The sequence below is a fragment of the Adiantum capillus-veneris genome, chromosome 9, assembly GCF_014529385.1.
Source record: "Adiantum capillus-veneris isolate H3 chromosome 9, ASM1452938v2, whole genome shotgun sequence".
NCBI classification, from domain to species: domain Eukaryota; kingdom Viridiplantae; phylum Streptophyta; class Polypodiopsida; order Polypodiales; family Pteridaceae; genus Adiantum; species Adiantum capillus-veneris.
In genome coordinates this window covers 7,572,555-7,716,733 of record NC_140939.1, presented here as the reverse complement: position 1 = coordinate 7,716,733, position 144,179 = coordinate 7,572,555, and the positions used below count along the sequence as shown (strand labels likewise).

The following is a 144,179-nucleotide window of genomic DNA, read 5'->3' as shown; positions in this document are numbered from 1 at the left end:
ATGAGGATAAAAATCTTATAACCTGGACAACAAATTTAATATTCTATTGGCATTCTTCGTCTTATCTCTCTCTCTCTCTCTCTCTCTCTCTCTTTACCTCACATTCTCTAGTCATGTCCAATCCCCGCACACCTCGGTCTAGAGGTGCACGGAGATCAGAACCACCGGGTTATAATCTCGTCTTTATTGGTCAATACCTATATTTGTGGGTACAAGAAATCTACAGACCCACGTCTACATGATATCGCATGTAGTGGACAAAACCCCTTTGCCTCTTCTCTAGCTGTAGCACTTCACAGCATCTTAACATATTTTCACAGTAGATCTTTTCATTGTTCGTCTAACTCTAAACCCTAAACCGTAAGTAATTCTTGCGTGGACTCGATCTAACGTAAATAAGCGTAAATCTAAATAAACGTAAATCTAACTAAAAATAAACCTAAATCTAATTTAACGTAAGTCTACATCTAACCTAATCTTTAACGTCTTTTATGATAGTTTCCTACGATGTTATAACTCTCTTCTTCTTGTGTGTGTGCGCGTGTGTGGATGTGTGTGCCAATAAAAAGAGATAAATGGTATAACCTTTCTATCACCCATGCCAAGTATGATAGATTGGTTATGCCATTTCCCTCTTGAATAATAGGTCTTGAGTTCAACTCCTCGTCGGCTAGATCTTTAGGTCTTTTAATTTTAATTAGTTTCCTACGACGTTAAATTAGTTTCTCTCTCTTTCTCTCTCAATGTGTGTGTGTTTTTTTGTTTATGCATGTTTTCTCTCTCTTTTCCTCTCTCAATGTGTGCGTTTTTTGTTTATGCATGTTCTTTCTCTCTTTTCCTCTCTCAATGTGTGCGTTTTTTGTTTATGCATGCTCTCTCTCTCTTTTCCTCTCTCAATGTGTGTGTCCATTCTTTGTTTATGTATGTGTGTGTGCGTTTTTGTTTATGTTTGTACTCTCTCTCTCTCTCTCTCTCTCTCTCTCTCTAAAACACTATGTGTGTGTGTGTGTGTGTGTGTGTGTGTGAGAGAGAGAGAGAGAGAGAGAGAGGGAGAGAGAAAGAGGGGAAGGGAACATGAGAGTGAGGAGAGGGATGGAGCATACCTGGCTCTCCTTCCTCTCCTCGTGTGTGTGTGTGTGTGTGTGTGTGGAGAAGAAAGAGAGAGAGAGAGAGAGAGAGAGAGAGGGAGAGCGTTACCTGCTCCTTGCTTGAGGGCGTCGAAAAACTCAGATCTGAGATCTGAGTTTTCTGGGCGCTCTCTGTTATTTTTTTTTGCCCAGCCGGCGTCGCTATGAGCGTCGAAAATTTACTTGTAAATTTGCGACGCTCATAGCGACGCCGGGAATTTTTTTTTTGAGCGTCGCTGTGTGAGCGTCGCTAATATGAATAGCCTCTTGTAGTGCATAGAAGGAGAAACTTCTCAGCAAGAGCTTGAGATGGATGAACCAATTGAAATACCACCCGTAATGGTGTATTGCTCAGATTGTGGAAGAAAAGGTGGACATGTCCTAGAAGATTGTCCAAGAAATCTAGAGAACAAGGACATAGGAACTGCAAAGTGAAGCATAGAGCAATCTAAAGAAGCAAATTGTGATGTAAGTGCATCTAGCTCATCATTTTTGGTGCAATAAAATGTCCCTACATTACCATTAGAAGCACCAGTAAAAGCATTGCAAGTTCAAAATTTGCATAAAGATGCACAGGCACCTGAAAATCTGTAGTTACACCATTCAGAAACAAATTTAAACGTGAGTTTAGCCAAAGTATCCAAAAGGTTAAAAAAAGTATTAGACTTGCAAGTGATTCTACATCCACTACCACGAGTGTGCAATCATTCACGAGTCTAAAGGACACATCGAAGAGAATGTTGTTAGCATTGTATGACACACATAATTCATATGCACACTATGTAGACCGAGAAGGGCAAGTTTACAAAAAGAGCCAACTAGTGTTTGAGAGACCCACATACCATCTCTTAGAATTATGCCCAGTGATAGATTAACAAGGAGCCAAAAATAGACAATGCTACACACAGTAGGCACAAAGATATACGTATAGTTATGTGCATCCTTAGCGATGATGAGATTACAATCAATCTATAGGTCGAACATAATGTCTACAATGAATATATATTGCATTATAAGAAGTGGAACAAGTAGCGAGATATTATTTAAATTGTTACTGTTGTTTAAGCTCGTTTTATTACAATATACATGAGTGATCTTGTGTTTCCCGCGTTACACCCAAAGGGGGTTTTATTACAATACTATGGTAGTGAAATGTTTAAAAATTCTTAGGACTGTCGAGACACTTTTCCCCCTTGCTAGGGGTTTTTACTTACGGCTTGTATATACAGCCTTTACTCTACTCCCTGCGTTGTAAGCTCTTGAGATCTCCTTTATCTTTTTGATTCAATGTTATTTAGATAACCCCTTGGGTGTAACGCAGGAAACACAAGATCACTCATGTATACAGAAGTTTCACACCCTATGTGTCCACAAAGGGGAGTAATATACCCAAAGCTTTGCAAAAATCTTCAAGAGCTTCTCACAAAGCAGAGCCTTTGTGAAAAGATTAGTGGGCTTTTCCCATGTTGGGACCCCAAGGAGCGAAAATGGAAAACTTCCAGTGCAACTTAATTCCAAGGGAGGGGATTTTTCAAAAGGCTAGATAAGCATACAAGTTAGGTGTAGACCCCTTATAAATTTTGTTCCAAATTTAAAAGTGGCCCGGGGGGGGGGGGGGGGGGGGGGGGTTCTCACTCAAGGGGGGAAGGGGAAGGAGAAGAGATAGAGATGTATTGGAAGAAGAGAGGAACCCATATTCTCTCTATGAAGTCTATCAATAATATATATATTCATTGACATATATAGATAAATAGTTTGATTAATATAAAAGATACCCACATTGCTAGCATAATATTTGGAGTCCCATATGATGTCAATTGAAAGTAGATCTTTGATATTAAAAGATCTAAACCTTTTTCATAAAGCAACTCAAGCTCACATGTAGCCATAGAGGATAACCTAATGATTATTTTTCTTTCTCATGGTACTAGCATTATTTGAGGGTAAGGAATAAGGAGAATCCAATTAAGATATATCCACATGAAGTAATGCTAAAAAGACACAAAATAGAGAACTTTTAATGCACAATAAATTCAACCATAGTGTGTTTGCAAGAACCATAGAAAACCTTCTGTGTAAGACAGAGGCATAATAATTTTTTTCATTATAACTCTTATAAGAATGGGGGTCATAATTACAATATACTAGTCATAAATAGGGGGGTTTTCTAAGACTCTCTACTTGTAGGTGGCATGCCTTAAATTATATAAAGAGTGGATCCCCCAAGGTGTAGGAACATAAGACAATTTGACATTTCCTATAGAATTTCTATCCTTGATATAATGATAATGCACCTCGATGCGCTTTGTGCAAGCATGGAACATTGGGCTCCTTACAACTACCAATGTATAACTATCAATGAAGATCGTGGTGGTAGTTATAGACTATTGTCCAACACCCAAGTCAATCAAAAGGTGTTTGAACCAAAGACAATCAATTATAGCTATGAAATGGGGCATATCCCTAGTGCCCTCAAAACTAAAACTGGCCACTATAGGTTACTTCTTGCTCAACCAAGATATTTTTGATATGTGAACATGAAATGAAACCACTAGTGGACACTCGTATGTCATAGCAACAAACTAAATTTGAGTCTACAAAACGAGTGTAAATTTGGTAGCAATGATCTCCTATTGGGACCAAAAAATCCAAGACAAATAGTGCCACTCAAGTAGCAAAAGATTAGCTTAATTGTCTTCCAATGTGTAACCCTACGACTATGCATAGATTTGTTCACCTATAATTATATATATTGAATATCAAGACATGTAATGCATGCATAAATAAGGCAAGCAACAACATGTAGATAGAGAATGACATCAAAGTAGTCTCTAGCTTCATGAAGACTGAGCTTCAAACCCGACTCCATAGGAGTGGCAATAGGTCTGAGGCCGGTCACTCATCCAAATCTCCCTATAACATGTGCGTTCAAGAGATTATTAATAATATCCCTATATACATGCTATATCTACATTGTGTGCTTATTTTAAAGGACCCGCAGGCCACACTCCCTGTAATGTACACATGAAAGTATACATTTTGGAATATTAATAAACCTCTCCTATAGCAAATTGTGAGTTTCTACCATGATGGTTCTTGTTGTTGTTAGGCTTGTGATTGTCCTTTAGATTTGGACACTCATCTACAAAATGACTAAGTGGTGACATTTATAGCATTTCACATTCTTGAAAGCATCTCCGTTGGGTTTGTGGTATGGAGTGTGAATCATTGAGGATTGGTTGACCAAGACTTGTTGCCGTTGCTTGGTTGATTGGGTATGTGGTCTTTTTTTAACAAATGGATTCTTGAACCCCCCCCCCCCCCCCCCCCCCCCCCCCCCCCCCCCCCCCACCACCACCACCACCACCACACACACATTGGTGAAGCTAATTATTGATGAGATAACACGAACTATAATTTTAAATAGGGATTTAATAATCACATGAGTTTTGTGTGATTAGACTAATCGATGAGATAACACTAATTGGTGAAGCTAATTGATGAGATAACACTAATTATCATTTTAAACAGGAATTTAATAATCACATGATCACGTGAATTTTTGTGTGATTACAATGTGTTATTATCATAACATAATTATATTTTGCATAATCATGTTTAATTCGGTACATGATGACCTAATAACCCACCAAAAACCTGTCAAGCTTTTGGGTTTTCCCAATGGGCCCGCAACAATATAAAATACGGAGCCCCGGCGAGCCCGTGGGGACTCATTTAGAGAGAGAGAGAGAGAGAGAGAGAGAGAGAGAGAGAGAGAGAGAGATTGAATTATCGTCCACGGAGGTCATATATGACCTATGGGACCAAAAATACAACATTACAACAATTTCTTCTCAATGCGTGCTGATACATATCAGTTAAGGACTGAAGGTCCATCAAGAGGGTAGAGTAGGAAAAAAGAGAGAACAAAAACCTAAGGGTCCACTAAGGGGAGAGCCGGTTTGGGATATCAAAATTCCTGGATGATCGCTTTGCCACCTCGGTAGACTACCCACTTGCCTTGCTTACGCGCTTCATGCATCTTCTTGAGCTCGCTTGCTTTACTCTTGAGTTGATTTATGGTCAGTTCTTCTACAATCCAAAGCTTGACTTAGCAGCTTTATACGCTCATTTTTGTCCTTGAAAGTGAGCATGCAATGCTCGGGTGGCACATGTCTATGTGTATCGTTGATCCAAGCAACAGTTTCGGGCTTGATGTAGAAAGGTTGAAGAATGTCATTGAACTTGGTGATTGCTTCATCAAGGGTGTCCTCCGAGGTACACCACGGTGAGTGTAGCCACCCAATCCTGACCTTGAGGCCAAGAGATTCCTGTAGCCGACATTCTTGTAGGGCTGCCTGTATCTTGGTGTCAATCTTCTTATGTGTTGCTTCATGTGATTCTTTCTGCATTGCCATAAAAGTTTTGGTGAGTGAGGCTTCGACTGCGTGTGCTTTTTCAAGCAGAGCTTGGCTCTCTACTTCATTTGCATCTTCAAGCTTTCGTAAACGTTCTTTGAGTCTAGAGCCTCAAGGGCTGTGATTCGTGCTTCTTGGCGGGTGGCGGGGTCCTTCCTCAGTGTCGCTGCCACCGCAAGAAATCTCTTGCGTGCAATAGGGGTACCAAAGGACGACTACATCAGGCTGCAAAAGGGAATTCTTGTTGAAACACACAGGGTGCGTGAGATCAAGGGCTTATTTGATTTAAATTTTTTGGGGATGAAAGCATTGCCATGTTCTGTGTCGGCGGCGGGATAATAGTGAAATAAAGCGAGCAGAAGCTTGGTTTCGACGGGTGGAGAGAGAGGGAGAGAGAGAGAGAGAGAGTCTCTTGAACCACTGTACACTGATGAGCAAGACGCAGGTTGTAGGTGGCAGCCGATCTTTGGACCAGGACGCCCTTGTACGATGATGAACACCGCAACAGAATCTGAATCAAGCACTGTATGCTTGGCAAAGGGGCAGGGCTTGTGGCTTAACCCCCCCCCCCTAGGGCCCCCCTCACCCAAGGGAGACATGCAGGCTTTTCGGCGAGAAGAAGATGAAGCTAGGTTTCGATGAGAGAGAGAGAGAGAGAGAGAGAGAGAGAGAGAGAGAGAGAGAGAGAGAGAGAGAGAGAGAGAGAGAGAGAGAGAGAGAGAGAGAGAGATTTTATATGATCGTCCTCGGAGTTCAAATATGACCTATGGGACCAAAGCTACATGTGATGTAGTATATGTATGACTAATGAGTGACTCTCGATGCTTCAAAATTGTGGTGATGAGAGTCACAATGGAGATTCCACATTGTGGCTGGGAAAGGAAAGTATGTAGGTCTAAGTCATGGCTAAAAATGTGAGGGAAGCAAGTTCGGATGTGACCAAAACATGAGCATTGTAGTAGTGTGTGGTACTCAGACTCTCAAACTTGCAGTGAGCATAATGTGCACAATCGATTTCACTCTTATCCATTGCGCCAATGCCCTGTCTCGAGTGGGAGCTAAGCCGAATGGCTGCAATATTGCATATCGCTGACAAGGGGATAGGCTCAAGTATGTAAGGATGAGTATTGTTTCCTCTTTCAGCGAAGAACATGGTTTTGTAGTTGGGGGCAATATGGGTAGTGTAATGTATAAAGCGTGACCCACCGGATTTCTCCCAAGCCATAATACATTGGTGTTGTAGAAAAGCTTCATTCACTTGGGAGTCAATTGAGGCATCATGTAGCAAGTGTAATGCATCCCATCTCCCAAACCACTTATTTATGTCTTGCATCCCTCCCATGCTCAAGATCTTGCTTATTGCGTCTTTTGAACTTTTTTCGTTGCTTCCCATGCAATTTTAGGACGTCGATGTAAGGGATTTTGACACATTTTTATCATGTACTCCACAACCCTTTCCATGCCCATAACCTCAATTGGAAGAGATCCCGAGTCAAGAAGTAGGAGCATCTATGGTGTCAGTGTCTTAACCTGGAGAAAGTTTATAAGAAAACTCTTTTGGACATTCTCAGAATCTTTCCAAGTAGACTTTGAGATGTTTCCACCCCACACTTCAACTCCATAAAGAAGAACTGGTGTCACCAATGTCTCAAAAAGGTACTTACTTGATGTTTCCCGCATTACACATGTTCTCAAATGCATAGTACGCTCTCTTTCCCGCTTCCAAACAATGCGTCACACATTCATGTCACTTGTGATTGGCCGAAACCTCAAGGCCAAGGTACTTAAAGCTCTCAACAACTTCAAGTGTCTCATTGTTATACACAATGCATGGATTCTCCTTATGGCTGGTTTTCACAAACATAACCTTTGTTTTTTATTCATTCACAATCAGCCCACTATGCAAGCAAAAGTTCTCAAGGACAACCATAAGCTTTTGTGCGTCCTCTAAAGTGTGTGCTAAAAGCACTATATCATCCGCATACAACAAAAGCATGATTACCGCATTGCAAATAATGATCCCTTCAATGCCTTCTTCTTGCATAAAGTCAAGTACCATTTGTTCCAATTGATTGATGCATAAACCAAAGAGAGTTGGTGACAACGGACATTCTTGTTTAGCCCCAATAGTGCTTGCAATTTTTTTTGAAATTCCTCTTCCCATGCGCAATTGACACATCAGCTTCTTATAGATTTGAGAAACCGCAAGCATAAACTCACTTGGCACTTGGAATTCTTCCATCCTTCTCTATAAATTGTTATGTGGAATCATATCAAAGGCTTTCTTAAAGTCCAAAAGCAACAATACAGTCTCTTTTCTTTCAATCTACTTTCTTCCATGAGAACATGAAGAGTGACAAGATGATCAATGGTGCTATGGCGTCGACAAAAATCTGCTTTTCCTTTTGCACGCTTACCATTTTCTTCAGCCCAATCACTCAATTTTATCTCCATTATGCACCCAAACAACTTTGCCATAAGAAACCCAATCAGTGTTGGGGTATAGGCGTATGTGCCTTGCCCGGCCGCCCAGAGTCTGGGCGCCCACTGACTTGTATACCTTATACATAGCATAAGTGTATAGGGGGCTGCTCACTCTTTGAGTCTCCCCACCCATATCTGTGTGTCGTGTGTCTCCTTCTCTCGCTCACTCTCCGTCTGTGGTGCTCCCCGATCCCCTTCAATTGGTATCAGAGTGTAGGTGCGGAGGGAGCGCGTGTGTGCACAGTCACGACGACAGCGGAGAGCCAGTTTCATTCCCGAAATCGCGTCCGTGCGCGCGCGCACTTTCAAGAGTGCAAACAGGGTTTCGACTTCGGCATCCGTAAATTCAGCTTTTCGAGAGCGTTTCCACCAGGCGTCTTGACGATTTATCCCCCTTTCGAAGCCATTCGAGCCATCAGAAACCTCATTCGAGCTACGGTTGAGGAGCTGCATTTTCAGCCCTCTTTTGGCAGTTTATGCTGCGTTTTTGGGCCGAAACGGAGGTTTTTGGCATAGCTTTCACACCCGGACTCGGATACATGTGATCCAGGAGTCTACCTTGGAGTTTTGGCATGCTCCGGACGCGCTCGTAATATTAGAATTGTAAAATTCTGAACGCTGACTTTTCAGCAGCAGCAGCAGTTGTTTATTGTGTGTCGAGGATTCCACACATGGTTTGCTCTCAGATGTGAGAGTGATATTTGCTGCAAGTTTCCTCACAGGTGGGAGGATACAATGTATGCCTTATGTGGTTTGATGCTCAGGGAGACTAATGTGATTGGATTTTGAGCTCGGCAATGTATGCCTTGAGCATGTTTTTTGGTAGTCACAGATAGAGCAGATATTTGTGTACTAGATTTGCAGGTGTTTGCAATGATGTATGCAAAGTGTGGAGATTGGTGCATGCATTTGGAGTGCGGTTTGATGCGCTTTGGTTGCTCATGGTTTTGAGTGTGCAGTCAGTTTCATTACTGGTTTTGTGGCCGTTTTACTGACGAAACTCTGGCGAAATTTTCCCAGGAGTTTATGCGCATCATTTATGCGATCTAGGTAGAGATTGCGGGTTGCACTCAGCATTTGCGTGCGGTGTTCTCTGCAGGTGGGAGATTTATGCGTGTGTAGGCATCGATACCACACAGTGTGGGCTTGGTGATTAGCTCACGGTTTGACAGGCGTACAGTTATCTTGACACACTCACAGGAGTGAGTATTGTGATGTATGCTTGTGTGGCTACGAGCTAGGTAGCCGGATTCGAGCACTAATGGCTTGAGGTTTTTCAGCAGGTTTCAACTACAGGTTTACAAGTTTACAGGTAGGTTTGAGGGCTTATTTGGGCGCTGAATTTTCAGCCATTGTTTCCTCTTTGCAGGTGTCCATGTATGGCTCAGTTGTAGGCTGATCTGGGACACGTTTGTAACTTGTTTATGCAGCTGTTTAAGAGCTGAATTTTGGGGCTGATTTGCAACCATATTTTACAGCCATATTTGCAGACTTTTGTTGATGCAATTCGAGCCAGTTTAGGGCTGATTTGGTTGACATTTGCTACTCATTGTTGGTTGCTCTTTTGCGAGCATTATGGCTGATTTTTCATTTGACTTCCAGCGTTATGGTCTGACACAGTTTGATGGTGTAGATTTTGTTGCTTGGAAGGAACATATGCTTGCTGCATTGGCGGATTTGGGGCAGGATAAACCCTTGCGTGGTTTATCGGCGAAGCCCAAGTCTATGCGTGATGATGATTGGCAGGATCTTGATGAGTTGGCAATGTCTACGATTTGTTTGCTCTGAGGTTGCACGACAGGTTGATGCGTCTTTTGCGGACAGTCAGGAGATGCATGTGGCTGACATGCCTTGTCAGCCAGAGATGCCTATTTCCAGGGATATATATGTTGATGCATGCTCCGTAGAGCTAGCAGGGCCCACTAGCATTGCATCGGCATTCGGTGGTCTCATGTATGAGATGTTGATCTTGAGACCGGATATCGCAGCTGCAGTGGGAGCATTTTCAGTTGGGGTTGTCAGTCGTTTGTTGACTGATGATGGCATAGTGCACGAGGGAGATATGCAGGTATTGCATACATACTTGCAGTACGTGTGCGGTACGTCTGGTGGTGTATGGACTTACACGGGAGCAGGACAGCCGGATGCACACGATCACAGCCAGCTAGTGGGCATCGGTTGAGAGCGGTTTTCTCTCGCCTTTTGTAGTCTTTAGACTAGGTTCTCTTGCTTAAAGGCACAGTCGCCTTTAAGTGGGAGGTTGTTGGGGTATAGGCGTCTGTGCCTTGCCCGACCGCCCACAGTTTGGGCGCCCACTGACTTGTATACCTTATACATAGCATAAGTGTATAGGGGGCTGCTCACTCTTTGAGTCTCCCCACCCATATCTGTGTGTCGTGTGTCTCCTTCTCTCGCTCACTCTCCGTCTGTGGTGCCAACTTTTTGAGCCCACCACATACATAATAGTATTTTTTTAATTAAAAAAACGTACATGGGAGTGAACCATAACATGGCATTTTTCTAGCATTTGGTTGCTCATACTGCTGCCTACAATGTGTGTACGTATCCACAAGGCTCAAATTTCTTCCACATGCATGTGCCTTTTCTTGGACTTGAAACAATTGTTGCTTTAGTTCCCATCTTCTTCTCTTCTTTTGAATCAATGCCTTGTGTGTATGCAAATGACTCTGATATAGTTGCATCAAGCTTTATCAAGGACTTTCAAGAATCTTGGTATTCTTTATCAAACCATGTTTTGTGTGATCTATCTTTGTTGATACCAAGGACATGCTTTATGGCAAAGCATTCTTCGGCACAAGAACAAATAACTTTCATAAAAGCTTCCCATTTAGTTTCCAATGGTGCTTCATATTGAAGCTTTGTCATCCATTCCTTATTTCAATGTACATAGGGGCCCGTTTGAAATCCATACATAGTGATAATTTCTCTTCCCTTTGGTTGAGATTATCATGCTTATTTGTTTCTCTACATACAAGGTCAATACATAAAGTCCAATGGTATGATTTTGAGGTCCATTGGCCAAGAATAAAACTCTTTATGCGATACATGATGGCTTTGGAGAGTAGCATATACTCAATAATACTATCCCCTTTATGTTTTCTACATGTAAATCCATTGGTTCCACTCCATAAAGATACACCATTGGCAATGAGCATACATGTGCTATTACACATGTGTAAAAGTAAATTTCCATAATGATTCGGCTCTTTCTCATATCCATTGAAGTACGATCATACAAGTGAACTTCCTCCAACTCCCTTGAAATGTATGGGATATCAAATTTTTGACTATCATGTTGCAGTGTTTTTGCGTGAGCATTCATATCCCCAAAGACAATAACATTGCCTTTGCCTTTAAAACAAGCAATATCCTCGTCTAAAAAAAAAAAAAAAGGGATGATCTCTATCCATGCAAGCATAAAAGGGGGGATCATGATGAGGAATGAAGCAATTGGCTACAAAAGATGGGTGCTCTTTTGGTGTCATAATTTTCAACCATACATAATGTCTCTGCTTGTCATCTTTCACAATAAGTAAAAAATTTTCCAATCTTTTTTAACCATACATGCTACCCCTCGTTTCCCTCTTTTTTGCTTGAGATTATTTGACCACATCAATGAATGTACATTGTAATCCTCCAACCCGTTAATCATTTGTGTTTCATGCTCCCAAGTTTCAACAAGAAGTACAACATCGGTTTTGCTTGTTACTACAACAATGCCAACCCCCGCATTCCATGTATATCCATTGCAATTCCAAAAGCATACTTTCAATTGTAATTTGGCCTCATAGGTCATGCATTCCTATTTACTTGAGGGACTTGGATCCTCCTTGGGTACATTTTGTTCATGAGAGATCTCCTTGTTTTTCTTATTCCTCTCCTCATATGCCTTGCGACGCATATTTTGTTGCTTAATAGTGTGATCTTCACACACAAAAAATTTTGTATCCCTCAAATAAATCCAACTATTATCAAGAATAATTTTTTTTTTTTTTCTCATCCGGCATGGTGCATTCAATTGGCCGTTCTCCCAAGGGAGGAGCTCCTTGCTTACCCACTATATGTGCTCCATAAACCATAACTCGTGACATGTCAAAGTGGGTTTTGAAGAAATCTTTGATAACAATGGCAAGAGAAGGAGGTGTCTCTAACTTCTCTTTGGGAATTCCACAAATAACAATGTTCTTGGAATGTCGCTTGTGTTTCTTCAACTCCTCTACATCCACATTCTCAACATTCTTTGTTTGAGCCATAGCTTGCATGAGGGAGGAATTAGGAACCACATTGCTACCACATACATCAGACACAGACTTGTTTGTAAACACAACCATGAGAATGACCATGAGGAAAGTCTGGCAATTTTTGAAGATGATCGGGAAAAGAAAGGTTTTTAGTGGCACGATTGTGCTTGAATTGCAAGCAATCTGTCAAGCACTCTTGCTTTTCCTCTTCGTACCTCTCTAGCCACTTTTGCATGACTTCTGAGTTGAGAAGACAAAATCTCATAACCTTTTCCCGCATTGCGATCTCCATCTTTCTCATGATGCCTTGTCCTTGTGGCTCGTCCCCTGTGCGTGACATTGACCTTAGTAGTCTACATTTGGGGCATCTCTAGATCAATTAAACCCAAAAACTCACTAATGAGAACAAGAGACTCATGCACAAGCCATCCTTTAGCCATGCTACCCTCGGGGTAACCCCTTTGACGAACAAACCCTTTTAATTTTTTCATGAATCTCTCTAAGAATAACATCCACCGGCTACGGATTACCCCAGCAATTGTAAATTCATCGACCACATGCACAAGTAAATGCATTTGGATGGTAAGAATGTTTGTTGGGAAGTGCTTCTCCACCATACACAGTGCCTCGATAGCGTTTAAGCGAGTTGCATATATGTTGTCTTTTCTTATCTCTTTTGATGAGATCCAAAACACTAACTCACTAAGTTTATAGATTGTGCTTCTAATTTCATCTATTAGACAATCTTTTATGGCAATTGGTAAGATAAACTGTAAAAATTTGGGTCAATTGTGGGACTTAAGACCATGAAGAGTGTCATCTCTAGTGAAGGCCGTTTTCAAAGAGCGCATGCACCGCACCCAGCAGGAGTCTTGAATGAAGATATGGTCTTCTTCACTTGTTGCTCCTCTGCCTTACTCAAAACCCATGGCCCTTTTGGTATAGAAAACTTTCTATTAGGGTTAGGTAGAGGCCACAACACTGGCATTCGACCCACAGATTGTAGGTTGTCTCTTTGGGCCTTGCTCTCCCTTTTCCCAGTGATGGTCTTCCATAGGATCTCCCCCGCATTCTTAAAAATGTGCATTGGGTTGAGCAGATGATTAGTAAGCACGTCACTCCAATATGGAAGTTCATGGAAAATATAGAGTCTCTTCATGTTGAGTGGCTTGAAATCCCCCCTTTCCAGCCACATGTTTTTCCAATCACTCACTTTCATTGGATGCATCTCGTGTTTGCATAAGTTTGGTCCACGTAGCTCATGTCCTTCATGAAAAATCCTACCATGCTCCTCGTAAGCTGTCTTGTTCAAATGATCATAGCAATGGAGCCAAGTTGAGGACCACATTTTAGCATGCATAATTGCTCGAGTAACTCAGGCCTGGAAATCATAAAAAAGAAATAAGAAGCATAAAGCATTGATCAAGCGTTGACCAAGTACTGCATGTATGTGAGGGTTTCAAAGATACTTACTTGAGCACTCACCAAAGCCTGGCCAATCATGCATGGTCCACATGAGAATGCCTTGCACATGAGCATGTTGTCATCCAAGTGGTTGGACATGTTAACCACATTGATCCTAGTCCATTTTGAAGCTCTTCTATAAGTGGTGCGTCCATGTTTTTTGCCTTGTACTTTCCTGGGACAATCCGTGACAATAGAGATGGCCCTTCTTGATATAAGCTAGCCACAAGGGAAGATAGTCCTTCTTGACAGCTAGCCAGAATGGAAGATTAAAAATAACCAAGCAAATAGGCCATGTGCTCCATGAAGAAATCCGTAATCCAAATGGGTTTACTCCACCCATTGCTAAACCAAAACGGATACAACGAGGCTCTTCCTTAAATGCAAGCCATCTTTCCTCTATGTGCTTCCATGTAGGCGATTCAGCAAGCACTTGCATCACATCATCTGTGGGTCTAGTATTGGTATGCCATGTCATTAAAGGTGCTATAAACTTGCACGTGAACATGCTCTTTATTCTTGGAATGATAGGAAAGTGTCAAAGAATCTTTTCAGGAACAAATTTTCCTTGTGTGTCCTCTCTTTACCTATATGATCCATATTTGGAACACTGTTCCAAATTTTGTTACCATATATATGTGGTAGTGATGTGTGTGAACACACTAGGACCGTCGGAGCATTTTTTCCCTCTTTAGGAGGTTTTTTCCCCCGTGCATTGTATATACGCCCATCACTCTAGGGCTATCTATCTTTCCATTTCACACTAAGTAACACACTCTCTATTGTGTGCCTTGAGCTTCCTTCGTCTTCTCCAAGCTGTGTGTGTTTCTCTGTAACCCTAATTCCAACAATTGGTATCAGAGCAGGTCACGTCCTCCTGGGCTTAGTCGCCAGCTGCTCCAGCACACGCCTGCTCACTTTCTTCGATTTCAGTGAGCTTTGGCGAGCGTTCACAAGTTTGATTTGGGCTCATTTTGGCATCTGTTTCCACTACAGGCAATACTGCACAGGCTATTTTGTCATTTTGTGCAGAATTTCTGTCAGTGCCGTTTTTTGCATTACAGGTGCCTTATAGTCTTCTACGGTTTGTGTTATATAGCACAGGTTGTTCCCGCTCCGTTTCTCCTATTTTCGGGCAGTTTTCACATCAGGTGCAGCATTTACCATGGCTGACAACAACAACACAGATGTGTTCAAGATGTTTGCTGCTGAGGACAGGTTGGATGGGGACAACTACCCTATGTGGGCTTATATGATGCAACATGTTCTTGTGTCAAAGGGTGTCTGGAACATTGTGCAGGGCAATGATGTACGTCCTGGTTCTGAGGATGTAGGCGATGTTGAGGATGTTGCAGGTCTTGCTGCAAGGATTGCAGCTGTTAGAGTTGTTTTGCCTACGACAGAACAAGCTCGTTGGGATGTTAAGGATGCGCAGGCTCATGCATTGATTGCGTTGTCTGTGAAGCGCACCATTGTTCCTCACATCCGTTCCGCAAAATCTACAAAACAGGCTTGGGATATTTTAGCAGGTCTTTATGCAAGCCGCAATGAGGCTAAAATTGCTTTGCTGCGTAAAGAGCTGGAGTCGAAGATTATGCATGAGGAAGATGATATGGACACTTTCCTTGCTAGTGTCAAGGATATCAATGAGCAGCTTATTTCTGCAGGTGAAGTCATTTCAGACAGTTCCCTTGTGTAGACTGTTCTTGATGCCTTACCAGATTCCTACCAGACTTTTGCTAGTACTTGGAGACTTATGACCTAAGGAAATTCTGAAGTTGTCAAGTTTGATGCATTATGCACATTGCTGTTGCAAGAGTCACTTTCCAGAAAAAACAGGACTAGGCAACGTGCAGTTGAAGAGGCTTTTATTGCTTCTCAAAGAAAGGGTGGTAACAGTAATGCAGCCACTTCTTATGGTTCTGCTGCGAGTGGCAAAAATTCTGTTCCTAATGCTTCTGCTGGTAGTACTTTGTCTGGCAATTCTGGTGATAAGGGCAAAAAGAAGATGCGTTGCCATTATTGTAAATCCAATGATCACTTGATCAAGTCGTGTCATAATAATCAATATCTAATTCTCCTAAATGATTTTCTCATATTAAACTGATCATTTAATGAGGGGAAGTGCCAGGGGAGAAAAAGCTAGAATATTGGTTAAGCTAGCAGACTGGCCACAGTAGGGATCCAAAGGAGGGAAAATAGGGATCCAAAGGGGGGCCATCTGCAAAAGAGCCATGTGCAACAATGGGCTAAAAAGACCCTAAGGTTCAGCCCATTAAGACTTCCAAAATGCTAAGGTTCCAAAATTCAAAGGTTGTGTCCAAAGGGTTAAAGCTTAGGGGGAATTGGATGCTTTGTGTGCTCTCCAAAGTCAATGCACATCCCTACATGGGAGGGGGCGAGCCCTTCTTCTAGGGGATGAGAGAAAAAGCCACACACACACACACACAAGCCCCTTTACACAAAGGGAATTAGGGACACATGTCAGCTCCCTAGCCCAGATGCCCACAAGGTGTGCCCAATTCCTATTGGATGACCCTTGAAGTGGACCAATGAGAATTAAGCTAGAGTAAATCTAGTTTAATTAATTTAAAAACATTTAATAAAAGAAACCAATAAGAATTAAGTCTCCTAGAAGACTATTGGGCAGTCTCCCAAAGGGTCCAATGAGCATTCAGGAGCCCAATGGCTTGCCTGATTCCTATTGGCCAGGAGGCAAAGGGGTCCAATGAGAGTTTAGTTTAATTATTTAATTAACTCAAGCTCTCACAAAAGGGGAAAGGGGGACCCATGTCAAAAGGCTATCACTTATGCTGCTTAATTGTAATTGGCTTGACTTGGGGAGGGCCAATGAGGCTGCAGGAAGAGCAAATAGCAAAGGGGCTCGCCCAAGAGAGAGGGGGGGCTGATTTTTGCTTGGCATTATCACACACACACTCACACAATCTCATGTGTGAAGAAAGAGAAGACTATCTCTTCCCAAGCTTGAATGGAGAACTCATCACCTACTCCAAGCTTGTGAGATAGAAGCCTACCTCAACACTCTCTTGGCATGTGGATGCAAATCCAACCAAGAGCCAAGCTTCAATGCATGCTCATCTCCTCTACCAAGATAATTACTAAGCTAAGCTATGCTAATATGAGTGATTATGTGAGGAGATGTACATCTTTCTCGTAAGATACTCCTTCTTCCTCTCAATCTACTCTCATACCCTGCTAGCTCTCACCATCTTCGAAGGTGTGTGAGGTCTTGGGTCTGAGAACGGGGATAATTCAAGTTGTGTTTGTTAAGTGTTTTGCTTAGTGCATGAAGCTTCCATCTTCATTGCACTAGCTAGTCTTGAAGGAACACAAAGAATTGTATTGTACAATGTCTCTCTTGATGGGAGAAACCATAATACAAAGCCTTTTGGAGGGGGGACCGGCTCCATGCAAATCCGGTCCTCAACTGTTGTCAATAGCTTAATTTCTCTCTCTTTTGAAAGTATTGTTGATGCTATCTAACTAGGTGTTATGCTTTTTGTTGCTCTCTCCACCCAAGCACTCTTGTAATTCTCATTAGGAATCTATTCTAATGAAATGCCCACTATGTTCATGCTAATTTCCGCTACACATAAGTTATTAGGCCATTAAATGTTACAAGTCGTGTCTTAAGTTGAAGGCCAAAGAGGCTAAGAAGAAAGAGGGTGGTTCCACTGCAAATGCTGGTTCCACTACAAATGCAGCCATTGTTTAGTCTTCTGTGAAAAGAGACTGTAATGCTGATGTTGATGCAAAATGGGCTTTTAGCGCAGAGTGCACTTACAATCCTGCTGTCCATGATGCATGCTTGTCAGTTGCTGCAGATTCACATGTGTGGTATTTTGACAGTGGTGCTACAAAGCACATTACCTCACATCGTGAATTGTTTACCTCTCTCGAGTCTGTCCCTCATGGGAATTCAGTCACTTGTGCCAACAACGCCTCTTATCCAGTTCGGGGAGTTGGAAAGATTGTGCTCACTGCTGCTAATGGCAGTTCCTTCACACTTGTTGATGCACTTTATGTACCTGGGATCAAGAAGAATCTCTTGTCTGTATCCGCACTTGCTAGACTTGGACTTGTAGTAAAATTTGTGGATGACAGATGTACAGTTCATCATCTCAGTTTCGGTGATGAAATTGTTGCATCTGGGCTTTTGTGCCGTGGGATGTATAAGCTCACTTTGTATGACAAGTGTGGACAAAATTTTGCAAATGCTGTTGCATATTCAAGGGCTATTTCAGATGCAAAACTTTGGCATGCACGTTTTGGTCATCTCAATTTTGCCAGTTTGCTACGTTTGCAAAAATCTGATATGGTTGCTTCTTTGCCACCTCTTGAAGCACCTGTCAAACATGTTTGTGAAGGCTGTATTTTGGGTAAGATGCAGCGTTCTAAGTTTCCAAAGGATGGTTCAGTTCGGGCCACATGCAGGATGTAGCTTGTGCATAGTGATGTTTGTGGGCCCATGCAAACTCCGTCCTTCGGCAATTACCTGTACTTCGTGACTTTCATTGATGATTACTCCAGGCATGCATGGGTATTTCCTCTTAAAGCGAAGTCCGAAGTTTTTATGTGCTTCAAACAATTTCTGGCTATGGCTGAAAATGTCTCGAAATGTACTATGGACACCCTCCGTTCTGATCGAGGGGGGGAGTATATGTCTCATTAATTTAATGCATTTCTGGCTAGTCGTGGGATAAAACACCAATGTACAGTGCCTTATACACCTCAGCAAAATGGTGTTGCTCAGAGGAAAAATAGGTCACTGACGGAAATGGCACGATGTATGGTCAAAAGTCAAGCTTTGTCGCATTCTTTTTGGCTTGAGGCCATTATGTGTGCCACTTATGTACTTAACAGGTATCCTACGAAAGATTTGCAGTCTATTACTCCATATGAAGCATGGCATGATAGAAAGCCTTCTATTAAGCACATGCGTGTTTTTGGTTGTTTGGCATATGCTTTGGTGCCACAAGTGCAGCACAGAAAATTGGATGATAAGGCTGTCAAATGTATTTTTGTTGGCTATAGTGCTGAAAGCAAAGGTTACAGGTTGTATCATCCACAAACAAAACGTATTCTGGTTTCACGGGATGTAGTGTTTGTGGAAGATTCTGTTCAGCCCTTGCTGTCATGTACTAGAGACAGTAATGTAAGCTCACAGGAAATTTATGACACTTTGTTGCCTCTTTTCAGTGGTGGAAATACGAATGTAAGTTCTAATAAGGCAAATGTACAGCCTATGGGGGTTTCTAAAAATGTTCTAGTTCAGCCTATTACTGATGCAGATGTACATGATGTACTTGATGAGGACAGGGCTGAAAATGAGCAGGCTAGAGGTATGCCAAAATGGCTGGTGCACACTTTGCGTGACAGCAAATTGGATGCACCTTTGTCTAGTCGTACTCGTTCAGGCTCTCACCATGCATCTTATGCATCAGATTGTTATGCTTTGGCTGTGTCTAGCTTACATGATGTTGAAGAGCCTCTGACTTTTGATGAAGCACAAAATTCAAAAAATTGGATGACTGCTATGCAATCTGAATATGATGCACTTATAGAAAATGACACATGGACTTTATGTGATTTGCCTCCTGGCAAAAAGGCCATTGGTACGAAGTGGGTTTACAAGTTGAAACGCAAGCCAGATGGTGAGATCGATCGCCATAAGGCTCGACTTGTTGCAAAAGGTTATGCACAGCAAAAGGCATAGACTATGAAGAGAATTTTTCTCCCACTTGTCGTATGACTACTGTGCGTTTTCTATGTGCATTGGCAGCTCATTTTGGTTGGGATGTACATCAATCAGATATTGTGACTGCTTTCTTGAATGGTGACATATTTGAGGAAGTTTATGTAACGCAGCCTCGCGGTTTTGTCATAAAAGGACAAGAGGAAAAAGTGTGAAAATGTAACAAGGCTTTGTATGGGTTGAAGCAATCTCCTCGTGCTTGGTATGAGAAAGCTGACACTCATTTGGTCAAACAAGGCTTTCGTAACAGTCCAACAGAAAGCACATTGTATGTAAAGGGTGAGGGTGATGTGCTTCTCATTGTGGTTCTTTATGTTGATGATTTGCTGATCACTGGACCAAATGAGAGACATATTGATGAATTTAAGGCTGATTTGAATGCTACTTTCAAGATGAAAGATTTGGGGCTGTTGCATCATTATTTGGGTATACAGTTTAAGCAGTGTGATGGTGGTATTGCCTTGTGTCATAAAAGTTACATAGAGACATTGCTATGTAAGTTTGGACTTGACGATTGCAAACCTATTGCCACTCCCATGGAAACAGGTTTGAAGTTGAGTCTACATGATGCTGGTGATCCTGCTGATGTCACTCTTTACCAAACTGTTGTTGGCTGCCTCATTTATGTATGCAACACGAGGCCAGATATTCAGTTTGAAGTCTCACAGGTCAGCAGATTTATGCATAGCCCAAGGTCTAAGTATTGGCAGGCTGTCAAGAGGATTTTCCGCTACCTTAGTGGCACTTTACGTCTTGGCTTGTTTTATCCCAAGGGGGGATCATTGCCGCCAGACTTACATGCTTTTTCGGACTCATATTGGGCTGGTTGTTTTGACACGCGAGTGTCCACAAGTGGTTTTTGTTTCATGCTTGGCAGTTCATGTATATCATGGTTGAGCAAGAAGAAACCTACTGTGGCCACTTCAAGTTGTGAGGCTGAGTACATTGCAGTCTTCACAGCTACGGTTGAGTGTGTATGGCTTAGACGCCTTATGGTTGATTTGGGTGTTGGACAAGACACTGCCAACACTATCTACACTGACAGTTAGAGCGCATTGGCAGTTGCGAGGAACCCAGTTTTTCATGCTCGCACAAAGCACATTGAGGTGCAATACCATTATGTCAGGGAGAGGCTCTCAGCAGGAGAGATCAGCTTGGCTTATGTGCCAACACAGGACAACCTTGCAGATCTTTCACAAAGGCATTGTCTCGTGAGAAGCTTGAAGCTTTCCGCAAATCTTTGGGCTTACTCCCCTTTGTGGATTGATCCTGTCCTCAGGGCATGGCACTTCCCTTTACTCATGTGCCAGCTCTCGTTCACCGCATCACTCCAGGGGGGATTTGTTACCATATACATGTGGTAGTGATGTGTGTGAACACACTAGGACCTCCGGGGCATTTTTTCCCTCTTTGGGAGGTTTTTCCCCCGTGCATTGTATATACGCCCATCACTCTAGGGCTATCTTTCTTTCCATTGCACACTAAGTAACACACTCTCTATTGTGTGCCTTGAGCTTCCTTCATCTTCTCCAAGCTGTGTGTGTTTCTCTGCAACCCTAATTCCAACAAATTTCATATTCATTTCAAAAGAGTATACAATCATTAGGGAATGCATGTGTTTTATGATAATCCATGCCCAAGTTAGTAAGAAGCTTTTTAGCAACCGATCAGATAGGAGGCATGTGATTGCCTTCCGACAAAATTTACTCGTTGAGCAACGTGTCAATACATCAACACCTCAAAACAATGATCGTATTATGCTTTGTATATAGTATTTCTATCTGAAAATCTCTATGAGACTCGTGTCAGACCACCCATAAATAGACTGCAGATTAAGCATTTCCAAAGTGGTACAGAAAACTGAATTTTTTTGCACCATTGTAAAGTGGCATACGTGCAAGAGTCTACATCATCTCACCTTCTTTATCGATGCTTTCCTGATGTTGGTATAGACGGGATGATTAAGGTTGAGTTGCAGTGTTAGCTTGAATGTTTTTTTCACCTTGATTTTTAATGATGGGATCCATATCAAAGAACACATCCAATATTTGTTCCATCTTGTCTTCTTGGAATGGGGCATTGAGTATTGGTGTAGTAGACTCCACCGCTAGCAGTTTGATTGATATTCACATTCTTTGTGATCTGATTACAACAATCTCTAATTGTGGGGGTTGACCAATTGGCTCCGGACCATGAGATTGATAACCTATATCCTGTAGTTGCTCTATAGGGAACAGACCGTTATTGTGTATGTGTTAATCACTCTTAACCCTTTTGGACACCCTATCACCTTTGATGGACGTCTTATCTCCTTATTTGAGTCATGGATCGGGCTTGTTGGTCATATAGGTGTGTATGTGATAGTTGATGAGAGACGCACCACTTATCTTATTTTTACAGTGTTTTTGCAACGACCGACCACTGTGGGCACCCATGTATGAATGGGTCAAAATCTTATAGAAGATCCATTTTGACCTAAAATCCTCATTCTTTGAGGTGCATGCTAAGAAGTGCTCTTGCTTTACCTCTATCTACTTCTCCTTCATGTGCTCACAGGTGTGTGTCTATTTGTATGCTTGAGAGAAAGAGAGAGAGAGAGAGAGAGAGAGAGAGAGAGAGAGAGAGAGAGAGAGAGAGAGAGAGCATTGTGGTGGCATCGGCAGCAGTGAGGCGGTTGAGCGCGGCGACAACAACGACTCCTTCTTCTTCGCTGCACGAGATCCTTCACCACGGAAAGCATTGAGCGTGAGTGACACACCATTGCCTCTTTGAGCTTGCTAGGATAGTTTAGTTGTGTGCTTGCAGCCATTCATGGCTTGCACACAGTGTTTGGCAAGTTTCCAACCTCCAACACGTGCGGTAAAGCGCACATTTTTGGTGCTGCCGGGGATTGCCTAGCACAAAGCTTGAGGAGCACTTAGTACTACCTCTTGAAGCCATTCATTCATTTGTTTTCAGCTTTTGTCTGAGTTTGTGTTAGATCTGTTAGTGGTTGTAATGTGCAGCTTTAGCAGGTTATTTTAGAATCTGTTAGTGTTGCAATGTGCAAGTTTTTTTTAGATCTGCTAAGTTTTGTAATGTGCAAGTGTTAGTAGGTCTGTTAGTTAGTGTTGTTGTTTTGTAATATGCAGTAGATAGTGTGCAGCCTATTGGACAAAGTCTTCACCCATTACAACTTGGAATAATTGGTTTCAAAAGGTGACAACATCGTTCCAAAAGCCATGATCTACCCAAGGAAGGGGGGAGTGTTTGCTGACATCCATCATTCACTTGCTCCCCTCTTAACCTTCCTTCTAACCTCTCAATCTTAGGGAATGTATATATATAGCCCAATACTCAAGAAAAAAAAAAAAACAAAGTAAAAGAGCAAGAGCCACCAAACAAAAATATGGAAACCTACAAATTCTAGTACATGACCCAAAATCATAAAAACACATTATGCACAAGGACACGACCTTTTGACATGACCCTTATAATATTTGCACACTAACCATCATCTATCTGTTGTGTAGAGATATGGCTAGTACGCTAGAGTCATCCACTCCTACCTTGGGTGAGAGGTACCCTCTTTACTTTTCACAAGTGTTTCACATACTCTACTTGGTGCTTGCCTGTGAATGGGATTTGGTAGATACGCTAGTGTGTGAGAAGAATTTCGAGGAATTAGAATGGCTGATACGTCTCTTGACGATGATTGATCCCTACTTAGTAGAGAACGTCTCTCCAATTGCACAAGCTTACCCTTTTGACCAAGATGACTATAGACACCTAGTAACATTCTTAATGAAAATACGTGCATCTAATGATAGGAAGATTTACATGATTACACGGATGGCACGTATGGTCTCACGGATGATGACTTTATTTTTCTGGACGATGACAAGGATAGGGGTTTAGACTTAGGGCTACCCGCCCATCTCTACAATATCCTATTCCCTTGACCCTCTAGGGGGGTGCAAATAATTAGGTTAGGGTTGTTTTGATTGTGTTCAATAAAGGTTGGTACCTCTTCCCACTGATGTGCCTCCTTAAGGTATTCCATGTGTTTTCTACAGTGCATAGGAACACGTTGCCATTGTTGGGATTTTAAGTTTCATGAAATCCTTATCTCGTTCACTCTTTGAATTGAGCATGACCATCAACACAAACATGTGTTTCTTGTCCATTAGCGTTGCCTCTTGTCTTTTTTAGCATCCATGTTTGTATGCTTTCTGTGATTGGTAGCACAATATTTAGCACATTTGCTTAGTATTAAACATTAGATTCGACATAATTTTGTGTCATAATCCCTTGTCTAGGTTTATGAATCAAGCAGTTTGACCAAGATAGGTGTTAGAAATCTTCTCTTAATACCATGGAAAATGTGTTCCTGATTGTCAATGGTTACTTTAGGTTCTTAATCCAATTTAGGCAGCATTGTGTGCAATGTACTATAGCTTTCTAGTGGGCTTAATCCCTATTGACCATTAGTTTAACTATTATAAAAGGAGTTTAAAATTGTGATGAGTCTGGAGAGGGTAACAATGTCAATATGACCCCCCAAAGTTAGAAAATTAAAAGGCTGTGAAAATCAAACAAACAAAAATCATAAGTGCCAAACATGTAAAATCTTAAGCTGGAAGAGAAATCCCAGCTTGATTTGGTACTTCACTCACATGTATTGCCTATGGTATTAGAGCCCTAGAGGTTCCCATTGTGTGTGATTTTCCTTGAAAAGCAAAAAGCCCAAGGCATACAAAATAGCACACACGTCAAAATTTGAATCAATGTGGAAAAAAATTTGGGGAGTCAAAGAAAAGGGAATAATTCACGCGATGATTTCATAAGCAATTCCTTTTATCGTAGCTTAACTAGAAGTTCTTCTAGGTATAGCTTCTAGTTAGCCCTTGGACATGAAATACTTTGCTCTCGTGATTCAACATCTTAATTGACCTAATAAAATTGAGAAACTTGCCCATGGTATTAATAGTTGACCTCTAGTGTCTCTCGACCGTTCAATTAGCGACCCCAGACTTGTTTATTTTTTGACCTTTACAACTGCTTATGCTTTTGATTATATTACAGTTTAATGTTTACTGCTGACAAATTGTTTAATATTCTGTTACCAATCAATTTGTGTGCCTAGTCACTGCATATGCTTTTAATAAAAAATGGAATGCAATTATTGTGCCATTTTTGGTTGATTTTGCAGTGTTTGAACAAAGCTCAAGACTACAAAATCAGACGCTCTTCCACCTCGATGAATGAGCTTCATATCACTAGCTTGAGGACGGAATCTACATCAGGAAGGGGGGCATGTTAACCCTTACAAACACCCTATCACCTTCAACGGACGCCTTATTTCCTTATTTGAGTCATTGACCAGGCTTGTCGGTCCTATAGGTGTGTAGGTGATCCCCAATGAGAGGCACACCACATATCTTATTTTTGCAGTATTTTTGCAATGACCGCTCACTGTGGACGCCCATGTGTGAATGGGTCAGAATCTTATAAAAGGTCCATTTTGACCTAAAATCCTCTTTTTTTGAGGTGCATGCTAAGAAGTGCTCTTGCTCTACCTCTATCTCCTTCTCCTTCGTGTGTTCACAGGGGTGTGTGTGTGTGTGTGTGTGTGTGTGTGTATGCTTGAGAGAGAGAGAGAGAGAGAGAGAGAGAGAGAGAGAGAGAGAGAGAGAGAGCATTGAGGCAGCATCGATGGCAGCGAGGCGATTGAGCGTGGCGGTGATAACAACTCCTTCTTCTTCACAGCACGAGATCCTTCACAACAGAAAGCATTAAACGGTGAGTGGCACACCATTGCCCCTTTGAGCTTGCTAGGATAGTCTAGTTGTGTGCTTGTTGCAGCCATTCATGGCTCGCATATAGTGTTTGGCAAGTTCCCATCCCGACACGTGCGATAAAGCGCACAATCACAGATCTTGCATTTTCAAAAGATCTAATGCTTGCATCATGCACAGGGACATGCCATCATATTGTCCATAACTCACACACAGATGATGCAGCAAATTAACAAATCACTCTAGTCATAAACCTTAAAAGAGAATTCTTTGTTTTCTTTTTTGAGGTCCGTTTACGTTATTGAAATCCGTTTACGTTATTACAGTTCGTTTGCGTTTTTGAACTACGTTCATGTTTTTTCTACCCTAATCGACCAAACACAGCCACATCCTACCAACCAAACCATAAGCCAAACTATAAGCAAATAAAAATGTAAACTACCTCACATTCTCTAGCCATGCCCGATCCCCCCACAACTCGATCTAGAGGTGCATGAAGATCAGGACCACCGAGTAATACTCTCGTCTTTATTGGTCAATGCCTATATTCGTACATGCATGCGGCCAAATCTTAAAGCCGCTAACCTTAAGTGTGTAACCCTAATCGGCCAAATGCAGCCACATCCTACCAACCAAACCATAAGCAGATAACAATGTAAACTACCTCACATTCTCTAGCCATGCTCGATCTCCGCACACCTTGGTCTAGAGGTGCACAGAGATCAGGACCATCGGGTAATACTCTCGTCTTTATTGGTCAATGCATATATTTGTGTGTGCATGCGGCCAAATCTTAAAGCCGCTAACCCTCAGTGGCTAACCCTAATCGTCCAAACACAGCCACATGCTACCAACCAAACCATAAGCATCTTCAGACGATAAAGCCTCGATCGGACTAAAATATCCACCTCTAATCGGTCAACCCATATAAACGGACTTAAATAGCCACCTCTAACCCTAAGCGGCTTACCCTAATGTTAACCCTCACGGCACACGGACACCCCATCACCTACGACGGACGTGTATTATGTATTTGGTAGAGTCAGGTACCGGGCTTGTCGGACCAATAGGGAAAGGTAGAGTGATCGTCGATGAGAGGCGCACTTTAACTTGGACATTCAAGGGATTAGTTGGTTAAGCATGGGCGCCCAAGTGTGAATGGGGTGAGCTCCTATAAAAGCCAACTAAACCTAATTTTTACTCATTCTCTCATTTGTGCAATTGAAGAGTGCTCTTGCTCCATCTCCATCTCCATCTTCTTCTTCTTCACCTCCTCGTATGTGTGTGTGTGTGAGAGAGAGAGAGAGGGAGAGTGTGTGTGCGATCGAGCATTACGAAGGCACGACGGCGGCGAAGCGGTTGAGCGCGGCACGACTGCAGCTTCTTCTTCATCGCGGCGAGGAATCCACCACGAAGGCGAGCGTAGAGCGGTGAGTGATACACCCTTTGTTTTCTTGAGCTTGCTAGTTTAGGCTTGTTGTGTGCTTGGAGCCGTTTGTGGCTCGCATACGGTGTATTGGCAAGTCCCTTGCTTCGACAGTGCGGCAAGGAGCGCACATTTTTGGCGCCGTTGTCGGGGATATGCCCTACACTAAGCTCGGTTAGCACTTTACGCTTCCTTGTGGTGCAATTTCTATCATAGGAAAGGCAGGGAAGGAGTGTGTGGAAGGTTTCTGTTTTTTGCGTTTTTCTGCAATTGCTGTCAAGTTTCAATTTCTGCTATTGTCTGCGTTTTTTCAATTTCTGCAATTTCTGCGTTTTCAATTTCTGCAATTTTCCGCATTTCTGTCAATTTTCTGCAATTTCTGCGTTTTTTCTGCATTTTCTGCAATTTCTGTATTTCTGCATGTCTGCGTTTTTTTCAATTTCTGTATTTTCTGCATCAAAAAAAAAAAGGAAAAAAAAAAGGAAAAAAATTCGGAAATGAGAATGAGAGCATGTGGGACAAGTCCTCCACTCTCCTCCTTTCTCTTCCCACTTGCACCCTTAGACTTTCTAGTTTGGGCCTAGTTCCCTACTGGAAATTGACAGTTTTAGGGATTCCGAGGGCATAGAGTGACCAAACGGAGGGCTGTAAAGCACGGCACAACCCTCTAACCGATACGCTCGTTTCGAGCTATCACACGGCCCATTCCACGACACGCTCTAAAAAATCTAGCAAAAAAACAAACAAAAAACACGCTAAAAACTAGTCACAAGGCCTCCTAGAGCAGCTTTTTGACACCTTAGGGTATCAAAAGCACATGCACTTACGCTCTGGGCGAGTGTTAGAACACGAGCATATTGAGGGTGCCTCTGTTCATACGGACACCCATTACCCATCCACGATAAGCTCTAGACCCTCAGCGGGGACACAAGGTAGCACCACCCAAGACCCTAAAATAGCCGCTAGTGATTCCTCCTCCGACTCAGAAATCATGGAAGCATACCCTACCCAAAACACTGAGAGAGAAGGCCATGCACCTCCCGAAGCTCCACAGCCTAGTACTAGTATGTTTAGCCGTTTCATGGAAACATTAGGTAGAGCTACTCGCTCGGAACCTGATGCAAATGAAGCACACGAAGAGGATGGGTTGGACTCTGACACACCTCTACGATACCCCATTGAGTTAAATAGTGCCTATGGAAAAGTGCTATATAACGCCTTATTGGACACGGGTGCTAAATACAATCTGCTATCCTATGGGGTGTGGTGTCAGTTAGGGAAGCCACCTCTATCTGAGAGTATTATCCAAGTCAAGGGTGTCAACAAGAAAACAACTACGGTTTTTGGAATCTGGCACACTTCTGTCAGTTATGACAATGGGGTGGTAGCTCAAGACTTTTTGGTCATGCCTACTGGAACTATGGAGGGTAATATAAACCTAGGCCGCACGTGGATAATAGCCACCAAATGCACTATTGATTGGGGGACTGGGGGTGTTACAACGCAAAAACCAACTCTTAGCCCTACCACTCAAGCCATAGTCCCTCAGATATTGCCCAAGGAAATAAAACCCAAGACATTGCATGTCCAGGAGGTTGAACCATACGTCCCCATAGCCCAACTCTCTAGAGCTTCAACTGATGTAGTTGAAAGAAAGCTTGAGACACACAAGAACCATCCTAATATAACAGAGAAAACATACAAGTGGGTCCCTAAAACCTCTGTAGTGAGCATGGTTGATGCAAAAAAACGGAAACCTAGTAAGAACCGTACCACTCACTCCAAGAAATGTAAAGAAACGTTGCGTTGGATTCCTAAACGACTATTGGAAGCCCAAGGCTACTATCAAGGAAATGATCAAATCTGGGTGCCAAAACGTAGATTGTGCTCTTACCTGTCACCTGGCCCATGTAAACCCAATCCTGTGGCTCCAAAACAAATTGAAAATCGCGGAAAGGAAAAAATCATGGAATGCTACACACCTGTTCTAGAGCTAGTTTGGGTACCAAAGAAAGAACGATTTGTTCCACCTAGCTCAGGAAGGGGGGAGTCCCATGAAGATTCTAGCTCCTCATGTAATACATCCATAGAGGTAAAAGCTTCTACACAGCCTCCATCTATAGTAGTGGACCTCCATGAAGCTACAAAAGAACCCACACCTCCCAGTGTTCAAGAATCACCTGATGAACCACTTCAAGTTCGATCCTGGGAGAGTACCTTACCACCCTTGCAGCTTGACAAGGCACCTAGGGTAATAGAAAACTACTGGCAAAAATCCTCACCTATTACCAACTGGAACAATTGGTTTCAAATGGTGACAAGCTCATTTCAAACGGTATGATCTACCCAAGGAAGGGGGGAGTGTTTGCTGACAGTCATTATTCACTTGTTTCCCTCTTAACCTTTTTCCCTGACCTCTTAATCTCCGATCTTAGGGAATGTACATATAAAGCTTTATACTCACAAAACAAAAAAATAAAGAGCAAGAGCAATTAGCAAACGAGTATGCACAATAAAAGTCAAAACATTGACTCAGACCTACACATGTCACATCTGGTACAGTGAAACAGAAACCTATGCCATAAAACACCTTTGATCCTCATCACTTGAATGATGGAGGGTAGGTAAGATTAGTACGATAGGAGTGTTTTTGTTTTAGAGTTGAGTGATTAGCAAAGTTCTCTTTTCCCACTAATGTGCCTCCTGGAGGTATTCCTTTTGTTTCCTAGTGTGTACAGGAGCGTGTTGCTATTGATAGGATTTGGACCTTCATGGAACCTTCAAATCAAGCGCGACCATCAACACAAACAGGTGTTTCTTATTCATTAGCATTGCCCTTATCTTTTTTGCATCCATGTTTGTCTGCTTTGATTGTGATTGGTAGCATAATATTCAGCGCATTTGCTTAGTATCAAACATTTAATTCAATGTAATGTTTTGTCATAATCACTTGTCTAGGTTTAAAAATCAAGCAGTCCGACTAAGGTAGTTTGACCAAGTTAGGTATTAGAAATCTTCTCTTAATACCATGGGGAATGCCTTCCTAATAAACAATGGTTACTTAGGTTCTTAATCCGATTTAGGCAGCATTGTATGAAATGTACTAGGGCTTTCTAGTGGGCTTAACACTAGTGACCTTTAGCTTAAGTATTATAAAGGGAGTTTACTAATGTGATGAGCCTGGGGAAAGTGCCACAATGTAAAATTTTAAGCTGGAAGAGAAATCTCAGCTTGAATTGGTACTTCACTCACATGTATCGCCTATGGTACTAGAGCCCTAGAGGTTCCCAGCGTGGGCGCTTTTCCTTGAAAAGCAAAAAACCCAAGGCATACAAAATAAGCACCCACTTCAAAATTGAATCAGTGTGAAAAGACCTTGGGGGGTCAAAGAAAAAGTAATCAGTCAGGCGATGATTTCATGAGAAATTCCTTTTATGGTAGCTTAACTACAAGGTTTTCTAGGTATAGCCTCTAGTCAGCCCTCGAACATGAATACTTGGCTCTCGCGATTAAACAACTTAATTGACCACAGAAAATTAAGAAGCTTACCCATGGTATTAATATTCGATCTCTAGTGCTTTTCGACCGTCAAATTAGCGACCCCAGACTTGTTTAATTTTTTGCCTTTACATCTGTTTATGCATTTGATTACATTGCAATTTAATGTTCATTGCTAACAAATTGTTTGAAATTCTTTGACCAATCAATTTGTCTACCTAAAACTGCATATGCTTTTTAAGAGAATGCAATTACTGTGCCAATGTTGTTTGATTTTGTAGTGACTGAAGAAGGCTAAGGACATTCATCTCAAATGCTCTTCCACCTCGACGACCCAGCTTCAACTCAATAGCTTCCGAGGACGGAATCTACATCAGGAAGGGGGGCATGTTAACCCTCACGGCACACGGACACCCCATCACCTACGACGGACGTGTATTATGTATTTGGTAGAGTCAGGTACCGGGCTTGTCGGACCAATAGGGAAAGGTAGAGTGATCGTCGATGAGAGGCGCACTTTAACTTGGACATTCAAGGGATTAGTTGGTTAAGCATGGGCGCCCAAGTGTGAATGGGGTGAGCTCCTATAAAAGCCAACTAAACCTAATTTTTACTCATTCTCTCATTTGTGCAATTGAAGAGTGCTCTTGCTCCATCTCCATCTCCATCTTCTTCTTCTTCACCTCCTCGTGTGTGTGTGTGTGTGAGAGAGAGAGAGAGAGGGAGAGTGTGTGTGCGATCGAGCATTACGAAGGCACGACGGCGGCGAAGCGGTTGAGCGCGGCACGACTGCAGCTTCTTCTTCATCGCGGCGAGGAATCCACCACGAAGGCGAGCGTAGAGCGGTGAGTGACACACCCTTTGTTTTCTTGAGCTTGCTAGTTTAGGCTTGTTGTGTGCTTGGAGCCGTTTGTGGCTCGCATACGGTGTATTGGCAAGTCCCTTGCTTCGACAGTGCGGCAAGGAGCGCACACCTAATCATAAGAGAATTTAAACAACCCAATCGCATGCTAACCCTAAGAGGATTACTGAAATGACTAAAGTAATGCGACACTAAGCTAATCTAAAGTGGCCAAACCTAAAGCCTCTAACCTTAAGTGGCTAGCCCTAACCGGCTTGAAATAGCCAAGTTACAAAGTACTAACACCTAAGCGACTAGCCCTAAATGGCCAACCCATATAAGCGCATCAAAATAGCCACCTCTAACACTAAATGGCATACCTCAACGGCTTACCCGAAGCGGCTAGCCCTAAGCGCCAAGCGGCCAAGTCCGAGCGGACGAAGAAAATGTCGCTTTACATAAGCGGCCTAAAACAACCAGATTGTGAAGACCTAACACCTAAGTGACTAGCCCTAAGCCCTAAATCCTAAGTGGATTGAAAAAGCCTGACCACGTGCCTACCCTAATCGGATTACTGAAATGTTCAAATCTAAAGCCGCTAGCCCTAAGTGGCTAGCCTTAAACGGCTTGAAACAGTCAAAGTAAATCGGTACTAACACCTAAGCGGCTAGCCTTAAGTGGCTAGTCCTAAACGACTAATCCTAAACGGCTAACCCTTAATTATAAGTGGACTAGAACATCCATCACTTATCGTAAGCAGCTTACCCTAAGCGGCTAGCCCTAAGCAATCTGAATAAGCATTAAGAGGCTAAGTGTGGCTAGCTCTAAGCGGTTAAGCAACTGAATACCTAAGTGATTGAATAGTCCTAAGCAGTTAGCCCTAAGTGGCTAGCCCTAAGTGATCCCAAGCGACTAACCATAAGTGGCCAACTACGTGCGGTCAACATAACAACGTCGATATATTTGTCCTAAGTGGTCGACATAATAACGTCAATTTGCCATAAACAGTCGACATAACAATGCCGATTTGCAAAACACATAAGGCTAATAAAAAATAAATAAAACCTAACACTAAAACTAAACTAAAAACATTCTAATTAACATTTACTACATTTACAACGCCTACAATAGGTCACAATTTAGACAAACAATAAAATTTATTAATTTTCAAATTAATTTGCATAAAAATAACAAAGCTAATTTAAAAATGACCTAAATAAAAATAATTGTTTTTTATAATCAAATCTCATTATCTTTCTTTATTAATAATGATTTTAATTAATAAAATTTACAAAACAACAAAACAAATATTTTTTCAATTTTTTCTTGGTTTGAGAAAGTGTGTGTTTGCGCATGCATAGTATTGACAAACTAATGTGCATTTTTATTTATTTGTGTGGATGTGTGTGTGTGTGTGTGTGTGTGTGTGTGTGTGTGTGTGTGTGTGTGTGTGTGTGCAAAAGAAGAGAGTGATAGCACTCACATGCGGCCTATTTGAGCAAGAAGCGCTTGAAGAAATGCCGCCAAACCTGCAAAACACACACACACACACACACACACACACACACACACACACACACACACACACACACACACACACACACACACACACTATGTTACTCCCACACACACAAAAGTAAAGAAATCTATCCTAGATCTTGGAAAGATCATAACCTTGTTGATGGGGGAGCGTGTGAGTGGAGATCTCTAGTCCGACAATCCCTAAAGCACCAGATCTGCAGCAAGTGAGCAAGAGGAGAGCAAGGGAGGAAATAAAAATGAGACAAAAATGTGCAGAAGAACCCACAAGTTCTGTTTTTGCAGGTTCCATCGGTGTACGCATTGGTACAGGCATCAAAATCTGCATCCAACTAGATATCGAAATATGCATCTAAGCAGGCGTCGGAATGCACAGCCAAACCGGTGTCGTAAATTTGAAATAAATTATATATAAAAAGTTGGTCTCCCTCCAAATTTACCTACACATATATCAACGCCCACTATTGACGTCTAGGCGATCTCTTGTAGTGCATATTCAAGATGGCCAATGAATACAAATTAAAGCAAGCTCGACAAAGCACCTCTTGTGCAAAAAGAAATCTATTCATTGTTGAAGAAGCACATTCTAAACATCAACCCTCACAAAAATAGACAATGCAATTTTGATTTAAAGTGTCATCGTATACATTCAAAGCTTGTTAATAAAGAATATTAACTTCAGTTACAATTTCACGTCTTATAAACTTGTGACACCTTATGACGAGTCTGTGCAGTCATTGTTTTGCTCTGTTTGTGTCCATTGTCTATTTTGTTTGCTCTACTAAATCATCTACATTCTACAGCTATCATGAGTTTCTCTTTGATCTCAACTGTTATACATTGAGATACTCCAACGTTGAACTCATGTTCATCGTCTTCTTGATAGTTGTACACCCAAATAGGCATTTCTTTCTCATAGCCAACGCTTTTGATATGATATATTATCTTTTCACTACAGAATATGCAAACTAGATTTTTAGCTTTTTTTGCTAATAATCTATGCAAATTTTGCTATGAACATGCTTATACATACTCAAATTTGTTGCACCTTGTGCCAAAACTTTCATTGTAAGTGGATGTAGAGTCGAGTAATGCTCACCACAATTCATCATCCACCACTTCCATATAGGTTTCTCTTTTGATATCAATTGAATGAAATCATTTACAAAAGGTCCTTCTTTTAGTTTGAATGCACTCAACTCTTTGATGCAATTAATATGATCCTAAGCATTGGAGTAGAACGTATTGATAGCGTGATAGACCATCTCTACATTTGACATCAAGTCTAAATTTCAAACTCTAGATCAAACATTTAAACCATGCTATCGAGTGGACTATGAGCAATCTTACACCTTGCATGAAAGTACTTGAACAAAAATTTCCGATAGCTTTTAAACCATGCTATCGAGTGGACTATGAGCAATCTTACACCTTGCATGAAAGTACTTGAACAAAATTTTTTGTTTTCTAGCAGAGAATGGTATTTGCCACTCCTTTTCCACTACAAACTCTCTTAACTTTCCAAGATTTTCTAAACTTTGTTGGACTGTCACAAAGTCATCCATACTTCTCTTATTTGGGCAAAAGATATTTTACCCCAATTAAGCAGAGCGCCAGTTATGCTATCAATAGCTGTTTGGTTTCCATCAACTATTGTGATAGCAAATTTAGAGAATGGTTCCAAAAATATATATATATATATAAAACCCAAATAGAAGAAATAAAAGAGAAAATCATGCAGAGAACCTTCGACAACCCATTAGCTTTCTGGGATGAAGAAAAGTACATGATCACTCTCCCTACTAACCCTGAAGTTAAGAATTTTCTTGCAGAATTTTGGAGAAATTCTGGTGGATAGCCAGCTCTCAAGGAATTCTGGTATTATGCTTGATGAAGCACATGAAATAATAATACACACTGATATCATATTTGAGTTTCTAAAAAACCTAGTAAGGTGACAAAGATGATGTGGTAAAGGAGGGGCATGTGCATGCCATGAGAACGAGCATAATAGATGATGAAGAGAACTAATAGCCTAGCAAGGAAGACCATCAAACTACCCCATATATTCCACCTCCGTTGGATCCCTTACGATTTCCCATCATCACGTCCCTAATTAGCTCAAAATTAATGCTCAATCAAAGGATGCCTGAAAAATCATTCTCCATCAAAGGCTGCCTGAAAATATCATCATATATTTTATTTCCCTTGTTACCATATACATGTGGTAGTGATGTGTGTGAACACACTTAGGAGCACCGGGGCATTTTTTCCCTCACTAAGAGGTTTTTCCCCCCGTGCATTGTATATACGCCCATCACTCTAATGCTATCTCATATTTCCATTATACACTGAGTAATACACTCTCTATTGTGTGCCTTGAGCTTCCTTCATCTTCTCCAAGTTGTGTGTGTTTTCCTGCAATCCTAATTCCAACAATTGGTATCAGAGCAAGTTGCGTCCTCCCGAGCAAGTCATCAGCAGCTCCAGCACATGCCTGCTCACTTTCTCCGATTTTTGTGAGATTTGGCAAGCGTTTGCAGGTCAACAAATATTTTGAGACATCTCATAGAGGTTGGCCTACTCAAATTTTTGATTTGGGCTCATTTCGACCTCCGTTCCCACTACAGGAAATATTGCGTAAGCTATTTCGTCATTTTGTGCAGAATTTTTGTGAGAACCATTTTTTGCATAACAAATCCCTTACATTATTCTATGGTTTGATCTATATAGAATGTGCTAGTCCTGCTTTGTTTCCAATCTTTTTGGCAGTTTTCACATCAGGTAGAGGAATTTGCCATGGCTGACAACAACATAGATGTGTTCAAGATGTTTACTGGCTGAGGATAAATTGGATGGGGACAATTACCCTATGTGAGTTTACATGAGGCAAAATGTCCTTGTGTCAAAGCGAGTTTGGAACATTGTGCATGGCATTGATGTACGTCCTGGTTTTGAGGATGTAGGTAATGTTCAGGATTTTACAGGTTTTGGTGGCAGGGTTGCTGCTGCCAGAGCTGTTTTGCCTACGGCTGAGCAAGCTCGTTGGGATCTAAAACATGCACAGGATCATGCATTGATTGCATTGGTAGTGAAGCACACCATTACTCCTCACATTCGTTCAGCCAAATCTGCAAAATAGGCTTGGGATACTCTGGCCAGTCTTTATGCAAGTCGCAATGAGGCAAAAATTGCATTGCTACGTAAAGAGCTGGAGTCAAAGATTATGCATAAGGAAGATGATATGGACACTTTCCTTGCTAGTGTCAAGGATATCAATGAGAAACTTATTTCTACAGGCGAAGTCATTTCTGACAGTTCCCTTGTGTAAACTGTTCTTAATGCCTTGCTAGATTCTTGCCAGACTTTTGCTAGTACTTGGAGAATTATGACCCAAGGAAATCCAGAAGTTGTCAAGTTTGATACATTATGTACATTGCTGTTGCAAGAGTCCCTTTCCCAAAAAAACGGGACTAGATAGCATGCATTTGAACATGCCTTTATTGTTGCTCAAAGAAAAGGTGGTAACAGGAATGTAGCCACTTCTCATGGTTCTTTTACGAGTGGTAAATCACTTGTTCCTAATGCTTCTTTTGGTATCAATTCGTCTAGGAATTTTGGTGATAAGGGCACAAAGAAGATGCGTTGCCATTATTGTAAAGCTAATGATCACTTGATCAAGCAGTGTCCTAAGTTGAAGGCCAAAGAGGCTAAGAAGAAAGAGGCCGGTTCCACTACAAATGCAGCTATTGTTGAGTCTTCTGTGAAAGGAGACTGTGATGTTGATGTTGATGCAGAATGGGCTTTTAGTGCAAAGTGTACTTATGATCCTTTTGTCTATGATGCATGCTTGTCAATTGCTACAGATGCTCAAGTAAGGTACTTTGACAGTGGTGCTACAAAGAACATTACCTCTCATCGTGACTTCTTTACCTCTCTTGAGTCTGTCCCTCATGGGAATTCAGTCACGTGCTAACAATGCCTCTTATCTGGTGGAGTTGGAAAGATTGTGCTTATTGCTGCAAATGGCAGTTCTTTCACACTTGTTGATGCATTGTATGTACCTGGGATCAAGAAGAATCTTTTGTCTGTATTTGCACTTGCTAGACTTGGTCTTGTAGTCAAATTTTTGGATGACAGAATTACAATACATGATCTCAGTTTTGGTGATGAAATTGTTGCATTTGGCATATTATGACATTGGCTGCATAAGCTCACTTTGTATGACAATTGTGGGCAGAATTTTGCAATTGCAATTGTTGATTCTAAGGCTATTTCAGATGCAAAACTTTGGCATGCATGGTTTGGGTATCTGAATTTATCCAGTTTGCTACGTTTGCAAAAATCTAATATAGTTACTTCTTTGCCGCCACTTGAAGCACCTATCAAACATGTTGCGAAGGCTATATTTTGGGGAAGATGCAGCGTTCAAAGTTTCCAAAGGATGGTTCAATTAGGGCCACATGCAGGTTGCAGCTTGTACATAGTGATGTTTGTGGGCATGTATAAACTCCGTCCTTAGGCAATTACCTTTACTTCATGACTTTCATTGATGAGTACTCCATGCATGCATGGGTGTATCCGCTTAAAGCAAAGTCCAAAGTGTTTATGTGCTCCAAACAATTTCTAGCTATGGCTAAAAATGTCTCAAAATGTACTATGGGTACCCTCCGTTCAGATCGAGGGGGGAGTATATGTCTCATGAATTCAATGCATTTCTGGCTAGTCGTGGGATAAAACACCAATGTACAATGGCTTATACGTCTCAGCAAAATGGTATTGCTGAGAGGAAAAATGGGTCACTTACAAAAATGGCATGATGTATGGTCAAAATTCAAGCTTTGTCGCATTCTTTTTGGCTTGAGGCCATCATGTGTGCCACTTATGTACTTAACAGGTGTCCTACAAAAGGTTTGAAGTCTATGACTCCCTATGAAGCATGGCATGATAGAAAGCCTTCTATTGAGCACATGCATGTTTTTGGTTGTTTGCCATAGGCTTTGGTGCCACAAACATAGCGCAGAAAATTGGATGGTAAGGCTGTCAAATGTATTTTTGTTGGTTATGGTGCTGAAAGAAAAGGTTACAGGTTGTATCATTTGCAAACAAAGTGTATTTTGGTTTCATGAGATGTTGTGTTTGTGGAAGATTCTATTCGGCCCTTGCTTCATGTACTAGAGAAAGTAATGTAAGCTCAGAGGACATTTATGACGCTTTATTGCCTATTTTCAATGGTGGAAGTTTGAATGTAAATTCAAATGAGTCAAATGTACAGCCTATGGGGGTTTCAAAAAATGTTACATATCAGCCTATTACTGATGTAGATGTACATGATGTACTTGATGAGGAAAGGGATGAGAATGAGCAAGGTAGAGGCATGCCAAAATGGCTGGTGCATACTTTACGTGATAGTAAATTGGATGCACCTTTGTCTCGTCGTACTCGTTCAAGTTCTTTCCATGCATCTTAAGCATCAGATTGTTATGCTTTGGCTATGTCTAGCTTATGTGATGTTGAGGAACCTCTGTCTTTTGATGAAGAGACTTTTGCTCCCACTTGTCGTATGACTACTGTGTATTTTCTATGTGCATTGGCAGCTCATTTTTGTTGGGATGTACATCAATCAGACATTGTTACTGCTTTCTTGAATGGTGACATATTTGAGGAAGTTTATGTAATGCAGCCTCACGGTTTTTTCATTAAAGGACAGAAAGATAAAGGTGCAAAGGTAAGAAATATTTGTATGGGTTGAAGCAATCTCATCGTGCTTGGTATGAGAAGGCTGACACTAAACGAGGCTTTCATAACAGTCCAACAAAAAGCACATTGTATGTAAATCATGAGGGTGATGTACTTCTCATTGTCGTTCTCTATGTTGATGATTTGCTGATCACTAGACCAAATGAGAGACATATTGATGAGTTTAAGGCTGAATTTAATGTCATTTTCGAGATGAAAGATTTGGGGCTGTTGCATAAATACTTGGGCGTATAGCTTAAGCATTATGATGGTGGTATTGCCTTGTGTTAGACAAGTTACATAGAGACATTGTTATGTAAGTTTGGACTTGAGAATTGCAAATCTATTGCCACTCCCATAGAAATGGGTTTGAAATTGACTCTTCATGATGTTGGTGATCCTGCCAATGTCACTCTTACCAAACTGTTGTTGGATGCCTCATTTATGTACGCAACACGAGGCCAAATATTTAGTTTGCAGTCTCACAGGTCAGCAGATTCATGCATAGCCCAGGGTGTTAGCATTGGTAGTCTGTCAAGAGGATTTTTTGCGACTTGAGTGGCACTTTACATCTTGGCTTTTTTAATCCCAAGGGGGGATCATTGTCACCATACTTACATGCTTTTTTTAAACTCAGATTGGGATGGTTTTTTTGACACATGAGTGTCAACAAGTGGTTTTTGTTTCATGCTCGAAAGCTCATGTATCTCATGGTTGAGCAGGAAGCAACCTACTATGGCCACTTCTAGACAACTACGGTTGAGTGTGTATGGCTCAGAGGCCTTATGACTGATTTGGGTGTTGGACAAGACTTTGCCAACACTATCTACACTAAAAATGACAGTGCATTGGCAGTTGTAGAAACCCAGTTTTTCATGCTCACACAAGCACATTGAGGTGCATTACCACTATGTCAGGGAGAGGCTCTCAACAAGAGAGATCAGCTTGGCTTATGTGCCAACACAGGACAACCTTGCAGACCTTTTCACAAAGGTATTGTCTCGTGAGAAGTTTGAAGCTTTTCGCAAAGCTTTGGGCTTACTCCCCTTTGTGGATTGATCATGTGCTTAGGGAATGACACTTCTCTATACTCTAGGTGCCAACTCTCGTTCACCGCATCAGTTCCAGGGGGGATTTGTTACCATACACATGTAGTAGTGATGTGTGTGAACACACTCAGGACTGTCGGGGCATTTTTTCCCTCACTGGGATGTTTTTCCCCCCTAGGGCTATCTCATCTTTCCATTGCACACTAAGTAATACACTCTTTTTTGTGTGCCTTGAGCTTCCTTCATCTTCTCCAAGTTGTGTGTGTTTTCCTGCAATCCTAATTCCAACATCCCTAGTCAGTGAGACTGCAATCCCATAACACAGTTTGAGGATGGAAAAATGCTTTGCATCTGCTAAAAACAACCTAGTTCTATCTAGCCTTGCTCTTGTTGGGCATATCCCATGACAAGTGCATTTCAAGAGATGATGTCCTAGATGGGAAGCTCCTCAAGCACTCTCTGTGCTTTTTGAAGTACACTACGTTTGGCATACATGTTGTGTGATGGGCTTTAGAGTTAGGGTTTTTCATCGAGGTCATAGACACATTTGATCATTGTGCTCATTTGACCAATCATCACAGACTCTCTCTCCCTAGAAAGGTGGTCCATCAATCTCTTTATCACAATCACAATCCTCTATGCCGTGTATATATTTTGTTTGTCCTTTTAGAACCTCTTCTTGCATCTATGATAATTTATAGAATGAGAAATAATGATTGATTCTTGGAATGCCCCTTGGGTTTTGCCTTACCAACTTATTAAAGATGGTTGAGAGGCCTAAAAGACCAAGAGGGATTAGGATTAAAAATCCTAACCCACCCAACATACAAGTGTAGTGGCAAAGGGGCCTAAATATTTAAAATAAAGTAGAATATACACACACAACAACAACAAGAAATTGTGTAGCACGTGATGATGTGGATACAATGTACGAACTAGCCTGCATTTTGTAGAGGGCATTGCCAACGTGGCATGTTGTACGGACTAGCCCTCTAGGCGCTAGCTTTTGGACTATATGCTTTTAGATTCAAGTGCTTTTTGTATAGCTACTTTTGGTGAGGCATAGAGCCTTTAAGTATGTATGTTGGGCTCCCTCTTTGGCATTCTACCACGTGGAGAAGTAGAGAAGAGTCCTAGCATTGTCAAGAGTCCCTGACTATTAATATTATTGTGAATTATTTTGCCCATATCAACATCTTGCTTAGTGCCGCATGCCTTCAAGATGCAACTAGAGGCGATTACATCAGGAGAGATGCCCTTAGTTTGCATCCGCTGAAAATAGCTCAAAGTTTCTTGGTCCTGCCCCTGTTGGGTATGTCATCAATGCACTCTAGGACACGGTGTTTTGGACATGCAAATCCTCAAGCACCTTTTGTGCTCTGAAAGCACGCCGCATTTGGCATACATGTTCACCAAGGCATTGCCAAGCTCAATGTTTTCTTTCAACAACCGGTGCCTATTAATATCATTTTGAATTGTTTTGACCATATCAGTGTCTTGCGTAATGCCACATGCTTTCAATATGAAAATGTAGATGATTGCATTTGGGAAAATTTAGTTCGCATCCACTAAAAGTAACTCAATGCTTCCTAGCCTGCCCATGTTGTGCATATCCCACAATTAGTGTACTCCAAGAGACGACATTGCAGACATCCAACAATGTAATATGATTGTCAATCCTCGCCCCCTCTCCCTTTCCTTTTCTTTCTCAGTTTCAATCTACATGCTTGCTAAGAATAACAAAAATGCCAACAGGTTCACAACATTATAAATAGACGGCCCCCCTAGGCTCGCACGGTAGCATATTTTGAGCCTTGGAGAGAGACATAGCTAGAGAGAGAGAGAGAGAGAGAGAGAGAGAGAGAGAGAGAGAGAGAGAGAGAGAGAGAGACGACGACGGCCATTGCAGGTATATCGAGAGGAGAGAGCGAGTGAGGGGGTCGTGTGGGAGTGTGCTCTGTGTGGCAATGTGCGACAATAGTAGAGTACCTAACCACACGACTCATATGTTTGTGTTGTGTGTGCATTGTGTGGTAGTGTTCCTTGTGTCGTATTGTACGACAATAACAAGTTACCTTACTACACAACGTGGGTTTGTAGGTTAGTTGTCCTACAAAACAATGCTTACCATGGGGGCATTACCTTGATTACGCAGGGAATGTGATGTGCTTGTGGTGAGTGTTGGCTCATTGTATGGATACTACATTGGTAATGCGACAATATTAGCATCATTATGGTGATTCAACTTCCCTTCCCCATGCAAAAGAAACATATGGGCATCGGTTGGTAACATGGCCATATGATATTCATATTTGAACTATTTTTTATCTTTAAATTTGAGCGGTACTTGGTCTCGGTAACGTGGCTAATGTGTGTTCTTTATTAGAAGCATGTGTTCTTGCATAAATGTGGCGTTCAGATCATTGACTGAGCTTTATGTACACCATATAAATTGTATGTGTATGTATATATAGTGTCTGTTTGAGTATTAGCTATACAAAATACTTGGTCAGCAACGCGACCGTGAAGAGTATTTTATATACAAATTTTTGTAATGTCTATAAATGTTTATGCTGAGTGTTCTTGATAAATTATATCATATCAAAAAACACATTCATAGAAAAAGAAAAGAAAATTTTAATTATGTAGCAACTACCTGTTGAATTCTCCATCAACCATCTTCGGTATATTAACACTAGTTTGGTACCAAAAAGAACATTTTAGTGCTGTCTTTTCAGAAATTTAAATAAAATGAAATCTAGAAAACATATCAAGAAATGCTTTTGCTAACTTATAAAATGTTATCCAAAGTACTCATAAAAATTATATCATGTCACTTTTGTACAACCTCAATAGTAGCTACACTTATGAAAACCTTTGCAAAACAATAGTGGATGTTTCACTACAATTCGTACTTTGATCTAAGAATAAAACAAGGAAGGTCCATGTAATAATTTGTTGTAACTACTTATATATTTTTTGTCATTCCCACAATCCACACCCACATGAAACATTTAATTCATCTAAATTTGCAATGTGTTATGTTGCATATATACAACATCTACAACTCTATTACATAAAGGTGATATTCTTTGATGGTTATGCAAGTCATATTAATTGATTTATGCCATATCCCACAAACTATGTATGTTGTATTTTTACTTATCAAATAATAGTTTTAGTCCAATTTTGAATCTTTCCATTAATCTCACATATTTATATACAAATACCTCATATGGACACAATTAGAAAATTCATATACATAATTTCATTAATTTTTCATGGCAATGTTTTTTTTCAAAAAAATGCACTATAATTTCTTTTACATGAGCTTAAATTACAAGATTCTTGTGAGTTTCAAACCTTGAAAATTGCTCAGATAATGGGTGTTGGTGAAAGATGCATTACAAACCTTAAGTTTTCTCTTAATATCTATGCAAAATCTACTTTTGATGAGAAGTTCTATTCAATTTATGATTTTTTTGTTAAAATTGCATTAATTTTTTAATGATTTTTCTATCTTAAAACTTATCATCATAATACTAATTTGGTATCAATTTTGGCAAAATATCAATTTGATTGTGTTCTTCACCTCATAAATGAGGCTATGATGAAAATGTCTTCTATTGTAACCTTGTTTTCTAAAATGTAAACACGCAAAAATGTAAACTCATGTCTTATGATCTAACACATTTTTTGAAGTGTTTAGGGTTTTTAACCTGTATTGTCCGAATGACTAAATCATTGAGTCAATATATTTCATTTGTGTTATCGTCATGGTTTCTACGAACTAATGTGAATCGATGTCTTATTTTGAGATAGTATTTTGAAGTGTTATATGTCTTTAACCTGATATTTTGATGGCTTAACATGTGTGAGACCATCGGTGCGTTATGCAGTTGAAGTTAGATAGCTTTTTTAATTGTCCAATGCAAAAATGACTCCTGAACAAAGAGAAATTATCATGCGGGCTATTCGAAAGGAGTGCATACAGGCAATTTCCTTGTGTGCAAATGTCCGAATCCAGCAAATAAATGAGAGTGACATCTTTATTAAAGATTTCATTAGCACTATTTGGGAGAACATAGAGCAGAGACTACATGGAGAATGTCATTACAAGTTATCGGTGCCAACAAGGACCAGAGAAATCAACCCGCACCATAAAATTAGAATGGTGCTTGGAAATATGAAGGTGTGTTGCAGAGACGTGAAAGAAGACCTCCCTCCCACTTGCAATATGGCCAAAGTAGAGACGTGGGACAAATAGTGGGAGGAGCAGAAGGTGAAGATGAAGCGGGTAAAATTCCAAGACCAACCCACTTTGCCGAAGCGAATCAAGTTGGCACAAGATGCACAGAGGGCCATCGATGGCCGATCAGATGCCAGCAGCACCGACACATTCATACGCACATCGTTGAATGCCAAGTGTGCACATTTAATATGCATTCCTCATGATACCCTGGTAGAAGATGTCAAGATTAGAGCAGGCTCGTTTGGTGTCTGTAAATTATATATTATTAAAAGCATATCCTTCTTTCTAGCGCATATCACTTACATAGGAAAATGCTACAAGGGAGGAGCAAAAGTAAAGTTTGATAGCTTCCAACTTAGAGCAAGGCATGCAAACATTGCACCCCTTGATTGTTAGATGCATTGGCTTTACTACATTGGCCCCCTGGATCACACTCTTCCCATACTATAATGGGGGCTCATCGGGAGACCTGATGTGCCGAGTGCCCTTCTGGCAAGGCTCATTTTGGCATTACATACATCGGCTTCAGTATGGCAGGAAGAATTGTCGCATGCAAGTTAGGAACTATCAGAGATAGAGACTGCATGTCTCAAAGCAGTAATTGAGCAAATGCTAGCCATTTTACATGCTCTGATTGATGGCATTGCGGTTGCTCATTCTGCTAGCATAGTGCACAGTGATTTGCATCCCTATAATGTAATCTTAGATTTTACCCACATGATAAACCTCACATCAACATTATTGATTGGGGTATGATGCTTAGAACCCTAACCAAGTGGGTGTCCAATAATTTTGTACATAATGCGGCTCACTCTTTGTTTACAATTTTGGAGACAAAGGAAGCAACAGAACATGAACAGTCAAAGCGGTCATGGATTTCTCCAAAGATATATGATTCATAATGTTCTGATGCATGCATAAAGGCTAGCGATATATATGCATTAGGCTTTTTGCACGAGATGTTGATAGACTTTTTGAGTGCAGCTAGAAAAGTATACTTCCCAGATGAAGTCTTTTGTCACCCTGACCAAGATACTCTCGGAGCCATTCAGCAAAAGGTGGATACTTGAATGAAGTTAAGAGAGCGTGAAGCCAAAAGAAATGCTTCTAAAATTTTGTTATTCTTTAAAGAGCATTTAAAGACAAACCCTAATCATGTTCCACAATCACTCATTGAACTTACGCCGTCTTTTTATCCCGCTTAAAACATTTTGAAGGGTGCTATCGATTATTGTCTTAATGATTTGCCATCTTGGTTTTTTATTCGAGACATCCGTTTATAATTGATTGTGATGTTGTTGTTCACATGAGTTTTATATTTGGATCAATTGTCCATAGTTAATCAAGTTGTCTAATGTAAAGCATTCTGATATCTTTGATTTGACGTGGTCTTGTCAAGGTTTATAAACACTTTCAGCTGAAGAGTTATAGAGTAGTGGATCGAGAGAGAAAATATTTGCCCAAGATATTCATGTCTATTTGGAAATTACAGTTCTGAGTCATCACAACTGAGGAAGAGCAGGCATGTGAAACAAAATCGATGCCAACAAATCAACACCAATTGGATGTTAATGCTTTTCAACACATAAAGTCGCTAGCACATGACATGTCTGCAGAACAAGTGACATTCATAGCTCGTCGATTATCGAAATGGACAAATCTAAACCACATACAATGGGAAGACATCAACAAAGAAGTGACCAAGGAAATGATTAAGGCAATATGGCCATGTAAAGTAGAGATCAGAAAAGGTTGGTGGAAAATATCGAAGTGCCAGCACCAAGAAATCAGGGAAAATGCCAAGAGGATTTACTTGGAAGTTTTTGGACATCCATTACACAATGTAGATTGTGCGGTGTACTTTGCAAAAATGTTGTATGTACAATTTTTCCAACAACGTCTAGTAGACTACTCCTCAAAGGAGACAAGTATGGCTACACATCATATAAGGGAGAGCTGTGTGACATTCGCACGAGAAGAGTTGGCACTAACAGTTGTAGGTGTTGATCTAAATTTGAAGAAGGAAAAAGATATTCTTGACAACATAGGTGGTAGAGAAGGGTGCAAAAATCACACGGCCCCTTCAAGTAGCTCACACACCTCAAGCGTCATAGGCCAGAATGAAAAAAAAATAAATTGATCGCCTAAGCCAAGATGTTCAAAACTTGACACAATGAGTGAATCCTCCACCTGTTCAAGGGACACATATACGTGGTTTTACATCCTGAGTTAGTCCCTGCATCACACTCAGATGCATCTTCATCAAATCAATTCTCGTTATGTTACAATACTTTTGATGGATGGAGTGGATACTACACATTGGCATGTGGCCATTATTATCGTCTAGTTCGCTTAATTTGATTGACGCGCCGATGTGGAATTTTTTTGCAATAAATTTCACGAGTATATTATATGTTTGAAATGAAAAATGAGTATAAATTCAAGCAAGCTCGACAGGACACTCCTAATGCAATTAGAAACCTATTCGGTACTAAAGAATCACACTCAGAACATCACACTTGACGACGACATTGTAATTTTGCCTCAAAGGAGCATTGTGTACAATCAAAACATGTTGAAGAATATAAGCTGCAATTACATTTGGTATTTAGAATCTTAGCTAGCCAGCACTTTCAATATGATGCAATATCTTTTCAGTGCAAAATATAAAGTTTTTACTTTATACAGTTTGGCATGTCGGGAAAATAAAAAAGCCCGGTGGGCTTACCAACCCAAGTGGTTTTTGCAAGTTACTAGGAGGGTTACGTTAATACTCAATGTAATCATGCGTTTTTCATGTGTGATTACTCAACGTTATTAACGTGTTCAAGATCACATTAATGAAATCCTTACTTCCTTTCCGATTGCGCTTCCTCCTAGGGTCAAGGCTCTAACTTTTGCTCTACTCCTGAAAGCCTATGCACATGTAGAGACAGCACCACTACATCAACGACTACCCGCGATGATGTAGAGGCAGCACCACTACATTATCGCGCCTACCCGTGATGATGGAGGACCCAGCCACCAAGAGTACATTGCTGGTAAAAAAAACTCACGGCCGTGTACCTATATTAGCACCTTTTGGAGAAACTAGTGCCGATGTGGTAAACTACATAGTGAGTCCGACTTACACGGACTTGACGCAATGGAGAGAAATGCTTCTGTTGGCAGCAGTTCGTTTGGAAATTCTCGTGATAAGGGAAAAAAGAAGATGCGTTTCCATTATTGTGAAGCTAATGATCACTTGATCGAGCACAGTGTCCTAAGTTGAAGGCAAAAGAGGCTAAGAAGAAAGAGGGTGGTTCCACTACAGATACTGGTTCCGCTACAAATGCAGCTATCGTTGGTTCTTCTGTGAAAGGAGACTGTGATGCTGATGTTGATGCAAAATGGGCTTTTAGTGCAAAGTGTATCTATAATCCTGCTATCCATGATGCATGCATGTCAGTTGCTGCAAGATTCACATGTGTGGTATTTTGACAGTGGTGCTACAAAGCACATACCTCACATCGTGATTTGTTCACCTCTCTTGAGCTTGTCCCTCATGGGAATTCGGTTACTTGTACCAACAATGCCTCTTATCCGGTTCAGGGAGTTCAAAAAATTGTACTTACTGTTGCAAATGTGGTAGTTCTTTCACACTTGTTGATGCAGTTTATGTACCTGAGATCAAGAAGAATCTTTTGTCTCTATCTGCAGTTGTTAGACTTGGTCTTGTAGTCAAATTTGTGGATGACAGATGTACAGTTCATGATCTCAGTTTTGGTGATGAAATTGTTGCATCTGGCCTTTTGTATCGTGGGCTGTATAAGCTCACTTTGTATGTCAAGTGTGGACAAAATTATACCCCCAAGCACACCCCTAGCTTCTCTTGGTGGACCCCTCTTTGTAGCTCAAGCTAAAATTTGATTGGACCCCTACAATCCTAGCCAATCACATGCATAATGCATATCGAGCAACCATGGGAGCATTTGGATGAGTGCCCTCCTTTCCCCTTTGAGAGAGAGGGCTTGGAAAATGCTTTAGACAATTAATTAAATAACTAGATGCTCATTGGACCCCTCTTTAGCCTAGCTAATAGGATTCAAGCACCCCATGTGGTTAAGCATAGGGAGATCTTGACATGTGTCCTTGTGCCCCTTGAGGAAGGGGTGTCCTTTGGGTGAGTGGGGGGTTGGTCAAATCATTCCCCTAGCTTTGGGGCTCGCCGCCTCCTTTGTAGGGAACTTTTTGACTCAATCTCCTCAAGCACCTTACCCCCTCCCCCCCCCCCCCCAAGCATGGGAAGCTTCTCAAGCACCTTAGTCAGCAAGTACAAGCTTAGCAAGAGTATGGGCTCTCTCTCACTCATGCCCCTAGCTTCAAGGGCTTGCCCCCTCCTTGTAGGAACTGATTTGACTTTTCAAGCTTATGCCTAGCTTAAGCATGCACCTTAGCTATCAAGCATCTCATGCATTTTAATCATCCTCAAGCATAGGCCTAGCTTTAACCTAAGGTCTAAGGACTTTTACAATAACCATTGGAGGTCTTTAATGAAGCTAACCCTTAACTCTTTCAAGATCCATTCTAGCATTGCTCTTTGACATACCATCTCTCAATTGGACCCTTTGACTCTGGCCCTATGTTGAGATAGATCCACAAGCACATGTCTATATTCTAACCTTGTTCCCATCTATTCTTCCACATTAAATGATCAGTTTAATATGAGAAAATCATTTGTGTTGGTTAGATATTAGAATTTATGACATTATCTCTCTCTTGAAATCATAGTTGTCCTCGACTATGAGGTAGAAGAGATAAAGCCTTAGTCATTAGTCGATGTTTCTTAGTGGGTAGAGGATCCCTTTTTACCCTACGACATCATTCCAGGATGGATGACTAATCCATTTGGGGCTTGGAAGACTTAGCTGCCGTCTGTCAACTATTGTCCATATTCTCGTATTCCCATGGATAGACTTGGGTAATCCAAAGATAAAATCCATGGATAAACTCTTCCATGGTGAATTAGGGCTTGGCAATGGCTGGAGTAATCCAGGTTGCTTCCCTCTATCATACTTGGTCTTTTGGCATACCACACATTTTGAAACATACTCTTGTATGTCTACTTTCATGGTAGGACAATAGAAGTACATCTCTACTCCTCGAAGAGTAGGTTGAATGCCTCTATGCCCCACATAGGGCGGAGCATGGAATTCATTCATGACATTCTCACAAAGGGAGTGGGTAACACATAGCCTATTGCCATGGAGAAGATAACCATCCTGCAAGGGGAATGGTTCTTCTTTCTTCCCCAATGCGCTAACATTATGTCTCTAAAGTCGGGGTCAATAGCATACTCATCTATCATAGAAGATAGATCATTGTGAGTTGCTATAGACACCGCATTAACTCTTGGTCGTCGTGAAAGTGCATCAGCCACTTGATTATGCTTACCAATAGCGTGAAAAATATGAAAATAAATTTGCGAAAGAAAATTTGCCCACCTCATTTGTTTGTCGGAAAGCTTGGTTTGCGTCATGAAATACTTGAGACTTTGGTGGTCCATTTGCAAAATAAATGGAGTCCCCAATAGATAGTGCTTCCATGTGTCTATAGCATGTAGAACAGCTAAAAGATCTTTTTTGTATATGCCTAAGACCCTTTCATCAGCATTGAGCCTTCACCTCTCATATGCTATGGCATGCCCTTCTTGAATCAAAACTGCTTCAAGGCAATCACCACAAGCATCACATTGGACCTCAAATGGCTTTGAGAGATCCGGAAGCATAAGCACCGGTGGGGAGGTAAGCTTCTCTTTGAGCTTGTCAAAATCATTTTGCTCTTTAGCAGTCCATGAGCACTTAACATTATTCTTTGTTAAGTCATGTAATGGTCCTACTATTTGATGGAATTTTGCTATGAAGCGTCTATAGTATGCACACGTACCAATAAAGCTTCGTAGCTCGTGTAGATTCCTTGGATTAGGCCATGCCTTTATTACCTCTAACATAGATGGATCCATACCGATATTATCCTGAGAGATAATATGACTTAAGGATTGAATCTCTTGAAGGAAAAATTCACTCTTCTTTTATGACTTGGAGTAGATGATGATATCATCACAGAACTAGTGAATTTGTGGTAGGGTTTAAAGATTTTCTCCATTATACGATTGAACGTGGCTGGAGCATTTGTCAAACCAAAAGGCATGACAAGATATTCATAAAGACCAAACATTGTACGAAATACGGTCTTTATGATATCTTCATTCACTATCCTTATTTGGCCACTTTTAAAGTCAATCCTTCTGAAGTAGGTCAAACCTTGTAGCTTATCAAATAGACCTTCTACCCATGGTATGGGAAATCTGTTTTGGATAGTGATAAGGTTTAGCGCTCGATAGTCCACACACATGCGGTATGCACCATCTTGAGTTAGGCCTCACCATCTGTTTGTCTACCAATTCTTGTACTTGCCTCATGGTATCCTCTTGCTGAGCTTGGGAAACTTGATAAGAAGGCTTGTTAGGTGGTGAGCTTCCCGGTAGGAGCTCAATTTGATGGTCATCATCCCCTCGTTTTGGAGGTAAGTCCATAGAGATATCATCGATAAACACATCTTGGAATCTATTTAGAAAATTAGACAAGTCTAATTCTTCTCTATTCCTAACACTTTGCTTTGTTAAAACATTAGCATCATTTAGAGACTCTTTGACAAAAATTATGTACGCAGAAACTGAGCTTTCTATTGACTTATCAAAAGCACGTGAATTTACAAGTGGTATCGTACGACAGGACTCATTAGCATCTATATACATGTTGTTTCCCTGTAGGTGAAGTAGATTCTCCTTTCAAGGAACTTCATGTTGGTAGCCATGTGGTTGAACCATGGTGTCCCTAGGATAACATCCTTATGTTGAAGAGGAGAGATTAAAAAGTTTTCTTTGTCAACGTAGCTTTGAACAAGAAGCCTCAACTTCCCAATCAAGGGAGTAATGGAGGCTTGTTGTCCCTTGAAAGCTCCATCGAAAGTTACAGTATCTCCCATCTCAAAAGCTTGAATTCTCAACTTAGTGGCCAACTCTGTTGATATGAAGTTGTGAGTAGAGCCAGGGTGAAACAAGATGAAGGCATCATGCTCCCTTACCTTTCCCCAAGCATAGGAGAGAGGTGATCCTCTGCAATGAGAATCCTCTTTTGGAGCTTCGACCGTGGAAGCTCTAGGAGTCTCATTGCGGCCATTTCTTTTGGGGCAAGAGCGATAGCCATGTTCTTGCTCCCCACACTTAAAACATTTGTGGTTCTTACAAAATGATTCTAGCTCTTCAAGAGAGAGTTTATTTTTACCTTTGTAAACTCCCGTTGCATCATTTTTGTCTTTTCTTTCCATGGGCTTGGCATTCCTTTTAGCCCCTTGTTGGAAATTGATGTGCGAAGCAACCATAGTGTGGTGGATTACTTCGGTGATAGAACCAGACCATTGAAAGTTGACATACTCGGCCATTTCTTTAGGTAATCCCACACAGAATTGTTGCTTTTGCTCAGAGAAGTCTATCTTTTGAAAGACAATAGCCTTCAGATGTAAATCCCAAAAATTATCCACATATTTGTGGATAGACTCGTTGGAGAGCAACTTCAGACTCCACCATTTTGTAAGCACTTTGTCCTTTGCATCGCTTGAAAGGAATTGATTCATGATGAAAACTCGTAGAGTTTTCCATGTCTTTACGGCCTTGCCGTTGCCACGAAGGCTAGCCCACCATTGATGAGTAGATTTTTGAAAGTGCATAGCTACATGGCATAGCTTGGAGGACTACGTGAAGGCCTCGTCTCCAAAGGCCGCATCAAATTATTGGATAAAGGCCAATACTTTGTCAGTAGCACCAAAGGTGCCATCATAGGTGAGAAAAGAGATACTCTTTCCTCCCTCTTTGAATTTCTTGAGCTTTTGGGACCTTCTCCATGCAGAATAGGATTTGCAATGTCCTCTTCTCTCGTATTCTCTAGGAGAATATCCGCTGCTCTTGTCGAAAGAGGAGGAAGGTGAAGAAGAAGGAGAAGAGGGTGACCTCTTTCTTGCCTTTTTCTTCCTTTGTTTCCTCTCTACCCTTTTGGAGTGACGAGGAGAAGGGCTATGGGTTCACCGTTTCCTCTTGGGAGGAGTTGGAAACCGTTTAGACCGCCACCTTCGTGGAGCCACATTTTCAGAGGAACTTCGGGATTTTCTTCTTTCTCATTCTTTGGATTCCTCCTCTCTTATGGGAGAGATTCTTCTTTTGGGAGTTGCATCAAGAGTCCTTCTAATCTCTCTCTCCTCTTGGAGAGGAAGGGAAATCCCATAAGCATGAAGTTGTTGAGTAACTTCGGCTTGCAAAGCAGGGTTGCCCATAGCTTGCTTCAACCTAGTAACAAGATAATTAACAAACATGGGGGCATCATTATTAGCACCTTCATGTGCAAAATCAAACTTATAAATGTTCATTCTACTCTCTTTGTTATTGTCAGCCATGCTAATTTAACTTATGTATAGATTACTTTCTGCTTTGGTATCCTCAAAAACCTTAGTCGCTACTCTTCTTTACGTTTGAAAATAAGTTCTCAAAGCAGCCACACCCGTGGTTTAGACATTGTTGATTACAAAGATTAGTGGAGAGTGTCTAACATTGCTCGGTTGATTATGGTTCCTATTGAGCTTGTTAGTAGCTCCATAACGGTTAAGCCAAAGGCAAGCCTCAACAGACTCCATTATTAAGACTATAGTTCCCAACAGTGTATCTCGAAATAAGTCCTTTTCAACCAAGATAATAGATCACTGTCCCACTTACCCTACTACAATGAACAGGCCCAACCTTTCATGGACAACTTAAGTACCTCTCTTCTTAAGCAAGAGAAGAGAAACCAATATCTGTGATACCAATGTAATGGAAATGGCCTATGAACTTTGAGAATAACGGAATTAAGAGAATTAGAGTGAGAATTTTCATGAGACTAGTTTGAGAACATAGAGGGTTCACTTCTTAGCGGTAGCAACATAACCATTATACTTAATTAACTTGGCATGAACAATACTTTTGTAAGAGAGAGAATTAGAGAACATGACAAAAGTTGAGGACCGAATTTATGTGGAGTCGGTCCCCCCTCCAATAGGCTTTTGTATTATATATTCTCCCATAAAGAGAGACTTGGTACAATACAATCTGTGTTTCTTGTGACCTAGGTGATGCAATGAATATGGGAAACTTCATGCATCACAAGCATAACATAATCCTTTGTAAAAGCATTAACCATCCCCGGCCTCATTCCCAAGGCCTCAAACACCTTAAAGGTGGAGAGAGCTAGCGAGGAATGAGTGTCACTTATCATCAATCTTCTTGCATAGCCTAGCATGATAGTATAATAATGATGATGAAGAAGAAGATGGCAAGCTTAAGTATTGGAGCATGGCTCTTGGTTGAATTTTCATTCCATAGCTAAGAGTGTTGGTGTAGGCTCTCAACATCCCAACAAGCTTGGAGAACGAGATGGAGCTCTTGCACTCTACTAAGCATGTGAGTGTGTGTGTGTGTGTGTGTGAGAGAGAGAGTATACCCCCCAAGCACACCCCTAGCTTCTCTTGGTCGACCCCTCCTTGTAGCTCAAGCTAAAATTTGATTGGACCCTTGCAATCCTAGCCAATCACATGCATAGTGCATATCAAGCAATTTGAGAGAGAGGGCTGGAAAATGCTTTAGACAATTAATTAAATAACTAAATGCTCATTGGACCCCTCTTTAGCCTAGCTATTAGGATTCAAGCACCCCATGTGGTTAAGCATAGGGAGAGCTTGACATGTGTCCTTGTGCCTCTTGAGGAAGGGGTGTCCTTTGGTGAGTGGGGGGTTGGTCAAATCATTCCCCTAGCTTTGGGTCTTGCCCCCTTGTTTGTAGGGCACTTTTTGACTCATGCACCTTACCCCCCCCCCCCCCCCCCCCGCCCCCCCCAAGCATGGGAAGCTTCTCAAGCACCTTAGTCAGCAAGTACAAGCTTAGCAAGAGTATGGGCTCTCTCTCACTCATGCCCCTAGCTTCAAGGGCTCGCCCCCTCCTTGTAGGGATTGATTTGACTTTTCAAGCTCATGCCTAGCTTAAGCATGCACCTTAGCTATCAAGCATCTCATGCATTTTAATCATCAAGCACCTCAAGCATAGGCCTAGCTTTAACCTAAGGTCTAAGAACTTTTACAATAACCAGTGGAGGTCTTTAATGAAGCTAACCCTAAGGTCTTTCAAGCTCCATTCTAGCATTGCTCTTTGACATACCATCTCTCATTTGGACCCTTTGACTCTAGCCCCGTGTTGAGATGGATCCATAAGCACATTTCTATATTCTAACCCTTGTTCTCGTTTATTCTCCCACATTAAATGATCAATTTAATATGAGAAAATCATTTGGTTTGGTTAGATATTATATTTTATGACATAGTTTTTCTTTGACATGCAGTCAAACTTAATAAAAAAAGCACATTCTTTCCAGATCCCACTTCAATTGTTCTCTTTTCACGTAGTTGACATTGTTCAACATGTAATATTTTTTTCCACCCTCAGTATTACCAAACTCCTTCTTTAGCAATAGTTCAAAGCATTTAGGTATCATGGTGATATCTTTCAATGGCAGTTTAAAGACCTCTGCTACCAGTTCAGGAGTAAAAAACACAGTTCTAGAAATCATGCCTTTATTCTTCCTTAAATATCTAACTGAGACTTTGCATAGTAGTTATGTTTCCACTCACCCCATGGTAGAGGTGCAAATGAATGCAAACCTGATTTGCAGCCACATAGCATTAGTCTCTATGTTCCAATCGATATCCACCTTGAAGTCTATGAAAGGGTCCATGAGGGACTGTTGAAGCTTTATTGTACTAAGGGGAGTCTCCACAATAGCATCCTCCTCAATCGAACCTTCTTCTTCCTCTGGGCTACTAAAGTCAACGCTAAGGACTGCTCCCTTACGATGCAGTCGCCTTGGTAGCTCATTGTCATTAGGCTCCGACTGTGTGGTGCTAGTATGCTTCCCTTTCACCATGGCTAAGGGCAGTTGTACAATGGGAGCAAAACCCTGGTGACAACATATGTGAAGGATGAGCGTGACAGAGGTGACGGCTTGCACCTTCGATTAGCACATCCCGATTTACGCACACCTCCAATCGTACCTATGGTTTGGCTTAGTGGAGAATCAACCTGCAATTCTAGAAATTTGTCAAAATTTTCCACTTTAAAAAATCCAACATGATAATCTCCACTACACTAGGATCCGACTGACTATTTCGACAACTCAACAACCTGGTATCTCTGATCTGCTATGTGACTCAACCACAAACCTAAACCAACATCATTTACCTAACCAAACTAATGTCCTTGTATTGGGCCATAAAAGGCAACACTCTTCCTGTTCATGTCATGTTCCAAACATTGATGAGCACCACTAATTCCAACATTGTTACTTTTTGTGAACTTCTTTGGCTCAACAAATCCTGCTATGGGCCAATATAAATGAGGTGGTTCCCCTAGATATTTTTCAACCTGCATCCATTAACAGGCTTCTCAACCCTAGTGCCAAAAGCATCAGCTACAATAAATGTGCCTTGGCCCAAGTCTTGGACAATCTCATATGGACCTTTATATCTCATAGTCAATTTACCTGGATGTGTCCCTATCCTGGAACTTTGAGTGCAGGGGTGTATTGAGCTTGGTGGTGAAGATGGAGGGGTGTATTGAGCTTGGCAGTGAAGATGGAGGCCAAGAACTCTGTAGACAAAATGGTCTACACGGTGCTCTCTAGTGGTGGGGTACTCTGGATGCAGTATACATGCGGACTGTGAGTCCAGCTCAAATCTACAGACAATATTGCAAAAACACGAAAATAGAACTGAATTGAACAATGAACAAAATTGACAATAGCCACAAGCCCTCCAAGGCAGCACCCTGTACATAGCCAAAAAGACCGTACAAAGACTAGTCAATAGGTTGTGGCCAACTCTACCCAATCCATGACTACCAACAAGGTACAATGGGGATGTAGAGGCTGAGGTGCAATGGAGAGTGCAGTGGTGCAAGTACAACTGAAAACCACAAGGTAACTAGGCAAACCACAACATGACTAGACAACATGACTACAAAGCTCATAGGCCCGACCACAGACCACCAAGGTGAAGTGCTCCAAGACCAATGCCCACATGCTTTGTATATATCCACAAGCTAGGGGTGTCATCCAACCACCACACATATCTGATCCAGCTGAAAATATCTAGCCAAGATGACCCTAGCAACTGCAAGTATCCGCCACTGGTGGCCTAGTAAAGCCATTGGTGAGTTGGGCCACTAGTTGCCTGGATGGCCTAGCTTGGCCCTGGTCCACTATCGCCCCATCTACTAAAGAAGTGTTATCTGGTAGCTCTTGAATGCTCTGAAAGGGGTGGCCACAGACTGGCCACACTCTAGATGATCAATGCTACTTTCTTGGCCAAGGTGGTATGAGCCCCACCTAGATCAGCCGATGTGTCCACACTTGACGCTCGTCGATGGGCGGTCCAAGAGTGCCTGGGCGCCCGAACCAAGTGTGGTTCAAATCAAAGACGGTATCCTCTGGAGCACGTCCACCAAGGTGGCCATGCAAGTTGAGCTTTGTGTAGCTCTGTAGCCCTGCTACTACAGATGCCTGCCACCACTAATCCACTCACTGTCCCAGGAGTGGCGCACCAAGAACGAAAGTGTACAGAACCTGAAAACTAAAAATCGAACTGAACAATGAAAGAAACTCCAGGAAAAGAAACTCCAACATGGTATGTACAATGGCCTCAAAAGGTGGGAGGCACTAAGGATGTTGCTATTGCTGCTCTGATCACTGGGTTGTTATGCTTTTGGATCAGCATAGACCTCTCTAAAGCCCTTTGAGCAAGAAACCACTCTAAAGCTCTTTGTGCAAGAATATGGATGTCTTGCTTTAATGAACTTGAGTGGGATTGGCAGGGTGCCCCAATTTGGCATAGATGACTCTATTTTTTTTGTGCCCTTTAGTTCTGAATAAAAACCCCCATCTCCCCTTCTGCGGGGAATGTCTATGCCCTTTTGTTCAAATGCATCAAATGTTGAGACACCAAGCCAATCATTAGGGTACCAAGGGATGAGGAGTGGAAGTTAACTTAACAAGCTAGTCAGTAGATCACAAATGAATGAAGGGATATTCCCTACTGTTCAATATTGTACCCAAATCTTGTATATGTTCCTTGGTTGCTTTGAGAGACCAGATCTAATATCTCTTCTCTTATGAACATGAAAATAGAGGATGTAATGAATTAGCTTGTAAGTATCCAAAATGATAAAACTCGCACAATGCTAAAATCGGTTCTCAATTTTTAGTCACAATTACATGATTTAGAGTTCATTAGTGGAGACAACATATGAGTGTAAGTAGAAGATAATTCTACCTTGCATTGATTTGGTTGCGAGAAAACCGTCTCTCCAACATTCGCATGTAGTGCTATGAATGTGCCCGAGAGGCTATGAAGTGGTATGTTGCCCCACCAATGTAGATGAAAAATGATTGCACAAGTAACTAGACAGAAAATTAGGTAGCCCAAAAGTCCTTCCAATGTGGCTCCACACAAAACTTCTCTTTACCGACAGAGATACTCACAATGTGGTGGGAAAGTGCTTCGAACAAGTTGTTGCAATCGCATGCTTACATTGAAAAAACATGTTGCAAAATGGCCACGGTCCCCTCATCCTTGCGATTCTTGAAACCAACAAGTCCCCCTTTCTAATAGTGGTCCACATGTTCAGTGTCTTGAATATGCTAGTAGCAAATGGTTGCATGTATACCCAAGTACTTTTGGTGAATTCTTGTAGCACCCCCCTTTTGGGGAGTAGAGATTCGCATGTGTGAGTGAAGAAAAGTTATGTACTTATGTTTAAACAAGTAATGGAGGACCTTGATTGGTGTTGTAATGGAAGAGGGAGGAGGCATGAGTTTTTTTGGTGTGCAAATGGGAGATGGGAGGGGAAGAGAAGAGGGAGGAGCTTGCTAGATACTACAACAGAGGTGACAGAAGGGAGACGAGCTTGCTTGGTGTGCCAATGGGAGGTGGGAGGGGGAGAGAAGCGGGGAAAGTTTGCTTGGTGATGTTGTAATGGAGGTAGGAGATGGTTATTAATAGAAAACGAATGTTGGAATAAAGAACAATTGTGATTATTGCAACAATGACGGCCTTGAGAAAGGGTTTCTAAAGAGTCTCTTAGCTATAGGGTAGGTTCGTAGGTACTTTGGAGAGTAGAAAATGATATTTTTTAAATTCAATATTTTAGGCTTTTGGGTGCATGTATTTGTACTTTTAGAGAACAAAGGGTCCCTATAGGGTTTCTTTGTTTTCCTAATGACATCCACCATACAAGGTTGGAGTGTGGAGTGCTCAAATTGAAGTTGCGATGATGAGCTAGCATGCTACCACTATAGATAGGCAGGTGTTGAAAATTATTCTCATCAAACTCTCTATGGCAAGGTGTTATACAGAGGTTTAACCTCCTTGTGCATTGTTGGAGTATTGTATGCACTATGCATAATTATGATTCATTGACAAATCCTTTTTGTTACCAATATCATCAGACACACACACACAGAAATATTACAATGCCCAACATTATTTGACACGCACAGGCCAAACAAGATCGACGACCCAAGAGCATCAATGGTCATGAGCCATCCGTTTCGTAGGGGGGAAGGAAATTGGAGGCTTGCGAGATTCAAATCCTACCACCTCACAGATCACATGCAAACACTCTAATGTCACCTTGACATGCGCGTGCTTGTTTGCATGACCAAATTTGTATTAAACAGGGTAAGTTTACACATAATTCATGCGAAGAGCATTTCCTCGTAGGCCTGGAAAAACAATGGATGGTGGAAATTAGCAAGATCATCGACTGATCCATGATACTCAATATGGGTGCCATGTACTTGACAGTAGACCTGCAATTTGGGCTTGCAAGGCTTCCATCCCAGCACCACAAGGTTGGCGAGCAAACACTCTACATGTTTTTTTGGCATAGCAACAATGATTTAGATGAAGTAACATCAAGGGAACTGGACGGCTTAATTTCATACTTGGCCCATACATACCCCATAATTCATAGGGAAAGTTCCCACATAGCAAACATCAAACGACGACGAGCACACCCTTTTAGACAAGATCTTTCAAACCATTAATCCCACATAGAATCGGTCTTTTGTTCCATGATGTGCAACACCACTTACAGAGAGCCATTTCTTGCCTTCAATTTTAAGGACAAACTAATAAGACAAGACAGATTAAGCCTAATTCTAAGGTATTTTGCAAGATTATAACTGAATTACCCATTTTAAACCGTCAAATGAAATTACAATCAGGGATTTTCCATTTTCAGACAAGAAATTTGCACTACAAATCTGACAATTTAAGCACTGACACTTTTTTTTTCCAACTCACAATGTCACTATACAAGCACTGTGACTATTAATACGCTACGGACGTCATGTGCAGCCAAAAGAAGTCACGTTTTTCGGGTCAATTATCCATAATATATACACAACCTACGCTTACTTGTTCATTTTAGGAATGCATTTTCAATTGTAGTGTACCTAGGGAGCACGCCTTGACGACTACACATGACAGAATTGCAAGGCTACTCAGCATATCATTCGTTGTGTTTTCTGTTGTGAAATAAATTAGATGACCAATTCCAACAAAGGCATGAGGCATGGGCGCAGCGGCATATAGTCGTCGGAGCACAGACATATGTCAGAAAAAGCACCCCCATACACTAAAAATGCTCTTTGCCTTGTGAGACATTCTACATAAACTTGCAAGAGGAATCAATCTCAACGCAACCCTCATTCATTTCCAGCATCTTATCTGCGTTTTTGCAGCCAGTATCATTCAGCCCTTGTCTCACATCGAACAAGCTTTAAACACCAGGTTTCTCATGGAACACATTTACAATGCAAGACTGCATGAAAGAAACCATCCTGAATACCCGCCTGAGTAGCATGTCTGTGATCACCTAGTACTCAAGGGAGACAAGGAAGTTGCACATCATCAAACTGGAAGAAGGTTACTCGACCGGAATTGACGATGGCAACCATCACTGGAACACCATGATTCTGACTTTTTAAAACTTCCAGAACATCCATATCAGGAACAGCATGGCTACACAAACAATCAAAAGAAAGCTAAGAGATTAGATATTAAACGCGGGCACACACGCAAAGCATTCACTCCAGTTTTTAAAAAACAAGCAGCAAAGACTAATTTTTACCTTGATATGCACAAGCTGAAATCTGGAGTGCCCGGATGAGTCTTCTTAAAATTGCAGTTTGGTGGAAACACATCAAAGATCAGCGAAAGAGCTCTAGCTGAAGTATCAAAACCTCTCAGTGAAGTATCACTCTGACAAGGGGTAGTGTTTTGAGAGGAAAGCCTTTCACAAATGCTCTCCTTGTAGTCTAATGCTGTGTTGATAAGAGGTTCAATACAGCTACTTGCATGGGCACAGCATTCATCCCTGATTGCTAGCTTGGTGACGTGGCTGGGAAGCTCGTCTTTAAACTCTTGAGGTAAGTTTTTTGGAACCCTTGATTTGGGTAAAGAATTTGACCATAGAACATTATGTCTACGAATAATATATCCTAGGGTCTTGAGCTCTATGTAGACCTTGAAAGCCTCCCAGGTGCATCCATAAGTTCCCATCATGATTTTGGAGTATATGTCCATTATATTCATGAAAGAATCTCCATCTACAACAGTCAAAGCCTCCCTCTGCAACATGTACCTGTGCCAAGATGAGAACCATGAATTTAAACAAAAAGATACTTTTGCATGATGTCAGAGTACAATAAAAGGCAGTATAGATTTGCCAAGATAAGGGAATCCTCGTCCCTTTCATTTTTGCAAACCACATTTTCCGTCTTCATATTAAAAACTTGTATGTGATTGAACAATGAAACTAATACCATCAGTTAACGAAGAAAGAAGGCTGATCCTCTACATTGGTACTTCAGCCACTTTGAAGCAAAATAATGATGCTTGTCAAACAGTCCACACTTCGACAAGAGCCTCATCAATCATTAAAAGCAGCATCCGTTCACTAAACATGCTTATTCAAAAAAGCATTTAACGGAAAGCTCCAAACAAATAACAGAGAGGAGATGTAGAGGTATCGCAAGATAACTATTGTAATCTATAAAAAGAGAGGTATTAAAGGTGCAGGTCTCACACACACACACACACCTTTTTTTGGGGGGTAAATCTGTTTTGATTAATATACAAGTGGGAAACCTCAAAATGAGGAAAACCCACTAGAAAGATCAGATACGAAGGGAGGAACACAAAAGTGTTCCGTAATGTGAAAGCTCTAAAAGCAAACATAGAAGAGCTGTAAGATGTCCAAGGATATGTCCCCAACATCAAAGCCGAAATGTGAAGATTGCCTAAGCGAAATCTTGAACGAAGGAAAAGGATCCGCCTCCTTCTGATGGAACATGCAAAAAGGATCCGCCTCCTATTGTTGGAACATGCAAAAATTGCGTTGGCGCCACAAAGACCACAGTAAAGAAAGGCGCACATAGGCAGATATGTCAAGGAAAGCCTTGGTGTCACGAGGACGTGGCAACTGTTAACTATGTCACGAGGACGTGGCAACTACTAACCTTAGTTGTTGGTTTCTTTCCAATGATTTTTGTTTTATTTTTGAGACCCTCTTTTTGAAGTTGCAAATGGTCGGACATTGTATGGCCAATATGAACGGTAGTTTCACCCGCAAACGGGAAGTTGGTCGGCACTGGAATTCGTATAGTAAGAGGATGTCTAGGCTCGGTTCAAGATCATGTAGGTCCCCCTGTCGCACTTAGCAAGTTGGTGGTAATTTGACTTAGATAAATATCTTTACTACTTTTCTAACCTTGGCATAATTATCACGGCCTCTTTACCCTATAATATATACTAGGAAGTGAACTCAATAAAGGCACAATGCCAAGGTGGGGTCATCAAAGGAAAGTACCCGACAGTTGGGCAACATTGCATTTTTGGATGCGGTCCCAGTGGGGATAGATGGTCAAAAGACCAGTGGGAGCTCAAGAAGCATCTCCTAAAATTTAGGGAACTGCTATTTTGGGCCACGAAATCCGTTCGCGTCATTACCTCCGGAATGACAAGTCGAACATTTTAGAACTCTACTACAAAGTCAACTCGGCAACCGGTTGGGAGATTTTTAAGCGGGAAGCCCCCAAAATGGGAAAATGCTTGTAAATGTGCCAAGTGGCACTTTCACGTGCACTTTCCTCATGCAGAACAAGGAGCGCTCGATTTCTAGCTGAGAGGGGCCTCATTTTCAAGCTGTCACAGGTTAAGAGCTATTGACTGCAAGCTTTCCCTCTCATGTACAGTGTGGTGCAAGAAGTCATGTCCTGCACACCTCACACTGCTCTCTCTCTTCCCTACGTGCAGTAATGTGATGCCCCACAAGAGGGCTCTTCATTTGACTCATGTACAGCTGTGTGGTTACATGCGTTTTTGCTGAGGCAAGAGCCTCTCTGAGCAGGAATAGGAGTAGCTAACTACTGCTCCAAAAGCAAGCACCGATGAGGGTGATAACCTCACCGTACAGGTGCGTTTTCAGTTCTGGTTATGGGCTGAATTTTGACTGTTTTTCAGCCATACATAAACATCGGGAGCAGTGCCGTGCTGTTAGAGGACAGTTCAAGGACTGTTTAGGGCTGAAAACAGGGCAAAAACCAGTAAATACAGCGTGCTGAATTTACTGTTTTTGGGCAGAAATCAGAGGGCTTATGTTAGTGGAGGCGAGTTCCAACAGGGGAATTGGTTTCGAGTAAGTTTTGGGGCTGTTATGCTACCAAAATTTTGCCGGAACAGGTGGTAACTAGCTGGATACATGTAAAGAATTCTCTTCTTGTAATTTACCCTCTTAAAGTATAAAGAAATATCGAAAGGGGCGACACTTTTGGGGCCTACAGGTTGTTGGCGTCTACTTGGAGCATTCTAGCTTTCGAGCCGTGTGTGCTTAAATGTTAATTCCCGTCGCAGGTTACCTTTCAAAAATGCTCTCTGTGTGTGTCTAAAGTATAGAATTTCCGGTGAAAGCCAAAGTCTACCGCCCTGCAGGCCGGTTTCATGGTTCCGTTGCCGGGACAGAATCACTTTTTCCTCAAGAAGTGAGCCTCGGTTGTTTTATGTAAAGACACAGTACAGAAATGCGGGATTACACTATGGCCGACAAAGGGAAGGGCATTATGGAAGAGGGTTCCTCTTCGAAGGACAGTCAGGAAATTCGTATGGTGTTTGAGATTGGTGAGAGTTCATGACCACGACTGTCTGTAACTCCTGTTGATGTGAATGTTCCTCCAGTACAAGGCTTTATGACTGGGCAACTTGAGAATGATGCATTCAGGACTCAGCTAGTTGCCGCGGTGAATGCGTTTTCACAACTCGTGCAGAACCCAAGGTTTATGGAGTTCTTGCAAGCGCCACCAATGCCACAGCAAAATAGGCAACCTACACCGCGAACAGAGCTTGTTGAGGCTCAAGCCCAAGTACTTCATGCGCCCCAATAGGATAGGGAGCACTCGCATGTTGCGGAGTCAGGGGCTCCAAAGCAATTTCCTCTCGTCCTTGAACAAGTGGTTAGAACGCCTGTTTTACAGGCTATGCCAGTTCAGCCCGCCACCTTTTAGAGACCGTATGTTGTCTTTAATGGACAGGGAACTGGTTACCAAGCAATGCATCCAGTTTTTCCACCACCCACGGTACATCCTGGGTATTTCGGGGGTGGATCTGTGTTCCAGAGTATGGCTGGTTATGCGCTTGGAAGCCAACCGTACATGCTAGGAACAGTGTTTGGGGGTATGCAAGGCATGATGCCAACCCCATGTATGGTAGCATCGGCATGCAGCAAGGTTTTTAGAGCAACCAGAACCAGTTTGGGGTCCGGGTCATTTTGGCATGGCTGGTTTTTCTAAACAGCAGCCAAATATGGCACCTATGACGCAAAGTGTCAATGGCCAAGACGCGCCGATGATTCCTACTACAGTGCCCATGTTGCAGACAATTCCTTATGACAATTTGGGGGCACTGGAAAAGCCGAAATCTTACAAAGAAGGTGGTGCAGCAATAAAGTTTAGCACTTCAACAACTTCGAGGATAAGGCAAAGGCTCTTACTTTCCTCCAGTAGTTTGATACAGCTTATGCAGGAGGGAATTTTACAGAGGCCTCTAAGGTCAAGAAAGATGCCACTTTCTTGAAGGACAATGCGCTTACATGGTGGACGACATTGTTAATGCAAGGACAAGCACCCGCCACTTGGATCTACTTCAAACAAATGTTTGCATTTGTTTGGCTGTCAAATGAATTTGAAGCCGACATCATGACAGAGTGGCACCGGCTCACTGCGGCTACTTGCAAGAGCTTACAGGAGTACAATCGGAGGTTTTGCAAAGCATTACTCTCAGTAACCTCCTAGATATTTGTGCCATTGACAGAGCAGATAGAGAAGTATCGTTGTGGGCTGCCTAAAGGGCTTCGGGACTTTTGTACCAAGAACAGAGTGGCTACCCTCACCCAGCTCATGGAAGTTACTAACATTGGTCTTGCCTTGTTGAAAGGAGAGGACAGTGGGTTTCCGAGCAACAAAAAAGCAGGGCAGCCGAAGAAAAATTCAGCAAAGAAGCCCTTTGTGAAAACGGCTTCTGAGGCGTCACAGGGGTCAGAAAAGGCCAACAAGGATAAGGATTCAGCCGGGACTTCTGGAGCGCAGGCAAAGAAACAAAAAAGGAAGCCATTTGTGTGTAAGTCACTCGAGGAAAAGAAGGTCTTAATGGCTGAAAACAAATGCTTTATATGTGGAGCAGCATGGTCACTTTGCTACAAATTGTCCCCAAAGGAAAAGACCAGCTGACTTAGACGATAAAGAGGACCAGAAAGGCAAGAAGCCTAAACCAACGGTAGGTTTGGTGCCAGATATGGTGGGTGACACCCAATACAGATGCCAACGAGTTATACAGAGCATGGGATAAAGTTAGAGATCAGACGGCACTCATCTTCTTTGATCCAGGTGCCAAAGCAAACTTTATCTCACCAGAGTTAGCTATGAAGCTGGGCATCAGAGCTGAAGAGATGGTGTACAAGGCAAAGGCAGGGTTGGCATGCCTTGGCCACTCAGAGTGTGCTACTCCCATTATTGGAAAGTTGCGTCTGCATATTCAGTCATATGTAGACACAGAAGAAATTTATATCATGCCATTGCAAGGGTGCGACGGGCTACTTGGAATTCCGTGGATGTTCAGAGTACATGAATGCTGGATGCCTTCGGCAAGACGATCACCCTTCAACATAGGGGCAAAACTCATGTTTTGGATGTAAAGCTTAAAGGGGAGTCTGTCCCTATTGTATCTGCTTCGGCTATCACTTCTGTAATAAAGAATTATCTTTCTATGTACTTGATTTTTTCACGTGATGTCTCAGATAATTGTCAGTTAAATTTATCTGTGTTAGATAAAGATAGGTCAGCATTTTTGCAAGAGTATAGTGACTGTTTTTCTGATTCATTAACGTCGCAATTGCCGCCAAAGAGATCTGAGGACCATCGGATAGATATGGTGCCAGGGTGTAGCCCACCAGATAGACCTCCCTACAGGGTTAGTGCGGCGCAGCAGAAAGAGATTATGGGCGAGGTTGAGGAGTTATTAGAGAAAGGGCTGATTCAGCCTAGTTCTTCACCCTTTTGCTCCCCAATGCTCCTAGTACAGAAAAAGGATGGCTCATGGCGCATGTGTATTGATTACCGTGCGTTGAATAAGAATACCATCAAGAATAGGTTTCCTATTCCAAGGATTGATGATATTCTCGATCGTTTAGAGGGTGCTGCAATTTTCAGCAGGATAGGCCTTAAGAGTGGATACCATCAAATTCGTATAAGGCCAAAGGATGTGCACAGGACTGCGCTTAGAACGACATTTGGTCTTTATGAGTTTCTAGTGATGCCGTTTGGGCTAACAAATGCTCCTGCCACGTTCAATAGAATGATAGACCAGATTTTTCGCTCGCATCAACAGTTTGTTGGGACATTCTTCGATGACATGATAGTCCGTTTGAAGAATGAAGAGGAACATAGGCGTCACTTGACCATTGTGCTCGAAGAGCTGTGCAGTCACAGGCTACTTGTCAATCCTACGAAAAGTGAATTCTTCCTGGAAGAAATCCACTTTCTTGGCCACATAGTCTCAAAGGATGGTGTCAGAATGGATCCTGCAAAGGTCGAAGCTATTAAGACATGGCCAGACTTGAAGACTGTGCACGATGTCAGAAGCTTCTTGGGATTGTGTTCCTACTATAGAAGGTTTATCAGGAATTTTGCAGAGATAGCATCACCTCTTCACGATCACCTCTCCACACTTTGCAAAAGAAAGAGGTAACTTTCAGATGGACCCAAAAAGAGATTTCAGCTTTTAGTCTCTTAAAGGAAAAATTGACTTCAGATCTAGTAATTGTTTTGCCAGATCTCAAGAAGTTTTTGTGGTCCAGTGTGACGCGTGTGGCAGTAGCATCGGAGCAGTGCTAATGCAAGGCGGACGGATAGTAGCTTATGAAAGCCAAATTTTGCAAGGGCCAAAGAATACTATGCAAGTCTATGAGAAAGAGCTCTTGGCCGTGATTCATGTGCTTTCTAGTTGGAAGCGCTACCTCTTACGTGCTGATTTTGTTGTCCAAACAGACCATCAGACCTTGCGATACTTCTTGACACAATCAAAGCTATCCGAAAAGCATATGCGATGGGTAAACATTCTTTCTATGTTCCACTCCCAAATTATGCAAGAAGAATGTTGTGGCTCATGCGTTATCAAGAAAGCCACAAATTTCAGCGGTGTCAATTCCTTATCATCATGAGCTTGATGACATGAAGGAACAGTATGCTACTGATGAAGATTTTACAAGGAGTTTTAACCAGTTGCAAGAGGGACAGCATTATGGGCACTACCTCCTCAGAGATGGTTTTATGATGATGCATGGCAGACTTTGTGTCACTAGGCCATTGCGACATAAGGTCATGGTAGAAAGTCATGTCCCACCATATGCAGGGCATCGTGGTATTGTTGCGACACTTAAAACGGTAGATACATTCTTCTATTGGCCTACCTTGAGGAGAGATGTGGATGCCTTTGTGCGAGCATGCGTGATTTGTCAAAAGGTCAAGTTTGACAAGCAAAAGGCACCAGGGTTGTTACAACCACTGCCGATTCCGGATAAGCCATGGGAAAGCATTGCTATGGATTTTATCTTTGATCTTCCAAGAACGCCAACAAGGAATGATGGTATATGGACCATTATCTGCAGGTTCAGTAAGCAGGCCCATTTTATCCCATTTAGGAAGAAGATAAAATCTGATCAAATGGCACGCTTATTCATGTATAATGTGTTTAAGCACCATGGTATCCCACAATCGATTGTCAGTGATCGTGGACAAGTTTGTTTTGAAGAGGATTGTTTGAGAACATGGACACTACGCTCAAGTTCTCGTCTTCATTTCATCCACAAACTGCTGGAGAGTCAGAAGAGGCTAATTCTTGGATCTGCTGAAATGCTGTGTGTCAAATAATAAGAGCAAGTGGGAAGAGTATTTTCCTATGCTTGAGTATGCGTACAACAATACGGTGCATTCGTCCACTGGCAAGGCACCTTTTGAGATTGTTGAAGGCGGAAAAAAGGTTCCTCCCATTTTGCATACAAAGGACAAGATCGTTGAGGCAGATCGATATGTTGAGAACATGGATGAAATGTACAAAAAAATTAAAATTGCCTTGGAGAAGACTCAAGCAAAGGAGAAAAAGGCTGCTGATCGTCACCGTCCTGAATTGCTATTATCACCTGGTGATTGGGTTCTATTAAGGTTCGAAAAGGCAAGGTTAAAAAAGACGAAGAGCAAGGAATGGGTGTTTCCTAAGCTCAGTATGCGTTACAATGGGCCTTTTGAAGTACTTGACAAGATCAACGATGTGGCTTATAGGCTGAAATTGTCTGATGCGTGGAAGATTCATAATGCGTTTCATGTGAGTCTTCTAAGACCCTTCATGGGTGATGTGCCAGAAGATATGCCAGATGAGGATCAGCCAGAAGTTGAGGAACTTGATGAGATCCTGGTACCTGAGCAAGTTTTGGCACATAAGGACAGAAAAGTTAAAGGACAGGTTGCAAGACGCTATTTGATGAAGTTCAAGAATTATCCACCTATGGATGCAAAGTGGACGGAAGCACATGAAGTGTCAGAGTCACCAAATGTATTGCAGCTTTACCTTGAAGCCTTTGGGTTACAGCATACTTATGCCCCAACTCAACGTGTGCAAAGTAGGGGTAATGATAGAGCTAGCACATCAAATGTACATATGAATTCAGTGTAATAGATGGAAATGACAAAAGTATGAAAGCCTCATTAAGTCATTTGTATCTATGTGTTACGACCTTTTCTTGCGGATACATGCGATGATAAAAGAGTGTTGTTAGGTGCAGCGGAATGAATGTTGTATTTTCTCAAGATTAGTGATCATTACTGCTCAAGGTTCCTTTTAGTTCTTATGGAAAGAGAGAGCTTTCCGTTTGGTGGAGAGTGCTATGATCACGAACAAAGTGAGTGGATCAAGTGCGTGCAAGTGAATGAGACTGAGAGAAGGAGAGAGAAGAGATACGACACCCGAGAGGTTGTAAAACCCTCCTCCAAAGGCCCCACTCTCGTCGGCGAGAGTGGTCTATTCTTTGATTGCACAAAGGTGTACAATGCGTATGCAATGGACTATGCAACTTGGTCTATGCCGATGACGACGACGGTGACGACGACGATGGCTGAAATCTCAGATCTTCTAATCGCTGAATTTCGGGACTTTCGGTGGCTGAAAATGACTGTTTTGGCTGCGTTTTCTTGGCTGAAAAATGAGGTTTCTTAGGGCTGAAAACTGATGGTCTTTACGGGCTGAATCTGTTGCACTCTACCCTACCTACTTTTGTAGGAAAGTCACTTAAAAATAATAAGTGAAATACCAATAAATAGGAAAATAGGCTAAATGCACTGGAAAATTCCCCTAACTAATGCTAATGGATTCTGATGGGAATTCCGATGATCATGCTGTGTGCAACCGGAGGATATGCATCTATGCTAAGTGACTGGTCATGCACGGTCTACGAATAGACTCACAAAAGTGCCAGATCACTGCTAATCTAAACTTGACTGAACTGATTGAACCTTGCTGTGGTGTAGCTAGGGTTGGAATGTGTCACGTGACATCCCCTCCTTTTCAAAGTGAGGTACTGGTACCGAACTGTATGGATTCGAGGGAGATCGCCAACAGCATCCGGAATCCTGGAAGGGACTCTTCGCCAGCCCACTCTGATGTGTGGGTCGTGCGGTACTTGAACTACATAAAGGTCTGCAACGCTTGCTTCTTTGGGCCGCGCCGAAAGCGACTCAAAGTCTTCTGAATCTCCTTTCTTGCTTCAACTTCGTCGAGTATCCTACTTCTTTCGTCTTCAAGAATCTCCATGGCTGAAAATTCCTGAAACCAACTCCAACACAAAACCATGAACATACCCATTCCATGTAAAGTGAAGGAAAAAAATCTTGTCTTCTCTAAAGACTGTGCATGCAATGTAGATGAACAATTAGACGGAGTGACAACCCGTTCATCAAACACATGCAAACAATGAGATCGAATCTTTTCTGTTTGATCGAAATCAATCAACTGTGGCAAATCACAATGGAAATGCCCATGCTTGGTGCTCATACAATCATGTGATCTTTCGGAACCTGTGTCATGCCAAGGAAGAGACATGGAATGTGACTTCCTTACAAACATACTTTTCAGCTTTTCATGAAAAATCCGCATACATTCGTGCTCATCCATGAGAGAAACGTGCTCAACATACAATATGTCATGCCTAGGAAAAGGGATCACATAACGATGCTGACTAAAATACAGGAAACCTTCACGAATGAAACACTCAAACAATGCTTGCGTATCAATCATGTGAACACATAATACTTCTTGTGATGGTTCTTTGGACCAAGGCTCGAGAGCCAAGATCGCTTCTTCGGGATCTATCGAATCTTCTTGTGGGGGTTCTTTGGACCTCGACCCGAAAGCCAAGATCGGTTCTTCGTGATTGATCGAATCTACAACGAGGTTAGCTTCGCTAGAAAAAGCATCAACTAACACATCATCCTTGTGAGCAATCACATCATCTTCATGCAACTCATCATGCTTGTGAGAAATCACATCTTGATCATGCAAATCATCATGCTTGTCATTGGCATCCAAATCATCATGCTTAGCAATATCATTCAAATCATCATGCTTATCTTTGTTATCCAAATCATCATGCTTGTCATTCAAATCATCATGCTTATCTTTGTCATCCAAATCATCATGCTTCACACAATCATGCAAATCCTGTGTGTCATGCTTTGGAGAATAAGAGACTGAGAGAGTCTTCTTTTCCCGATCTTGTTGCATCTGTACCTGTATTCGAGAAAAGAGTCGCAACATCTCTTGCATTCTTGCTTTGGTCTCGCGATCAAATCTTGCTGCTATGGCTGCCCTTCTTTCTTGGTACTTACGCTCGATGGCTGCCATATCTTCTTCGTAGGCTTTTCTGTCTGCTTCTCTTTCTTATTCCAACTCCTCCATAGGAGTTAGTGCAATCTTTGTCGTAGATGGTGAAGGGGGAGGGTCGGAAAAACCTCCTGGTGTGGAAAATTCTTCTTCGCCTCTCTCATGCTCATCACCTCCAAGCGAAGTATCCATTCCGCTTCGAGTGATGACCATTCTGAAGTCGTGGGTTCTTGGGGGTCTTGGGTTCTTAAGTTCACGAGGAACTTGGGTTCTTGGGGGTCTTGGGTTCTTAAGTTCACGAGGAACTTGGGTTCTTGAGGTCCTTGACTCGTGAGAATCTTGGGTTCTTGAGATTCTTGAGGTATTCATTCACTTGCACACACAATATCCACTCACTTTGTTCGTGATCATAGCACTCTCCATAAGACGGAAAGCTCTCTCTTTCCCTAAGAACTAAAAGGAACCTTGAGCAATAAAGATCACTAATCTTGAGAAAATACAACATTCATTCCGCTGCACCTAACATTGGTTGAGGTCCTTGACTCGTGAGAATCTTGGGTTCTTGAGGTTCTTGAGGTATTCTTTCGCTTGCAAATCGCGTTGGAGAAGGATCTTCTCTTCACCCGAGTTCTACTCTTTTCTGCGGGCGCACCCCTTGGCGGCCTTGCGCTCACACCAAGGTTGCTTTTTCCCACCTCACGTCGATTGGCCGGCCGCTAAGTGCACGGTCCGCTCTCAATGAGTGAAAAGAGACACAAGGGGAGGCTGGACAAGCCCTTCTTTCTTGGGATTCCTGTCACTCTTCAACAAAACACGATTAGGAATCACCACACCCAAGTAAACTTGGGTTCGTGCAATCGCAACAAGCAAAAAATAATTATTGTGGTTCTTGTGGTTCTTTCCTTGAGTAATGCAGAACACTTCCAAAGCTCTGATACCAATGTTAGGTGCAGCGGAATGAATGTTGTATTTTCTCAAGATTAGTGATCTTTACTGCTCAAGGTTCCTTTTAGTTCTTATGGAAAGAGAGAGCTTTCCGTCTGGTGGAGAGTGCTATGATCACGAACGAAGTGAGTGGATCTAGTGCGTGCAAGTGAATGAGACTGAGAGAAGGAGAGAGAAGAGATACGACACCCTAGAGGTTGTAAAACCCTCCTCTAAAGGCCCCACTCTCGTCGGCGAGAGTGGTCTATTCTTTGATTGCACAAAGGTGTACAATGCGTATGCAATGGACTATGCAACTTGGTCTATGCCGATGACGACGACGGTGACGACGACGATGGCTGAAATCTCAGATCTTCTAATCGCTGAATTTCGGGACTGTTTCGATGGCTGAAAATGACTGTTTTGGCTGCGTTTTCTTGGCTGAAAAATGAGGTTTCTTAGGGCTGAAAACTGATGGTCTTTACGGGCTGAATCTGCTGCACTTTACCCTACCTACTTTTGTAGGAAAGTCACTTAAAAATAATAAGTGAAATACCAATAAATAGGAAAATAGGCTAAATGCACTGGAAAATTCCCCTAACTGATGCTAATGGATTCTGATGGGAATTCCAATGATCATGCTGTGTGCAACCGGAGGATATGCATCTATGCTAAGTGACTGGTCATGCACGGTCTACGAATAGACTCACAAAAGTGTCAGATCACTGCTAATCTAAACTTGACTGAACTGATTGAACCCTGCTGTGGTGTAGCTTGTCCACAGACACATAGGGTTGGGATGTGTCACGTGACAAGTGCTAACAACACAAGATTATCAATGGGGTGTATTTATGGTATGCAATCGAGGACGTTTGCGATTTCAAGAGGACGTGGCAACTGTTAACTATGTCACGAGAACATGGCAATTGCTAACCTTAGTTGTTGGTTTCTTTCCAATTATTTTTGTTTTATTTTTGAGACCCTCTTTTTGAAGTTGCAAATGGTCGAACATTATATGGCCAATATGAACGATAGTTTCACCCACAGACGTGTGGAATTCGTATAGTAAGAGGATGTCTAGGCTTAGTGCAAGATCATGTAGGTCCCCCCGTCACACTTAGCAAGTTGGTGGATACTAGGAAGTGAACTCAATAAAGGCACAATGCGAAGGTGAGGTCATGAAAGGAAAGTACCGACAGTTGAGCCATATTGCATTTTTGGATGCGATTCCGGTGGGAATAGATGGTCAGAAGACAAGTGGGAGCCCAACAGAAGCATCTCCTAAAAATTTAGGGAACTGCTATTTTGGGCCATGAAATCTATTCGCGTCATTACCTCCGGAATGACAAGGGGAACATTTTAGAGCTCTACTGCAAAGTCAATTGGGCAACCAGTCAAGAGATTTTTAAGCGGGAAGCCCAAAACGGGACAATGCTTGTAAATGTGCCAAGTGGCACTTTCATGTGCACTTTCCTCATGCAAAACAAGGAGCGCTCGATTTCTAGCTGAGAGGGGCCTCATTTGCAAGCTGTCATAGGTTAAGAGCTATTGACTGCAAGCTTTCCCTCTCATGTACAGTGTGGTGCAAGAAGTCATGTCCTGCACACCTCACACTGCTCTCTATCTTCCCTACGTGCAGTAATGTGATGCCCCACAAGAGGGCTCTTCATTTGACTCATGTACAGCTGTGTGGTTACATGCGTTTTTGCTGAGGCAAGAGCCTCTCTGAGCAAGAACAAGAGTAGCTAACTGCTGCTCCAAAAGCAGGCACCAGTGAGGGTGATAACCTCACAGTACAGGTGCGTTTTCAGTGCTAGTTATGCGCTGAATTTTGGCTGTTTTTCAGCCATACAACTGCCAGAAACATTGGGAACAATGCCCCACTGTTAGAGGGCTGAAAACAAGGCAAAAACCAGTAAATACAGCGTGCTGAATTTACTGTTTTTGGGCAAAAATCAGAGGGTTTATATCAACGGAAGCGAGTTCCAGCAAGGGAATTGTTTCGGGCAAGTTTTGGGGCTGTTATGCTGCCAACATTTTGCCAGAACAGGTGGTATCTAGCTGGATACAGGACTCTTCTCGTAATTTATCATCTTAAAGTATAAAGAAATACTGAAAGGGGTGCCAACCTTGGGGCCTACAGGTTGTCGGCGTCTGCTCGGAGCATTCTAGCTTCCGAGCCCCGTGTGTGCTTAAATGTTAATTCCCGTCGTAGGTTACCTTTCAAAAGTGCTCTCTCTGTGTGTCTAAAGTAAAGAATTTCGGGTGAAAGCCAAAGTCTACCGTCCACTATCCCAAAGCAGATGTCTCGCAGTCTCATCACCGGCGGAACATCTGATACAACAAGAAGAGCTGATGCAGCGCCAACAGGGAGAACTGTCAACAAATAATGGCAAGTGGCACTATGCAGTAAAAGCCTTTCTCCGCCACTATGCAGATTTATGCAAAGACCAAAGCGCATTACAATGGTCCTCCAGTCAAGACTCCTACAGAATAGAAGCATAAATGCTGCGGGCAGAAATGGCATCAAGAGGAGTGTCCCATAAAGTCCAATCCGGCATGCGACATCCACTGGCCAGTGGAATTGGGGAGGAAAACACTCAGCATATGCTCGAGCGCACTCCAAATCTGACAATAATGCACACCCAACCCAAAGCGTGAAGCTGCGTGAGAAAAAGGAAGATGAATCCACCTCATCATCCACCGTGCGTACGCCTCGGCAAGAAAGGAAGTATGCCTGACGAGGCGACCAGTCAGCAAGAGTACGAGAGAATGCCCTACTCCAATGGATGCTTTCCAAGAGCAGCGATTCCCATCCATTTGTTGTCTGCCATGCCAGGAAAGACGATCCGTGATGGCTTTCCAAGTCAAAAGCAAACTAGAGGTGACCGAGCAACCAGGAATCTGGCCGACCATCTTGCCAAACACAATCTCCCAGAGGGAAGTCTGTCAGTGACCAAAGGCAAAAGTGGTAGCATGTTGACAAAGTGCGGCAATCATAATTGTCCATGGCTGAGACTGTTGTGCAAAAGTGGGCAATAACATGCCCTTCCTCGCTAAAGCGTGGCGGCAAAGGTCCAAAATATTCAGCCCCCCAAAACGCTTTGGAGTGCAAAGTTCCTTCATTAATAAAAAACGGAGGCCTTTCTTGTGAGAACTAGTGCGCCAAGCAAGGAGAGGCGAGCAGGAGGCCAATGCGACAACAACAAGTAAAATTGAACATATGCCATCATGATACTCTGGACGATACGAAGTCGAGCATGTAACGGCCATGTAGATAGTTTTCAATGTAATTTGACATTGAGGCGTTACATGACCCAATCTACGTGCTGAGTATTGGTTACTTGCCAGCCAATAGGATACCCCAAGTGCGTGACAACCACATGTGGATCAAGAATTTCGCCAGGCCCACGCACTACGGGGCATGAGTTTAGATTTCTGAAAATTCACCTTAAGGCCTACTGCTAGACCGAATGTATCCAGTGCCTGCATAATCTCTCGCACATCAATCTGGTTGTTGCGGGGCATGAACAAGGAGTCATCGGCATAAGCCTACCCAATAAAGTCATACCCAGAGGGTAATTTCAACCCATGAAGACAACCAAGCGAAGTCAAGTGATCCAAATGCAATAACAAGGGGTGAGTAGCAATTGCATACAACAAGGCACTGAGTGGGCAGCCCTGCCTGACAGTGCATCCAAGAGGCCAAGGTTCAATAAACTCACCATCAAGAAGGTCTAAAGCCATATTGTGAATATACAGAAAATACAGCATTGGCTAGCTTTGGACCGAATCCAAGGGCCTACATTGTAGTGGCAATGAAATCCCACTGTACCGTATCAAAGGCATGTCTACCTGCATTATAAGTACATCCTATTGGGTATATTTGGCATATTCCATTTCAATCACTACATTAGCCAAATTATCCAAAATTTGGCAACGAGCGATTAGGTCGTACTGCGCCGAACGGATACCCACCATAAGAGGTTCCTTCATACGATGAACAATCGTTTTAGCCAAGATTTATAAATAACTGGCATAACAGTAATCGGCCGCCAATGTGAACTGCTCACAAAGTGCTTGTTTTGGCAACAATTTCAGCAAACCTCAAGATAACGGCAAATTCTCTTTAGACCGCGCAGCCTTCATCATGTAGAGCAATGATTCTTTTAAAGGCTCCCAAAAGGAGATAAAAAATTTCACAGGTGAGCCTATCCCAACTAGGGGAATGCCGTCGGCCGAGAGCAAGTACTGCTAAGTGCAATTCACTTTTTGTAAAATTCGCCTCCATTGCTAGAGCATCATGAGATGAGATAATCGAATGCATCGTAGATAACAAAAGTTGACGTGCATGAAGAACTTCAACTGTCACGTGACACATCCCAACCCTATGCGTCCGTGGACAAGCTATACCACAGCAGGGTTCAGTCAGTTCAGTCAGTCTAGATTAGCAATGATCTGGCACTTTTGTGAGTCTATTCGTAGACCGTGCATGCCCAGTCACTTAGCATAGATGCATATCCTCCGGTTGCACACAGCATGATCATCGGAATTCCCATCAGAATCCATTAGCATCAGTTAGGGGAATTTTCGAGTGCATTTAGCCTATTTTCCTATTTTTGGTTATTTTCACTTATTATTTTTAAGTGACTTTCCAACAAAAGTAGGTAGGGCAATTTTGCTAAGTTAATATATAAGCAAACCCAAGTTAGCACTTTCTGGCAGAAGAGGCAGCAGGAGCACATGCTCAACAGGCAACTTCTCAACAGAACCCCCCAAGAGGCCTAGCGTTTTTGGAGCAGATCCATCAACCTAGCGCTTTTGCATGAAGAACCAGCCCTGGCGTTTTGCACAGCAGATCAGCCCCGGCGACTACAGCAGATAGCAGATCAGCCTAGCGTTTTTGCATCTGCTACAAACCCTAGCGTTTTGCAGATTCTCCGCGACGGAAGGTCAAAGAACATCAGCGTTTTCAGTTTTCAGTCCTTAGTACCTGCAGATCAAGTCCCGAACCTCGCAGATCTCACCTTCCCGCAGCAGTTCCTCGCCGCACGGTCAGTTTCCGCAAGGTTTACAGTTTCAGCCCGGAAAACGCAGATTTCAGCATCTGCATTTTCAGCGCGTCGTCGTCGCATCGTCGTCACCGACATAAGAGTCAAAATTCAGCAGATAGAAGAGTTGCAGATTTCAGCCCATAGCGTTTTTGGACAGCAGTAGAAAGATTGCAGATTTCAGCCCTTAGGTCGACTTCGTCATCACCGTCGTCATCGTCGACATAGCCTAGAATTGCATCAATCCATTGCATACGCATTGTACGCCTTGTGCAATCAAAGTAGACCACTCTCGCCGACGAGAGTGGGGCCTTTGGAGGAGGGTTTTGCAACCTCTCGGGTGTCGTATCTCTTCTCTCTCCTTCTCTCAATCTCATTCACTTGCACGCACAATATCCACTCACTTTGTTCGTGATCATAGCACTCTCCATAAGACGGAAAACTCTCTCTTTCCCTAAGAACTAAAAGGAACCTTGAGCAATAAAGATCACTAATCTTGAGAAAATACAACATTCATTCCGCTACATCTAACATCAACGGATGCCAGAGGAGCAGAAATGATATTCCCAAAAATGGAAAACCATGGCATCTGCAAGCTCTCATTTTGAGGCTGTCCCCCAAGAACCCAATTGGAGCATAACCCTCTTAATAGTTTGAGAAGCCCTTGATTGATGCAAATGCTTCAAAAATTGTTCAGAGGAACGTCGCTTATATACAAACGCTCGATGGCGAGCGCGAGTCTGCCATTTGTCTAATTTACGTCTATCATTGTGCTGCACACATACCCATGTGTCACGTGACACATCCCAACCCTATGCGTCCGTGGACAAGCTATACCACAGCAGGGTTCAGTCAGTTCAGTCAGTCTAGATTAGCAATGATCTGGCACTTTTGTGAGTCTATTCGTAGACCGTGCATGCCCAGTCACTTAGCATAGATGCATATCCTCCGGTTGCACACAGCATGATCATCGGAATTCCCATCAGAATCCATTAGCATCAGTTAGGGGAATTTTCGAGTGCATTTAGCCTATTTTCCTATTTATTGGTTATTTTCACTTATTATTTTTAAGTGACTTTCCAACAAAAGTAGGTAGGGCAATTTTGCTAAGTTTCTATATAAGCAAACCCAAGTTACCACTAAATGGCAGAAGAGGCAGCAGGAGCACCTTGCTCAACAGGCAACTTCTCAGCAAGACCAACCCCCGCGACTACTCTGGCGTTTTCTCCACAGAAGACCTAGCGTTTTTGCATCAGATCAGCCTTGGCGATTTGTGCACAGCAGATCAGCCCCGGCGTCATACGACACAGCAGATCAGCCTAGCGTTTTTGCATTTGCAGAACCCCGGCGACGGAAGGACCAATTTCAGCCCCTGGCGTTTTTGGATTTCAACAGCAAATTAAGACCGGCATTATTCACCTAAAATGTAGCAGATTCAGTCCGTAAAGACCATCAGCTTTCAGCCCTAAGAAACCTCATTTTTCAGCCAAGAAAACGCAGCTAAAACAGTCATTTTCAGCCACCGAAACAGTCCCGAAATTCAGAAGATCTCAGATTTCAGCCATCGTCGCCGTCGTCATCGTCGTCACCGTCGTCGTCATCGGCATAGACCAAGTTGCATAGTCCATTGCATACACATTGTACACCTTTGTGCAATCAAAGAGTAGACCACTCTCGCCGACGAGAGTGGGGCCTTCGGAGGAGGGTTTTACAAACCTCTCGGTGTCGTATCTCTTCTCTCTCCTTCTCTCAATCTCATTCATTTGCACGCACATCCACCCACTTTGTTCGTGACCACAACACTCTACAAGACAGAAAGCTCTCTTTCCCTAAGAACTAAAAGGAACCTTGAGCAGAAAGATCACTAATCTTGAGAAAATACAACATTCATTCCGCTACACCTAACATTGGTATCAGAGCTTTGGAAGTGTTCTGCATTACTCAAGGAAAGAACCACAAGAATTTTTTTTGCTTGTTGCAATCGCACGAACCCAAGTTTACTTGGGCGTGGCGATTCCTAATCGTGTTTTGTTAAAGAGTGACAGGAATCCCAAGAAAGAAGGGCTTGTCCAGCCTCCCCTTGTGTCTCTTTTCACTCATTGAGAGCGAACCGTGCACTTCGCAGCCGGCCAATCGACGTGAGGTGGAAAAAAGCAACCTTGGTGTGAGCGCAAGGCCGCCAACGGGTGCGCCCGCAGAAAAGGGTAGAACTCGGGTGAAGAGAAGATCCTTCTCCAACGCGATTTGCAAGGAAAAGAAACCCTCAAGAACCTCAAGAACCCAAGATTCTCACGAATCAAGGACCTCAAGACCCTCAAGAACCCAAGATTCTCACGAATCAAGGACCTCAAGAACCTCAAGACCCTCAAGAACCAAGTTCCTCGCGAGCTTAAGACCCAAAGATCATAGTGCATGGTCGTCACCCGAAGCGGCATGGATACTTTGCCTTCAGGTGATGAGCATGAGAGAGGCGACGAAGGATTCTCCCCACCAGGAGGTTTTTCCAACCCTCCCCCTTCGCCATCTACGCCAGACCCTATGGAGGCAATGATGAAGCAAATGATGGCCATGATGGATCGACAGGACGACAAGCGCCTTGCTTTGGAACGTGAGCGCGACGCAAGAAAAGAAAGAAAAGAACTAAGGAAGGAAGAAGCCGCAGCAAGAAACGCAGCATTGGAGGCCGATCGTGCTGCGCATAGATTGGCTATGGAGGCCGAGCGTGAAGCTCAAAGGGAGCTTCGCAATCAAGAATTTATTGCCCAAGTCCTAGCCTCGAAGACAGATCCACCCAAAGATCGGGGAAGTTCGTCAAGTGGCGCAAGCCACGATGCGGATTCCAATCATCCAGTTACAGAAAAGTTGATTTTCAGTAAGTATGACGGTAAGATGGATGCTACAGTGATTCATTCTTGGTTGCATCAATTTAATGCTTATTTTGCGACAACTAAGAAGACAAGCAACAGCAAAGTTTTGACGGTAGCTATGTACCTTGCCGGTGATGCCATTAATTGGTACCACGCATGGCAAGAGGCACAGCTAGCCACGCACCTAGAGGCAACCGACGATTTCACGCCCCTCTCTTTTAGTTGGGCTGATTTCCAAGACAAGCTCAAGGCGCGGTTTATGCCACCTCAGTACCTCGCACGGTTGAAAGATGATTGGCGCGCTCTCAAGCAAAATGGTATACCGGTTATGTCTTTTTCTAATCGTGTTTTGTAGCTAGGTACCCAATTACGCATGTCGGATGATGAACGCAAAGAGGCTTTTCTCTTTGGATTGGACAGGTATATCAAGTACGATGTCGAGGTATTCGATCCAATCGATCTCAACAAGGCGGTAGCGATTGCTCTCACACAGGAGATGAAGCACAACAAGGGAAAGCCTAAGGAGAACAAGACTTCCACAAGTACCTCGCAGACTCCTCAGAACGGTAAGAACGGTAAGAATGATAACTCTTCTAACCACTCTACCAACAGTCTCTCATCAAAGCATTCTTCCAATGAATCTAAGGGTAAGGCTAACACAATTGCTAAACCTAAGCTTACTCTAGATGAAAAGGTAGCACAAGGAATTGTAGGAGATTACATCACTTCGGAAGAACAAAGCACGTATTCTAAGGAAGGTCGTTGTTTTCATTGTCGCATTAAGGGTCACATAAAAAGAACATGTCCTAAGCTTGAATCGAATGAATCTAAAGAACCCACAGCACCCACTACATCTGTCAATGCAATGTATGATAACACGATTGTGCCCACAGTTTCTCACGACCCTCTTATTGATAATTCTCTCATCAAATGTTATGGTCGTACGTAAGGGCACCGTTTTGTCATATTGTTTGACCCTGGTAGTATGCATGATGTGATCAGTCCCTCTCTTGTTGAGAGAGCCCGCCTTGAAGTTAGTCCGAGGTCTCCTATCGAGGTCTCTGGCTTTCGTCCTGGTATGGACGCTCTCATCACGAAGGAGTGCCTTGATGTGTTGTTTGCAATTCAACAGACTGCCTTCACTAGACGATTTGTTGTTTCTCCTCTCTCAGGATGTGATATGATTTTAGGCATGAAATGGTTTCGTGAAATCAACCCTCTCGATGATTGGTAGGTTAGCACTTTAACTCTCAATGCCAAAAGTGATTCTCCTACTGTCTTTCATGGAGTGGATACTTCTCCTTCTCCATCTCTCATTGCTAATATGCAGGACAAGATTGACAAGATTCAGGAGAAGGAGACTCCCTCAGTCTCTTTTTCTCCCCAACATGACACAGGATTTTCATGATGATGATTTGAATGACAATGATAAGCATGATGATTTGGATAACAATGACAAGCATGATGATTTGCATGCTCAAGATGTGATTTCTCACAAGCATGATGAATTGCATGAAGATGATGTGATTGTTCAAAAGGATGATGTTTTAGTGGATGCTTTTTCTAGCGAAGCTAACCTCGTTGCAGATATGAGCACTCACGAAGGATCGGTCTTTTGGCTCTCGAGCCTAGGTCAACAGAACCCCCTCAAAAAGAATCCACTCAAGAAGAACCCCGTTAGGAAGAAGCGATCTTGGCTATTGAACCTTGGTCCAAAGAGCCATCACAGGAAGTATTATGTGTTTGCATGATTGATACGCACGCATTGTTCGAGTGTTTCATTCGTGAAGGTTTCCTGTATTTTAGTCAGCATCGTTATGTGATCCCTTTTCCTAGGCATGACATAGTGTATGTTGAGCACGTTTCTCTCATGGATGAGCACAAATGTATGCCGATTGTGCATGAAAAGTTGAAAAGTTTGTATGTCAGGAAGTCACATTCCATGTCTCTTCCTTAGCATGACACAGTTTCCGAAAGAGCACATGATTGTATGAGCACCAAGCATGGGCATTTCCATTGTGATTTGCCACAGTTGATTGATTTCGATCAAACACAAAAGATTCGAGCGCATTGTTTGCATGTGTTTGATGAACGGGTTGTCACTCCGTCTCTATGTTCATCTACATTGCATACACAGTCTTTAGAGAAGACAAGATTTATTTCCTTCACTTTACATGGAATGGATATGTTCATGGTTTTGTGTTGGAGATGGTTTCAGGAATTTTCAGCCATGGAGATTCTTGAAGATGGAAGAAGCAAGACTCTAGACGAAGTTGAAGCAAGAAAGGAGATTCAGAAGACTTTGTGTCGCTTTCGGCACGGCCCAAAGAAGCAAGCGTTGCAGACCTTTATGAAGTTCAAGTACCGCACGACCCACACATCAGAGTGGGCCGGCGAAGAGTCCCTTCCAGGATTCCGGATGCTGTTGGCGATCTCCCTCGACGCAAGACAGTTCGGTACCAGTACCTCACTTTGAAAAGGAGGGGATGTCACGTGACACATCCCAACCCTATGTGTCCGTGGACAAGCTACACCACAGTAGGGTTCAGTCAATCCGATCAAGTTAGATTAGCAGTGATCTGGCACTTTTGTGAGTCTATTCGTAGACCGTGCATGCCTAGTCACTTAGCATAGATACATATCCTCCGGTTGCACACAGCATAATCATCGGAATTCCCATCAGAATCCATTAGCATCAGTTAGAGGAATTTTCCAATGCATTTAGCCTATTTTCCTATTTATTGGTTATTTTCACTTATTATTTTTAAGTGACTTTCCAACAAAAGTAGGTAGGGCAATTTTGCTAAGTTTCTATATAAGCAAACCCAAGTTACCACTAAATGGCAGAAGAGGCAGCAAGAGCACCTTGCTCAACAGGCAACTTCTCAACAAGACCAACCCCCGCGACTACTCTGGCGTTTTCTCCACAGAAGACCTAGCGTTTTTGCATCAGATCAGCCTTGGCGATTTGTGCACAGCAGATCAGCCCCGGCGTCATACGACACAGCAGATCAGCCTAGCGTTTTTGCATTTGCAGAACCCCGGCGACAGAAGGACCAATTTCAGTCCCTGGCGTTTTGGATTTCAACAGCAAATTAAGACCGGCATTATTCACCTGAAGTGTAGCGGATTCAGCCTGTAAAGACCATCAGTTTTCAGCCCTAAGAAACCTCATTTTTCAGCCAAGAAAACGCAGCTAAAACAGTCATTTTCAGCCACCGAAACAGTCCCGAAATTCAGCGATTAGAAGATCTCAGATTTCAGCCATCGTCGTCATCGTCGTCATTGTCATCGCTGTCGTCGTCGTTGTCACCGTCGTCGTCATCGGCATAGACCAAGTTGCATAGTCCATTGCATACGCATTGTACACCTTTGTGCAATCAAAGAGTAGACCACTCTCGCCGATGAGAGTGGGGCCTTCGGAGGAGGGTTTTACAAACCTCTCGGTGTCGTATCTCTTCTCTCTCCTTCTCTCAATCTCATTCATTTGCACGCACAGCATCCACCCACTTTGTTCATGACCACAACACTCTACAAGACAGAAAGCTCTCTCTTTCCCTAAGAACTAAAAGGAACCTTGAGCAGTAAAGATCACTAATCTTGAGAAAATACAACATTCATTCCGCTGCACCTAACACCATGCCTAACAAAGAGCTATCGATTCACTTTCAAACAATAAACGTATGTCAACCAAGAGTTTGAGCTGTTGATAAACATGTTTGGCATCATCAACATCACCACGTAATTGAAGCATGTAATGCTTGCCATATTCCCGAATTATACTTTTTCTCATCACTCCTTTCACTGCCTCCCAATGCTTCTTACCAGGATTAGACATGTATCATAAATCATCTCGCGGAACACCATGTGCAGCAGACGTCTCCAAGAGAGAGACTAATCACAGTGCAATCGCCCAAAGCGCAATGTCATCACAATGGGGACATGATCAGACAACAAGAACGTATGGTCTATGCTCATTTCGCATAGAAACGCATCAAATTGTTGCATGTTGAGGACGTACCACCGATCTAATCGTGCACGATATGAAGAGTGAGCATTATGCTGAAAAGTATACCCATAAACATTTGGATGCAAAAGGCTCCACAAATCCGACATCCGTGTGCATGCAATGAGATCTGTTCAGGCCTACAATTCCACACTCAACATGTGTAAATGTCCTGTGGTATTATCAGATAAAGCGGGTGCATTGTTAAAATCACCACAAAGCAGAGCATTGGAAAGTCATGGATAAGAAGACATTGTACGCTACACAGCAACCCGTTGCCCCGATGTTATATGCCCATAAACACCACCAAAATTCATAAGGCTAGCCATTGATCAAACATTTAACCACCATCCAATGACCCGCTGGATCATTGTACGCAAGAATTTGTTGCAACTCATGCCGTAATCAAAACACCCGAAAAGCCCGATAGACCAGCATATGCTATCCATCCCGCAATATACGAGCATTGCCCAACAAATTCATGCTGATTATGCTCTTGCAAAACCACAATGTCTGCCTTACATGTATGTACATAATGCCAGGTTAATCTCCACTTGTCAGGGTTACATAACCCGCGCACATTATATGAAATGCATTTAACACAACCATGCATTCAAGAGATATGTACAAAGACAAAGGAAGGAAGGGATTAAGTTGACGTGCCCAAAAGCACATCAACATCAACAGATCGCGGCTCAACTACAGCATCCTGCATTCCTGCCTCAGAGGAAGCAAAGCTGGTAGGTGAAGGAGAAGCCCCATGAATCACTGCATCTCTGTAAGAGTGTACCACCTTCTTCCCTGCATCCGCAAGAGTGCGATTGCCATTACAAGGAAGAGGTTTTTGCACCACAGATTTCACTTCAGGAGGTACATAATTGCGACAAGAAGAGAGGTGTGGGCATATTTTAACAGTCTTCTTGGGGATCACCCAAGGAGATCCTTCCCCCGAATCCACATTTTTCCCCTAATTCTTGGTCTCATGTGCAGATACAATCTTTCCTTTGCTCTGAATGTTTGGAGAAGTAGCAGATTTGACCTTGTCTTTATCCAAAGGTGGAGTAACAGGCAAAGAAGAACCCCAATAGTGGTGGATCTAGGGTTAGAGGTTTCTTTCTCATTGAGTCATTGGAAACTGCTAGTTGAGGAACTGCTGAAGGAGGAGGTTGCAAAACAGGTTCTCGACGTTCAAATTGCATGTGTCCAAATTTCCCACAACGAAAACATGGATTTGCAAATTTTTCCCATTTAAAGGGCGTTTCCCAATGAGAGGGTCCCCAAGTTGATATTAATACCTTCAGTGGTGAGAACGTCTATGTCCCAAAGCACACAAAACCGATTTGTATTGGTATCAAGTTTGGAAGGACAAATCACTTTCTCCAAGTGAGTAGCAAGCTTAGGAAGAAAGTGTCGCCAGGTGCACGGAAAGTCAACTATTGAGAGATCAACCTCCATGAGAAGACGGCGAGATAGTGGAGGTGGACAAGGAAGCCATCAAGGAGTACCTCACGAGGGACCAAGGCAATCACAGAAACCATAGAGGGGAAGATGTAGTGTCACGTGCACATCTAACCCTATGTGTACGTGGACAAGCTACTTCATGACATGGGTTCAATTCAGTTCAATCAGCCTAGATCTGTTCGCAGACCGTGCATGTCCAGACACTTAGAGTAGATACATATCCTCTGGTTGCACACAGCATGATCATCAGCATTACCATCAGAATCCATCAGGAGCATTTTTACAGTGCATAGACCTATTTTCCCTATTTTTGACATTTTTCACTTATTATTTTAAGTGACTTTTGTTGGAAACTAGGTAGGGCAAATTCATGCTGATTATCCAACAAATTCATGCTAATTATGCTCTTGCAAAACCACAATGTCTCCCCGAATCCACATTTTTCCCCTAATTCTTGGTCTCATGGGCAGATATAATCTTTCTTTTGCTCTAAATGTTTGGAGAAGTAGCAGATTTGACCTTGTCTTTATCCAAAGGTGGAATAACAGGCAAAGAAGAACCCCAATAGTGGTGGATCTAGGGTTAGAGGTTTCTTCCTCATTGAGTCATTGGAAACTGCTAGTTGAGGAACTGCTGAAGGAGGAGGTTGCAAAACAGGCTCTGGACATTCAAATTGCATGTGTCCAAATTTCCCACAACGAAAACATGGATTTGCAAATTTTCCTCATTTAAAGGGCGTTTCCCAATGAGAGGGTCCCCAAGTTTATAGTAATACCTTCAGGGGTGAGAACATCTATGTCCCAAAGCACACAAAACCGATTTGTATTGGTATCGAGTTTGGAAGGACAAATCACTTTCTCCAAGTGAGTAGCAAGCTTAGGAAGAAAGTGTCGCCACGTGCGCGGAAAGTCAACTATTGAGAGATCAACCTCCATGAGAAGACAGAGAGATAGTGGAGGTGGACAAGGAAGCCATCAAGGAGTACCTCACGAGGGACCAAGGCAATCACAGAAACCATAGAGGGGAAGATGTAGTGTCACGTGCACATCTAACCCTATGTGTACGTGGACAAGCTACTTCATGACATGGGTTCAATTCAGTTCAATCAACCTAGATCTGTTCGCAGACCGTGCATGTCCAGACACTTAGAGTAGATGCATATCGTCTGGTTGCACACAGCATGATCATCAGCATTACCATCAGAATCCATCAAGAGCATTTTTACAGTGCATAGACCTATTTTCCCGCTTTTTTGACATTTTTCACTTATTATTTTAAGTGACTTTTGTTGGGAACTAGGTAGGGCAAAATTAGCAAGTGAAGTATATAAGAAAACCTAGCGCTAGCACTTTCTGGCAGAAGAGGTAGCAGGGACTTGACATCCACAATGCACCTTCTCAAGCAAGACCCCCCCCCCCCCCCCCCCCCCCCCCCCCCCCCCCCCCCAGCAAGAAGACTCAGCGTTTTCAGCCAAGAACAGCCAGCCTTTTTCTTCAAGTGCAGAACCAGCCCAGCGTTTTGCAATTGCAGGCCAACCCGGCGACAGCAGGACAGCACAAGCCTAGCGTTTTTGCAACAGTCCCAATTTCAGCCCTAGCGTTTTGCAGATTCATCGCGACAAGATAATCGGAAGCAATAGGGTTTTCAGTTTTCAGCATAAGACACCGCAGTAGACCCCCAAACCTCGCGGATCTCACCTTCCCGTAGCAGATCCTCGCCGCACGGTCAGATCCCGCATAGTTTGCAGAATCAGCCAGGAAAACACAGCTTTCAGCATTTGCGTTTTCAGCGCGTCATCGTCGCATCGTCGCCATTGACGTCGTCACCGACATAGAGTCAGAATTCAGTAGATAAAGATTTGCAGATTACAGCCATTAGCATTTTCAGATTTCAGCCCGTCTCGTCGTCGTCGACATTGTCAGCAAGTCCAAGCATTGTAGAGATTTGTGCAATCAGTAGTAGACCGCTCTCGCCATAGAGAGTAAGGCCTTCGGAGGAGGGTTTTGACAACAATCTGGTGTCGTATTCTTCTCTCTCTATCTCTCAGCCTCATGCACCTTCATTCACAGTGTTTACCACTTTGTTTGTGATCACTTGCACTCTCTCACTAAAGGAAGGGAAGGCTCTCCCTTCCGCAAGTAAAAGGAACACAGTGGCACTCATCTTGAGCAGAGTTCAACATTCACTTCCGCTGCACCTTATATGTATGCAACAAGAGATGATTGGGTGAAGGTGGTGAAGAAGAACCTCCCAAAAGAGGTGAAAGAAGCACAAAAGTAGAAGATAGAGCTAGTGTACACCACGATGAGGGGGAGAAGATGAGACATGGTCATCCGCCCAACATGCAAGTCAAGGGCCTAGTAGAGAGGGTTGAGACTTCACTCCACTCCTGAAAGGGATGGGAAGATGTTATGCATGAAGATCGGGTATGCACAAGAAGGGCCCTCTCCTCTCACCAAAGCTTGGAGGGCAGGGAGGGATGCCACAATGAAGAAAGCCCTCGTTTTGGGATGAGGAGGCAAAATAGTCCCAGTTTTTCTAGAAAACGACTTGACGAGGATGCAGATTGTAGAGCATGCATGCCAAGTGTATTACAATCCAAAAGGGAGGGGAAGAAGGCCTCTTACAGAGATGGTCAGGTCATCATGGCCGGCCAACAGATTAACAGTGCTCAGCCTTGGGACACACTAGCCCACTTGCAGACATAAACATTGCAATCCAGAACTGCAAGGGTTCATTATGGGCACAACCTGGACGACTAGAGCATGTGAAGGGTAAAGACATAGTCCTACTAACAGAGGCACATCAAAGCCCAGAGAGAGGGCACCCTCGTATAGAGGGATGTCGATGGGAGTCCACTGTCACAAACTGATGATGTGGCATGACCACCCGCGGCCAGATGCTGACGTGGACAGACAGTACGACAGCTGACGTAGCAGACAATACAAACGTCCAAAAATTGCGCTGATAGGCTGCTGACACGGCAATACGGACGCCTGTAAAACGCGCTGCTGACGTGCCAGAGCTGTATGGAATTCCACAAAAAACGTTGATGCTTTTTGGGCCAGATTTTGGGACCAGTAGCTTTTGGAACTGTTTGCTTTTGAGTTTAACTGCTTTTGGGGCTCTGCTTTTGGCATCCCTTGTAAGAATAAAACGAGCCCAAGGGGCCTCACTCTTCAGAGCATCTGGACGCAGAGTCTGAGAGCCGAGGACCCGCGGGAGTTGTAACTTTGATTAGGGGACGCCAGTCTTTGGGGCCAATACCTCTGGGCACGGAACTACGCCGAGCCGTGTCGACCAAAATTGAAATGTGATTTTAAAGTTTTTAAGTATTTTAAGTGATTCTCTCGTGTGTCGTGTTGGATTCCCGACTTGGGGTGTGCAAGCCTGTGACAGAGGTATCAGACCATCAAGCGTGTGCTTTTCTCAAAGCATATCGGTCCTATCAAAGAGCAGACAGGGCACTTGGGCACAATTTTGGATTGAAGAATCTGCGTGTCCCGACCCTAGACTTATTAGCGACTCCCACACTTCGTACATCACGCATCAAGCGCGCTCCCGTCTTCATCGTTCTGTCTTACAGGGCATAAAGCCATAAAGAATCCCAGATTACACATGGGTTCTCATGGAGAATCTGGCAAAAAATACATCTCCTAGTCGAAATCAGGCGTGGGAACTCAAGAAAAGAATGAAGATTTGGGCAATTTTTTGGACAGAGAAGCTTGCCAGAGCGAAGTACAAGCATCAATTGGGGCATGAGGCCATTGATTTTTCTCTAAGGATGGAAGGAAAGCTGAAAAGATAGACAAGTGCAGAAAAGTGGAAGCTTTATTCGTAGAAAGAGCTAGACAGAACTGTTGACCTGAAGATGAACCAGATGCTGGAAAAGATACTTATTATGAAAGATTTTGGGATACTTTTCCGACCTCTTCTTTCAAGAAGATCAGTTTTAAGGAGCAGATTGAGAGGTTTTATTGTGGACTTCCCAAAGAAATTCGAGACTACTGCCTTGAGAAGAAGTTAGAGTCCATTCAACAATTGATGAGACATGCTAAGCGGGGATTCGCTATGCATTCGGGTAACTTGACTTACCCACCAGATGAATCTTTGACAAGTCAAAACAGAAACAGACGACTGGAAGATACACGAACTCGACTGACTGACAGAAGAACAGAAAGATACACGATCTCGGTTCTAGAGATATATATATTTCAAAGCAGGAAAGTGTTTTGAATGTGGAGAACAAGGACATATCGCTACACGGTGCCCCAAAAAGGCACAAGAATAAGGATGACTGACAGATTAAAAGTACATTGGGACGAGGAGATACTGGTTCCAGATCAGATAGAACATTATAAATTAAGAATGAGATGATGATGACTTTGGAGCAGTGACAGCTCCCGAATGAACAAGAACTGCAAGAGAACGAGGAGATACTCGTTCCGATACAAATACTCGCTTTCCAAAACAAGAAAGAGAAAGGTAAAGTGAACGGTGGTTCTTAGTTAAGACCATCGGGCATTAAATGCGAAATGGATGGATGGGGAGGACCTAGCAGATACTCCTCAGATTTGGAACTTTACCTCGACGCTTTTGGTCTAGCTAAGGCTATTCCAAGAGTTCCCACAGATCAGCGGGTTGAATCTGGTGCAGGTGGGACTGCACAAGAGAGGAGTTACTCCGCTCCTTTGTGACAGATCACCTAGATGGAATAAAGTCATTGATTTCCTTTTGGACTTCAAGGATACTGATGTGCTGACAATATTCTGTTGGATGACTTTATGAGAGATGTAACAAACTTGGGCACCCCAAGTCAAGATTCAACCGCGACACAGCAAAGATTCACTTCAAACAGTCCACAAAAGACGACACGGCCCGACGTAGTTCCGTGCCAAGAGGTATTGGCCCCAAAGACTGACGACCTTTCGGTATTTCTTTTTATATTAATCTTGTCTGCAAAGTACAAGAGCTCACGGGTGCTCACTCTCTCTCTCTGCGTCCAGATGCCCAGAGAAGTGAGCAACTGAGGCTTATTTAATTCTTACAAGGGATGCCCCAAAAGCAGAGCCCCAAAATCTTCTAAACTCGCAAGCTTTGAATAATTAAAGCAAACTATCCCCAAAAGCTTGCAAGCGCTAATTCAGCCAATCAAGAAGCAGCAACGTAATTTTCGAAATTCGAACAGCATGTCAACGCTTTTTACGCCACGTCAATAGTCAACGGAAATTGTGGGCGTCCGTACATTTTTGATGCATTTTCCGAGATTTTGCCAACAGCGTGTGTGTCCGGGGGCCTGCCACATCACCAGTTTGTGACATACCCCCCTCTTGAAAGAATTGTAATCACCCTCGATTACGCCTACAAAACAGATAGAGGCCATAAACTGACTTAGTAGACACTGATTGTTAGTACCAACGCACTAGACACGACACATCTGGCACTTCTACAAGACCACAGTCACATCATCGGACATCACTTAACATCACCAAGACATCACATGACAAATCATATACGAATTTATTCCAAGTCTCAGACCATGATCAATTGGCAACCTATTTAGTAATCGCATCTAGATCCATTCCAGACCTCACGAATGTCCGATTAACTAATCATTATTGCAATCATGTCTATAGAGATTTATGAGACTGAAATGCTACAATCATTTCGTCTTTCACTTCCTGCACTCAAACAAGTCAAGTACAAATCAATCATTTTCATTTTCGGGAATTCCAGTTATAAAGTCATACAGCAGAATACTACTCAACCCTTTAGTATCCCTGAAACCCAAAGGGGACATCAGTGACTCTATTCAAGATCGAGGTAATCCGTTGACAAAGGAGCGGAGTGACTCCCCTCTTGTGCAAACCCGCTGCACCAGATTCACCCTCGCTGAAGTCGGGGTTCTATCGGAGTAGACTATGCTAAAACGAATGCTTCAAGGTAAAGTTCCAAAATCTGAGAAGTATCAGCTAGGTCCTCCTCTATCCACTTCACATCTGATAAAGGATAGTTCTTGAACTTAACCAAGAACCGCCTAATTACTTTACCTTTTATCTTTTTGTCCTTGTGTGCCAATATCTGTTTTGGAACGAGTATCTCCTCGCTTTCCTCCACTTCGGGTTGCTCATCTGTCTCCCCATCATCGGAACATCGCCTTTAAAAGGCTTCAATAGACTCACATGAAATGCATTGTGAATCTTCCAAGTATCGGGCAGCTTCAGTCTAAAGGAGACATCATTTATCTTTTCTTTTATCTAGAAAGGGCCGTAATACCTCATGCAAAAGCCGCTTCTTTCCCTTTTTCTTTCTTAGGTGTGCCTTCTCAAAACGTAAGAGCACCCAATCGTCTTCCTTTAATTTCAAATCGCGATGGTGTCGATCTGCTGCCTTCTTGTGTCGTTCCTGAGATTTCGCTAAAGCCTCCTAGACCTTGGCAAATGCAGTGTTCAAGTTCCTCGTGTAGTGGTCGGCTTCAAAAAATTTATTTTTCGTGCTAAGGAAGGGTGGAACCTTCAGAGCACCTTCAATGATCTCAAATAGCGCCTTCCCTGTCGAAGAGTGGATTGTGTTATTGTAGGCAAATTCCACCAAGGGCAAAATTTTTTCCCATTGAGTCTTCTAATAAAAAATGTAAGACTTCAATAAGTACGACTGAATTTGCAATCTCAGATTGCCCATCTGTCTGCAAGTGATGTGCCAATGTTCTCTCAAATAGCTCTCCAAAACAAACTCGTGAATCGGGGATCTCTATCAAAGACTATTGTCTTAGGCATGCCATGTAATCTGAAAATCTGTGCAATGAACAGTCTCGCTAAATGATCCGGCTTGACTGTTTTCTTCACTAGAATGAAGTGAGCTTGCTTACTAGATCTGTCGATGACAGTCCAAATGCCATCATGCCCACTCTGTCTTCGGGAGATAAAAAATGAAATCCATTTCATTACTTTTCGAGGGGCGGGTGGGAATGGGTAAAGGCTGTAACAACCCCTGTGCTTTATGCCTGTCAAACTTGACCTTTTGGCATACTAAGCAACTGCGTACAAAGTCGTCCACATCTTTCTTCAGTCTCGGCCGAAAGAAGTAACGCTCCACACCTTTCAAGGTGGTGTCGATGCCACGATGACCCGTAAAAGATGGACAATGGCACTCAGTCAGAACCCTTTTCCCTCAACGACTGTGTGACGCACAACATCGTTTTCTTCATCAAGTAGCCATCCCATATGGAATATCCCGATACTACCTCCCCATTCTGTATTCGAGTGAATACATCAAAAAAATTCGGATCTGTGGTGTACTGATCAACCATGTCTTCGAAGCTTCTATGATGAATCACGGAAATAGCCAACACTAGCGGCTTCCGAGACAAAGCATCTGCCACCAAGTTCTTTTGTCCCTGTACATGGACAATCTGGAAGAGAAACTGTGAGAAGATGTTAGCCCATCGCATCTGCTTTTCCGAAAGCTGCTTCTGTAACAAGAAGTAGCGTAAATTCTGATGATTAGTGAAGACCGTGAAGTCGGCTCCAAGTAGGTAATGTCGCCACTGAGTAAGAGCATGGATCACTGCCAAAAGCTCTTTCTCATAGATCTGTGCTGCCAATTCTGGCCTTGAAAACAATCGGCTTTCATAGGCAATCACATGGCCTCCGCTTTTCAAATCAATCCTGTTGAAACAAGAGGATCCCTGAAGTCGTTCAAGAATATCATCGATCCTTGGAATCGGAAATCTGTTCTTGATGGTGATTTTATTGAGCTCTAAAATCAATGCACATTCTCCAAGATCCGTCCTTCTTTAAGACCAACAACAACAACAACAGAGAGCAGTAGGGTGAGTACTCGACTGGATAAGACCCTTTTCAAGGTCTCTCACTTGGTTCATGATCTCTTCATTCTGGGCTTGGCTAATACAGTAAGGTGGCCGGTTCGAAGGTGTGCTTTCAGGAATCAGATCAACGGTGTGATCCTCAAGTCGAGATGGGGGCAACTCGCCTGGAAGGCCCTCGGAGAAGCAATCGGCATGAGTGTGGAGAAAATCTTGGTGTTCTCTATCAAGTTCAGACATGTTCGTTCTGTGTTCATCATTTAACTCTTTCAAGTAGATCGAGTAAACAAAGAGACCAGATTTCATTAATTTGGAAATGGCCGAAGCCGATACAATAGGGATAGACTCGCCCTTCAATTTTACATCGAGTACAATTTTTCGGCTCTTTTCATTCGTCAAGGTTGCTTTCTTTGCCCGATAATCGACGACGGCGTTGTTCTTATGGTACCAAGGGACTCCTAAGAGAACGTCACAACCTTCCAAGGGTATTATGTAAAAGTCCTCGTGTCCCAAATACCCCTGACAATGCAACCGAAGTTTGCCAATGACAGGTGTAATGGCTATGTCCCGTCCGAGTGCCGCTAAAACTACCTCTGCTAATGGTCCCATCCTATCGGGTGTAATCTCGAGCCGTGCCGCCAATTCCGGTGAAATGAAGTTGGCCTCGGCTCCTCCATTGAAGAAAATCAGGGCTTCTTGATCTTTCACTTTGCCCCAAGCACAAAGTTCTGTACTTTCATCAATGAGGCTTGGGTACCCATGCAATTTGGTACCAGTCCTTTCATCTTGCCTTTTCTGCCACGTTCCTCTGCTGCTCTTGAACTCTCTGGCCTGTCTTCAGTCTGTTCTTGCTGTGCCTTTTTGGGGCACTTTGCGGAGATGTGCCCATGTTCCCCGCAACCAAAACACTTCCCCTCTCTGATATAATTGGCCCTCTCTCGAAGAGTGAGCCAAGTCGTGTATCCATATCCTTCTTTTCTTGGGAACTCTTTCTTTCTACTTTCATTGTTAGAGGTCTATCGGGTTCTCTGAGTCAAGATCTCATCAGTAGGGTAAGTCAAATTTCCCGAATGTACCGAGAAACCCCGTTTCGCATGACCCATTAAATCTTGAATAGAATTTGACTTTTGTTCGAGGCAGTAGTCTCGGATCTCTGTGGGGAGTTTGCAACAAAACTGCTCAATCTGTTCCTTAAAAGAGACCTTCTTAAATGAAGAGGTAGTGTTTGTACAAGTGCTGGATTCGTGTCGTCTAGTGCGTCGGTACTTAGGGTCAATGTCTACTGAACTAGTTTATGGCTTGTGTCTGATTGTGCAGGTGCAATCAAGGGCGATTACAATTCTTTCAAGAGAGGGGTATGTCACAAACTAATGACGTGGCATGACCACCCGTAGACAAATGCTGAGGTGGACAGACAGTACCGCAGCTGACGTGGCAAACAGTACGGACGTCCGAAAATTGCGTTGACAGGCTGCTGAAGTGGCAGAACTGTACAGAATTCTGCAAAAAGCGCTAATGTTTTTTGGGCCAGATTTTGGGACCAATAGCTTTTGGAACTCTTTGCTTTTGAGTTTAACTACTTTTGGGGCTCTGCTTTTGGCATCCCTTGTAAGAATAAAAGGAGCCCAAAGAGCCGAGGACCCGCGAGAGTTATAATTTTGATCAAGCACTAATATCAAAATAAATACCAAAAGGGGCGCCAGTCTTTGGGGCCAATATCTCTGGGCACAGAACTACGCCGAGTCGTGTCGACCAAAATTGAACTGTGATTTAAAGTTTTGAAGTATTTTAAGTGATTCTCTCGTGTGTCGTGTTGGATTCCCGACTTGGGGTGCCCAAGCCTGTGACATCCGCCAATACGAGGAACACAAGTCGGCACCTCAAGAGGTTCAGGGAAATGGTAGCGCTTTTTTTTATGAGAGTTATAGGGACTCGCAGATCAAGACACAGAGGTCAGATATATGTGAATTAGCTTGCAGATTTCCTAGGCTAGACTAATATACATGGCTTTACACTATTTTTCACCATCAGCATCCTCGTTGAAGGAGGGGACTACAAAGGATGGGGATATGGGGCCATTACCATAAGCATGCATGTATGACCCATATGCATGCATGCGTAAGGAGATTGTACACTATTCCACCCTAGGCAATGTCTTGCTCATGGGAAACGTCAATGACCATAAACAGAGCCACATGGAGATGTCACACATAGTGGAGGAGGAGGATGAGGGGGTTGCCCACATATCTAAGGACTCAAACCAGACAAAGGATACTATGGAGACCACTTCCTCAAGCTAGCAGCATGCCACCATCTCGTTACATATGATGGAATGGCACAGTGGCCAGGATTAGGACCACCACCAACATGCTTCCGACATGGGGGCCATCCCACAAAAGGAGCACAATGGTAGTTTATGTTATGTTATGGGGTCATTGGAGGCCATCGGCCCGCCCATTCAAAATTGTCTGTCACAATTTGCACTTTTATTTTCTGGATTGTTTGGAAAGCTAGATGAACACATGTTTTGCGAGCCACTCCTTCCTCAATGTCTGGACTCTGATACCTTCGTTGTGATATGGTCAAAGTTAATGTACACTTTGCACAGCCGGTGGATACATCAGCCGGCTCTTCTAGGGCAGCGAGGGAGCGAAGGGGAGAGTCGGAGGGCTCGCACTTCAACCTTCTTCAATATGGATCATGGCCGGATCACTTGGCACCACGCACGTTCCCAATGGTTCAATTTATGGTTTTTCCTTACAGCCTTGTACTTTCTTTTGGAGACACGCTCACATGAGCATCTCTAAAGGTCTACATGTGCTTAGTATACAACTCATTTTTCCTCACAGAGAGAGAGAGAGAGAGAGAGAGAGAGGGGGGGGGGGGGGGGGGGGGGGGGGGGGGGGGGGGGGGCTATCTTGAGGTCCTAACGGTTATGCTTCAAAAACATAAAGAAAAACAATGTCTACCCTATCTCTTCAATATGAAGCAAAACACGGCTATCTCGATTAATCCCCATGCTCTTCATGTATTTCCCCTTGAACTTCATCACTTCGGCCATTCCAGCAAAGCTCCCCGTGGAGACCCACTTGGCTTCACATTTGTTAGTTTTCCTGTCAAAAGAAAAAGAATTTTAGTAAAAGTAGTTTGAACAGTAAAATAAAATATTAAGACGATACTTTTATGATAAAAATTTTGAAGACTGTTTCAAATCCCACACAGGTTGTTCATGTATTGATAATTGAGGTAACAAACTAGCTAGAAGTATAGAAACTAGCTATATTTTATTGCAAATATATGCCTTGAGAGAGAAACAGCATGTGCTCATAGTGATCATATATCCAGCAAGCATCTTTCAAAGTTTTTGTTTTTGGGATTTCACAAGACGCTGTGTCTTGGCTTGGCTTAGGATGGAGATAGAGAGACGTGATCTGGGATGTCTTAAGGTGGCCTGAGTAGGTTTAAGTTAAAGAAGTTAAAGAAGTCAAAGAAATCACAGGATAAAAAAGAGCTCATGCAGACCAAGCTCTGCCACATGAGCAATAGGAAAAAGAAATGAGAAAAGTGAAGGAAAAAAAGTCAGTAGCAAACTTCAAAAGATAAAGGAGCAGATTAAAAGCGATGAGCTCAAGTACTCAAGGGAAAGGTGAAGGTGGAGGTTGCAGCAAAACAGCACAAAGAATTCAAAATTGAGTAAAGGCGGTCAGGGAGGAGACAAAAGGAACGGTAGATAAAAACCACATTCAAGGGCCTCTTATTCGGTTAAGGGAGTTGGAAAGACTGTGATTACTGCTGCAAATGGCAGATCTTTCACACTTGTTGATGCATTGTATGTACCTGTGACCCTGTCTCTCCCACTGAACCCTTGGCGATAGCAGATCAGCCCACAGCGTCTTCGTCGTCGCCGCCGTCGTCATTGTCGTCATCGTCCAAGCACCAGCAGTACCAAGTACGCAGCGTTTTCCAGCTCTTCTCATCAGAGTTTTCAGTCCTTCAGCATCAGCGTCTTCAGCATGGAGCATCTCAGAATTCAGCCAGCAGTCCAGCATTTTCAGCACGAAGATTTCAGCCCCTTCATCGCCAGTTAGTTGCAGATCACAGCTGTCAGCCCCTAGCATTTTCAGCATTCAGCCATAGCCTCGTCGTCGTCGTCGTCGTCGTCGCGTCGTCGTCTTCACAGTACCACGCACCAGCAGTACCAAGCACCAAGTACCCCGCAATATCCAGCACTTAGCCTCTCAAGTACCAACTATCCACAGCTCGCTGCTGCTGGTTAGCTATCCGCTTGCGCAGCTTGTGCCATCGCTTCACCCCCCCACCCCCCCTCGCGCCCAGCGGCCCAGCGCGGTACTGCTCCAGCCGCCCGCCTACGGCACTTCGCTCCTTGGTGCCCGCCCCGCCTGCCAAGGCAACTGCAATACCTTCAATATGCGTTCTACTACCTTGGGTGACTGGTGGTTGGCTTCGCCAGACTATGGAGTACTCGGACCTCTCGAACCAGTGCTTTATTTGTCGACAGATGGGCCATCTAGCAACAGACCCATCCCCAGCCTCCTAAGGCTGGCCAGACACAGCATACAGACAATCAGGGAGCTCAGGCAGGAGCCTCCTCTGAGTCTGGTGCCCAGGTAGAGGAGTGGTGGCAGCAAGTTCGTGGTCGTCGCCGCCAGGCACCTCCACGTCAGTTCGTCCCATTGGTGGTCCCCCTACACCGGGCTAGCAGTAGTGGGAACCGTTTTGGGAACCGTTTTGACCCCTTACAGCAGGACGAGCCCACAGTTCCACCCTCCACCTCAGCCTCACCACCGATAGCCCCTACCCCCCCCCCGTGCCACCATCCGCCCAGCCCCCTCCGCCTCCATCTCCTCCACCTCCCCCCATCCCACCCGTTGCTCCTCCCTCCCCTTCCATTCCACCAGGTAGCCCCCCCCGCCTCCTCATCCTCTCCTGCTCCTACTCCACACCTGGCTCAGGGGCAGGACTTTCATCGTCTACTAGGAGGTCTCTTGGCAGTGCTTTTTCACAAGCCGCCTCGCGAGAGAGGAGCAGCGAAGAGACCCCCCTTATGGTGGAGACATCACCCTTTGCCGCAATCCTTCGAGGATTGACGAGCTTCGACAGAGGGATTATTGTGCCAGGCAGGGCTCAATGGATCACTATGCACGTTCAAGGTTGCCTTGTGGGCTTCGTGAACATATATGCGTCCAATGTGGCGAGTGCATGAGCAGAGTTTTGGTCACAGATTGTTGAGTCTCTGCCGCAGGCAGAGCAGTGGTGCATAGGGGGTGACTTCAACATGTTGGAGGACCCTTCTGACAGGATTGGTGGTAGCCACGCTACTGTGCATGGAGTTGAGCTGGCAGCTTGGGAGAGGTTTTGTATGACTCTGAGGGTTTCGGATGTGTGGCAGCGCTCTAGCTTTGTGAGGCCCCCAGACAGCCTAGCCTTCTCTCGTTCGGACCGCAGAGTGGGAGGAGTGAATCTATCGCAGATAGATCGCTTCTACACTAGTGACCTTTTCTATGACTTGGGTGGGACAGTTGGCATTCTGGCAGGGACTTCCTTCTCGGACCATGCACCAGTGATCCTCACAGTGGCAGATAGGCAGAGGAGGGGGAGCACGATGCTTCGCATCCCTGAGAGGGTCTTGCTGGACTCTGCACTCAGAGAGCGAGTGGAGGCTCTTTGGACAGAGAGCTTGGACATGCAGGATTCTCCTGCTCACAGAGTGTCCTCAAGAATAGCTCAACTTAGTTGTTTCTTTCTCCAGGAGTCCTTGGCTCGCCTGGCTGCAGCGAGAGGAGAAGCAGCGTCTAAGACGGGGCATTGCTTCCTTGCAGAGGATGCAGGAGCAGCATCCAGATAGTCCTTGGTTGGAGGAGCAGTTACAGCAGGCTCGCCACGAGCTTATTAGCACAGAGCAGCGGCGCCATGAGTTTGCTTTCCATCGACAGGCATCTCAGTGGACGCGGGTGGGTGACAGAGTGACTGGTGCTTTCTTCGAGACAGTGGGACCTTGGCATACGCATGCCAAGGTCAGTCAGTTGAGGAGGCCCGACAAGTCAGTTGCTTTTGAGCCAAAGGACATGCGTGCAGTTGCTACTGACTTCTACCGTGAGTTACTGTCTGCAGAGCCTCAGACAGAATGTTAGGATGCATGCAGGGAGCAGGTGTGGGCACAAATGCCTTGCCTTGTGATTGAGGAGATGCGTCAGAGACTTGAGCTGCCACTTCAGCTTGAGGAGTTGCACACGGCTCTCAGTGCACTCCCCGTGGTAGCTGTCCAAGTGAGGATGGCTTGACTCCCAGTTTTTTCTTGGAGTACTGGGACTTGCTTGGCCCAGATCTTTGTAGTGCTTTCCAGTATATCTTGCACACAGGAGAGATGCCTGACAGCATGAGTGAGGGTCTAATCTACCTCATTCCCAAGGAGCGTGGCTCCTTGGATGAGATTCGACAGTGGCGCCCCATCACCATCCTCAACTCAGCCTACAAAATTCTTGCCAAGGCTCTGAGTTTGAGGATCCAGCCACTTCTAGAGAGCCTTATACATGGGACTCAGACTGGTTTTGTCAACGAGCGTAGTATCCAAACGAGTCTTTGTTCTCTCAATCCCAATCATTCATTTTCTATGGTCATTATCTACTCAAATCCATAAGAGCTATCTTTACTTTTTGGGAGGCTTCTGCCCTGGCGAGGCTCCGTGGTGAGGATCTGGTGATTCTTCTTCTCGATTTTGAGAAGGCCTACGACAGAGTTGACTGGGACTTTCTGGAGGGCACTCTACGCAGGATGGGCTTCTCAGATGCTTGGATCAGAGGGGTGTCAGCTTTGTACAGATGGGCACACAGTCAGGTACTTTTGTCAGGAGGTAGAGGTGATCGTTTCATGCTCACACATTCGGTCAGACAGGGCTGCCCTCTTGCCCCCTTCCTCTTTCTGTTCTATGCTGAGGCGATGAGCAGGTTTTTGGTGTCGCAGCCGGTTGGTTTGTGGGGCTTAGCACTTCCTATTCGGGGAGATGAGCTACTGGACGCTGAGTTTGCGACGACTTAACCTTGTACTTGGATAGCCAGGAGGCCAACCTTCACAGGTGTGAGCAGGCTCTTGAGACCTTCTGTTGTGCATCTGGCGCATTGATCAACTAGGGAAAAACGGTGGCTTTCTCGGTTGGTAGTGCTCCTGTGCCTGATTGGATGCCAGGTGAGGGTTTCAGGTGGATTCCCCCAGGGACTGTAGTTCGGTACTTGGGCTGTCAGGTTGGTCTGGACTTGTCTCCCACTGGAGGACCGCTTCGCTGTGAGTTTGCTTCGATCTTGGGAGCATTTGCCCACTTGGTTGGTCCCATGGCAACGGGTCCAGCACGCTCTTTAGGTGACTGGTTAGAGTTTTCTGGCTTGTCAGAGGAGCTGCAGGGTTTCCAGCTACAGGGCATGAGAGGGGTGCAGAGCATGTGCCAGGACATCTCAGAGGCAGTTCCAGCTGAGTGACTCATACCTCTCAAGCCAGTAGCACCCATATGGATGGGAGCCTTCACGTGGCTGGAGGTCCTCATCTCAATTCGGGCTTGCTCAGAGACTTTTCCCTCCCTGTTTTTCGAGTTACTGGTTGAGGGACACTTACAGCGAGTTGCAATAGAGGCCCCGCAACAAGCGGCAGAGTGTTGTTTTCAGAGGATCCGAGTGATGGGCATCTGTGGGAGGACTTGTGTCATCGATCCTGACCCAGCAGCTCTTGAGACTGGACATTGGAGATTGTGGACTTGGGAGTGCTGTCCACTGGCACGAGTACAGTGGGATCCTGGAGAGTGGCTTTGGAGGGACCCTTTCTCGTCTACAGCACCAAGGTGTCCCTTTCTTTCAGTACACTGTTCGATTGCGTCACATACTGGCTCGCCCTGCTGCAGCACCTCATTGGCAGGAGGAGGGTCTCACAGCTGAGTCCTTGGCAGCTTTTTGGGAGAGGTTGTGGGACTCCAAACAGCCGAGGCGAGTCACCTTGTTTCAGTGGCTGGTCGCACACAGAGCTACAGCAATTGGGAGCTGGCTTGTGCATAGTGGTCTCTCGGCCGCATGTGCAGCTTGTGACCATCTTGTGGAGAGTCAGCGTCACTGTCTTTGGGACTGTCCTTTGGCACAACAGGTGTGGCTTCGTGTTCTTCGGTTGATGCCTGCTCTTTCCACGGCCCTCAAGTAACTCCCGAGAAGAGGTTGGATCTTCTTGAGAAGCCCACGGTGTATGAGGTCGCAGAAGCGGCCAAGAGGGGCCGTTTTGTTGCCGTTGACCCTCCGCCACGGCGACACCGCGAGAGCAAAGGGAAGCTGTCACGAGGACGTGGCAACTGCTAACCTCAGGTGTTGCTTTCTTCCCAATGATTTTTGTTTTATTTCTGAAACCCTCTTTTTGAAGTTGTAAATTGTAACAAACTTCTTCCCAATGATTTTTGTTTTATTTCTAAAACCCTCTTTTTGAAGTTGCAAATTGTAACAAACTGCTATGTGTCGACCTATTGAAGAACGGAGCTCTACCGGCTGAGGGGCCTAAACCCTAAGAAGAACAAGTAACAGAAGAATTGTCACAAAGTGATGACGTGGTTGCCCGAGAGCAAAAACCCTAACCCTAATTTCTGTCAGAAACCCTAACTGCTGAAACCCTAATTCTGGAAACCCTAACCCTAAAACCTGCAAACCCTAATTCTAGAAACCCTAAGAAGAACAAGTAACAGAAGAATAAGTCCTACCAACTTATGGGGACCCTGTCCGATGGGGCCCCAAGTGACATAAAGGCATTAAAAATAAAGCAGAACACGCTCAAAAGACTTTGCACATCAAAATATGATGATGTGGCACTTGTACGGACGTGCAGGAATTCGCGGCAGATTTTTAAGGAAATCCCGAAATTTTAGGAAAGTGATTTTTTGGGGTCAGCTTTTCATATTTGATGCTTTTAGGCTTTGGGCCTTTAAATATGAGCCTTGGGGGCCCTCTCTAACACTTTTTAGCGCGCAGATTACAGAGCAGGTGCTCCCCGGCTGTTGTACTTTGTGAATCAACAGTAATATAAAGAAATACCGAAAGGGGCGCCAAGGTTTGGGGCCAATACTCTCTGGGGTGGAATTCCGCCACTCCGTGTCGCGTGTCGCCTCTCTCTCTCTCTCAGTTCAATTGTTATTGAAGTGCTCAAAGTCTGTTCAGTCTGTTCTTTTCTATTGGCACGTGGTGCCCGCCTTGTGACAGTGGCATCAGAGCATCAGGCGTGTGCTTTTCTGAAAGCATACCAGTCCTACAAAAGAGGAGATAGACTTCGCCCTCCAACCCGGCAGAGCATCAGGCGTGTGCTTTTTTGAGAGCATACCGGTCCTACAAAAGAGCAGACAAAGCTATCAGAATTTTTACTTTACTTCAGGTATTTTCGGGCTCGAACCCGGACTTATTAGCCACTCCCACCCTTACTTCATCGCGCATCGGGCGCGCTCCCGTCTTCACCGCTCATGTCTTACAGGGCATAAGCCAATTAAGATCCCTTGCAAGAGAAGAATCCAGATTTGTTTCAAGTCACTGTTTTTCTCAGAAGCAATGCCATGCAGATGTTGATGTCTACAGCTACCAAGCAGCATACTCCAAGTACTTGGCAAGCTTTCAAGAGAATTTTTGCCCGAAGTTATATGGTTTCTGACATCTTCCTTCGAAGTGCAACTTCTGGCAGAGTGGGGTATCCTGCAATGCTTGCCATGGAAACCCTAGCAAATTATAACTTGAAGTTTCTCGACATCTCCCAGTAGATGTCTCTTCAAGAGCTGATAATCTTGGTGGTTCGGTGTGATTGCTATCTTGGGACTACCATCGCTGCCAAAGAAACACTCTTTGTTCAAGAGCTGATGGACCATGCTGTGCTCGGCTACGACCTTATGGAAGAAACCTAACCCTAATTTTTGGTGCAGGTTTCAAGATGGAAAGTCAATCGACTTTTCGAGCTCGACTGATGTCGAGATTGCTTTTTTAGTTTGAGTTCTGTTTGATCTTGTTTGGTGATCCTGTTTGGAATTTGTACCTGTTTTGAACCTGTTTTGGTGCCGATTTGAATTGTTTGACTCTGGTTTGACTCTGGTTTCAATGATTGGTGATTTTACTCCCGGCTGGAGAAGTGAGAAATACTGTTTTGGTATTGTTTGAACCTCCGAACGACGCAGGCCGATGCCTAGGGAGCGTATGTTGTATGCTTGTAAAATAATTGTTGTTGTGACTCCCGGCTCGGACCTGGATGGTTATGCGGGAGGAGTATTAAGAAGTTTGAGCAGTGGTTACTCTCAGCACCTCCAAGCGACGCAGACTGCGGTCTGGGGAGCGTTTGGTTGTACAGACCTTTGAGCTCATGGCCCGGACCTTTTTAGGTTATTTACGGGGGGAGTGACGAGGTAGTCGTTGAGTAGCTTCATACCGCAGACCGTTTGTCTCGGGGGAGTGCTCAGCGGCGCTGTTTGTTGTGTCTTGTAACATGCATACGTGAGCATTTGTGTTGCATTGTGATGTGTCAATTACTGAATATTCCTAATTGGATGAGATTGCTTGGATATGTAATTTTAGTGCATCAAGACACCCGTGGAAGATCAGTACGGTCTGGGTGTGATGGCTAATTTTACTACGCCGGAATATGAGCAGTTCCGATCTGGACGAACGGAGAAGCTAACTCCTTGATCAAAAGAGCAGAAAGGAGAAGCTAACTCCTTGATCAAAACAGCCGAAAGGAGAAGCTAACTCCTTGATCAAAACAGCCGAAGGGAGAAGCTAACTCCTTGATCAAAAGCAGAGTTACCGGGGAACGGACTTTTAGGGCCTTGGAACGTCGGAACGGCGTTCCGGCCGGCTGGAGTTTTCTGGAACGCATCTAAACGGAACGGCATTCCGGCCGGCGGCTGTCACCGGAACGGGACCACCAAAACGGGCTGGAACGGGCCGGAACGGGCCGGAATGGCCGGAACGGCCCCAACGGCAGTTTTTTAAATTTAAAAAAATGACTGTTGGGCAGCCAACGGCCATTTTCAGCAGTGAAAAAAGTATATAATGCCCCCCTCCTCCCCCATTCTTCACACACTCATCAAGCCTCAAGGCCCATTCTCCCTTGCTTGAGCCTTGCTCTCAACTCTCAAGCCAAGCTCATTCTCCCTAGCTTGCTCTCAACTCTCAAGCCATAGTGAGGCGCTGCGGCATGCCTCAAGGCTCAAGCTCTCAACCTCTCTCTCTCTCTTGGGCTAACTTCTAAGTTCTAACCCTCAAGGCTCAAGGCTCAAGCTCTCTTTCAAGCTCTCACGGAATCAAGCGGCAAGCCTTGGCCGCTGGCGGCCCTTGAGGCTTGTTACTATGTTAGCCATAATTAATTCCAAAGTGTTATCTCTGACTACTACTCTTGCAATTATTTGAGAGCATTGTGTATGTACTATGGGCATTGTGTTTGCTCATTGTTGTTCATCTGGCTATGTACTCTGGGCGCCTCACATCCCAATCAAGTCATAATAAGGTTAAATGGTCTTCGAATCGTGTTTTTTGTGGGTATTAGAGTCAAAGGACTCTAATACTACTTGTATTCAAACACATAACGCTAAAAAAAATAATATTTGGGTGTTTTTTTAGCCTGCAGTTCCGCGCCGTTCCCGTTCCGGGCCCATTCCCGTTTCCCCGTTCCGCAGGGAGGCCCGTCGCCGTTCCCGTTCCGCGTTCCGCAGGGAGGCCCGTCGCCGTTCCCGTTCCCCGTTCCGCAGGGAGGCCCGTCGCCGTTCCCGTTCCGCGTTCCAGGTAACTCTGATCAAAAGAGCAAACTGATTGTCCCTCGGAATGTCCCTCGGAAATTTTTCAACTAACTTGAGTTGTTTTGCAGATATGCTATAATCGAGGACGATTACTCTCTTTCAAGAAGGGGAGATGTAACAAACTGCTGACGTGTCGACCTACTGAAGAACGGAGCTCTACCGGCCGAGGGGACTAAACCCTAAGAAGAACAAGTAACAGAAGAAGTGTCACAAAGTGATGACGTGGTTGCCCGAGAGCAGAAACCCTAACTGTTGAAACCCTAATTCTGAAAACCCTAACCCTAAAACCTGCAAACCCTAATTCTAGAAACCCTAAGAAGAATAAGTAACAGAAGAAGAAGTCCTACCAACTTATGGAGACCCCGTCCAATGGGGCCCCAAGTGACATAAAAGCATTAAAAATAAAGCAGAACACGCTCAAAAGACTTTGAACATCAAAATATAATGATGTGGCACCTGTACGGACGTCCCGGAATTCGCGGCGGATTTTTAGGGAAATCCCGAAATTTTAGGGAAGTGATTTTTTGGGGTCAGCTTTTCATATTTGATGCTTTTAGGCTTTGGGCCTTTAAATATGAGCCGTGGAGGCCCTCTGACACTTTTTAGCGCGCAGATTACAGAGTAGGTGCTCCCCGGCTGTTGTACTTTGCGAATCAATAATAATATAAAGAAATACCGAAAGGGGCACCAAGGTTTGGGGCCAATACTCTCTGGGGTGGAATTCCGCCACTCCGTGTCGCGTGTCGCCTCTCTCTCTCTCTCTCAGTTCAGTTGTTATTGAAGTGCTCAAAGTCTGTTCAGTCTGTTCTTTTCTATTGGCACGTGGTGCCCGCCTTGTGACACAAATGGTCGGGCATTGTATGGCCAATGTGAACGGTAGTTTCACCCGCAGACGGGAAGTGGGTCGGCACTGGAATGTATAGCAAGAGGATGTCTAGGCTCAGTACAAGATCATGTAGGTCCCCCCGTCGCACTTAGCAAGTTGGTGGATACTAGGAAGTGAACTCAATAAAGGTACAATGTCAAGGTGGGGTCACCAAAGGAAAGTACCAGAGAGTTGGGCCACATTACAGTTTTGGATGCGGTCCCAATGGGGAAAGATGGTCAAATGACCAATGGGAGCCCAACGAAAGCATCTCCTAAAATTTAGGGAACTGCTATTTTGGGCCATGAAATGTGTTAGCGTCATTACCTTCGGTATGACCAGGGGAACATTTTATTACTCTGTTGCAAAGTCAACTGATGCACCAGTTGAGAGATTTTTAAGCGGGAAGCCCAATGCGGGAAATTGCATGTATGAGTGCCAAGTGGCACTTTTTGGCTAATTTACCAAGTTTGGAAGAACAAAACTCGTAACTGACTTTTTGGAGCAATTTTGAAGGCTGTTAACTCCGATTTTCAACCATTTCTCTCCATTTTTGAGCTTCCCATTACTTTACCTAGGTCCAAGGAGCTCATTTTCAGCATTGGAAGGCATCAGATGCGTGTTTACAGGGCTGTTTTGCTGCGTTTTCAGCGATACGCAGGTTTTGGCAGCCATGAAAATCTTCCCCTTTTTGCATCTATTTGTTCACAGATGCATTATAGGTCAAGGGCAGCAGAGGGGGCGCTCGATTTATGCTGGGGGGATGCTTCATTGAGAACCTGCACAGGTTAAGAGCTATGGAGTGCTTGCTTTCCTCTCTATGTACAGTGTGGTGCTAGGAGTGATGACCTGCACACTACACGCTGCTCTCTCTCACCCCTACGTGCAGTTATCTAATGCCCCACAAGAGGGCTCTTCATTTGACTGATGTACAGCTATGTGGTTTCATGCTTTTGTGCTGAGGCAAGAGTCTAGCTAACTGCTACTCCAAAGCAGGCACCAGTGAGGGTCATAACCTCACCGTAAGGTGCGTTTTCAGCGCTATGTATGCGCTGTGAATTGACTGTTTTTCAGCCATACGGACGCCAGAACCATTGGGAATAGTGCCCTACTGGCAGAGGACAGTTAGAGGACTATTTGGGGCTGAAAACAGGGCAAAAACTAGTAAATACAACGTGCTGAATTTACTGTTTTTGGGCAAGAATCAAAGGGTTTATGCCAGTGGAAGTGAGTTCCAGCAGGGGAATTGGTTTCACGCAAGTTTTGGGGCTGTTATGCTGCCGAAATTTGGCCAAATCAAGTGTTATCTAGTTGGATATAGATAAAGGATTCCCAGGACTCTACTTTGTAAATTTACCCTCTCAAAGTATAAAGAAATACCGAAAGGGGCGCCAATTTTGGGGCCTACAAGTTGTTGGCGTCTGCTCGGAGCATTCTAGCTTCCGAGCCGTGTGTGCGCTTAAGTGTTAATTCCCGTCGCAGGTTCCCTTAGCAAAGTGCTTTGTGTGTGTGTGTCTAAAGTAAAGAATTTCGGGTGAAAGCCAACGCCTACCGCCCCACAGGCCGGTTTCAGAAGCCAACCTTAACGACATCTCTCAAGCGTTCAAGACAAATGCATCTACACCGTCCTCTTCCGTTGCGCATCGCCAAAGCACCCTCAACAAAAATTGGAATCCTAAATTGAAGGAAGAGGTGGATACGTCGGTTGCCCGATTCTTCTTCCACGACCACATTGCCTTCCATGCTTTGCGGTGAGTTTCTCTTGGCATATGCACATTGCAATCTCCCATTTTGTATTCATTATGGGGTCTCTACTCTCGACTCTCCATACTAACACAACATGCTCTATTTTGTGTGGATAGGTCTCCATACTTTCGAACCATGGTTACGAAAATAGGGGAATATGGCTCCTCTTATGTGCCACCTTCATCGGAGAGGCTTCGAACCACCCTGCTTGACAAAGAGAAGCTTGCCGTGGAGCAAGCAACCCAAGCAACAAAGGATTTGTGGGAGACCAATGGCATCTCTCTCCTTGTAGATGGATGGAGCGACACCCGCAAGCTGTCCATCCACGGAGTGGTGGCCTACTCTCGAGGGGAGATGTACTTTGTGGAGATGTACTTTGTGGAGTCACATGATGCATCCGATAGTGGTAAGGCCGCGGAGATGCTTGCTGCGGAGTCGACAAGCACCATAGAGATCACCGGCCCGAAGAATATCCTTTGTATGGTTGCAGATGGAGAGGCGTCAAATAGGGCAGTCGGGGCTATCATTGAGGGCATGTATCCCAGGATCCATGTCACATTTTGCATGGCGCATTGCTTCAATAACCTCCTCAAGGACATAGGGAACTTGTCATGGATTTCAACCACCATTGGTGATGCCTCTCGAATTGTCTCCTTTGTGCTCAACCATAAAAAAGTGCGCCATGAATTCTCAAAGAGGAGCCACTTGTCTTTGCTCAAATATTCAGAGACAAGATTTGCATTCAATTGGCTTATGCTAAGCCGCTTGTCTATATGTGGCGGAGCCTTATGGGGCCTCTTTCTCAGTGATGAGTTCCAGGCCATGCCGGAGTCTACATCAACAAAAACAGGATTGAAATGCGGAGAATGGGCCGACGACGCCGCTTGGTGGGAGGAGGTGAAGACTCTTGACGCCATGCTCAAGCCTATTCTACACCTACTTCGAGTTGTGGATGGCTTGCAGCCATGCATTGGCAAAGTCTACGAAGCCATGGATCGGATGATAGAGGCACTTGAGAAGCCTGTGCCTGACCCTGTTCAATATGCGGAGATTCATGGCTTGTGTGAGTCGAGGTGAAATGGATACTACTCTCCACTTCATGCGGCAGCTTATGTGCTTGACCCTGAGTTTCAGGGAAGGCGTCAAGAGACCGACAAGGAGGTGAGCAAAGGATGGCGGCACTATGGAGGAGATGGCCCACATTTGCAACGCTTGGCTGTTCGTGTCCTTAGCCAAGCATGTACCACTAGTTGCTTGGAGCAACTATGGAGTGTGTGCAGCCACATTGCCTCTAAGAAGAGGAATCGCCTTGGGGTCGAGAGGGCCAATGATTTGGTGTTTGTGAGCGCTAACTTGCGCATGCTTGCCAAGAGCGTCACACACAAGGCAGATCCCTTCACTGAGTGGGAGATGGCACAAGAGAATCCATCTATGGCCGATACACTTTTGGAGGAGCTAGAGGAGGACTTCGAGCCTCAATGCGAGCCTCCCGAGGCCTCATACGTTGCTGACGACCTCAACTACGACGACGATATGGAGATTCAGCAGGCGAGCACTTCTTGAGTTTGATGATCATTGATCACTCTCGAGTCTAGACTCTCGAGTCTACGACTCTACCTACTACATAGCTGTCACCAGCGTGTGACTACTATCTATCCTTTTTGTTGATTTCTTTCTTATTATCTATTTACTTTCACTTTTTGGAAACACCCCTCGGGAAATCTAACTGCCCTGCATTGCATAGCTAGTGTGGAACTGTCCAGAGGGAGTCCAGGCCTGAGGGCAAGAGAGCACTAAGGTTGGACAAGGACTATGGTTAGCCAAGTGGGGTCATTGACTAGCCAAAGTGGAATCCTTTGCTACAGAGGCTACATTTCAGTTTTGGATGTGGCCGCAGTGTACAAAGAGGGTCGGATGACCTAGAAAGATACAATGGCAGCATCTCCTAAAATTTAGGGAACTGCTATTTTGGGACCTGAAAATGTCTTCGCGTCATTACGTGCAGTTTGACATGGGGATCATTTTGTTACTCTGTGGCCAAGTCAATAGAGGCTGCAGGTGAGATATTTTTAGACCCGAGGGTCTAAAGCGGGAAAATGCACAAATGAGTGACACTTGGCACTATGAGACCAGTTTACTACTTATAGAGAAGGCAAAAACGTGATTTATAGCTGGGAGGCTCATTTTGCAAGCTTTTGTCACAGGTTAAGAGCTATGGAGTGCTTGCTTTCCCTCTTATGCACAGTGCGGTGCCAGGAGTGATGCCCTGCACGCTACGCACTGCCCTCTCTCTCCCCTTTGGCAGTATGTTATGCCCCTCTAGTGGGCTCTTCATTTGACCAATGTACAGTTGTGTGGGTTCATGCGCGATTGCCGAGGCAAGAGCCTCTTGCACAGGTACTGGATTAGCTAGCGGCTAATCCCCCCCGCAGGTACAGGTGAATTCGGAGAGGTTTCACGCCAGAAATCTCGTCCGATTCAAAGGGCAAGTAGCCCTACAGGTGCGGGAGCTCGAGGACTTGCTAGGGATGCGACCGGCACGCGAAACGGAGCCCGAAACAGTGAATTACAGCCTGCTGTGTATTTTTGCAGGTTTAGGGTTTTGGCCCTAAACGGACCCTAATACCCCCAGGAGGTTCGGGGACGCAAGGGGACCGCTGTACAGGCGATCTGGCGCATTTTCAGGGCTGAAAACAGAGAATTCAGCGTGCTGCAGATTCTCGCCAGGTTTTGCAAAGTGCCCGTATGCGTCGGGAAAGTCGGTCAATGCGTGGGAATACTGACCGTGAAGGGTTCTAGTACAGTTATGCTGCCGAAATCGGGCTGGAACAGTGGAAATTCAGCCGAGTTTGTGCGGGGCAGCTTGTAGGAACCACAGCGTTTATTCCCTCTTTTGAACAATAAAGAAATACCGAAAGGGGCGCCTAAGTTAGGGGCCAATCTGGTGTCTGTCCACTCATACAGGTGCAATCTAGCAGCCTGTATCCCTCTCCCCTTTGTTGTGTCTTGAAAGTACAGGTAAAATAGACGACTAATAATGGGTGAAAGCTAAATCAAGGTTTAAAGTAAAGTCTACCGCCCTTTTTGGATCAAACAGGCCGGTTACATGGTTCCATCGACGGGATTAAATCACTTTTTTCCATAGAAGTGAGCCTTGGTCAGTTTTGGGCTTGAAGACACAGGGGATCATAGACCAGACATAGGGAATTGTAATTATGGCTGACAGACCAGATGATGTGACTGAAGAGGTTTCCTCTTCACAGGGTCAACAGACACATGAAGTGGGTGAGTCCTCAAGACCACCACAGACTGATGATGATATATTCAGGACCCAGTTGGTTACTGCTGTGGCTATGTTCACACAAGTAATGCAGAACCCAAGGTTTTTAGCCTTTCTGCAACCTCCTGTTCCGTCTCAGCAAGTTGGGTCACTGGATCATATTCAAAAGCCTGTTAAGGCTCGAACACAGGTGATTCATACTGCACAGTCAATGGAAACACCTGTACACTTGACGGAGAACATGCAGTCTCCACAACGTATGCCTAAGGTGCAAGAACAGGTGGCTGAGATGCCAGTTTTTCAAGCTGTACCAATTCAGCCCGCCACCTTTCAGCAGCCTATAGCTGGTTCTAATGGGCAGGGAAGCAACCTACAGGCTATGCAACAGGTCTTCCCACCACCTTCAGTACACCCTGGCTATTTTGGAGGTGGATCGGTATTTCAGAGCATGGCTGGTCATGCACCTGGAAATCAGTTTTACATGCCAGGAACAGTGTTCGGGGGTGCTCAAACGATGATGCCTAACCCCATGTATGGTGTCACAGGCATGCTACCAGGGTTTCAGAGCACTCAGGGACAATTTGGGATGCCACAAGCAAGTTTTGGTATGGCTGGAATTACAAATCAGCAGCCAAATATGGCATTTCCAGGTCAAGTTAATAGCGGCCAAGGAACACAGATGAACCTTAATAGTGTTCCCATGTTTCAGTCACTTCCATATGACAATTTAACGCCGCTGGAGAGGCCAACTCCGTACAAAGAAGGTGGCAAAGGAGTGTCATTCACGACCTTTACAGGGTTTGATGACAGGAAGAAGGCTCTTTCATTCCTCCAGCAGTTTGACAAGGCCTATGCAGGGGGAAACTTTACAGAGGCTTCAAAGGTCCGCAAGGCAGCCACTTTCTTGACAGGGAATGCGGGACAATGGTGGACAACTTTATTGCTTCAAGGGCAAGCTCCGTCCACATGGATTTACTTCAAGCAGATTTTTGCAGCAGCATGGTTATCTGATGATTTCGAAGCAGATGTCATGACAGAATGGCACCAGCTTAATGCTGCCACTTGCAGAAATCTGGATGATTACAATCGGAAGTTTTGGAAAGCTCTACTTCCAGTAACTTCCTATAGGTTTGTGCCATTGACAGAACAGATTGAAAAATACTGTTGTGGCCTACCTAAAGGATTGAGAAAATACTGCACAAAGACCAAAGTCACTACTTTGACGCAGCTCATCGAGGTAGCAAACACTGGCAATGGTTTGCTCAAGGGAGAAGATTGTGAATTTAACACTGGCGTCAAGGCAGGATCAGGCAAGAAAAATTCAGCCAAGAAGCACGTTCCCAATGAGGCTCCTAAAGGGACTCAGGAGTCGGCCAACGCAGGGAAAGACAAAGCTACGGCTGAATCAGAAAAAGGACCCGCAAAGAAATGGAAAAGACGTTTTCCTCGCAAGTCAGAAGAGCAAAAGAAGGTCCTGAGGACAGAGAACAAATGCTTTATATGTGAGCAGCCTGGCCACATTGCTTACAACTGTCCTACAAAGAAAAGGCCAGCTGATTCTGAAGACAAGGAGGACAGGAAGGGAAAGAAGCCCATGGCTGGTCTAGTGCCAGATATGGTGGGCGACAAGCCAAATTCAGATGCAAGTGAGCTTTGCAGAGCATGGGGAAAGGTTAGGGATCAAACAGTGCTTATCTTCTTTGATCCAGGTGCCAAAGCCAACTTTATTTCCCCAGAATTGGCTTCAAAGTTGGGAATCAGACCTGAAGAGATGGGGTATACAGCAGAGGCAGGTTTGGCATGTCCTGGCCATACAGAGGCTGTGACACCCATCATTGGAAAGTTGCGTCTACATATCCAGTCCTATGTAGATGCTGAAGAATTTTACATCATGCCACTGGACGGATGTGATGTGTTGTTAGGTATTCCTTGGTTATTTCGTGTACAGGGAATCATGGATGCCTACAACAAAAAGATCACTGTACAGAGCAGGGGAAAGACTCACATTCTGGATGTAAAGCTTAAAGGGGAGTCTATTCCTACTGTATCAGCTTCTGCTATTACTTCTGTAATGAAAAAGCATCTTTCTGCGTACTTGGTTTTTGCACGTGAAGTATCAGATTGTGATGAATCAAATTTATCTATGCTAGATAAAGAAAGGTCAATGTTTTTACAACAGTATAGTGACTGTTTTTCCGATTCATTACCGTCTCAATTACCGCCAGAGAGACCCGAGGACCATGCGATAGATTTGGTGCCAGGCTGTAGCCCACCAAATAAGCCTCCGTACAGGGTTACTGCGGCTCAGCAGAAAGAGATAATGGGCCAAGTACAGGAGTTGTTAGAAAAGGGGCTGATTCAGCCCAGTTCATCTCCATTCTGTTCTCCAGTGTTGTTGGTGCAGAAAAAGGATGGCTCATGGCGTATGTGCATCGACTACCGTGCACTGAACAAGAATACCATCAAGAATAGGTTCCCTATACCTAGAATTGATGATATTATGGACAAATTAGAAGGAGCAGCTATGTTTAGCAGGATAGATCTAAAGAGTGGGTATCATCAGATCCGCATTAGATCAGAGGATGTGCACAAGACTGCTTTTAGAACAACGTTTGGCCTTTACGAATTTTTAGTGATGCCCTTTGGTCTCACAAATGCTCCTGCTACGTTTAATAGGATGATGGACAGAATTTTCCGTCCACACCAGCAGTTTGTTGGTACATTCTTTGATGACATGATAGTCTATTCAAAGGATGAAGAGGAGCATAGGCATCACTTGGCCATTGTGTTCAAAGAGCTACGCAGTCATAGGTTGCTCATCAATGCAAAGAAAAGTGAGTTTTTTCTGGAAGAGATTCACTTTCTGGGACACATTGTCTCAAAGGATGGTGTCAGAATGGATCCTGCAAAAGTCGAAGCGATCAAGTCATGGCCAAATTTGAAGACGGTGCATGATGTCCGAAGCTTTTTGGGACTATGCTCCTATTACAGAAGGTTTATCCGAAATTTCGCTGAGATTGCTTCACCTTTACATGCTCTTCAAAAGAAGGCAGTCACCTTTAGATGGACACAAAAAGAGATTTCAGCTTTTAATCTCTTAAAGGAAAAGATGACTTCGGATCCAGTCATTGTGTTGCCAGATCTTAGGAAGTCATTTGTGGTCCAATGTGATGCCTGCGGTAGTAGCATTGGTGCTGTGCTAATGCAAGATGGCAGGGTAGTAGCCTATGAGAGCAGAATTTTGCAAGGGCCAGAGATGACCATGCAGGTCTATGAGAAAGAGTTACTGGCTGTGATTCATGCGCTCTTAAGTTGGAAACACTACCTGCTAGGTGCAGATTTCGTTGTCCAAACGGATCATCAGACCTTGCGATACTTCTTGACACAGACAAAGTTATCTGAGAAGCATATGCGATGGGCAAATATCTTGTCCATGTTCCATTTTCAGATTGTGCATGTAGAAGGCAAGAAGAACATTGTGGCTGATGCCTTGTCAAGGAAGCCACAAATTTCAGCTGTGTCGATTCCTTATCATCATGAACTTGATGATATGAGAGAACAGTATGCAAATGATGAAGATTTTGCAAGGGTCTTCGAGCAACTAATGGATGGACAACGTCATGAACACTATCTTCTTAAAGACGGGTTCATGATGATGCATGGCAGATTGTGTGTCACAAAGCCATTGCGACGCAAAGTTATGGAAGAGAGTCATGTCCCACCGTATGCAGGGCATCGTGGTATCGATGCTACAGTTAAAGCGGTTGAGACATTCTTCTATTGGCCTACATTGAGAAGGGATGTGGATGCCTTTGTGCGAGAATGCCTAATATGCCAAAAGGTCAAGTTTGACAGGCAAAAGGCACCAGGGTTATTGCAACCACTACCTATTCCAGATAAACCATGGGAAAGTATTGCTATGGATTTTATCTTTGATCTTCCAAGAACGCAGACAGGAAATGATGGTATTTGGACCATTATTTGCAGATTCAGCAAACAGGCTCATTTTATTCCTGTCAGGAAGAAGATAAAGCCAGATCAGATGGCACGCTTGTTTATGAGCAATATTTTCAAGTATCATGGCATGCCACAGTCGATTATTAGCGACCGTGATCCACGCATGACTAGTTTGTTCTGGAGAGGCTTGTTTGAGAATATGGGCACCACGCTCAAATTCTCTTCGTCATTTCATCCTCAAACAGATGGGCAGTCAGAAGAGGCAAATTCTACTGTCCTAGATCTGCTGAAGTGCTATGTGTCAGAGCATAAAGGAAGGTGGGAGCAGTATTTGCCATTGGTGGAGTATGCATACAATAATACAGTGCATTCATCAACTGGCAAGGCACCCTTTGAGATACTTGAAGGTGGCAAGAAAGTTCCTCCCATACTGCATACAAAGGACAAGATATTTGAAGCAGATAAGTATGTTCAGGACATGGATGAAATGTACAAGAAGGTCAAAGTGGCCTTAGAAAGGACTCAGGCAAAGCAAAAGAAAGCAGCTGATCGTCACCGTCGTGAAGTGGTATATTCACTTGGTGATTGGGTGCTTTTACGCTTTGAAAAGGCAAGGTTAAAGAAGATGAAGGGCAAGGAAAGAGTGTTTCCAAAGCTCAGCATGCGTTACTATGGGCCTTTTCAAGTGTGCGACATAATCAGTGATGTTGCATATAGGCTGAAATTGCCTGACAGTTGGAAGATTCACAATGCGTTTCATGTGAGTCTTCTCAGACCCTATGTGGGTGATGTGCCAGAAGATATGCCAGCTGAAGATCAGCCGGAAGTCGAGGAACTTGACGAGATCTTGGTCCCTGAACAGATTTTGGCACACAAAGAAAGGAAAGTGAAAGGCAAGGTTGCTAGGCGTTACTTGGTAAAGTTCAGAAACTATCCACCAATGGATGCTAAGTGGATGGAAGAAGGTGAACTTGCAGAGTCACCAACTGTGTTATCACTTTACCTGGAAGCCTTCGATTTGCAACCTACCTTGACCCCTTGAGTTTCAAAGCTACATGGATTGTCAGTGTGACAATGGCTTCTGAAACAAATGATGTACATGGTATTTAAAGTGAGCTCAAATCAAATACCTGTTACATGAATGTTAGAGCTGTACAGATTGTCAGTTTGGCAATTGCTCTTATGGAATGTCCAAAAGTTTGGTTAGTGCTATAGAAGTGAGTATTTCTTGTCAGTCTGTCAAGGATACAGTGATTGCTTCTATTAAAGAGTACATGTGTAACTGCATTCTTAAACTGTCGGTTTGGGTATGCTCGCAAGTGTTACGGGATCCAACGTGTACTATAAGACAGTGGCAAAATGTGCAGCTACCATTTTGTCATTGGAAAGTTAGTGACTCAAAGCAATGGCAGAGTGCGAAGCTACCACTATGTCATTGGGACAGGGTTCACACGCAGGCAATACATGAGTCGACGAGGTGTTGAATACACCAGGGTTGACAATGAGCATGTATGTGTCGTATATGTGTCGACATGTGTTGAATACATCAGTGTTGACAGTAAGCATGGACGACATAGATGCAAACGAGGACGTTTGAGATTTCAAGAGGGGGGTATGTCACCAGCGTGTGACTACTATCTATCCTTTTTGTTGATTTCTTTCTTATTATCTATTTACTTTCACTTTTTGGAAACACCCCTCGGGAAATCTAACTGCCCTGCATTGCATAGCTAGTGTGGAACTGTCCAGAGGGAGTCCAGGCCTGAGGGCAAGAGAGCACTAAGGTTGGACAAGGACTATGGTTAGCCAAGTGGGGTCATTGACTAGCCAAAGTGGAATCCTTTGCTACAGAGGCTACATTTCAGTTTTGGATGTGGCCGCAGTGTACAAAGAGGGTCGGATGACCTAGAAAGATACAATGGCAGCATCTCCTAAAATTTAGGGAACTGCTATTTTGGGACCTGAAAATGTCTTCGCGTCATTACGTGCAGTTTGACATGGGGATCATTTTGTTACTCTGTGGCCAAGTCAATAGAGGCTGCAGGTGAGATATTTTTAGACCCGAGGGTCTAAAGCGGGAAAATGCACAAATGAGTGACACTTGGCACTATGAGACCAGTTTACTACTTATAGAGAAGGCAAAAACGTGATTTATAGCTGGGAGGCTCATTTTGCAAGCTTTTGTCACAGGTTAAGAGCTATGGAGTGCTTGCTTTCCCTCTTATGCACAGTGCGGTGCCAGGAGTGATGCCCTGCACGCTACGCACTGCCCTCTCTCTCCCCTTTGGCAGTATGTTATGCCCCTCTAGTGGGCTCTTCATTTGACCAATGTACAGTTGTGTGGGTTCATGCGCGATTGCCGAGGCAAGAGCCTCTTGCACAGGTACTGGATTAGCTAGCGGCTAATCCCCCCCGCAGGTACAGGTGAATTCGGAGAGGTTTCACGCCAGAAATCTCGTCCGATTCAAAGGGCAAGTAGCCCTACAGGTGCGGGAGCTCGAGGACTTGCTAGGGATGCGACCGGCACGCGAAACGGAGCCCGAAACAGTGAATTACAGCCTGCTGTGTATTTTTGCAGGTTTAGGGTTTTGGCCCTAAACGGACCCTAATACCCCCAGGAGGTTCGGGGACGCAAGGGGACCGCTGTACAGGCGATCTGGCGCATTTTCAGGGCTGAAAACAGAGAATTCAGCGTGCTGCAGATTCTCGCCAGGTTTTGCAAAGTGCCCGTATGCGTCGGGAAAGTCGGTCAATGCGTGGGAATACTGACCGTGAAGGGTTCTAGTACAGTTATGCTGCCGAAATCGGGCTGGAACAGTGGAAATTCAGCCGAGTTTGTGCGGGGCAGCTTGTAGGAACCACAGCGTTTATTCCCTCTTTTGAACAATAAAGAAATACCGAAAGGGGCGCCTAAGTTAGGGGCCAATCTGGTGTCTGTCCACTCATACAGGTGCAATCTAGCAGCCTGTATCCCTCTCCCCTTTGTTGTGTCTTGAAAGTACAGGTAAAATAGACGACTAATAATGGGTGAAAGCTAAATCAAGGTTTAAAGTAAAGTCTACCGCCCTTTTTGGATCAAACAGGCCGGTTACACCCTTTGTACTTTTTGTTATCCTTGAGGCTTGTCCTAAGTCCTTTAGGCTTTTTGACTCTTGAGCCCTTGTGGCATGCACTTTTCATTTTGTATCCATCGATGTTTTATTAGCACATTTCCACCTATAACTCGTGCTCTTTGGTTTATTTAGTGAAATTTGTGGTCAAAGTGATGCTCTATGTGTGTGGCATGTGTGTAGGTCAAAAAATGCCAAAAAAACTCTTCTTTTTTTGCCGTTCCGACCCCCGTCCCTGTTTCTTGACTTTTGCCGTCCCGTCCCCGTCCCCGTCCCCGTCCCCGTTCCCGACCTTGACCCACTGTCCCATGTAACTATGACTGAAAGAGATCCACGCCATGTGATTCAAAATTCAGCGCTGCTTAGGGAGTGGCGGAGTTCCACCCCAAGAGAGCACTGGCCCCAATCCTTGGCGCCCCTTTCGATATTTCTTTATATTGCTTGAACTCAGTACAAGCCGTAAAGGCCCTTGGCCTATGAAAAACAATTGCATGAAAAGCTTTAAACTCAAAAGCATTTGGCCCAAAAGCATCTTGCCCAACAGCTGCTAGCGCAAAATAAGGAATTCTATATACTGCCACGTCAGCAACTGTTAGCACAAAATGCGAAAATCCGAGCAGGTGCCACGTCAGCATAGCCAACGTAAAATGCAGGATTCCGTATAGCTTTGCCACGTCATTAGTCATTTCGCAAAAGAGTGTGTGTTGGTCCTGCTTTATTTAATCTCTCTAGGTCACTTGGGCCCCATCGGACGGGGTCCCATAAGCAGGACCTAGAGAGATTAAATAAAGCATCCTGTCCATAGTCCGACCAACAACAGTGAATTGTCACGCACATCCATAGTGTTTTAGATACATCTGATTGGTTTCCTGCCAGATACATGTGCATTAAACTCCGACCCACGGGTTCAAACATAGAGAACTTGAACTCCAACACAAGGGTCCAAATTATTTATAGGGAGCACTGCTTGCTCCTCTCTGCCACCCACAAGCCTCTCTCTAGCTAAAGCTAAAGGCGGCAACGGCCTCATGACTAGAAACCTGGTGTTATGGCCACTGTGGTCGCCACCACGTGTGCCCTGTCGATTTCCTCTGTAAAATCTTTATCACCGTTATCTCTGTCCAGCTTGCCTTTGCCTTTGTCCTGTCCTTTGTGAGTTCTTGCTTTTGTCTTTGGCTTCGAACTCCCAAGCCAAACAAAGCGTCGTGTCACATTTATAACAACGGTTGTCAGACCTCGTGGATACCGCGGCAGCCAACTGAGTACTAGTATTGTCGACCTCGTCAAGCGTGCATTTGCCTCTGTCCTCTAGCGAGCTTGTGCATTTGCTTTTGGCTTCACAATCCCAAGCCAAACAAGTTGACGGTTTCCTTGAGAGCTTTGATCGAGCATAGACCGATGACTGGATGGTGGTCGATGAACTTTCCACAGCCGATGATTGGTCTTGGTCATTAGTACTCGAGCAAGGGTGGGCCATCTCGCAAGTACAAGTCGTAGAAAGCCAGGTTTGATCGTCAGCAAGCATGCACGTCTATCTCGCACTCCAAGGGCCTCTGATGGTCGTCCTTAAGCTGCTCCAAAAACTCCTTCCAAGGGCCTTAGGACACATCAGTCCCCACCTCTGAAGCCTCTAGGCTGCTGGCGTTTCAGACCGTTGCCTTGAGAGCAAGAGGGGGCGCAGGCCCCGGGGGGGGGAGGGGGGGGGAACAGCCTCACAAAGGTGTCAAAAAATGTGTCGCTATGTCCTCCTCTGCTGCCTAGCGTTTCAAAACGCAATCCTAATGACATCCATTTCCAGGCGCTGCAATAAGTAGCATCTCAAAATACTCGCTACAAGGGCTTCCTTTGCCTAACGTAGAAGCTAGCGTTTCCGAACGCCGTCGCAGGTGACTCACCCACTGCTCAACTACGTTTCAAAACGCCCAACGATGCAATGTGCCAATGGTGCTCCCCGTTGCGGACTAACCGCAAAACGCCATTGAAAACACTGCCTATTGAGATGCACCCAAAAATGCTAGCGTTTTTGAAAAAAAAAATTAGCAACGGCCTAGTTCTCTACGAGCTTCTCCTTCTTCGTACGGGTTGACTCCTCCAATGCTCATCGAGCACACAGCTCGACACCATGTCAAAGTCGACGATGCAGAAGCGTGGAGCAATGGAGACAATACACGAGAGAGAGAAAGAGAGAGAGAGAGATATTGCTGAACCAACCAACCTTGGCAATGAATTGGTGATTGTACAATGGGGTCAAGGGGTTGCATATATACTCACCTAAGTAAATTGCCCTACCCAGACTTTGACAAATAAGTAAAATAAATAATGGGATCGCATTGGGTAGTTCACTTGAGATGCCATAACTTTAACAACATCCTTGTCCCAAAGCACACAAAAATGATTTGTATTTGCATCAAGTTTGGGAGAACATATCACTTTCCCCAGGTGAGAAGCAGGCATAGGAAGAAAAAGTCGCCAGGTGCGCGAAAAGTCAACTATTTGTGCATTAGTGGCAAATGAGGCTTTGGTAGTCTTTGGTAAGAGCTCAATATATTTGTCATCGGAGTACCAAAAAACAATGGAGATAATTTAAGCAACATATTGCACGCGTCACTGTCTGCCAACAAGACTTCAAAGAATCCTTTGGGGCCAAAGTAGACACCTCTAACTGCCTGGAGTTTAAGAAGGAAATCTATTCACTGCTGTCAAAGTGTGCAGCGGAAGGTGAGAGAGAAAGAGACAATGGCGAGAGAGAGAGAGAGAGAGAGAGAGAGAGAGAGACATGACATGAGAGATGGTGGAAAGGCTAGCAGCCCAATAACTCCACATGGGTACATGGTGTGAGACAATACAATGAGGGTGCCCCCCCTCCTATATATAGGAGAATAGGGGCTGGTCGGGCAATAATCCTCAATATAGCCCAATGACCTAAAAAATATGACCCTCCGATATAAATGGGGGAATATGTGACCAAAACAGGTCTAAAGTGGGAAATGTGCTGAACAACCCTTAGTGTGCCTGAGATCCCTGTCCAGCAGGTGTACGAGTGGCCAACCCATAACCAAGGGCCAGTGCACGCGAGTGGTGAGGAGCCTGTAGACAGTGTGCGAAGCATCTAGAGATGAAGAAAATCTAACACCCCTCCTCAACGACAGACGCGGAGTCGCTGAGGAGGAAGATGCAACACGCATGGCAATCTGGAGAAGATGTAAATCTGGGAGAAAAGGATGAGGAGCGCCAGGCAAAGAACACGACAATCCGTACAACACCAATGTGATGACAACCAAGGGTGAGGAAACTCCGATCAAGTCACACAAGGAAGCTGATGGAGTGGCAAGCTATAGAATAAGTTGCTGAAGAGGATTTATATGAGGACGTAACCTAAAATGAGCGTCCAATAGCCCATTGGTGATGATCACCACTAGGATGGAGGGACCCAGTGTAGCAACAGGAGACAAGACATGGGGACCCCCCCCTGAAGAGGAACGCTCTCCCTTGAAGAGGAACGCTCTCACCAAGATGAGAGGAAAACTGCCGAGGTGGGAAACCGGTAGCATATCCAAGTCAAAGAAGCTCGAGCAGAAGAGGGAGGAAGAGCAGGAAGAAGAAGCTCAATAGGGAAGGCATCGTCCACCATAGTAGACAAGATGACAGGATAAGCAATCTAATCTATCCATATAGAGACCGTAGTATCTGCAATCTTCCGGGAGAGGAGTCGTCTTGGGGGTATATAAGCTGCGATGTGATCTATCGTTCCATGGCACATACACAATATCGGACAAAAGAGTCAGAGAAGATCCTAGGGAAAGTCAACCTGTGGGAGCACATCCACGACCGGCGTCTGGACAAAATATCCAAGTGAGAGTCTGCAAGTGCAAGTCGTGAAGACACGCAACATAGGAGAACTCCACCCCTAGGAAAGTAATGGAATGTGGTGAGATTAAGGACGGCTGAGAGGATGCATCGAGAAGAATGACCGGTGATGTAGAAGTCATAGCCTCAAAGTAGACCAGGAGAGCAAGGATCATCCAAGAGGTCTTCACGGTGTAAGTAGTGCATAGGTACATCCAAACGGCAAGTGCAATAGCGACAGGACCAAGCAGAAGCAAGGAAGAGGCTCTACCAAGTAGAGGCAAGGCAGAAGAGCCATCATAGAGCAGTGTGCTGAAAGAGAGCATGCAAGCATCTAGATGCCAAATGTCACGTGCACATCTAACCCTATGTGTACATGGACAAGCTACTTCATGACAAGGGTTCAGTTCCGTTCAGTCAACCTAGCTTAGGAAGTGTTTTGGCACTTTTATGAGTTTGTTTGCAGACCGTGCATGTCTGCACACTTAGATTAGATGCATATCCTCTAGTTGCACACAGCATGACCATCAGATTTCAATCAGAACCCATCAGGAGCATTTTTACAGTGCATAGATCTATTCTCCCTATTTTAGCCAATTTTCATTTATTATTTTTAAGTGACTTTTGTTGGGAACTAGGTAGGGCGATTTTGATAAGCAAGTACATAAGAAACCTAGCGCTAGCACTTTCTGGCAGAAGAGACAACAGGGCCCTAACATCCAACAATGCATCTTCTCAGCAAGACCCCCCAAGCAGTTTACCTAGCGTTTTCTGCAAGGAGACCCCAGATCCAACCTAGCGTTTTTGCATGAAGACAGCCAGCGTTTTGCATTGCAGATCAGCCCCGGCAGTAGCAGACTACAACAAAAGCCTTGCGTTTTTGCAGCAGGACAACATTCAGCCCTAGCGTTTTTGCATCAGTATGACAGCCTAGCGTTTTGCAGATTCTCCACGACAAGACCATCAGAAGCACCAGCGTTTTCAGTTTTCAGCAGTCAAACACCGCAATAGAAGACCCGAACCTCGCAGACCTCACCTTCCTACAGCAGATCCTCGCCGCAAGGTCAGATCCATCGACGTTTGCAGTTTCAGCCCGAAAAACGCAGATTTCAGCATCTACGTTTTCAGCGCGTCGTCATTGCATCGTTGCCATCGACATCGTCGTCGACATAGAGTCAGAATTCAGCAAATAAAGATTTGCAGATTTCAACCATTAGCGTTTTCAGATTTCAGCCCGTCTCGTCGTCCTCAACATCGTCGGCAAGTCCAAGCATTGTAGAGATTTGTGCAATCAATAGCATTAGACCGCTCTCGCCATAGAGAGTGGGCCTTCGGAGGAGGGTTTGACAACATTCTGGTGTCGTATTCTTCTCTCTCTATCTCTCAGTCTCAACACCTTCATTCACAATGTTGATCCACTTTGTTTGTGATCACTTGCACTCTCTCACTAAAGAAACGGAAGGCTCTCCCTTCCGTAAGTAAAAGGAACCTTGAGCACACTTCGGAGCACTCATCTTGAGCAAAGTTCAACATTCACTTCCGTTGTACCTTACACCAAAGGATACTCACATCTAGGAGAACATGTCCAAAAGAAGTGTCTGACGTGCCAAGAGGCAAGGGTCTATCGTACAGAGAACCAATGAAGGAGGTGGATAGGGCAATCCCAAATAGAGAGACAACGATGGAGGGAGAGGGAGGGAGGGTTACTGAGGAAGAAGTAGCAGTGGAAAACACGAGCCACGTCCACATAAGTACCTGTACCAATCCAATCCCCTACATCTTCCCGAGGGCAAGAGAACCACGGGGAGGGAAGATCTACAATGTCGAGGAGATCCATCCGTTGTGCCAGAACCTATATCCGAGTCCACGTCTCAATGTCGAAGAAGGAGCAAAGCTGAAATGCGATATGAAAACATACCGTGTAAGCGCCACACGGGTGCGGGTAGGAGGTAAAGACCTGCAAATCAGGAAGGGAACCCGAGAAGTCACTGATGAGGCCAAGGTAAGGTGTTGTCCATGCCAAAAAAACGCAGCTAAAGAGGCTGAAAAACGCTCTGTTTAAACGCAGCTAAAGAGGCTGAAAAACGTTGCCGTAAACAGAGTATTCAGCATCATCGCTCACGGTGTTGGGAGACATCGGATGCCGGATGTTGGGGCAAGAGGACGGGAGGGGCACTGAGTAATCGGCTGAAAATCAGCAAAACAGTCCCAAATCTGAAGTAGAAGGTCCAACAGTTAGTATGGGCAGCAATGGAAGAAGCTTCTCGTGGCCGAGGAGATGTAGATCCGGCAAGGAAGAGGCCAATTGCTGATGGGTACAAAACTGAAAACGCAAAGTGTGTGTGTCTCCCTTTTGCAAAACGTTGGGCAGCAAGCAAAAACGCAGGCCTACAAGTGCCCAAAAAACGCTAGGTGTAAAGGAGGACCCCTCTGCTGCAAAAACGCCAGGCCAGCAAAAACGCTAGGTTACTGAAAACCGCAGGTAGAGTAGAGGGTGTAGAGAAGGAGGCGCTGGGAGGTGGAGGAGGTTGGCGATGGAGAGGAGAGATGGAGAAGCAAAAACGCCAGTTGGCTGCCCAAAACGCTAGGGTAAAAAAAAAACCCAGGTAGCAGCCGAGGGTTTCTAAATGGGGGAATATGTGACCAAAACAGGTCTAAAGTGGGAAATGTGTTGCAGAACCCTAAGTGTGCTTGAGATCCCTGTCTAGCAAGTGTACGGGTGGCTAACCCACAACCAAGGGCCAGTGCACGTGAGTGGTGAGGAGCTTATAGACAGTGTGCGAAGCATCTGGAGGTGAAGAAAATCTAACTACTGCCCACGTCTTGCGTAGTTGGATCTTGCCCAGAAAGAACAAAATAACCACATTGAGAGCATACTACAACATTGACTCCATAAGGGCTTGAACTAGAATGAGCACCTTAGTGGTGGGTTCCATACCATTTATTTCTTGCGTTTGTAAGAGCAGATGGTAGGTGAGGTGGAATCCGCAATACAATTTAAGAGAGATATGCTGAATATTGAGCACGCTGATTTTTTGATGTTCTAGATTTGTCTCACACACACACACACACACACACACACACACACCAACACATCCTCTCCACTATACACACATACGCGCACAAAAGATACACACATGGAATAAAGAACAGAGAAAACATAGAGAATAGCAATGGCGATAAAAAGCTGGCGATGAAAACCTACACACACACACACACAAAAACACTTGTCAGAGTCTCTTGGGATTGTTCCTACGACGTTAAAAACTTCTTTTCTTATTCTTCTTCTTCACACACACACACACGCGCGCGCGCGCACGCACACACACAACACAGAGACAAAACACACACGCAGCCACACAATTTTTACAGAAAGTGAAAAGAACCTGTTGGTGAGCTTGGGGACCAAATTCCTGTTGAGGAGGAGCGTACAGACTTCATCGTCCTCTGAAGGAACCTGGGAACCACAAGCCTCTTCGTCTGAACTGTGACACACGTTCATATATTGTGTGCGCGTATGTGTAGGCGTGCGCGCGGGGTAAAGATCTATCCGACAAGGAGACTTGAACTCAAGACGTGTTATTCAAGAGAGAGAGATCCAGCTGCGTGGTGCCAAGTCTGTAAAAAGCTAGAATTTGCGTGGTGCCAAGTCTGTACTCTAAAGCTGGAATTTGCGATGGTGCAGGCTTCAACAATCGGGAGGTCACTGCCACCTGTATATCCACTGCAGCGGCAGCGATATACAGGTATAACCAACTCAAGGCTAAGCTGAGGTACCCTTTTCACGAACATTCTCTCTCTCTCTCTCTCTCTCTCTCTCTCATGACACGTGCATACATTTGTACGGCCAAAGCTGGGTAATTTCATGATGCCTCATTTTGATCCATTTCGATGAATGTAAGTGTGCAGGTTCTATTTCTATTCTACCCTATAAAGAGGGAGAACCTTTTTTAAACGCGCCATGTGGTGCAACAAGAAAAAGGCTCCAAACAAGAAGCACCATCTTGCATGAGCCAAGTTCGGAGGGCAGAGATTCAGATCTCCATAAGAATTCGAGACCAGGAGGTTGACATTCAGAATGTGAATAGGCTGGTGAGGGGGAGTTGAAGAGCCAAAGGGGGGGCTAAAGAGCCCACCTGAATCGCATGCACGCGCACACACAATTGTTGCAACAATCGCCCAACTTCGAATATTGTGTGTGTGTGTGTGTGTGTGTGTGTGTGTGTGAGTGAGAGAGAGAGAGAGAGAGAGTTGGTCATTTCCTTATAACTTCTACGTCTGCATGCTCCAAAACCTCAAGGGTTTGTGCCTTCTCCAGACCACGAGCTTTCTTCTTATTGCCTTGCTTCCTCACAATGAAACTTGGTTGTTATTTTTGAATGTCCAACCCAAACGACCATTTTTGCCAATCACCAATTCAGTCACCAGACGATCAGTTCCAGCCTTACATGCCTTTGGCCAACATAGCTTGCTCCACCTTGTGCATAGCCCACCACCCGCTACATGCTAAGGGCTAAGCCAGTGGCAGAGGCATTTGCATTGGGTGCGATAGGGATGGCAGCCCAACAACAAGCCACAACTATGAACAACATTGAGTTGAAGACGTACAACTACTCGAAGCCAAACAAATTTTTGTGTGACAAGATTTAACGTCTGCCACCAACAAGGTCAACTAAAAGTGGTAGTCGTCTACCACTAGCAGGTCGACTCAAAGTACGTGGTAAAGGCCACACGTAGTCTTTTGTGTTCGTTTTCAAAAGTTGCCTTTGTGCCTCACAACCTAACATGACTGCTCTAGGCGCTTCGAGCTCAATCTTTCTTCTCTCCTTGCTCATGAAGCAGTTAACATGATATTTTAATAACACTATCGTCATTGCCACCAATAGGGCCATCATCATCACCTCAATTTGCAAATACACTCTCTCTCTCTCTCTCTCTCTCTCTCTCATGTGCACACTACAAGAGCGGGGGAGAGAGAGGTGGGGTGGTGAGTGATGACAACAAGGAAGAGATAGAGAGTGTGTGATGTGTGTCGTGGGGAGATATATAATGATTGACACACACATAAATGTATATACATATCCACACGCACACATATACATAAACCTTGGTATGTACACACCTATATACATACTTACATGCAAAAGCGAGAATAGAGAAATGAGAGATATAGTGCCAGTGTTTCTATATGTGCTCATGAGTGAGCTTGAGAAACTATATATGATCAGCCATTCGAAACTATTGGTAAGAGCAAGCGAGACCCGTCCTAAGCGAGTCTCACGAGCTCGTAGCTAGTAATAGCAAAAGGTGATTTGATGTCCTCACATGTAAGGTTCTCAATGTTTAAAGGTACACACATGAATGAAAGGGGTGATTTGCCACTCGCGCAGAAGAACCATAAGAAGTGGCTGCATTGTTGGTACCACCCTTTCTTTGAGCAGCAATAAAAGCCTTTTCAACTGCACGCTGTCTAGTCCTGTTTTTTTTGGAAAGTGACTCTTGCAACAGCAATATGCATAATGCATCAAACTTGACAACTTCAAGATTTCCTTGGGTCAAACGTCTCCAAGTAGTAGCAAAAGTCTAGTAAGAATCTAGTAAGGCATCAAGAACAGTCTGCACAAGGGAACTATCTAAAATGACTTCACCTGCAGAAATAAGTTGCTCATTAATATTCTTGACACCAGCAAGGAAAGTGTCCATATCATCTTCCTCATGCATAATCTTTGACTCAGGCTCTTTACGATGCATTGCAATTTTTGTCTCATTGCGGCTTGCATAAAGACCAGCCAAAATATCCCAAGCCTGTTTTGCACATTTCACTGAATGAATGTGAGGAGGAATGGTGTGCTTCACAGACAACACAATCAACACACGAGCCTGCGCATCCTTTACATCCCAACAAGCTTGTTTTGATGTAAGCAAAACAACTATAACAGCAATAATCCTTGCAGCAAGACCTGCATCATCCTCAACATCGCCTACATCCTCAGAACCAGGACGTACATCAATGCCCTGCACAATATTCCAAACGCCCTTTGACACAAGAACATGTTGCATCATGTAAGCCCACATAGAGTAATTGTTTCCATTCAATCTGTCCTCAGCAGCAAACATCTTGAACACATCTGTGCTGTTGTCAACCATGGTAAATGTTGCACTTGATTTGAAAATTGCCCAAAAAGAGGAGAACAAAGCGGAAACAACACATGCTATATAGCACAAATTGTAGAAGACTGTAAGGGACCTGTTATGCAGAAAACGACACTGACAAAAATTTTGCACAAAATGACGAAATAGCCTGTGCAGTACTGCTTGTAGTGGAAACGAAGGCCAAAATGAGCTCGAATTAGAAATTTGAGCAAACTAAGCTCTACGATCTGACCCGAAATTTTTGTTGACCTGTAAACGCTCGCCAAAGCTCACATAAATTGGAGAAAGTGAGCAGGCATACGTTGGAGCTTCTTGCGACTAATCCCGAGAGGGTGCAACCTGCTCTGATACCAATTGTTGGAATTAGGATTTTAGGAAAACACACACAGCTTGGAGAAGACAAAGGAAGCTCATTGGACACAACAGAGAGTGTATTACTTAGTGTGCAATGGAAAGATAGATAGCCCTAGAATGAATGGGCGTATATACAATGCACAAGGGAAAAAACATCCTAAAGAGGGAAAAAATGCCCCAGCGATCCTAAGTGTGTTCACACACATCACTACCACATGTACATGGTAACAATAAGCTTTATATCCCATCCTAGTATTTAACTCAAGGGTAATGTATTTTTGCTTTACCGTTAGAAAGTATTGTGGAAAAAAGTGTCAATAGCTGCGCCTCTTTAATTTGGGGAAAAAAGCATCGGTTCTTTCTTTCTACTATCCCATTATCACCTCACACTCATGCGAGATCCTACAGGTAGTGTTATTTCCAACAAATATATTTTCTATATATTTCATATTCCTTTTTGATAGCTACTAGGAAGGTATCAAATCCTAGTGGGACACAGCTTGCATAATTTTTAAAGATGCACCTATTTTAATGCATTATTGAAAGGATGCGTACAAACTCTATCAAATGAGCAATGTCATGCTTTCATATTGCATGACGTGTCCATTGGAATCAAATGAAAGTCTATGCTAAGGGGACCACAAGTAGACTTTTGCTGCCAGAAAGATATCCTATTCTGATTATTTTTTTACACATGGTTCCAATGCAAATTTTAAAAAAGTATATAAAATGGAATCATAGCTCATGAGCTGAATGTTTTGCCCTCATTTTGATTTTTTTATTTGGAGCCACAGTTGAGAAGTTATGATCTAAATGGTGGACCCAGTGTGCCTATCCACACCACAAAAGAACATAACATTCCTCATCCCCTGTTCACATTGCATCTAGTGGAACTAATGAGGGTTTTCCACATCCATATAAAGGACCTTCTTCTCCCTTGTAAAGAAATCAAGAGTTAGGGAGTGAAGTGATGTTAGTGGGAGGAAGTAAGAATAGAGAGGACCAATTTCTATGTATGCCTTGGGAAAGATCTAGCTACATTGGCAAGCACACACACATATTTTAGCAAGCCTATGATCATCTAGTGTACACACATTCTACTCATCAAGAAAGGGGTTTGATTGACTTAAGAAGGTAATAAAGGCTGCTAATTGTTTGCTTCTTTGTGACAAATCAACAATGTACTTGTGGGCATATGTGTAAGGCACTACTTTTTACATTATTTGTTGTTCTATTTCTCCATCTATCTCCCTCCCTAACAAAATCTATCTCTCTCTCCATTACATTTTTTCCTATTCTCTCTCTCCATCTAGCTCCCTCTCTAACAAGCACATATCTATCTCTACATAAACCTCTATTTCTATCTTCCTCACATCCTAGCTATTAGCCATAACTAGATCCTTTCTTTTATGCTTAAAATTTTCTTGAATGAATAACCCACATAATGTCGACTTTCAGCATTTCCATTTTGTGCAATCTCTTAGGGTTAATGTGTATTTAAGTCAAAAAATTTACCTCCAACAAAGAATTGTATTTCTTTTTAGACCTGAAAGACCACAATAAATTCTTCTCTCTCCATTCCCCCTTATTCTACCACTCCTAGATTATTCTAACCCATTTGATGTGCACATATTTAGTTTGCTCTAGAGGGTGAGTCTTGCTTGATTATGAACCGCGAAAGACTTATATACACAACTCATTCCAATCGCTAGGCAAAATATATACATCATTGTGAGCACAAATTTATATTTTCAAAAAACAATCTGGGGTTTTTTTGGAAGAAAAAGGTTAGCCGCAATAAATGCATCAGTAAATCCTTTCATCCTACCCTTGATTAGATATGATCAAATCTCATCTTTGTCTTATTTTGAGAGTTCTATGTGTACACAAGTGGGTGAGAGAGAGTCTTCTATGGCTGCACTTTAAGTATTCACCACCAAACACCACACTTCATTGAGTGAATCCTTTGCTAAGTTCTCACAAGCTCTCACAACTAGAGGTCCAGTACCTTTCTAGAAACCACGCCAGCTTCTCGTCATATTTTTGGTGAACCCGACGTGAACCTGCTAGGGTGAGAGTTTGTGGGAGTAATGGGTGATCACACAGGGCAACACGATGTGCAATTTGATCTAGCTATAATGCCAATGTTTCAAGAATCTACTGCATTCATGCAATATCAACATGCTACAGAAAGATGGGAGGTTTCAACAACCAAAGCTATTGAAGGCGTTGTCAACAAAATGGATTAGTTTGAAGGGAAAGATGTGACAAAGTACCTTTGCGGATATGTGAAGGAAATGGAACTACATCGAGTACTAGAAGGCAAGATGATTCAAAGCTTTGAGTTGGTTGTGACTCTTGAGATTAGGGAGCATGTAAGATCAATTAGAGAAAGGCATGGGGAAAGCTGGAAAGCATTTGGCCTTAAAGGAGGAGTATTTCATTGAAGATTCAAAGCAAGTGATAGAAAGAACATTTTTGGAATGGATAGCAAATCTGAAGGAGGGACTCTCTCCAACAAAGTTTCTTAGGGAATTTGAGCAACGCTATTCTCAACTAACAAGGACGGAAAAGGCCACACTGAAATCAGAGAAGGCAAAGCTTTTCCTATCGGCAAAGAAGAAGAGACAAGATGGTAGTCAATAACTCTACATTGACCTCCTTGTCTCCTGAAAAGATGGTAAAACCTTCTACTATAGCTCCAAAGTTTTATGAATATGTGCTAGATGAGGTTGTGAAAGGCATGTGTGAATTAAAGCTAAAACTTACAAAGCTTGAAGAAAAGGGACAACCATCATCACCATCTTCAAGGCAAAGACAACAAACCAAAGAAGGGTTTGTTTACAAATGTATATGGTGTGATAGCATAGATCATGTAAGAAGGGATTGTGATGACTTTAATGATACTTTAAGGAAAGATGATGTGTTCTTTAAGGACGGTAAGATCCACTCAAGGGAGATAGGTCTACCCTTGAGAACTAACTTTGGGAAGCGGGGAATGCAAACCTTAGTTGAAGGAATGGAAACTAACCATGCCACCTCTTCAAATGAGGCAGCTACTTATGGAGTGAAAATTGAGTACTATCTTATTGATGAAGAGGTGAGTGATCACCCTGGTAGACTTTAGCCAAATGTCATGGAACTAGCAAAAAAAGGAAACTTACAAAAGAGATTCTACATGAAGCAGGTGAGTGCAGATGTTGGATAGGGGGCAAGGGGAACACACCCGATACACAACACATATGCCTCTCTATAGCCCACGATACTCATTGCACCCCACCCCAATCCACTAGAGTTCACCTTCAAAATTCAACACCTCTGCATACAGATCATCGTCTGCATTCATACCAATGCATGCACGCTTCAAACAATCAATTGATAGCACACCATCCTAAATTTGTCCATTTGCAGCAATCACACAATGCACACCGCTCTCTCTTCCTGTCTCACACACGTAGAGGCCCTGGGAGGCACATACATCTCACACACCGACACCAGATGGTTGGAATAGAGCAGAGGGGAAAAGGAAAGAAACGGCAACAATTTGGGCTATGATTTGCTTCAATTTCCACAAGAAAAAACCTTCTACAAACACCATGAATCTTGACTACAACCAGGTCCGTCGGCACAAGCACGACGAGCGTAAAAAGTTTGGGCAACCTCTGGCTGCGCCGCTACGCGGCTCTCCTCGCTGAGAGCAGCCAAGAAAAAAATCTGTGCTGGTGCCCTCATTGGTGCCAAAATTTCTATTGCAATCTCCTCTTCTGTGCTTTTCCTAAACAGCCCCGAGAGCTCCTCGTTGAGATCTCCACTGTCTTCTCCAAAAAAAATTGCCCCGAAAAGCAAAAATTGGGCCTTTTGGGCGTGGGCACCACCCCCCTATTTTTATCAACTCCCGGCTATTTTTGTCTTTGATTGCCTGTGAAGGCACCCTCTTTTAGCAGCTTGCCTTGGGCTTAAAGATTCATGTGCACAACCCCTTGAGTGAGGCATCGACAGCGCCGTCGGTGCTCTCACACTTCTCTTTCAAAACAGCTTTTGGGCCCTTAGGGCATGTGAACCAGCCCCGAGACGGGCACCATGTCATCATCTCACTACGCAATCAGCAATCGACACAGTACCGAACACCACAAACCACAATGATGATGCATCGCCACCGCTATGGCGAATTCCGCCAGCATCATCTCAGCTCAAGCAGCGCTTTGGGCACCCAGAGCCAGGGGTCGCCAAAACTAGGGAGCTCACTTGAGCTCTCTCTCCACGCGTATGCACATAGTATGCCATGCTATGGACTATGTAGCCTATCCACCGGCCTCACACCTTCGCATGTGGGGTTTCCCACTGCCATGTGTCAGCACCAGAAGTAGTGGCCCTTCAATATCCACAAAAATTCCACACACAAAAATGTTCAGTTATCACCTAAGTCTCGTCTTTGTTAAGCTTGGAGTGGCCCGAGCTAGATTTGTGGTCAAACGTATCTTTGAAGCAAAAGATGGTATTGGATGTCCAACACTCCTTGAAATATGCTAAAACTTCTAGATCTATGGGATTGAGTTGGTGCTTTTCTATCCATTATTTGTGCATATGTTTAAACAGCTTGCTTTTGTGAAACGGCCACAGTGTTTGTGTGAAAAGATGTCCACTATGAGGATTTGAGGAGGTTGCTAGGAGAGAATTGGGGTTTTGTAGAGGGCATCCACAATGGGGATAAGTATTTTTGTAGGATAGGTGCATCAGGTATTGGGATACGTTATTAAAAGGCTTGCACCTCTTTGTACATACACTTTTACTATGATCCTTGGGGTGTGGATTCCATTATAGTGTATTGAGATAAATATTTCTCCTTTTGAAGTTATGATGAAGAAGATAAATGATGTTTTGGAGACAATCCAAGTGAACAAGCATTGGACTCTCAGCAATGTGTTGAAACATTTGGCCATGATGGGCTTTGAAAACATTCAACATGCTCTATTTTGCCTCCAAGGTCACAAGGTGAGTTTGTCTTCTTCGCTAAAAATTTTTACCTTCATTTGATCACTTTATCTTACATGTTTGCATATTGGAAAGAGAATGGCAGCCAACTTGAAGGTCCAGGAGGATTGGAGTGTAGATGGAACCACGCTATTGCTCATGTAGCTTTGTTATTGTTATGTATATGAACACATTTTCCCTTGTAGATAAGATGCCAGTCTGTGACACATTTTGAAACTATAATTTTGCAATGGTTAGTTTGTGTACAGAGTTTTTGGGTACCATTTACTTTTTATACTATTAAGTATGGAGCCTCATTTACCCCTTGTAACTTTTATTCTAAAAAACGCACATTTGTAAGGCCCCCATTGTGAGGAGAAGCCATCGTGCGTGAGAAAAATCACTCGCAAAAATATCAAAAATTCACGCCCAGTATCGACAGAAATATTCCTTTCGCCGGAGTATTATGGCTGGATGGCGACCGAAAAGTGGTCGAAAAATGGCCGATCAGTTGTCCGGTGGCCGCTAGTCAATGGCCGGTGGGCAGAAGTCTTTGGCCGGTGGCCGAAGTCAAGGGCTAGGGACCAATTTCTAGGCGGACTTGTCTTCTCGCGGCCACATGGGCGCATGGGAGAATTCAACTCGGATTTGTCTACACAAGGGCGACTACACACGACTGCCTCTCATGAGAGAGGGCAACCCTTTTGGCCTATAAAAGGAGGCCTCTTTTACGTGTTTATAAACTGTGTCGTTTTCTTTCATGTAAAGCTCGAGTAGCTTCTTCATCAAGCAAACCTTGTTACTTGCACTCGTACGTATTGCACAACAGTTTCCATAATACTTTAGAAGTAACTTAATTGACATAGTGAAGTACACAGAGTTTACAAGATGTAGTGGACTTAGCTTTGGCATCAAGCATTTTCCATTGTGCACTCGTGTAGCCATTGCCCTATGGGCACTCAAAAAGTGGCTCCAATTGACCTTTCTGGATTAGAACGTTACGAATATGCTCTTTACATATGAAAATTTCGTGCCATCAAAATCCTTAATGTTGTAGATATCTTTCTCAAAAGAAGAGGCTACTATAACTGCAAGAATAGAACACCATGGCGATGAGACCAAGAAACTGTGGCAAGAATCTTAGGGAGATTTTGGCAGAATCTCATCTATAATTGGAGTCAAATCTCAACTCAAACTAGAACTCAAAATTTCAGGAAATGCATAAACTAAACTTGCGAGAAAAATCCGACAGTCTTCTTTGTATGGGGAGCAAAAAACTCAACCCAAAATACGCATAAAATCAAGCATAAACTTTCAAGAGCATAAGTGTTCATAAACCAAGTCAACATTGACCAACATAGACTTCCAACATGGCCAAAAATGCACCTAACCCTCTCTATACATAGCGTATGGTGACGCCTTGTAAAAGGGGTGCTCCAATAAACCTCTATCACCGAAGGTATCTCAACATTTGAGAATATCCCAACTCACAGAAAACCTCACACGACACCCTCCAAAAGGCTTAACAGAAGCAATAACTATAGTCCATCCCAGAAAGGATTATCCTCCAAACCGAGTCCCAAAAACGGCCGAGTAACTACCAAAGAACAAGCCAAAGTTGGCTCTACAACAACATACAATAGGTAGTGTTCATCGCAACTCAAAGTATATAAGTGTAAAACTACTGCAAGATGCAATATATGTGCTCAAACATGTGCAAGATGAAATGCAAGCAGCAAACAGTAATTCTTGTGAGGGTATATCTCTCAAAAGAACACACATAATACTAGTAAGTGCCTACTACACATGTACCATGCATACTCCTTCTGAAAATCTATAAAGTGTGACAAATATACATGATGTGCCTATTATCTATGTCTAATTGTACATGTCCAAGATTTGTTCATGTACTAAGACAACTAGGTTGTATGCATGTAAATCAAAGAATCAAATTCTCAAAAAACCGACGATAGTTGTCATATATCGATGCCAAATGCATGTGGCAGACCATAACTTTTTAAAAAAACACAAAGAACCTGTAATCTGTAGTAATGCATACATGGGCTTACCCCCCCCCCCCCCCCCCCCCCCCCCCAAACCAGTGAGCTTGAAAGAAACATGTATGATAGTGTAGACGCCTTGTCAATGTCACAAAGTGTCAAATTGTAGATGTCAAAAAGTTTCCAATGCTGTGAACACAAAGAGTGTGTGTGTGTGTCTGTGAACACAACACAAATCTGAAAGCCGATGCACTCACCGAATGAGTACCGAAAGTTGTATGTCGGTGTAGATGCCTCGTCGATGCTGAAGTGTTGTTGTAGATGCAAAAGCTCGACAAACAAAACAGATAAGCAGATGTTGAAGCTCATGTCGTCAATGTCACCATTGAATCATGTGTTGATATAGATCCATAAGGCAATCCAAGAGCAAGTGTGAGCCAAAGAACCATATGCCCTCTCTGTACCTATCTCAAAAGCTCCACAAATAGATAAAAGAGGCTATGAACAACTCTCCCTCTCTAGCTGCGCCTTCGAGAGCTGATCCAAAGTCCTCTCTCTCTCTCTCTCTCTCTCATGTAGCTATCATATACCAACGATGGCTCAGTCACTCTCTCTGTTACCGAGAGATGTGCACACCCATAAGACATGTGTAAGCCTATTGCTACATGTTTGCACCTTTTTTGCTACTTCAAAAGTCCCATTGCTTGCATTGATATTTTTTGAAATCAGTGTTGCCCCTTTGTCTCAATTGTCTCCAATGCAAGCTTTCATAAGCTTGTTCAAAACTCCACACAATACTTGAATTGCTTCAAGCTTTTTAAAAAAATAGGGTTGTTGATCTCTTGCTCTCAAATCTACTAAGGTTGAAGCCTTAGCTACTTGTTGTGGCGGACTCACATGTGAGACGAAGATGAAGTCGACAAGCCATCACATCACTCTGTGCTTGAGCTTTGATATCAGTTGTTGTGTTGCCTATGTGCACGGATGTGTGCATGTGGGGAGAGGGGAGGAGAGATGGAAAGTGGGGGTGGAACCAAACTGTAAGGACTGTGAGCTTGGCTGGATCTTGATTATGAGAAGGAGAATCATAATATGAGTTAGTGTGAGTGTAGGGTTAGTCATGGGAGGGGACTTGCAGCCACTATGGCCCTTTACCCCAACACATTGGAAGAAGCATTTGCAATGGCTATATTTGCCTCCTTCTTTCGAGCCTTTTTAGCCTTAAGCTTAGGACATTGCTTGATGAGATGATCATTTTTCCTAAAGTAATGGTATTTCAAATTCTTCTTGCGTTTATCGCCTAACTTCTTGAAATTATTGCTATTTGAAGAAGCAACAGGTACGGGGCAAGCCTACTACCTGTAGAAACATTGAAGGTCGCAACAATGGTATTCTTCTTTTTCTATTCAACAACAAATTTTCATGTTGCTTAGCCCTATTGTTTCTAGATTGGGTATTTGCAACAATACGAAACAAGACTACCAAACTTTACATCATAAGGTTTATTCTCTATGACAAGACTAAAGGTGGAGACAAAAGTCTGCTAAGAATCTAGTAAAGCATCAAGAGCTATCTATACAAGAGTATTGTCAAGAATAACCTACACAAATGCTATCTACACATGAGTATTGTCAAGAATAACCTAACAAATGGCAATTAACTTTTCATTGAGATCTTTAATATGTGTAAGAAATACATCCATATATCCTCCTAGTGCATAACCTTAGACTCTAGCTCCTTATGCAAGTAAGCAATTTTTATCAAATTTATATTTGCATACAAAGTTGCTAGTCGATCTCATGCTTATTTTGTTATTTGTGCTAACCGAATGTGTGGAGTAATGAGCATGTGTATGCTTAGCATCCCAACTTGCATGTCCAGTAGTAGGCAAAACAACTTTAGCAACAGAATTACTAGAACCCACATCATCATGCACGAAAGCTGTATCCACAGAGCCTAATCTTACAACATAACCACACATAAGATTCCAAATGCCCTTTACAACAAGGACATGTTGCATCAGGTATTTCAAAAGTGGGTATTTGTCCCCATTGAGTTTGTCCTTAGAAGAATACATGCGATAAATATCATCATTGTCAACAATGGCCGGTGACTGCACTTGATGCAAAAGTTGCATTTATTAAAGAAAAATTTCACAACATCAACCTGTGCTTTATAGCACAACCCATCGTGGACTAGGAAGTACATGTTTTGCAGAATTCTACGCTATCAAAAATTTGCTTTAAATGATTAAATTGCTTGCACGTACAACCAATAGTGGAAAGAGAGGTTGAAATAAGCCCAAATCAAAATTCTAGCAATCCCAAAATCAAAGATCTTGCCAAAAGGTACATCAGTGTGCGAACACTCATTAAACATCGCCTCAATTGGAGAACGTGGATTGGAAGAGTGTGTACAATCGTGCCTTAGATGTCAAAGCCTACTCTGATACCAATTGTTGGAAATATGGCTATAAGAATGCACGTGACGATGGAGAAGACAAAGGAGAAGCTCGGGAGCAAGAATGATGGGCATACAAGCCCGGGGGGGGGGGGGGGGGGGGGTGCTAACAAGGAAAAAAAGAGCTCTATTGGTCCTAAGTGTATTCACACGCATCACTACCATAATATGGTAACAAAGGGCTCTCTATATCTATCTTTCAACATAACAGTCAACAAATAGAATATGCTTATCTAGAGGCAATGGCACTCTTGCGGACCTTCGTAACATTGATTACCAATCTCGCTTGGATATTCTACTATATCATTTTTCACAATGGGAGAAGTTTTAGCTTGCATTTTTTGTCATTATTGCTTAATATTTGATGCGTTTGGCACTTTGTTATGCACAATTTCTTTTTAAATCACTAGTCTATGTATTGTAGTGTAGAAACTTGCATCTTATGCATATTATATGTATTAAACTAAACACCATTTTTTGTCATAATCTTAGATATCCTAAAGGCCATAAAGACATACTCTCACTATTATCAGGCTGCAAGTCCTTGATTTCTTTGTCTCTGGTCTAGATTTCTTCTCCTTTGTTATTCCTTTATCTCGCTTGTTATCTTTGGACTACTTCTTATCACTCTTCACCCTTACCAATCGTCTTTCATAAGGCCTTTCTTGTGACATTGAAAGTATTCTACATCGTTGGAGTACAGACTTACTTCTTGAATGGCACTTTTCTATTTGTACAACTTGCACAAATTTTGCAAGACTTGATAAGCACCGCTTTCATGTCTTCACCTTGTGGTACACTCTTGAAAAGTGAAAGCATGATGGACTTTTGCAATCTATCCACGCTTCTTCATCTACCCTGATGGGCTTAACTTGCTTCTTTTGCATCAAACTATGGTTAATCGCTTCAATCCAATTGAAAAAGCAAGCTAGTTCCATCCAACTTTTTAATACTGAAATTCCAATCTTGAAATTGAAGCCATACTCTGCAAGCAAAATTGGGCAAACAAAAGTACAAATTAGTTTGCCTACCACCAATGCAATTGTAAGACAAACATTTTACACAACTTTGGGAAAGTTTCAGTAGTCTCTCTTAAAACAAAAGTTTTCCAGCATAAACCAATCCAACTTGTAAGAATTTCATAGTATTTTTGCATAGAAACAGAAGATCGACAAGACATAAACTAAAAACAAAGTGTCACAATGAAATTGGGTGTAACAGAGCAGGACTAATGCAAAACTTGAGGACTAGAGAAGCTAAAATGACTAAACAAGCATTTTAGTCCTAACCATATACTATTGATCCTGTAATTCAATGTTGTTTCAAAACACGTCTCATACTTGTTCACAACATACTATCCTGAAGTTTGTAAAATGAATGGTTATTATCAAAACCGAAAAATCACATGCTACTGGTTTTGTACAATTCTATTACAGCAAATTCCATTCCCACATATGCCTCTCTCTGTGTGCAATGTGCATTGATTGTACTCATGCGTCATACTCAAGGTACTTATTCAAGAGCGTGATTTGTTTGTTTTGAACCCATTTTATAAGAGTCTAAATCTTCCCATATTTCGTTCATTTCAAACACTGTTTCATACCTATGAAACCCCGATAGGTATGCAACCCCATTGTGTATGTACATTTTAAATCAGCCCAACAACACTGATCCTATAGCCATAAATGGCAATTGACTACCACTCCTGCAACCTCAATGTTAGCACAATCGCAATGCAGATCCTCATTCAACAAAATGCATGAAAAACATAAGATATTGAGCATTGTAGATCCAGCCCAAAACCAATCAGCATCATATTGGCGACATACAAAAGACATACGCACTCGTACAACGGCAATTTCACTGGCCAGAATTGTATCAAGATGCTTACCAAAATCTATTCTAGACACCATCAACTGAGCTCTTAAAACGACAAAGACCTGTTTGTAGTTCCACTATTTTGACCACATGGATCATTTACAGATGACGAACACAAAAATTAATGCCACTGAATGCAGTAGACGGAAAAATTTGTTACAAAGAGCATTTTAGAATGAAATAACAACAAAGAGACAAAAGAGACTACAGGTCAAATGGGAGCTGATCTTCACCCTTGTGCATTTACTGCCTCCCATACGAGGTTTTTTGGAATGGGCTTCGACCAATCCCTGGCTTGCAGAGCTGCCGTTCGAAGCGTGCGGATAATCATTGCATTGGCCTCCCAAAAGCTCACAGCAGTATAAGGCAGCCCATGCTTGTCGCAAAGTGACTTCACTGAACCAGAGATCTTGCGAAGGTTATGTCGTGGCAAGCGCGGGAAGAGATGGTGCTCCACCTGAAACTGCAAGCCACCATGGAACCAGTCCATCCAAACCGGGGTCAACAGATTCAATGTGCCCCTCACTTGCGCCTGCGCAAAAGCCATGCTCGTCGGCCGCTCATTGTAAACCGGCGAAGAGAAGTGATTCAAGCAGAACTGCACATGCTGTATGCCCGTAACCGCGAAGCTCACCAACACAAACGCCACTCTTTCAAAGTTGTTCGGTAAGCATGAGAGAAGCGCGATGAACCAGGCCCAGAAGCATAAAACGCTTGCAATCTCTAAGCTGCGGTTTTGAATCCTCTTATTTGATAACAGCAAGATGAGAGTCTGTGCGAAAAGATTGATTCGAGCAACAGCCATGACTGGATAGAACGTCCAGTGTTGGTAGCTGACTAAGAGGCGTGCAACCGGATCAAAGGCCATCTTACGCTCATAGAAATACGAATGCAAAGACGAGAAGAGCTTGGAAGAGACAGCAAATATCGGAATATACTGAAGGTCAGGGTCATACTCAAGGCTGTTACATGAGATGTGATGTGCATTATGATTCCGCTTCCACCAGCTGATGCTAATACCCGAGATGATGTTACCAACAAGAAGTGCAATACATCTGTCGATGGAGGGCTTCCCAAGTACCGGGGAATGCCCTGTGTCATGCCCAATCCACCCGCATTGTGTCCACACACATCCTAGAAGGAGTGCACTCACAAGATGCACTGAAAGACTGCTTGACAATAGAACCCCCGCCACAGACGCGCCAAGCATTGCCGTTATGACAACAAACAGCAAGAAGTAGATAGAGTGATTCTTCCTGAAGAGGCCTGCTTTTCTCAGATCCGTCAGGGTTTTGCGATAGTCGGAGGCAAGTGGGGATACCTGGTAGTCAGTAAGGGTACCGACAAGAAATCGAGGCAGCAAAGCAGCTGCAGACAGCGGGTGGAAAGCAAGAAAGGTGTCTGTAACATCTTGGCCAGCAAGGCTGAGCAGGGGGATGTCCCCGCCGGGATGCGACGTAAGCCATGGAGTGACATCGTAAACCTTGCCATTGATGGAGATCCACAAGTCGTCGGCAGAGGCATGTTTCTGAAGCTCCTCCAAGGACACAGCCAGCGCCCTCTTCTCGGAAGACGCCATAGCTAGATCTCTGCGTCAACCCACTTCAGCATCACAAAAGTGTTACCATCTCGCAAGAAGAAGATGGTACTGCAGGCGTCCTCTGCGTGAAGCAGATCCCGAGAGGTGGGCACACTTACAACGCATAACCTACACAAAGATATCTATGCTCGAGCATGAGCAGCGCACATTGTTCCAAGATGGTGCACATGGTATTGTTTCATAATGTGCCTGGTTACAAAGTCTCACACACACAAAGTTACAAAGTCTCAAGAGTTTATAAAAACTTAAACTAGATGTGCATGGGAAGCGTTGCAAGATGGTCGATAACATAATGCATCTATTGACGGCATGGATTAATAACGAGAGGAAAAGGACCAACCTGCATTAAACTCTTTTGAACAGTAGTAGCACTGGGCAAAAATCAACTGGATGATGAGATTTGGATGCAAAGGGTATTGGATCAGTATGTTGTGACAGGTAATGCTTGCATAGATATGCATTCCAAAGTATTAAGAAAAGCAGATGCAATAAATATCCAAAAATTGATATCACGTTAACACTCTAGTAAATAAGCATACAAAGCAATGAGAAGAAACAAGATCCTTGATAGGAAGTTTATGCAGAACTCTGCTTTGACAAGTGCATTCCACTTTGAATACACACTCAAGGATGTGTTTTTCCCAAGTGCCCCATTGTTGTGAATGCTAGAATGTATCCTAGTAGTAAGCTAATGTTACCAAACACGAGAGAACGAGAGAGAGAGAGAGAGAGAGAGAGAGAGAGAGAGAGAGAGTCCAAACAAACACAATGGGTTTTACCTTGCTAGCAAAGGGCACCTCTCTTTGAGAGGTGCCCTTCAATCCAAGGTACATGGTCGATTTGCAACATTTTCATTGAGTTGGTATATCCGCCTTTGTAGGCTTGTGTTTCTCTCCTTGCAAAGGAAAACAAACAAAAAGAAATAGATCAATGGCTAACTATCAATGTGTGTTCGCTACATGTATCAGACACTAGTTGCATTTACATTGTATGTGGTCATGAGCAACGCATACCAAAACACATGATTGTTAGGGGAAAGTGTCACTATTCTTCCTATATGAAATAATAAACAAAAGACACACCCCACCCTTCTTCATATTATCACAGGGAACTCCTTGTGTTAGGAGTCAGGTTTGGGCTTCTCGTGTTGGCGATGGGTATTTGAGAGAATACAAAATCACTCGTTATGATAACTTACACTTGTTAATTTTACAAGATTGTAGTAAACAACTCCTCTTTGTGCAATGCAAAAAAAAGAATTAGATTTCAAAAACAATTTGAGGCAAAAATAAACTTTAAATACTTTGAGTGACCCATTTCTAAATAAATAAAATAGAAAAACAGAAGGACCACGTCAAAGTTAGAAAAAACAATGGAGAAAGGACTCCATTTAAGAGCAAGGTTGTCATGAATACTCAACCAAATCTTGATATATCTAGAACACATTGAAAATGAAAATGTGTAATGCATCCCATCTTCCAAAACCACTTCTTGATGTCTTTCATCCATCCCAAACTTAAGATTTTTCTTTTGTGTGGGATTACCTTAAGGTCTACACATTCTTCGGTGCATCGATACAGCAAATTCTAAGAAAGGGAAAAATTCTCCGGCCAAACTCACACAGGAAACTATCAAAGTGGAAAATCCCCCTCAGGGAGTTAGTAAGCCAGTTAGAAAAGGACAGGCATAATAGCGACAATCGAGCTACAACACTAAACAAGGTGTAACATTTAATGGCCTAGTAACTTGTGTGTAGCGTAAAATAGCATGAACATAGTGAGCATTTCATTAAAATAGATTCCTAATGAGATTAACAAGAGTGCTAGGGTGGAGAGAGCAACAAAAAGCATAACACCTAGTTAGATAGCATGAACAATACTTCAAAAGAGAGAGAAATTAAGCAATTGACAGCAGTTGAGGGCCGGATTTGCATGGAGCCGGTCCCCCCTCCAAAAGGCTTTGTATTATGGTTTCTCCCATCAAGAGAGATGTTTTACAATACAATTTCTTGTGTTCCTTCAATACTAGCTAGTGCAATGAAGATGGAAGCTTCATGCACTACGCAAAACACTTATCAAACACAACATCAATTCCCTCACGGTCCAAGACCTCACACACCTTCAAAGATGGTGAGAGCTAGCGGGGTATGAGAGTAGATTGAGAGGAAGAAGGAGTATTCTTACAAGAAAGATGTACATCTCCTCACATAATCACTCATATTAGCATAGCTTAGCTTAGTAATTAGCATGGTAGAGGAGATGAGCATGCATTGAAGCTTGGCTCTTGGTTGGATTTGCATCACAAAGCCAAGAGTTGTTGGTGTAGGCCTTCCTTCTCACAAGCTTGGAGTAGGTGATAAGCTTTCCATTAAAGCTTGAGAAGGAGAGAGAGTCTTCTTTACTTCACACATGAGAGTGTGAGTGTGTGTGTCAATAATGACTTGCAAAAATCAGCCCCCTCTCTCTCTTGGTCGACCCCCCTTGCTAATTACTCATACTAGCATCCTATTGGACCTCCCCAGGCTTAGCCAATGACAATTAAGCAGCATAAGTGATAGCCTTCTGACATGTGTCCCCGTTTCCCTTGTGTACAAAGGGAGCTTGTGTGTGTGTGTGTGTGTGTGTGTGTGTGTGTGTGTGTGTGTGTGTGTGTGTGTGTGTGTGTGTGTGCATGAGTTTCTCTCTCATCCCCTACTTCTTGGGCCCGCCCCCTCCTATGTAGGGCTTGACAAAGACTTTTGGGACACACACAAAGCATCCAATTTTCCCTAAAGTTGACCTTTGGACACAACCTTTGAATTTTGAAACCTTAGCATTTTGGAAGTCTTAACGGGCTGAACCTTAAGGTCTTTTAAGCCCATTGTTTCACATAGCTCTTTTGCAGATGGCCCCTCCTTTGGATCCTTATTTTCCCTCCTTTGGATCCCTACTGTGGCCGGTCTGCTAACTTAACCAATATTCAAGCTTTTTCTCCCCTGGCACTTCCCCATATTAAGGTCTTTTAAGCCCATTGTTGCACATAGCTCTTTTGCAAATGGCCCCTCCTTTAGATCCCTATTGTGGCCGGTCTGCTAACTTAACCAATATTCAAGCTTTTTCTCCCCTGGCACTTCCCCATGTTAAATGATCAGTTTAACACGAGAAAATCATTTAGGAGAATTAGATATTGATTATTATGACACAAGGAAACACAAGATATTCTAGCCAGTGAAAACAAAGCATCTGATATCAGTAATAAAGCCGCCCCAGCTTCCAGTTCACCGCTTCTCTTCACCAGAAACCACAAGCTCCAATCATTCAAAGATTGTTCTCTCTTGCTTTTACGAGGGAAGATGATGGATGGCAGAAAGTTTCTGGTATCTTATACAATATCTCTAAATCACATGCATGGGCCTTCACACAACACAAAGAGAATCCACTAGGAAAAACAAAGGCTCCAGAACAATATAAGAATTTGTTTGAAGGGCTCCAAGATGCAATTCCTGAGGACCCTAGGATTACCAAGTTGGTTGTTTCCCAAAGTGAGGTTGCCACAAAATACCTCAAGGAGGGGGAACTCGATCTCGTGGAGGATGACAACCAAGACAAGAATACAAAGGAATCCTTCAATGATGGAGGAACTAACTTTGCAATCATGGAATGTGAAGGGCATAAAATCCTACAAAAAGCAAGACCTTTGTTGAGATGTGGCAAGGAATGAAAGGAACGTTAATTGTTGA

General features: G+C 43.5%; 2 protein-coding genes across 2 annotated transcripts; both read right to left on the bottom strand.

Annotated features, from left to right (window-relative positions):
• Nucleotides 1-59,306: 59,306 nt before the first annotated feature.
• Nucleotides 59,307-124,840, bottom strand: LOC147450094 (uncharacterized). Its single transcript, XM_086519423.1, has 4 exons — nt 124,432-124,840; nt 95,408-95,551; nt 59,956-60,468; nt 59,307-59,846 (listed from the first exon to the last, which is right to left on the bottom strand). Exons 1-4 carry the CDS (start codon nt 124,545-124,547, stop codon nt 59,708-59,710), a joined length of 912 nt encoding a protein of 303 aa, XP_086375549.1. The 5' UTR covers nt 124,548-124,840; the 3' UTR covers nt 59,307-59,707.
• Nucleotides 124,841-138,959: 14,119 nt separating this feature from the next.
• Nucleotides 138,960-140,635, bottom strand: LOC147450093 (delta(8)-fatty-acid desaturase 2-like). The gene has a single exon (XM_086519422.1). The coding sequence runs from the start codon at nt 140,438-140,440 to the stop codon at nt 139,091-139,093; it is 1,350 nt and encodes a 449-aa protein (XP_086375548.1). The 5' UTR covers nt 140,441-140,635; the 3' UTR covers nt 138,960-139,090.
• Between the last annotated feature and the right edge of the window lie 3,544 nt (nt 140,636-144,179).

What these genes read in the sequence shown, in the direction of transcription:
- LOC147450094 (XM_086519423.1), bottom strand. Translation starts at nt 124,547, where the DNA reads ATGAACGTGTGTCACAGTTCAGACGAAGAGGCTTGTGGTTCCCAGGTT. An exon ending in GTCCCCAAGCTCACCAACAG is followed by an intron (nt 95,552 to 124,431) that starts GTTCTTTTCACT and finishes TTCTTTTGACAG; the next exon opens with GAAAACTAACAAATGTGAAG. An exon ending in CTTCATATTGAAGAGATAGG is followed by an intron (nt 60,469 to 95,407) that starts GTAGACATTGTT and finishes ATCTTGGCACAG; the next exon opens with GTACATGTTGCAGAGGGAGG.
- LOC147450093 (XM_086519422.1), bottom strand. Translation starts at nt 140,440, where the DNA reads ATGGCGTCTTCCGAGAAGAGGGCGCTGGCTGTGTCCTTGGAGGAGCTT.